Source organism: Megalops cyprinoides, chromosome 4, assembly GCF_013368585.1.
Source record: "Megalops cyprinoides isolate fMegCyp1 chromosome 4, fMegCyp1.pri, whole genome shotgun sequence".
NCBI lineage: Eukaryota > Metazoa > Chordata > Actinopteri > Elopiformes > Megalopidae > Megalops > Megalops cyprinoides.
The window spans coordinates 28,853,927-28,971,272 of record NC_050586.1 but is presented as its reverse complement, the minus strand read 5'-3'; the positions used below and the strand labels follow the sequence as shown (position 1 = coordinate 28,971,272).

Here is a 117,346-nt window from a genome sequence, read left to right as displayed (position 1 = left end):
CTTTAAATATTTCAGCTGTCTGATTGAGTCCTTTCATAGGCAGTGGAGCACAGTCACCCTGTCAGACCAAACTGGCAGTACATATTTCTGGACCGGAACCAGACTGCTGGTGCCATGGTACTCCAGACTGGTCCTGTCCATTCGGTTTTGATCTTATTGCAAACAATGAGCACAACAGGTGTTTCAGAAACACATAACACCTTTTAACACTCTTTAACTTTCACCCAAGCCTCTAGAAACATTGGTGAAGAATATTTGGAGACACTTTCACAACTGTGTGAAAGGTGACATTTCTGCAAGACTGACTGCAAGATTCCAGCTTTCCATAATATTGTCTCCCTGTAAAGTGCAGCATTCAGATAAAATATTGGCAGGTCTTTTTATTTCCTCTGAAACCTGTTCTGTTTCCTTTTCATGGAGTTACATTGTGGGCCATGCCTTTTCCAGGTGCATGGGAGACCACTGCCCCGCCCTCTGGTTCAGAGGATTCTGTGGAGACTTCCAGGGCTGGCCGTGGCCACACCTCCACAGCGTTCCTGGAGGAACTCCCGGGGAGTGTGCCTGACCTGAGGGAGGAACTCCAGAGGTGTAGACCCTGCCCAGTACACAATACCCACCTGGACAAGGACACAGTCACAGGTGATCCAGGTCTCGTTGTATCATCTGAATATAATCAGTATGTTAGATCTAACAATGTAGATCAAATCATGAATGACTTAAAACAAAAAATGATGAGAGGTAAAATGCTGTGTTTAATATTATTCATTTCACAGCCAATTTTGCATGCACATAATGCTTATAAATGTACTAATAAATGTAAATGCATGTTGTGTCAAGCTTGAATGCACTTTGAATGCACTTTGAAAGACTTGCTTTTGTGTTAACACAAACAGGTCTTTTATATGACTTTTAAAACAATCCCCTCTGTTTCTTTGAATGAAGACCATTCTGAGAGCGGAATTACCACATGATATTGTAAAGGCCTGGTGTCAGACAGAGAAACAGCTGAAGAAATGAGTCTGAAGTGGACTGCCTTGAGAAAATGACGCCATCTCTGATCCTGACGCCTAATCTCCGATCTCCCATAAAATTCACACTAGTAGAACTTTAACTCAACGTAATACCTGCTAAAATGCAAATTATGGATTAAAATGGAAGACATAGGTGACCAACCCTAAACTGGGGATGCATTCTTGTCCTGGAAGGCCATAGCCCTGAAGGTTGCTATGGTAACTTTATGTAGCCACCTTCTCGGAAGCACAGACAGGAACCGATCCAACCCAGTCAACCGAGGAGGGCCTTCCGCCTTTGTCCTCATAAACAATGTCCAGATAAGGAATCTAATGCAGCCTAAATGACTTCAATCAGCTAATTAAAATCTTAGGATGGACAAAACCAAGCCTCTTTCCCTCTCCAGTACCAGAGATGTCTACTTTTGACATAAATATAAAGGATTATATCATAAATATAAATGTCATAAACACAATTAAAATGAAAAAAGAACCTCTGTATGTGTCTGTGTGTCTATTTAGAGATATTTATTAAATGATGTAAAATTTTCATAAAACAAATAAACTACACATATGGAATTCTAAAGTATCTGTGCCTCATTTGAAAAACAGAACAACAACTTTATAAATGTTTAAGAAAATGTATAATGCATGATACAATGATTTAGCCTTTAAAACATGGATTTTTACCTCAACAAAGTATAAACCAAAGAAATTAACATCATTATAAGACATGTGGAGCTGACGTGTGAATGAATTGGGGCTTTTTTGTCTCAGAAACGCTGCTGCTGGTCTGAGTTTTATCCCAGTTGAAACAAATCTCCACATGATTGCCACCATATACTTCATGCTGGATTCGGACTGCTAAAAAAGAGCCAGATTTCCTGCTTAGCTTATCAGCGCTGTGCTTGGCTCTGAAAATACACAAATGGGCAGTCTGAACCAAGAGGAAGCACAGCAGTTAACAGGGGGTGCATGATTGCATGCTCTCGAACACCCTGTACAGAAACGAGGCGGGAGCCTTCTTTAATCCCAGACTGGGTGGAGCCTCCCTGTGCTGTCAATCACTAACTTATTTTAAACAAAGTAGACTTCATAATTTGCATTATAAACAGTGTGGTGGGCTGAAATCAGTAAGTCTCAGGTAGCACATGACTGCTTCCCTCACTCTAGAGTTCATGAAGCCTCACTCCCTCATCACTATTCTACAATATGTCTCCTGAGACTGGTGCCCTTTACTGGTGACAACCCAAAGCTTGGTTAATGTCTCCCTCACGGAGGTGATGCCATAAAGAGCTCCACCCTCACAGCCAACAACAACAACTCCCCCTAGAGGACAGGCTACTGAAAGTCAAATTAAAGACAAGTTTGCCAATACTCCATCATGTAAAAATGTAATATATTGTAACATTGTAAAATATATTTTTAAGCTCAAGAATATATTGCAATTGCATTTGAAATATATTAATGCAAGGCAATATATACTGCAAAATGGCAATAATTTACATATTTTTTAATATTAACATATTTACTTAGCTAGAAAATTTTCTATAATGTATTCTCAGAACATTTTTTGTATGGGGCCATTCACTATAAAGAAAAAAAATCCTATTGTGACACACTATCCATGCAACACAACTTACCCTGTAATGCACTTAGTCTTTACAAAAGTGGCATCACCTGGGACAACTGTGGGTCTCTTTTCTCTTTCATATGAGATATTAACCATGGATGCTTCACTGTCCCAGTTTCTACTGTATAAATATAACAACATCCAAAGATACTAACATAAATAGTAGGAATATACATACATAAGGATAACTCACACCATTAATGTCTAGCATCCAGCTGGACACTGCAGAAGTCATTTTACTGAAGTATGATACACATTAGATGAGGTGGAGAGGCTGGCAGTATGCAGTCATTGATGACTGTGTGGCATGATCAAGAGAATATTGCTATATCCATATAGGGATATCTTGATACCAAGAGCCCCATACCATTTTTAATGAGGGGAAGGTAGGGCTTAGATTTGATGTCTAATCTGAGCGATGGCACATCCCACAGCACGGTGTCACTGCAAAAAGATCTCTTTATGCTCTTTAAAGCTCTTGCTGAACAAAAAGGCTCCTGGCTAAAGAGAAGCAGAACCAAGTGGACCGCCTTCACACGCTGGATCAAAGAGGGTCGAAAAAATGATGACGGGGTTGATGAAGGTACGGTCAAACATGTCTAGCTGTTTGGCTTAATATCTCTAACTGAAGGAGCTGTGGATTCATCACAAGACCATGTGAAATAAAAAAAACATATTTACATGTCAGTTATAACAGTGAAACTGGCACCTGCCTGTGGTACACAGAATATAGACACAGCAGAAACAGTATGAGCGAGTAACAAGACTTGTAATCATGTTCTAAAACATATAAAACAAACAAACATGCATTAAACAGGCAGAAAATCTATTCTGACACAGTGCAATAAATGCTTTGGGCCCAAAGTGTCCTGTCTACACCAAGTTACCAATTTGGGTAACTCAGAAGGAGCCCATAGGCCAGTACCATTTTCACTCTTACAACTGATGTGTGTAAATATGTTTTTTTTTTTTTCTAGTCCACACTGGGCCAATATGAGTCTGGTTCCTGGGGATTGTATGCATCATATTCTTGTTACCAACACCTGTTTTGATTTACATAAACAATACTTCCATATAAACCTAAATCAGGCAAGAAAAAGACAAATGTACACTAATACCTGAGATTAGCAGGTGTGTGTGAGAGACCGAGCCATGGGCCCAGTGTGTGAGCCTTGCTCTCATGACACGTGGGACTTAAGGTTTGTGAAGTGAGCAGGTTCTTCAGCACATCTCTGGGCATTCTCTGTGCTTCATACTCCACAGCCTCTCACACTCAGCTGGACCAGCCAGGATGCTCGGAGTGGCGACCCAGGGAGGAGGAGGAAGGTGCCAGTGATGTGAAGATATTCATCCCTTATGATTCTGCCAAGCTGTGCATTACCAAGGTACAAAGAGGTTTTCTTACTATATTTTTTTTTCAAATGTAAGGCAATTTTTAAATATGCTTTTATTGCATGTCAAATTCCATCACTGCAACTGATGCTTTTTTTAGTTTTTAATTCTCACAAAGCAGCCCCAAAATAGCAGGCAGAAATGAAAACTGTTTAAAGCAAGATTGTACAAATCCTAAGAAAGTGTTGCTTTCAGGGAAATTCAACATGGCTCATTATGACTCATACATCACAACACACCATGCCTAAGTAACGTGATAAATTTCTGCATGCCATCATAGTTACTTAATTCCTTCAAGCAGATGAGTGTATGCAACGTGGCAGAATGTGCGAATGTGTTTGAATGTGTATCTGTGTCGTGGGTGACTAAGGAACAGGAAAAATAAACACAATAATCTCTCTGTGGAGCCGCAGCACAGTGCTCTCAGGGCTGATCACAAGACACTGTTCCTTCAGATGCCTGGAGATATTAATCCCTTTGTGATGTTGCACATCTTCCTTCATCGGCAAACAAAGTCCCATTTAAGCAATGAAGCAATGCTTACCATCCTTTTTCTAAGCTTGGATTTTCCCTGGAATAGTTTGGGAGAGACAAAGTGTGTCTGAAAGTGTGCCTTAAAAACAGTTTGGCCTGTTTACTGGCCTGTTTTCTGACAATAGATTGCTGAAGACATGCAGCTGATGAAAAATAGACACCTGGAAATGGTCCAGGAGCTGGAGGAGAACTACCAGATCGCTTCAAAGGAGAACCAGGTGCTCATGGGTCACATGCAGTGTCCACAAATAACAAATTATTTCACTTACAGCCATTTCAAACATAAGGAATCATGTTACTGGTTGGTATTTCATTATCAAACTGTCAGTGTTTAGTGACATCAGCTCTGTGCTTTAGGAGAAAACCATTCAGAAGATCAGAACTCACTACCAAAACAAATTAAATGCCCTGAAGAGAGTTCTGGACATCTATCAGGAGAAAGTAGAGAAGAAAAACACCTACTGGGAAGAGAGACTTAAGGTCAGGTCTTCTTTTCAAAGCGGAGTGGATTTGGTGTAACGTAATGCCTAATGATTCATGTTCTTCATGCTAGTCTGAGTGTCCATTCATGCTGATAATCAAAATCATTTTCATTGTGGTCATTACATTTGCATCCCTGTGCCATACAATTGCCACTGCTTCATGCCGCTGCTTGTGTGTTTGTGCAGTTCATTTCATCAATGCATAATATACAGTGTGTGTGTATATATGTGTATATGTATATACACACACACTGTTGTGTATATATATATATATATATATATATATATATATATATACACACACATATATATGTATACACACACATATTTACAGTAATTCTGACTCTGCTCCTCTGGTCCAGACCCTGAAGGAGCTCAACAAGAAATGCCTAGAGGAGAAAGCAGCCCTACAGGAGAGAAACAGAGCAGATGTTTCCCATTGGGAGAGAGAGAAGGTTGCTGAAAAGGGCTTTGATTTATTTTCCCTCTCCTTCCCCTCATCTTTCTTTAAAATACTCATGTCAATCTCAATGTCTACACACACCTCCTCTCACTTTCATTAGGCAGAGATAAGGCACATAATATCCTTATACAAACAACGCAACAGCAAAGTTGGTGCAAATCGTTAGCACATATGTTTACTGGACGCAAATCTCACGTTTCCTATGGAGACAAAATCAATATAGGGAGCATGTGACATATAGCACAACGCATAGCTTATCATCTACATCTACAGCAGCAACAGAATGGCCATTGTGATGGAATACAGACTCATAAAACATCTTTTCTGGCCTAGTGATGTATGTATGAGTGATCAGATATAGGTCACCATATATTATAAGTGTATAAGTTTATATAATTGTACATTATAATATTTTTGAAGGTATTATTGGATTTAAATGCACCTCAGGCTGAAATCTGTTCTTTTTTAAAAGGTGTACTAAGTAATGCCAACTTTTTTGTTTCGTCTAGTAGGGTCAAAGACTTTACTCATGTGCACCCCTGTCTGGTCATAACAGGAACTGAATCTGAGGACAAAAAGTCATGAAAATGTTAGAACTTCTGCTTTTATGCCACAAATTCGTAAGAACATTTTAATGTATTTTCTGCTTCATTCTTTCTTTCTTTTTTAGAATAAGATGCTAGATCTTTTTTCCACCCGTTTAGACTTGCTCCACAGCCACCAAGCATCCAGTAAGTGTGTGTGTGTGTGTGTGTGTGTGTGTGTGTGAGGGAGAGAGAGAGAGAGAGAGAGAGAGAGAGAGAAAGAGCACACTTGTGGTGTGTGCATGCTTTGTTGTATGCGCCTCTGTAAGCATGCATGTGTTCATGCTTCTGTTTCATTGTCAGGGTGTTTCTTACCATCATTTTTGCCAATAATGACAAAACCTCAAAATAACAAACCTCATCTCAGAGGTGGCTGGATTATGAAATGATCCAAGAAACTATGCTCTTTCAGACACAGAATTCTGACTGGACAGGCACACAAGGAATAGCCGCTTAAAGTTCCAGAAGCATTGCAGCGTGTGCTCAGAACTACATTTTTAATGTAGAACGCCATTACTCACAATGGAACGTAACCAATCTGGTAACACTATAGCTACGTCTGGTTCCCCCTTTCCCTCCATTCCCACAGCATCACACAGTAACCCAGTCTGTGCTTGTAGCCTTGCAGGAGCTGCAGGAGGCGAGGCTGGAGCTGGGAAGGGTGCAGGAGATGCTGAGGCCCCCACAGGCTGAGGAGGAGCCTCAACAGCTCCCTCTGCTGGAGAACATTGATTCAGCATTGCAGGACCATGCAGCAGAGGACGCCAAGATGAGGGTCAGAGGAGGAGGGTTAGCGTCCTGTGTTGTGATAGCATAGACTCATACGGGGGGGTGGGGGTGGGGGCGGTTGGTATTTGAAAAGCAGTGCAGAGCTCTGGTGACTCCCCATAAGCGCATGTTGTTGGATTGCATATTCTGTTTTGCTACATGCTTTGCACCTGCTCCCATCTTAATACCATTAATAATGCTCACTCATATTATGTGCATAGCTCCAGTTAAGTGCACAATATCACAGTAGTCCCAACAATGTAGCCTGCTTATTCTGAGCTGACTGCAGTGTTTTAGAGAGTCATACTCTAAATCATTGATCATTTAAACTTCATAATCTTATCTTTTGTATCTATTGCCACAAATTAAAAGACTTTTTAAATTTCATTTTAACTGTAGGTCCTTCGTCCTGAATCTGATTGACGTCAAGCTTCTGTTTGGTTTCACAGTTGTTGGCCGAAAGCGGAACGCAGGATCAGAGCTGCGGTGGCGCTAAACTGCCACTGGAGGGCGCCCAAGCCCGATTAGAGATCCTGAAGGAGAGCTTGTACAAGAGGGAGCGTGAGATCACACAGCTCCTCCAAGGGGAGACGGAGCAAGAGGCGTTGGATGAGGAACAGACCCTCCTTACAGCTGCACGACCGCCGTGTTCAGCCCTGCTTTACACTGTCATCCAACAGGTGAGAGTAAAGCACTGAGCACGTACTTTGCCGAGAACACGACATTGCTGAATTACTGGATACTCTTGAGTACACGAAGCACGTCTGTACACAGCACTGACCACTACTTGTTACTGCAACTCAGCATTACAAAAAGCTGCAAAAACGCTATCAAAGATCCCAGGGCATCACTCAAAGCTACTGCGCATCACTGAACACTCACAACCTGGGTGTGACCTAACACTATTGTGCACTAATAAACACTGACTATATCTCAACACCATTTTCTGTCTGGTGGAGCACAGGTTTTAAATAACGTGTATTGAAATAACACAGCTTATACAACTTTGGGAATTTTAGAGTTTCCACCACAGCAATTGAATTTAATTAAAGCAACAGAGTTGGTCTGCCGCGGTACAGTCGACAGCATCCCCACACATGTTTGCCATAACGAGAACACGCTCTGGGTTCTCTTTAACATGAAATTTGTGTTTGAAAGACTCGTGATTCAGGCAGGGTTATGCGTGCTTGCGACATTCTCTGCAATCTGTGTATTTGATTTAAACGTGTTTACAGTTCAGTTCACACGGAGAAACAGGAAATTGCCAGTCGTTGTTATAAGGAAAACAAACCTAGGGCATACAGGGACAGCCAAAATAATCCCATAATGATATATAATTATTATGAAATGTAAGGAACGAATCGGAAACAGTGGAATGAAATTTATAATCACAAACTATTGTGTGAATTTTCCCAGCGTGAGTGTATCAAACCAAGACAGAAACATTTTTTTAAAACCCGGATTATTTTAAAGAGGATAGGAATGTAAAGTGCTTTGCGCACGCAGAGACGAGCAAGACCTCGTACCAGTCGGTCCTCTCCCTCGCGGGAGAGTGCCGTGGGTCCCTTTTCCTGCAGAGGAGTCGCTCACGCAAAAACGTTTCTGCGGCGCTCTCACCTTTCCATCGTAGCACAAATGAGCAGAGGTACACTCCTGTGTAACCTGACCGCTGAGCTCTGAGCAGCCAAATGGCTGTGCACCACGGCGTTAAGCACAGGGCAGGACTGCGCCAGCGGTATGGGCCAATGCTACCCTGCACATACAAAGAAGCAATGCTCTCACAAGAGACAAACGCCTCAAATGGTTCCCGACAACGCTTGCGCCATATTTTCTGTCAGCGAATGTACTGAAAACCAGTGCTCAAACTCAATGGCTATCCTCAAACTCTGGCATAGTGGAGCATGGAAAGGATGATTGATTCCAGTGACGTATACCATTACGCTTAGTTTACATACAGCCTACTACCGGATACTGAGTGTGAGAAACTGTCTGGGTTATTTGATACGTTATTCTTGTAAAAATTGTAATGTACTGTCATATCACATTCATAACACACGTGAGTCCATGGTGGGCTCTGATACTGTGCTTTGATCAAAGCAACATTCCCTCACCTGTTCCAGCAACATCAACAAGTTTACAAGCTATGCAAAACTGGGGTCTGGATTAGGGCCTCAGATGAACAGTTGTGCTAGTTTCATTATTTTATGACAGGCACACCATGTTTATGGTGAAGTGGAGGAGGCGAAGCTCTTGTTGGACCACATGGCCGAGGAAAACAGTCTTGCACTGGCACAAGCCAAGGAAGAGCTGGAACGGGCCCAAACCGCTGTCCCAGACCACGGACTCCATGAAGAGGACACGAGTGATCGTGAACAGTTAGGACTCACACACAACGTGCATCTCTCCGGTGAAATAAATTCCAATTTACAGAAGGCTGTAAAAATGTAATAGCTGGAAAGTGGTCTTTACACACTTCAGGTGTGGACTACTGGTAAATTCAGTAAATAAAGGTGCATTTTCTCAGATTTCTGTCTTGCTACTAACTCTCTGACAGTGGACAAATTTCCCTCCAGAATAAGCATGTCAAATGTTCCACAAATGTATGGTTTAGTGGAGGCAAACTGGGCATGTACCCTGTAGGCTGCAAGTTTGAATCCCATATGGGGTTTAGCTGTTGACTGCAAAATACTCAGTTGAGTATTCTTCAGTTGAATAACCAGCTGTGCCCAAAATACACAAATCTCCAATCTGCAAGGCATTAAAAGTCATCTTAAATCCACCTTAAATTCCATCTTAAACTTGTCTGTTAAGGAGATGAATGATGCAATGTGTGTGTTTTAACTGCAGGGAGAGACTGGCTGAAGATCACAGAATCCGTCTTCAGACCTGTCAGACAACATTACGCAAAGCTGAGATCATTCACCTTGGCCTGGAATGCATCAGGAGAGGAAACAGGCCCTTACTGTCAGGTAAATGTTTCCCCTTGTTATATAGAAAGTGTGTACAGCACTTATGTCTGTGTTTGTGTGCGTTTGTACAGTCTGTGTGCTCCACTCATTTTCTTCAGTTTGTCAGCAGCCATATGGTCTGTTAGCTTTGCAGTTTTCTCCATTAACCACTAGGGTTATCCCATTTGGAATTGCCCATTTTAATGAACCATTGCAGTAATAACTACTGACATGAAACATAATTGTTTCTGCTTAAATAAATACAATATTTATATCGTTTAACTAGGCTTTTGCACTCAAAATGAATTTAATAACTCACTTTTTGTGGGGTTGAGCATTATTTTCTCACAATCTGTATTTGAAGATGACGTTTTGGCATTGTATTGTAACTGGCATAGTCCAGCTAATAAAGGAATGTTGTAAGCTACCAAAGTAAATGTTGAATATGTATTTAATGACACAGTAAAAACTAAAGTAAACAGTGTTTGAATTGTTATTGTATCGCATGGCGGCTCTTCACACAACATCATGGCTGGTGAATGTTGGTCCGTCTGGTGTCCCCAGGATCCAATAGCATGTGGGAAATAGACCAGACCAGCAATGAACTGGAACCAGAACTGGACCAGGAACACATTCATGTGAGTAGAGAAGAGCAGCAAGCAGCACCAGCAGATATCGGGGGAACAGACACCTTTAGATCTGTGGACATGGGGGGTAGTGACATATTCTCATTTTAAAAGTTACTGTTTGCAATGTGATTTAAAATCTTTTCTTTTAGAACTATATGATAGCTTCCAACGTCATACAATTCTCACACCTTGTATGCAACATCCAATATCATGGGATCTACTTTTCAATGTGTCTTTACTACAGCTCTTGTAAGTGCCCCACTGAAAAAAGATCACACCCATGCAAAGGAGATGGAAAGTGATTGAAGTTTTTGTACTGATTGGACCAAAAAATGCCCGCAGGGGAAATTAGCTTTTGAGGCTATGTTGAGTTTTACTGAGCATATGCCCACCATTCAGTGCTCTGTGTGTGTGTACGTGTGTGTGTGTGTGTGTTTCAGGGTGTGGAGAAGTCCATGAGGAAGAGTGAGTATTTTACAGCGGAAAGATTGAAGATTGTGGGTCAACAGCTTCTCCAGCTCCAGACAGAGGTAAAGATCCCACAGGCTCTACTATTATGGATCACAGTGTAATTATCTGTAAGCCTGAATTTAAAAAATAAGGATAACTGCTGATCCAAGATCATCCTGTACTGTACATTCCTGAATTGGGCTGTATGATTACTGTGCTGCGAAAGGTTTAAAGCCCTCCAGGTGTTTTTTTTTTTTCTCGCCACCTCTAGGGAGGGTTTTTCAGAGGCGGCATGTGAAAGTTCAGCTCATGTTCTGTGATTTGTAAAGTTCAGCCACTCTCATCCAACCACAGCTACAGCAGATCAAAGAGGAGAATAAGAGGATCATTGAGAATTACAACTCGGAGCGAATCATGAGGAAGAAGTACTATAATATGGTGGAGGACATGAAAGGTACAATGGGTAGCAGTCTGCTAGAACAAATCTCTTACTCACATACAAAATGTATTTCCATATAGCTTGTGCTAAAATATATTTATTCTAAGGAAGTGGTAACATTGCTATTTCATCTGAAGGACAAAATATTAATGCTTGTTGTACAATATCTACATAGTATTACTGATCCGCATAAATGATGCCCTTGTCCAGAGAGACTTACATAGCTCACATTCTTTATTAGTTATGCATTTATGCAGTTTCATAGTTACTGAAGCAATTCACTTCCCTCAAGAGAGGGTTGATATTGTTCTGCCCAGGAATTGAACTTGCAACCACTAGATTGCCAGCTTAACTACTTAGTTAAACACAATATTCGTTATTTCCTCCCCAAGGTAAAATCAGGGTGTTCTGCCGTATAAGGCCCCTGAACAGAACGGAAGCAAGCAGCGGGAGCGGGCCTGTGGTCGACTGTCTGGACGAGTACACCGTTGCCGTGGAAACCACGCGGGGCTTAAGAGAGTTCCAGTTTGATAAAGTTTTCAGCAAACTGAGCTCGCAGGAGGAGGTCTTCCAGGACACAAGCAGGTGAAGTCCCAGGCCACAGCGGCCTTGTTAGCCAGACTGGCTCTTAGGGTGATGGATTACTAGTGGTGTGTGATTGGCCTGCCGAGCGTCCGGCGCTTTCAATTTTCATTGGTTTTTCCGGCATTTCTTTCAGGAAGCTGACAGTTCCCAGCCTGACAGGCATGAAAATTGCTTTCCAAAAGCTCCGTATGGTCTAGAAATGGAAACGCGGTATCACTGTCATGGAAAGGATTATTTTTTAAAAAAGACATCTTATTTGGCCTGTCAAAAATGCACTGAAAAAAGGAGTATTGGTACAAGCAGCACTTAGAGACTGAAGTTAGACTATTGTATACACATAACTGCAGTCTAGTTGCATTATCAGCAGTAGCAATAGTAGTAATTGGGTTGCCTGTGTATTCTTCCACAGGTTGATCCAGTCAGCAATAGATGGCTTTAATGTCTGCATCTTTGCATATGGACAGACTGGGTCAGGGAAGACCTTCACTATGATAGGTGACAAAGATCTGAAGAACCCTGGCATTATGCCTCGAGCATTCCAGAAGATATTCGATATTATCCAGGAAAACATGTCCAAGTTTGATATCAAGGTAAGGCAAATCACAGTATTTTTCTTTATACTTACAGTATATCCCTAGATGCATTGATCATCAAAGAATATAACTGAATGGATAGCACAGCATTCATATTCAAACAAAATGTATCAAGTGAATGGCTTCCAGGTTATAGCTTGACATTTATGTGAAGGCTTCTAGAATGTCAGTCTGTGTTTCAAAATGAACCCCGGGGAATATTTTCAATAGGGCATACCTTCAGCAGATAAATGCTTCATGAACTAAAGGCAGATCTATAAATGCATGGTAAGTCCTTTTAACGTGAGGGAGCAGATGATCAAACGCAGCTTACAGGTTTACTTGAAACAGAGTTCTGAGATTCCTGAGAAGTCAAACTGCTTTTGAAAGCAATCCTCTGGGAAGGTGTTTGGTCGGGTGAGCACGGCAGGAAAATGTAGGGCGCACCCAGCACACACAAACGCAGCGCAGAGCACCCCTAATGAGAGGCGTACTTGTGAATGTGGGGGTACGACCTACTGGAGGTGGTGAAGCGTGGAGCACGGCCCGGTTTGTCTGCCCTTCGCGCCCTCCCCCTTTATGCGCGCCCTCCGTCTCTCTCTGTCTCTCTCTCACCCCCAGGTCTCAGCCTACATGCTGGAGCTCTATAATGACCGCCTTCTGGACCTCTTTGTCAGCCCCGCCGAAGCTTTCAGCAAAAAGATCGAAATTAAGAAGGACAAAAAGGGTCTTGTTTTTGCTCAGGGAGCTGAGACTAAGGGGGCAGCCAGCGCAGAAGAGCTGTTTGCGCTGTTTGAACATGGCTGTGCAAACCGGCATATCGCAGCCACAAGTATGTGCTGAGCGAAAACCTCAAAAGGGTCCAGTTGAGTGGCTGGGGTTCAGGTGCATCATTAGTGAGCTGGGAGGGGGCAGGAGGTTTGACAATCATGGCTTAAAGGAATATTCAAAGTCTACAGTTGGTCCCAACAAATACAAAAGAGTTGTTTCTTGTGTATAATGTATGAAAATGTATAAAGATTAAAAGATAAAAAAGATTAAAGATATTACAAAAGATATTAAATGTGGCTTTGATAACTGTGCACGATACTGATCCATGTTCGAGTTCACAACAAAGCTCACAAAGCTCAGCCAATTCCACTGAAATGAAATAAATACTCAAAGTCACATTTGTATGATGCTTGTTTGCATTATGTACAAATATCGTAGAATTTTGTATGTATATATGCATACATTAACTCTATGCATGTATGTACACTGTATATATATATATATATATATACATATATATATATATATATATATAAAAATATACACACACAGTGTACATACATGAATGTACGGTATATATACAATTGTCTATGTTTTTTTCAGAGATGAATTTGGAGAGCTCCCGCTCCCACCTGATCATTGGGATCACCATTGAGAGCACAAACCTGACGAACGGAAGCATTACATTCGGGAAGCTGAGCCTGGTGGATCTGGCGGGAAGTGAGCGCGCAGCCAAGACGGGCGCCAAAGACGACCAGCTCAAGGTGCTCTGACCTGTGGGAGTGGTGTGCATGGACAGCTTCACATAAACAAAGGAATTCCTTCAGATACACAACACTGTATATTTTTTCATGAAGTCCCGAAGGAGGACCATGTATACACTGAAATATGAAGAAAGTGGTGATGCTTGATTTTCAGTGCTTTAAACATAAGAAATTTTCCTTTCATTTTTGTTTTCATCTTCTATCTTAGTATTAACATATATTCATCATAAGGTTCACTTTGAGGACCTAGTTTTCTGCCTGCTTTTCCCAGGAGGCCAACTCCATCAACAAGTCCCTGAGTGCCCTGGGAGATGTGATATTTGCCCTGTCCACCGAGCAGGCCCACGTCCCCTACCGCAACAACAAGCTGACCCAGCTCATGCAAGATTCGCTCGGCGGCAACGCAAAAACGCTCATGTTCGTCAACATCTCGCCCTCCGACTGCAACACGGAGGAGACCCTCACCTCTCTGGCGTGAGTCAGTCACCGTGCCCTGCCCACTGGAACCATGACAGTTGTCCTTGTGTAGGAGTTGGGTGGTTTCTCCTAACATGGGGAGTCACATGGGTTTATATATGAGTGCACTGTAGGGAACATTTTAAACAACCACTACTGGAACTTTGGGGAGTGTTGAGATTGAGGCCAAGAGTGTGACACATGGACCTCTGGATTCATCTGAGATCCTTTCCTTAATTTTGACTCACAGTTAAAGACAACCTGCGATCACCAAAATTAAAAGTAAAAACCAAAACCAAAAAAAAGTAAAAACTGTCCCAATGTATTGGGAAAAACTTGCATTTATTTGTAGATCAGTGTTAAGTACAAATGTTAAATGTGGAGATAGGACTAAGGATGTGGCATGCTTCACAAACACATACACGCGCCTGCACACACACACACACAAACACACCCATACACATATTCACACCACACGCACATAGGTTGGCACAAAAATACATTATGTTCAGGTGATTTGGGTGGACATATGTTGAGAATCAATGACCCATGTCTTTCAACCAGTGGGTAGAAACAGCTGGGGGAATTATTCTGAATTTATGGGTTGCTTTTATTACTAGATTTCTTTAAAACACACACTCACACAAACACACACACAAATGCATATGCAGGCAGGCCGGCAAACACACAGTTTAATGAAACTGTGTTGTGGTGGACAAGCTCCCTTGATGGTACTTACAGTTAAAATTTGCTGACGAGAGCAGTGAAACTGATACAGTAAATGTGTGTAACCCTCCAGTGAATTTGTGTAATGCCTGAATAAGTGGGCCTGATCCTCCAGCAAATTGAACTTTCCTGGAGCCCATTTTTGTTCTAGAATGGCAGAGGTATGAAGGACCTTCCCACAATCACACATTAAGGAGAAGCTATTTCCAAATTAAAGTGGGATTGAATGACACAGCGGATGTAACTTTGAAATCTTGTGAACCGGATTTTGATGAATTACTGAATTACTTGCTTTCTCAATGTTCCAAAAGTGCCTTTCTCTGGTTTTCTTTGCTTTCTCTTTCAGTTATGCAACGCGAGTGAAAGCAATAACCAACAACGCACAGAGAAACTGGGAGAGCAAAGAGATAGCTCACCTCAAAGAGGTAGGTCACTACAACTGCTAAGCACCTGCAAAACAATACCATCGTTAAAGTGATTAAACTTCAGTTCTTACTTCTTCAGCATGGAAATGTAAACACATATTCCATTAAGGAAGCCTTTTATATGAATGGGATCAAGCCTAATGTTCAATTATTCAGATATGCAAACATGAGATCATTAATCACATATTTGCATCTGTTATTTGAGGTCTTGTTTTTCTAAAAAAAGAAGAAAATTCTTAATTTTAGTCTTTGTCAATAAATATTCATGAAGGAAGGCCTTGGAACACTGCATGAAGTAACCTCATTCATTGATGTTATTCATTTCTCTGGCTAAAAGCTGTGCGTGAACATAGACCTCTTTGCAGTGAGTCATTATTTACACACACAGAAATGAAGTTTCAGACAGTACTTAGGAGGAACAGAAGCAGGGTTAGGTTATTCCAGTATTTTAGCCAGGGAGCTATAACATTTTAAAATATCAAAATCTTTCTGCTCTGTAATTCCTTACACATATCTACTGCACTTACCTGATACTTTAGTCGATTTGGCATTTACATCAGGGAAATTTATTTACAGTGTTCAGGTACAACTGAGGTAAAGCTCCTTTTGTAAAAGAATAACAGCCTTAGGTCGCCTGGAATTCCAGTGCACGCCCCCAGGTCCTGAGGGCTGGGTGAAGTTGCACTCGTTGCTTGTTTTATGTATTGCATACATCATACTTAAAACATGATAACGTATATGGCTTTGTTGCCTGGTTGCCACCTGAAGCCCACAGAGCTGAGAAGCTCTACCCAGGCTATCAGAGAAGGTGAAGTTGGTGCAGCCCCCAGCCCCAGAGCTTCAACCTCTTTGCGAACAACATGTAGGGTCATCTGCGCCCAAGGAGGACTCTAAACACTGCCGCCTTTCCCTTTCAGATAATCCTGAAGCTGAAATCGGGGCAACCAATGGAGGAGGAGGTGTAATTAATATTTATTGTTTTACGAAGCAGAAGTATGTTAGAGTAAGAAACAAAGTTCAGTGGTTAGGTATTTGATTCCTCAGTGGGCCACAGCTGTTGTACCCCTGGGAAATGTACTTAACCTTACTTGCCTCTATAAATATCTTGCCATATACATTGTAAGATATGTAAGTTGCTCTGGATCAGAGCATCTGCTGAGAAACTCGAATGAAACGGATTTGATATATTTTGACCATCTGTGAAATGCAACCTTTTGCATTCATTTTTGTTTTAAAGCTAAGAGAGCAACAGTTTCCCAACATGGCAATGATGCACGGACATTTAGAAGTGCACTCCTTTCCCACAGAGATATTTGTGATGGTTTTGTTGTTTCAGCTTAGCTCTGGGAATTGTATGTCATTCAGTTAAAATGTAATGCCACTGAGACTAAATGTGAATGCCGGAAATTAGAATTATCAAAGATTTTTAAAATGTATTTTGAATATGGACTATGGCACAATAAATTCAGTTTCTTTGCTGCCATCTTTTATTGTTTTCTCCTTCATTGTCATTATGAGTCAGCATTTGCTCTGTGGATTTTATAAGAATCATCTTCATTCATCTTCCCTGAAGTCCTGACTTCCCTGTTTCTCCAACTACTTATTTATTTGGAGGCTGGGCACATATTAGTGGTCCACTTTCCTTTAAAATGGGCTGTGAATCTACAAAAATTTCAACCTTAAATTGCATTTGTGTGTTGGGTGGGGAGATGTGTGCATCTTACAGTGCATAAGTGTCTGTCGTTTGGATAAGGTATTAAGCAGAGGTCCTGACCTACTGTGGTCATTGACAGGGAACCAAAAGAGTAGGGGTATTATACCAGGTGTCCTGGTCAAATTTTTGAATTGGCTCTATACCTCTGGTTACCTGATTGCTCCCATTACAGCCATCACAAGCCTTCCCTACTCATCAAATTAACTGGTCCTTTCCTGTCAATGAAAAATTAACTCTCAGTTGTCCTTCCTGGTTCCATAATGGTTAAATACATCAAAATTGGCACACTACTGAGTGTGTGTTTGTGTGTTTGTGCGTGGGAGCATGTGTTTGTTTTTGTGTGCACGTATGCCATTTTTGCTGTAGATGTGGGACAGGGGGCTGGGAGGGTAGGGTAGGGGTGCGTGGGGGTGGGTTTTGGGTGCACTGTTTGACCCCTAAGCTGCAGAGGGGCATGGGGCATTGCGTGCCTGAAGTAATGGGAGTGAGGAGAGCTGGGAACAGAGCGAGCCCTGTGAGATCGGGGGCCCAGGGGACGGAACGCGTAATTATGAAGTCACTTTGCCAGTTTGTGCTTCTATTGTCTGGGGGAGAGCATTCACCCAGAGATTAGGCCACTTGGCAGGTAGGGGCCTGGGCACACAGCAAATTAGATTGTGCGAGGCCCATCAAATCAGGCCTTGTTGTTATGCAGTCATATCCAGTTGCAGTAAGCAGATAGTGGAGGCCGGGGCACGAAAGCCAGGTCCTTTGGTTTTGAATGTGGATGGGGATTCCCACTAAAATTAGAGTAGAAGATACTCACATAAATAGGGTACCAATGAATGCTTGGGCTGGGCATGTCTGGGGCTCTCTGAAGATAGGAGAAGATTAAAATCACATTCATACCCTGATTTAGACATGAATTTCCATATACTCAAAACGTAAAGGTTGTGACTGGTGTGGGTACAGTGATACTTTAATTAGGCTTGGAATCTGACAAAGGAATTGCACCTGGCTACAGGCTGTGATTGTTGACTGCCCATTTAGACATCATAAACGGAAAAGGAAGAGGAGGATATGGGGTGGAGTAATGGTGTCTGAGACAGCTGACATGGAGAGGAAGTGGTAAAGGGGATTTTTATTCTCATGGATGGGACCAGTTTGTCCAGATTTGGTTAATTGCAAGGAATTGTCTGAAAATTATCCACCAGAATTTTTGTTTGGAACTTCAGTAGTTACATGTAACAGAATATGCTGTAGTTTATAAAACTATATAACTCACAAATGTACAGCCACCTATGTCAGCACAGGACAAAAGATTAAGCTCCCACCCAAGCATGATCTTTCATCCCCCAAATGTAAATATATATGTGTATGTGTATTTTAGGGTTTTATGTAATTAGATACATGTGGAGGTTTACCTCAGGGCATGTGTTAGCAATGCATTTGGAATGGTAAAGTCCTTAGGCTGTGCGTATTGCAGTGCACCTCCATGTTGCTCTAGGCCACTGATTCTCAATCCTGTTCCTGGGGCTCCCCTGTTCCGCACGTTTTCCATCTTTCCCTGCTCTACCTACCTGACTGAACCCATCAGTGACAGTTTTGATTATCTGAGCACACCTGATTTAATCAAGCAGCAAGGATAGATAGAAGATATGCAGGACAGGGGTGCTCCATGAGTAGGATTGAGAAACACCGCTCTAGGCACGCACTTGTGTTCTCAGCATTATGTTTGGCATTGACGCTTCTTCGTATGTGGTTAGTGGTGTCCTGTTTGTGCAACTGATCTTGCCAGTATATCAGATACTCTGGATTTGCTAAATGATAATATAATGTAATGTAATAATTTCTCAGTGTTAGTGTCCGACTGGATGTTACAGACAGCAGCTTCAGAAGATATGTCTGCAAGTCACACAGACTTGTGCTACAGGCTTCAACAGACACTTCAACCCAAAAGATGTATTTTCTTTGTGTGTTCTTTGCTTTAAAATAGTTGAATTCCTACATTTTCATGACCTTCCCAGTCAAATAAAAAAAGCCAGATGGCGCTGCAGTGGTCAGGAGGGGAGACAGATAGATAGACTATGCGGTTGGCAGCTATCTTAAAAAAATTACTTTTTAGAAACCTTTTGAAACATTTAGGAATGCAGATGCATGATGAGAGGGATATAGAGAGTATGATGTCTGGGGTTAATGGAAAGTACATTCCATTAAAAAAATATTTATTACTCTTACCGCTTTGGCTTTGGTTATGCTTGTAAAAGATATTATAGATATATGTGTATTTACACAGAGTATATATATATTTACATATATATATATATATATATATATAGTATATTTATGTAGCCTTTTTCAGATGGTAGGGTGAGTTCCAACAAAAACAATACATAATAATAACAGGAAATGTTTCAGGAGCAAAACAATCATATTTCTCATGGGCCACACCTACCCTCCAGGTCCCTGCTCTGCCCTATCCCACTCTTTGGCACTCTTTGGCCAAAAATATGAACAAGCCCTGAAATAACCTCTGTTAGCAATAACCTCTCCCTAGCTTAAGCGTACTGTAAAATGCCTGACACACAATTCAAACATTTTTTTCAATATGGCTTCACTTTCATGTGGTGCATCTTCAGAAGCTGAAGGATGACAGTAATGGCTATATGGTCATAAAGTGTGTGTGTGTTTGTTTGTGTGTGTGTGTGTGTGTGTGTGTTTGTGTGTGTTTGTGTTTGTATGTGTTTAAAAAAATCTTCTAATAAAAGCAATCCATACATTCAGAATAATTCCCAAAGCTGAAAGTGTTTTGCTGATCCTCAACGCAGGTCCACCCAGCTGGCCTGTGCTTACCTAAATTGGCCGCTCACCCTCTTCTTCCCTGGATAGTGCGTATTATTTATGAATAAAAGAAGCACAGTACTGATGGTGGGAAATGGAAATGGCCATCCTCCCCCGCCTTTGGCTCAGCTCATTCACCATGTATACTCCTCAGCTGTGTAGCTTCTGCTTGTTTACCATGTGGCCAGATTTTACACGTACATTGGCCGGTCTGATTGGTTGTCTTTAATTGCTTTGCATTTGAAACCGCACTTTGTTTCTTCTCCATCAAAGGCCTCAATGTCTTTTCTTTTGCTTATGTTCACTGCACAGACATATTCTATACATACGCGGTGTGGTTTGTTATTTTTAATTACTGTGCATTTTAAATCCATACTGTGCGTTCTTTCTAGCAGAACAAACTGAAAGACAATAGAGTTCATCGGTGGAGAAAAGGCAGCACTGCTGCTCTCCCTGACTCTCGTTCCTGCAAAGATGGCTGCGATTTTTGCTAATTAAACTTCACGTTGCTGTCTGTAGGGCACTTAGTCTTTTCTGCTTTTGACAAAAAGGATTGTACATGGAGGTTTTTCAGCGTTATCATGTCTGAAACGTTTCAGGAATGAAGACAGAATCTTAAGAGGGTTTATTTTGTGTTTCTGCTGCAGCCGGTGACTGGCTCTCAGTTTTACCCTCAAACAGAGACAAAGCTCCCATTTTCACTGCCAAGGTGTCATTCTGTGGACACCATCCCAAAGCCACAGGGTAATGCATTGCCGCCAAAGACTTTGCTCCTGTTGGAAGGCCACAACGGAGAAGAGAGGATTTCAGCCCAAAACAAAAATCTACAATATCATGCTGGATTTGTCATACTTTATTGGACGGACACATAAACAAGAATGACTGTTTGGTTCTGGAACAATATAAAAGGATAAATAGTTTGATACCAAATCAGTTATAATTTCAAGCATGGTACATATATTTTATGGAATTCACTAACAGTTACAGATATTAGAATTTAAAGGTAAACACTGTATAAATCTAACAAGTAAAATCATCCAACTCATGGTTTCCGTGAATTATTAAAAATCATTTAAAAATTCAATCTAACACAGACGTAGATTTAACTGTTTCTCTGTGAAAAGCACTGACTACAGCTACAAGAATATTTAGGTCACTAGGAAAAATTATCACAATTAAGTCAAGCATCTGGGTCCATATTCTGTGTCAGCATTTTCTATGAAACAGCATATAACTTTTCTGGCACATTGTTGAGTCTGTCCTTTTCAATTTATCCTTATCTGAACGTTGTAAGCCACTCAACATACATTTACATGCTAGGATTTACCAGCTGGGGAAACAAACAGCCAAATGCCTGATGGGAAATTGCAATGGACTGCTGTGAGGAGTTAGTGTGAGACCCCGCTCAGTCCCCAAACCACACATCTCACATTGGCATGACGTGAGACTTTGACCTTCCTAGGCCCCTCTGATTGGCAACGATTTTAGTGTTGGGCCCCAGACCCTGGGCACCCCCGATTCTCTCCACCCCCCTGCCTCGCTCCGCTGGCTCCATCGGGGCCCGGCCATGCCAACACCAGCCGCGAGGAGTGAGGCACGTTCCCAGCTCCTCACTTGATTAACTCATTTAGATATTCATCTAATTTAATGAAATTCCTTCACAGTGTTTAGTTTCGGTTTAATCCCGACTTCTCTTTATTAAAAAAAACCCGTCACCGCATCACTCTTTTTCAATTATTTACTTACTGAAGTCCCCCTCTGTTCTGCTGAGGTCTGTTTTGTAAGGGTTGTAAAAGGCCTTTTAAATACAAAGACTAACTCTAATTGCAGTGCCTGCAGGGAGGAGTAAATTGAGATGTACAGTATCTGTCAGGATGAGAGAGCTGCGGAACCAATGCAGAGATGGGGCCAGTTAATAGCTTTAGACACGCTGGAGGCAGCTCCAAAATCCCACAGATAAGGGCGCAGAGAAAATCTGGGATGTGTGGGCTCTGTCTCCCTGAACCCACAGAGGATACGAGATGTTCCCTAGTTTAACGACTTATCTATGCAAAAAAGCTCTGAATGTTTAAAAGAAATTAGCAACTTTCAGATGTGATGTTTTACAGGCTGTTTTTGCTGAAATCGTCTTATTGAAGTTTGGTTAAGCAGGAAGTTTCTGAAGTAGTGAGTTTTCTTGAAAATGAGACCCACCATTTTAACACTGGCATATATATGCTATCCTGCACTTAAAATACCCCCTCCTTCTTGCTAAAAACTCTTAGCTATGCAAATACTCTTAACAGCATCTTAATTTTCAGTATGAATTAGTTATTGACTCCTTGCTTGCTTATCATGAAAATACCAAAAGCCATGGACACTGCCTGATAAGCCCACTGAACTAAAGATCTGCAAAGGTGCTGCTACTGAATAGTGGGGTGTACAAAGAAAGAAATATTAAGTATGTCAAAAGATATTTTAACATACATAATATTACAACATGCTAAGGTTTATTCAATTTTATTCCAAATCAGTGTCTTTAGTATGCTTAAAAGCTTAATTATTAGGTGTATCTGTATGCAATCTATAATGTCCAGCTTATGAGACTGGTGTATGGTTCTTATGGCGCACTTGTGTCTGTGCCAGCTTGATTATATTTTGCTGTTTGCCTTCTTGTGGTGGATGGTGGTAAGGGCCACCTTCCCTGATACTGCTGGCTAATGCCGTGACGAGACACTGATCTTGTACGGCTGGGGTTTCATCGTCAGGCCAAACTCAGCAGTCAGGTCGAGATCCTGGCCCCGCACATTCTCGAACCGCAGGCAGTGCAGGAGGGTGGTGAGGAAGACGAACATCTCCAGCCGGGCAAAGCCATCGCCGAGGCAACGCCTCTTCCCCATCCCGAATATCATCACCTTCTCCGTAAGGTCCTTGTTCAGCTGGCCAGCGTCACCTAAAAAACGCTCGGGCCGGAAGGAACTGGGGTCGCCCCACAGGTCTCTGGGAAAATTCACCAAGCAAACATGCAAACTCAAATACAAATAAACAAAAGTAAAAAAAAAAAATCTGGGAAGAAAGTGACAGAAAATGTATAATAATGTATGTGTAAATATTCTGAAATACTCTATACTGAGGGGAAAAATAAGTGTTGAGAATTTTTTGTTTGTTTTTTGCGGGGCGGGGATGGGGGTGGGTGGGGACTGCAAAAGAAGCCAGGCAGACACAGGATTGAGGTGATTTTGGCATATGACATCAGTATGACATAATTTGATGACACTAGCCTGATTCCAGTTCTGCAGTGAATAACAACCATTAATAGCCTCTGACTGAGGCTGCTGTTTCATAGCACAAGTATATGCACATATAGTACAAACACTTTTATCCTAACAGAATGCTACATAAGTGTAGCACTAGGGGATACACTAGGGAATTCTAAGCGCACAAGCACATGCACATGGGTGCACTCACGTGTCATGGTTCACTTGATACTGATTGATGAAAATGCAGGTGTCTTTGGGAATGAAATATCCATTCAGGACAGTGTCCTCTGTGGTGCTGGGAGACACAAGCAGGGAACACGGGTTACATCAATTCTGTATCAACTGAGCATGACCTGTGTTAGCTGTATGTAACACACATGTATGAGGGAGTCTAATGATGAACACCTAAATAGACACTGGATGCAGTCTCGATAGGGACCGTTACGGCTGCCGTGGAAACCATTACGGAAGAATAGTGCCATGAGCCAAACATAAAAGAGAAGGCTACATATGCTTCAAACACGTGTAGAACGTGTTGCACTGTCTGCCGTGAGTAGTCAGATGTTGCACAAAGATGATGTGTGCTGCAATTTTCCTCAGTGCTGCTCATCAACGTTCATTTTAGCAGGAAATATTTGCTCTAAACAAACAACAAAACTCAGCAACCTACACATCAGGTTCTTAGCTGGGAGGAACATTACCAGTGAGGTATTGTGAAGGGGACGTAGGATGTGTGTCGGAACACTTCATATATAAAAGCCTCTGTGAAGGGCATGTTTGGCTTGTCTTCAAACCTCGGCAGCCTGCTGGAGCCAATCTTCTCATCTAGATCGTGTCAAAATGAAGACAAAGAGGAGACAGCGAGTGAGGCCGACAGAGCTCCGTCCTGGCTCTGTAAACAGGCAGAGAGGCGCAGGACGAGCGCCAAGTGATACTTTTTGTGCCGTGAGATCAGAGAGCCAGCTCCCTGCATGTGCATCTGAACACAAACTCTTACACGTGAAAAAAATAAAAAGGCGATTAGCAGACTAGAGTTCATCAGATTCCAAAGGAACTCTGGGCTCAGCAAATGACTCAGACTTTCTGTGTGGAAGTGATGCTGGGGCTTGCTTTAGGAGAACAGAGAACAGAAAAGACTGCAGGAGAAGCCTGCTGTCTAAGAAAGGGTAGAACACCACAGTCCACACGTCCCAGTTTGGACAGGATCTCCTCCTGTGCCGTGATCCAAAATAATTATACCAAAATGTGAACTTCCTGCTCACAAACATCAATGTATTGTTTACTTCCATGTGCAAGAACAATTCCCTCATTTTTTAAGGGTGAAAAAAAATTATTATATACATCATGAACAGATAACATATTTGAACATTGTTTATTACACGCACACACACACACACACAAAAGCTAATGAAATTGAAAACATTTGTAGCATGATGCACAGAACATAATATTATAAATTATACTTACATGTTTGGCCTTTTATGTGGAAAAAATGCTCATGAATGCATTCACCTATTATCTGCAGAATAATAATAATAATAATTTAAAGGGACTGATGGTGACTGACTGATGAGAACGCCCACACAGAACTCCTCCAGTAATGGCAGATAAGCTAGGCACAGGACCAGCCCATAGAATGAGATAGACTGGATTGAGGAGACAAAGAATGAATGTACATTACCTATCTCCTGATTAATTTTAGCCTGCATATCAGGGAACTTGATAAGGTAGAGCAGACTCCACTGCAAGCCAGCTATGATGGTGTCAAATCCTGAAAAAGGAACAAATATGAAATATTATTATGATTTTGATTATTATCATTACTACTGCTTGAACATGAGTTACACAATCACAAAACTGTGGCAGGAACTAAATGTTGCACAGCTGCACAAAAATTACTGGTCACCTCAGAGCCACAATTCATAACTTATAAATCAGAGACTAATTTAATTATGGGAGACTCTCCATAATAAATGCAGTGGCCTCAATTAGGGATTAAATGCTTTGGTCTCACAAGCCTTGACACATTTCCAATTCAGAAAGAGATTACATGTGTAAGGTCAGATTTTGAACTCAAAAAGCTATTTTTCTGGTGCTTTCCTGGCTACACCGTTTTCATCACAGCATCTTCAGATTAACAGAGAAAAGCTTCCTGATTCTTCTCTGTGGTGTGTTCTCAACTTCAACAATCTGGACCAAGCTCACGCCGATTTCCAAATGAGTAAACACTGGGAATCATTTCTTTTCAATTAAAATTTCATAAAGTGTGTGGAAGGGACAGTGGTCCCTCTGGGCGTACTGCCTCTATGGTGCCGTGATGAAAACTTGTCTAAAATAAGCGAAATGGACAATAATAACCGTGACAACAACAAACATATGTCAATCACTGAAACCACACATTGCCTCTTCGGCAATAACAAACTCATACACCCAATTCTGGAGTTTCACCAACCATGACAGAAAAGTTAGTGCGTGCGTGTGAATGCATGCACATCCACTCGAATAAGCAAAACTGGCAAGGCTGGTGGACTAAAAAAGATCTGCTGTGGAGCCACAGTGCAGTCTTTGAAAACGAGGGCTGGCCATTGTTTGTGCAGTCAACACCCCATGTAAGGCTTGCATTCATCCAGTACAATTCAGTTCGTATGAGATGAGCATTTTCCTCAAGTTTTAAGTTAGTTCCTCGCTGAAACTATGACCATTTCAAGCGCCTGACCAATTATTCTTTTATGTCAACGGATGATTGTTGTAGGCCCAGTGCACCATGTTCCTGACTGAACTCAAATGCTAGTTAGTAAAAACCATCTATGCCTGTGCGACCGTGTTGCTGTCCATCACTGCCAAATCCAGGAAGGAAACAGAACTAGACAGTGACAATCAATCAATCAATCAATCAATATTTAATATAAAACAGTATTTAATATAAAGCCCCTTACTACAAATCACCAAAAATGGCAAAATGACTCATTGAATTCACATATAAAATGAACAGTTAGGCCCTTACATTTAGCACGGCAGAGTGAGAAAAGGATCCCCAGGGCAAGGATGCCCTTCAGCCATGGAAACCAGCAAAATGCCCTCCATAGAGGAATGCAAGGTTTTTTACAGGATGCACAGTGGAAAACTGCTCTTCAAAAACCAGTTATTCACATTCTTCAGTTATTCACATTGCACATTGCATTCACATGGTATTTAAATGTTTAGAGTAGAATCTAGTCAGATGTATGGTGCACACCATGCAAACACAGTGCGCATAAGCCCAGCACTTTTAATGCAGATTTGCACATGCTTAATGGTCTCAAGGAAGCACCAGGGGTACATCTTACATCAATGAAATGAACTTGTGAATTCTGTAATTGTCTCTTATTTTGATAACAGCAGGGCCACCCAGAGGACAGATAAATCCCTCTCCTCTACTGACAACTGCATGCTGTAAGAGCCACAATACTATGCGTGTCAGCTAGCTGGGCTGAATGTGTTTGCTGTGTGCGCACAGAATTGGCTCACTGTGGGTGATGTCTCACAGAAGTGCTGGCAGACAAAGTACTGCACTTCTGTACGGTATGTGAATAATAATAAGAAGAATCTGATCAGGTTACATGAAAGAAAAACAAGAGCAGGAGAAACATTCATACAGAACAGGAGCTTAACAAACACAGAAACGCAATCAAAAGAATCAAAGTTCACAGTTTAAGACCCTGAAAAGGAATGCTGTATAATTAAATAAGCCCTGTTTCGGATCTATTTCATCTTTCACCTTTTGTTCAATCCAAGGCTCAGGCCTGGAGTTACTCCAGGAAAAAAAAAACTTCAGGATTTTGTAATGTTATTGTTGGCAGACAGGAGCAACCTTACTTCACTGTTCTTGAATGAGTGAATTCAACCTCTGAGAAATAAGCAGTCTGAAAACACTCATTTAAAATATTTGACAAGAAACATCTTAATGCTGTAAGTACTAATTATTTCTTGGTGTAGGCTAGTATACTGATGGATTCGGAGCTATGCATTTTGCATGCCTCAGGTTACAGATACCAGTATTTATTTTATTAAGGACATTTGCATGCATTTTGCCATGCATACAAACAATCATGTCATATTCTGATATAAAATAGTGTTTGTAGGGAGAAATAGTAGGCTTTGTATTGTTACAAGATATCAATCCACAGATTCTACCAATCTTCAGGAATGTGCTGGTGGGATCGTTAATGGGGACATGGAAAGAAAGAGATTGTAGAGGAAAATGAGGACCATCTTCATCACTGTGTTACTTGTGAAAGATCTTCTTACCGGCACCAAAAATATCGATGACACTGTGAACAATCTGAGTGTTGGAGAGCATGCCCATCTGTCCCTCCTCCTGCCTGTCCTCGCAGAGGGCAATCAGGGCGTCTGTGATGTCTCGGACACAGTTCTGCACCAAAGACAGAGACAATGCATTACCCAACCTCCAACCGCAGAACCAACTCTCTGTCCATTTGAGTCCCTCTGAGCTGCAATCCTAGGGCTAAGACTCCTTCAAATCTCCACCCTTTCACAACAGTCTTGATGAAACACTTTTTCAGAGGACGTGCATGAGCTTGCACTCCACAAGATGGGTGATTCCCATCTCAAAGTAAATTGCGCGTGCAAACGATTTAGACTGTTAGGATAAGGACAATGCATCCCTTTAGGCGTACTTGATAGCTATAGCCCAGTTTTGTGATTTGCTGATTAGTGGGTAGGTCAGAGTTTTAATTTAATTCCAGCTTTGTTATAATTGCCCCTGTTATATAAACTGTCTGCGTATGTTTATCCATTGACTTCCGAAAGATAGTCATCTCGTCTGAACTCTGAAATGCATCCTCCTTCCTGAATATTAGGCATTCCAACATTTGTATGGCATCTTTGAAGTGAGACAAAGTCGATACAGTTAATTGCGAATATATAGGATATTTTTGTCAGTATAGTTTTAATATAGTGTGAAATATATTTTGTAATGATAGGTGGATATATTGCATGTCTTTTGATACATCTCCCATTCCACACGTACAGGTACACACATGACCATATATAAAATATTGAAATATACTACTTTTTGAATGGAAAATCAATGGACGCAAGAACTTACATTTTTGTATTTGACCTCCCTCACGTGCACACTTCACACTTAGTTCTCAAGCTGTGCTTTCAAGGCAAAAGCAGCGGAACGTCCACAAACCATTCCTAAAATCTCATTCTTAGTCGTGATGAATTAAAAGATAACACTCAAAACGACTCCCCTTGCGAATAATTTGTGCCTCAGGGAATCATTGACTGTTCATGGAAACACCTGAGACTCCACTATCATCTCATCTGAAAACAAAGATCTAATCTTCCTGCTAAACTGGAAAGCTGTCAAACTTCGTGTCCGCCAGCAAATCAGATTATTATTTCTGCAAACTCTAAAGCTCCAAAGCTCTGCAGCAACGCAATCACGACATAATTGGCAACTTTCATTCCAAAACATTATTTTCAACCATGACCAAAACTTATTTGAAGCTACGTTTACCTTATCAAAGGTAGCCAAATGCTCTTCGATATTCTTTTCCATGAAACTGTTCATTCTGTGGATGTACTGGACCATTTTCCTTAAAGACGGACTCGGCAGGTAACGGAAAATCGGGAAAAAGTCGGCCAGGTTTCCGGCGGCGAAGATCTTGAGGACCTCGTTGTTTATGTTGACTATGCTTAAGAAGTCCTTGTCGTTGTAGTCGTACCTTTTGCCGAAGCACAACGCGCACACCACGTTGGCGACGGAGGTGACTAAAGGGACGACGGGATCGACGCCGCTCTCCTGCCCAAGCTGCTCCTTGAGTGTGTCAACCATCTGTTGGGCTTCGGCACAGATGTGTTCCTCCAGTAGACAGGAGCAGGTGGAGTTCTTGGCCTCGGCCTGGGAGAAGGTGCGTAGGGCGTTCTTGCATATCTTCTTGTGGAGCACCCAAGCCTCACCGTATTTCTCACTGAACGTCATGCTGGTCCCGTTGGCAACGGCGGAGAACGTGAACAACTCTGGTCTCCCAGCAAAACTGTCTCCCTGACGGACCAGGGCCTGCTTGATAGTATTGTAGCCGCTGAGCACCACTACGACCAGCGAGCCCATTTTCACCTGGAACACGTCACCGTACTGGTCCCTCATGTTGGTCAGGGAAATGTGCACCTGCTCTCCCATCTGTAGTAAGTTACCGAAGACTGGCCATGGGGTTGGCCCGGGCGGCTGCTTCCACTGCTGGCCGTGGCGCTCCCTGCCTCTCAAGGCAAGAACGACAAGAGCAACAGCACACAGCACCATTGTCACACTGGAGGCTGACACTGGAGTACCCTCCAGCAAAAACTTCCCAGTGAAAATGTCCATGTCCCTGAAATTCTTCCAGAAAGACACATGGGAGAAGTAAACAGAAATGTAAAGGAATCTAAAATATGTTTAGTATCTCAAAGACTCTGACAGTAGACTCTATACCATCGCCATTATGTGCTTATTTATAGTCAGCTGTGCACTGACGAGTTTTCTGGAGTTCACAGTTTTCTTAAACACCCTCCAAGCCATCATAGTTGATGGTCTTTCTAATTTATTGGAAGTGTAGTACTTGCTACTGTTGACATGTGTTTAAATAAATCAATGAAAGAACGAGGAAGAAATAAAGAACTTGCTCACTTGTAATACTCATTATGTAAGATGGATCGATTCTCTCAGCCAATTGAGATAATAGAAGCATTTAATATTTAAACCCATCGCAGCTGCTTTTCAGGTATCCCAAATAAAACCCAGCAGTTTGCTGATTTCCCAAAAACAGGAAAACCGCGTAGCCCACGCATCTGTGTTACTGTTGCTGCTGTCAACGTTACATTCACATTGCTATTCTGAATAAAAAAAATATAAAATATTAACATCCCATAAGTTTACAGTGAAAACTGTGTTAGTACCATGAAATTAAGTATGCGACGCAACTCACGGCTCCGTGTAAAACAAGAAAGTTAAAATACTCACCCAAAGCCAAAAGAGAAGGTTTTCTTAAGTCGCTTCAATACTCCCCTTATGAAAGTATTGTGACCCCCAGCGAGGCGAATAGTTGGAGGGTATCATAACTTCCGACGCAACACGAGAATAGTGTAATCAGACAAGGGACGGAAACAGCGGGGAGCAGTGGGAAGATCTGGGTATTTAAGGACAACAGGAATGATTCAGGCGTCTCGTCTGTGCGCATCATTGTGCAATTTACAGAGGCTTGAATGTCAGCGCGGATTGTAAGGCAAACTTTGCTTTACGAACTGGGGCTAAAGGGCTGTTTGAAAGCATTTGTGTTGCCGACTGCGACTCTCGAGGAACCTCTGTGTATAGGACTCGAGAGCGCACGAATGACGAACCGCCGCGCGCTTGTATGGGGTCTGCCAAATAGGCATTCATAAAGACGGAAAAACGAAGTTTCTACAAAGCAAAGGCGCAAAGTATCTTCGGGACAAACCAGAATTTTATTTTCTACCTTCTACCTATTTTCTAACTTTACCTTTAATTGTGTGATGTTACTGCACGGTTGTATATTACATGAGACGTTGTTATACCAGTTTACATAATTGCTCTGATAAGATCTAAAAATCGTTGAACTTTCTTGAATTGTTCAACTATTCAAAGTGAGTGACTTGACCTAATTTGTGTGCGTGCCTTTGTTTTTTCTGCATTGGTGCCCCCGACTTTAAATAATTTTATGTATATATTAGTCACCATGATAGCAAGCGTTGTCAACAAAACAACTAAACAACAACAGAAATATAAGTAAGTATATGAACTGCCAGGGGCCATTTATCCCAACAAGTGTAATCCCTTCCAGATGAGCGTGGCAAATTCACATGGTAAGGAGAGATAAGAAAAGCGAGCGTGCATTAGGCTACAATCTGCTTTTAATTTTCTCCAATTCTGGTTTGGCAGACTAGAGTAATACCTGACCGCACAGTTAAACCGACATCTCAGTCAATGAATGTACTCTTATTTACTGTGAGTGATGATTACATATTTTAGACAGTGCATTGTCCCACGGTACCATCCGCTGTGGTCGATTTGTGTCCGGGCGGCTTTGATGTGGGGAAGCTGAACTAAATTGAATCCCAGACTCATAATGTATAGTCTATATTCGCGTCACGCATTTATTTCTCTCTCTGCCTGTCCGATGTGGACAACACACTTAAGCAAATAAGAAAACAACATCGTCCCGCCACAGCTGGGGAGTGAATGGAGGGCAAAAATACGTTTGTTAGTGGAGTTGAAGTGATTTTCCACCACCCAAACATTCATATAAACTCTGTTTAAATATAAGCTTAATACCAAGCAAAATCATATGCATTTCATGTAATGATGCTAAAAATAATAATTATAATAATGCGGATTGTAATAGTGTAAATTTACACCAGACTATGTATTATACATTGAGAAAACGCTTAATCTGGCAATAAATAAAAAAGATGAGAAAGATAATTGTATTGTAGGATTCAGCTCTAATCTGTGGTTTGAGTAGTTGGTTAAACCTTCCACATGGGGGCGCACTCTGTCCAAACCTGGCTGAAAAACTGAAAAAAAAGGGCAACCTTAGAGGTCAGACATGTGGAAGTGAAGAATCCTACCCTATATGTGCAATAGTTTGAATTGGATGCATATTAATACAGACATTTTACAGACATTCACCAATGATAATCCACAGGTGTGGGTGGTTCACCATATTTTTGTAGAATCCCAAAGTTGCTGAACTCTCCACAAGCGGGTTTATGGATACAAACTGTAATTGGAATCCAGTTGTTTAATTCTATGAATAAATCATGAATGTTGTATACACAGAATCATGAATGGCAAATGTCCTCAGAAGAGGACATCTCATGTCTGACTTCTGGATTTTGAAATGTTTATTGAAGACCAGTTCAGTTATTTGTGTATAACAACTGATAGGTTTGTGGGAGCACTCCCCTACCTGAGCAACTCAAAAGCCTTAGCAAAAAAGGGTTCCTTAACTTTCTAGCATCAGGATAATCCAAGACACAGACTTGAAATGGCCACCAAGACATAGACTTGGTTTCCATTTATTATACTTGATGCAATATAATATATTATTGATGACAGAATGAACAGAAATCTAACTTCTGTTGACTGCAACCAGTCATTTTAAACAAACTCAACCTTTAATTGATAGCGTTTTCTCAATGCTATCAATAAGAACCTCTCTGACTAAACAAAGGCTTCTTTGTCAGAAGACTAATTCAATTTGATTCAATTCAGTTCAATTCAGTTTTATTTATTTAGCACTTTTTACAACATGAGTTGTCACAAAGCAGCTTTACATCGGTATTCCAGGCCTGATACCCCCTCAGAGCAAGCCAAAGGCGACAATGGCAAGGAAAAACTCCCTGACTAATAGGAAGAAACCTTGAGCAGAACCCAGGTCAGAGGGGGAGCCATCTGCTTCTGGCTGGCACTGGGTGGACAAATTCAGTAGGAAAGAATTTCCTAAGAAATTCTTAACAGTACTTAAGAATGGTGAAACAGACTAACTGTAATATGTATAACAGGAGAGCAGCAACATGCATGAACTTCTATGAGACAATATTAAGTTATGCAGTCAGGGGAAAGAAATAGTAGTTCATATCAGATGGTACTCATCTACGTGCATACCAGTTCTTGCACCTTTTGTCTATGGAGAAGACTGATAAGTACTGCATTAGTTTAATTCACAATAATTCTCGAACTGTAGCACAATGGGACAGCATGCCATTGTAAGGGACTCCATTTTTAAAAAATGTTAGGATTGAAATACTGTATTGCTTAAATCATGTAGAGATCTGAGGGAGGCAGCCAGAACAACATAGTACACCCTGCTCCCTCACACACATGCGCGCACACATGTACACACACACCCACACACACACACACACACACACACACACACACACACATACACACATGCACACGCGCACACACACACACCAGCAGTGGAGAGCTTTAGGTCCTTTTCTTCAGGACCGAGGCTCATCACACTTTTGAAGGCTGTGTAAATGTGGGGAGGGAGGGGGACAGACACAGTGCCTCGATTCATAAGGAGATAAGGGGCTGAGAAGTGTTTCAGACGGTCACAATGACTGTCCTCAGCTCACAGTGTCTGACAGGGCGCTCTGAGAGTGACAGGAAGTGGCAGGCGCAGCTGTGGGAAACGCTTAAGCTTGCGCTTCCACTCGGCCCAGAGCCGGTTAACAAGTTAGCCGTCATGGTCAGATTGATGGGCTTTTAGACGGCAATACAACATTGAAGAGAACTTGGAAGCTGCTTTGAAGTTAAGTTGCGCTATTATACTAAAAAGCTATTATGCTGATAGCAGAGATGGTAGAATTGTGGATAATTTTGTTTGGTAAACATTCTGAACAGTCTTAGTGATCCTGGTGAATCTAAAAACAACTATGCAAGGACCCCAGAATACAGAAGCACTCACACAGTCTTGCATGTCACATCTCTTGAAGGGTGTTGGATCATTACTTGAATTAGGGGACAGTTCACTCAAACTAATCCTGTTAACATTTATAGTTATCAAGTCAATGATACAATGCTACCTGAAATATTAGGCAATATTACCTTTTTTCATACCTTGCACTAACCACTTTATTTTCAGTTGATATGGGAAGGGATAGTTTACCTCAAGGCTCACTGGAGTCTGAGAGAATATTCATAATTTAGGCCTGGCCATGCCACAACCTGCTTAATACCATTTGTGGAAGCTCTGATGAGCAGATATATCGAAGTTTTGTCCACAGCAGTTCACATCTCCCATTTCTATTGTGCAGTAAAAAATACCTGATAGCATTAGATATGTCTGTGCAGGTGAACTGTGGTTTGTCTCAGACACACTTGCTATTGCAGTCAAGTCCAGGTAGGCGCAAAGGGGCAACTTCAACACGTGACTGTTTTTTTTTTTCAGATTGGAGGAAATAACTGGAACAATTAGCCCTGCTGAACTCATATGACTCACACCCCTGGTGGGCACTGGTCTCTTGCCATCTTTGTGCAGTGAGGCCTGTCCTGGACTTCTTTTTCCAGAAAAGAGGAATGAAGCCAGTCTCCTTTGGAGTCTCAGGTCATCCTTCTCACCTGACTTTCACTCTTTCCTATTTTGGGTTCTCCCAGTGTGGACTCTGCACAGGTATTGAATTACCAGAATGGCCATTCCCTCAAAAAGTGGTAACAGGATGGCGAGGGTCTTTCACTTGTCAGTGATTGTGAGGATAATAACTCCACCCATTCATGAGAGTTCTGTGCGTTTGCATTCCATGTTGCCTGGGACTTTTAGAATAAAAACATCTGATAGAAAATTACATTTGATCAAGTGCTTCTACCCCAGTCAAGACCATTGAGCCAGAGGTTGGCGAAACGCCCGGTGGGCCCACAGCTCCTCTCTTGAGATCCTTAGTGACCATGGCAGGCACTGGTCAGGGAAAGCCCGTAACCTGCTTGCCAGCCAGGTTCTTTGTCCTGCAGCACTTTTTTTCTGAGGGCCATGAGAGGACTTCTTTGTCTTCTGTGTTTGAACATGCGCAGTTCTGTTTTTATGATCTTGTACCCTTTTTACACCAGAGCGCCCGACCGTGAAATTCAGAAAATGTTTTGGTTCGCATGCATCTCCACTATCATGCGGTCTTGCTGAGATGGAACGTTCTGTGAAATTTCCGGCCCTGTGACTTATACTGTTTCCCTGAGACGCAAGACCACGGCCAGAGCTGGCGAAGGGCTTACTCCATACCTGGCACAACTAAATGTCATCATAGTCAATCGCCATATTCAGTTGTATATTTCTCCTGCAAAAAAGAAACACGAGTACGCAAAGGAAGACAAACCCTGAGGTCACACTCTTGCGAAACCCAAGCTGCATCCACACATCCATGTGTGGATTGTATGAAATGGGTGTGTCCCTGCTTTTGTTCTGTCTTTTTGCAACACAACCGCTGACACTTCCTTCTTGAGGGGTTAGTCATGTGTACGTTGGGTTTTTCTTTCCACCATTTCCCAATCCGTCACGCTGATGTGCAGTGAACGGTAGCTTTTTTTTATCTGTGAAAGCATGATCACGGGGATATATTTCCTAGCTCTCCGTGTTTATGGTTCACTCTGTGGGCTGCTGCCAGTGCTGTTGGCAGGCATTTCTGTACGGTCATTTCACTGCGCGGTAAGTCCCGTGTCCTTCGTCCTGGGTCCTATGGTTGAGACGCACGTTGTGCCGAACAGAGAACCCTTTTGCAGTCCCTGTTCAACACTAATGAAGACGGGGTATTAGAGAGGCTTTCTAGACGGGCCTCAGTGGCTTCTGGAAGGCAGCCATAGTTTTGCAAGCTGAGGCTGGAAAGCCCTGATCTGTGCCTCTTTCTTAGAATTGCAGGCAGGAAACTTTGTATTGTACCCTTGAGCAAGGCATTTATTAAGGCATTTACCTTACCATGTGCAGGTCAATTCCTCCTGGAGAATATTTGGCAGCATACTTGGATATTGGGTAATATATATGCCAGCAAGTATAAGAAAATCTGCCAGCAAATGAATGATAGTGAAGTAATATTAGCCTGTATGATGTGATGACAAAATAATTTCACACAAGAGTGAGACAGAGGCAAGTCCACTGCATCTTTAAGCATACAACCTTGAAAATAGTACATACAGCATCTTTGCCTGTTAATGATAGCTTTGCAATGAAAAAATACATTACTATACAAGTTCTGTTTTGTTTCTTTAAATGTCTCCTGTTTTGTTTTTTCCTCTTACTTTTCATGTCGGCATCCCAAGTCGTACAGTAGATTAACAGCCAGCTGATTTCTGTTCTTTGTAAAACTTGTTTCTCATTCTTTCTTTCTGTCTCTCTGGGTCTTTCCAGAGGGGACCGTCAGGTTCGGTCAGGCTCAATCAGGCGACACCCTCCCCTGTCAGGACATAACGCCTCCTTTGACCCGGTGGGGCCGGTTCTGTCCGTCAAGACTGGCGACACACAAGGCCTCTTCTCGTATGTCATTAGCGCTGTCATGAGACCGGGCGTATCGTTCAGTGACCACGACGACACTCGCTGGAGACACTAGGAAAAAAATCCAGTCCTGGGAGGGTCTTCTCTGTTGCACGGACACACTCTTACACACACACACACACACACACACACACACACACACATACACACACACACACACACACACAATGTTTGAGTCTTTTTCATGGAGCTACAGTGTTTAATGTTGGAGTAAAAGTGCGTAAAACTGAAAAGTGGCTTCAGATTAACTAGTTGTTACTATCTTATTTTGTGTGTGTGTGTCGGTGTGCTCATTGTCAGTTATACGCTCAATTTTCATCCAGCAGGGGTATATTTTTTCCCAAAATTAAATAAGACAGCCAAAAATAACAAACAAACAAGCTACCTACAACAAATAACAACTTTACTCCACTACAAAGGGAAGACCAAAGTTACAGGGAACCAACCAACGAGTAGGCCTGTCTTTTGTTTCAGATCACAGAATTCCAAAACATCACTCACAGGCGCATTTCATTCTTTTAACTGGGGTTAATCACAAAGGTTATGTTGTCCAAGCCCACGGATAATTCTCAAAGGACTTTGCGGCGTTTCAGGCAGGCACAACCCAAAATAGGAAGGCACCAGACACAACTATGTGATCTTATTGTTTCAGGGAGACAGTGAGCCAGTAGGGGGTTTCCTTATCAAAGCAAACATCTTCCCAATTATTAAGTTTTACTGTCTTTAAAACGGCGTGCAAAATTCTGATGTGGTGTAAAAACCATCCCTTTTTTTAAATTTCCCTTTTGGCAAAAATAAGTGGATTGGATCGGTGGGGAGGTGATGGAGAAAGAGTAGTGGTCGTCACGTCAAAATGACAATACGCATTACATGGTGAGGGGAGTGAACGGTGGCCGTGGTAGCTCGCAGCCAGAGCACAATAAGCTCCCTTTTTAAGTGAATCCTGTGAATTGGTTCCAATTCAATGCTGATTAAAGTATTTGCTCGAAGCGTCGGCCCCCAATGAAACCAGCAAAAAAAAAAAAAAAAAAAAAAAACTTGCTTGATTTCTCTTTCGCTTGCAGTAAGAAGTGGACTCTTTACCCAAGAGCGTATATATATATATGAAGAGAGAGAGGGGGACTTTACTTGAGTCTGTGTTTTCAGGGTTCTCCTGTGAGGCTTCAGGACCATGTCTGCTGTCCGTGTTGAAAACCACACGAACGGGGGCTCAGAGCCGACGTGCAGAGGTAAGGGTGGATCCTTATGCATTCTTTATATATACAATCTCTGTAGTCAGCTTTCTGCAAGTCTTAGTTTACTGGTTTCTCTTTTCTTGAAAAATAATAAAAACCCTTGTTATTTTGCAAGGGAAAAATAATAAAAAATCCTTGTTATTTTGCAAGGGACTTCCTTATCCAGCTAAAGGAGTTTGGTTTTTGAAATCATTTTTGTTGCTTTTTTTGTGAGCTACATGGCAAAACTAAAATGTTTTTTTTCGATTATTTATTTTAACTGGGCAGGGAGGAGGTATCTGTCATGCTGAGATGAGTAGTTTCAAGTTTCCATATTTTATGCAGACATTTTGATGTTATTGTTTTCTGCTCAAACTGCTGCATGACTGCAACCTAGCCTTTATATGACAAGCATTTCTGTGTTGTATTCCATTGTCTATTGTTTTAAGACAAACCACAGACATATTTTAGATGAAAACTGAAAAGAGAGGGATATTGTTGTGGCATAGCCTTAGCATAGTATTCGATGTATTATATTTGTCACTTTTTTGTTTTGTTTTTGTTTGCTTTTTTGCTGTAATGGATTAAATGTGTGTATATGTTTATCTGATTTAATACTTTTGAGGGAAATGTTTTTCATGCTTAAAAACACTTCCCAGGATTTTTTGGCCAACTTGATTCTATGGTGTCCAAGGCACCATTTGTAAAGTGTAACTTTAAGCAAATTTTAATTTAAATTAAATTAAATATCACACAATATCCATTCCACTCACATGCTGGAGATGGCAGAAATTGCTTGCTTTTCAACATTTAAGTGTATTGTAATTGATGGTCTTAAGCATTTCAACAATTTTGCTTTTGGGAAATAAGAAAGGCAATAATTTAGATATAACATTTCCAAAGGAAGACCATTAAGCATTTGAGACTCTTTAACTGGTAGTGTCTTAGCTATTGTTTGGCAGTATTTTAGGTATTATAGGTTTGTTGTTTCAATATCTAGAAGAACTAAATGTACGAACACAAAGGTGTTTTTTTCCACCAAAAGCATTTTAACATGTATATACATGTATATACATGTATATGAGCGGATTTTGTATGTGTATAAATTTTGAGAAATGCAGACACACAATGTATATATTACCCAGTGTAAAATATCACAATTTTTCATTACTTATACTATAACTAATTATAAGTAATTATGTATATTTATTATATAGTACACATTTTATGTGATGTATTTTACCATGGTGTTTTCTTCATAAATAGGAAGTAACAATTGTTATGATGACAACAAACTAATCTCACTAATCATATTATGGAAGCTATATATTGCCATTTTTAATGAGATGACATCTAATATTCAATATAACTATTTTCTGTAAAGACTGATTCCCACCCTCCCAACTCGAATGAAAAGAAAAATTCAGTCATACCAAATGACAAGTACAGTATCATACACCTGCCTTGCCTAAGCGCTCTATTCTACAAAGAAAATTGGAACCTGCTGCCTTGTGCTGTGGCATTGGTCTTTGTAGTATATTCTTTGCGGAGATATTCCTTTTTTTCCACTGTGCACCAAAGTGTAGCTGGGAGTGTGTAGTCAGTCAGAGTTGGTTTGTTTGCCCTCGCTGTGCATTAGCAGCATGCGACCTGAGTGTGCTTCACTTTCCTGCTCCTGTAGCCCAAGCTGCTTCAGCTTCCCTCAGTAAGGCAGAGAGAGTCAGGTCAGGTGACTGGGCAGCGGCCAACCCAGAGTGGAACGGTTTGGAGAAGCAGGCTCCCTGCCACGGAACATCCACCCTCAGAGCTACAGAACTGCGGACGGAATGCCTGAGATCGGATTTGTGCATGACACAGCACTTTTTTTTTTTTTTTTACCACTGCATACTGCATCAGAACAAATGTGGAGCAAAAAATTGACAATACAATTCACGCGTGACAAATGTTTTTTTTTTCCTTTCAGACTGTATACAGTAACAGGCTAGGTGATGTTTGGTACAAATGGGCAAATGAAGGCTCCCACACAAAAAGGTGTACACATGTGTGGCCACACACACACTTATTCTTAACTGTTTCAACTTTATCTAGCATGCTTATCTGTGCTAGTGTCCTTGTAAATTGTTAGACAAGGACAGATGTATCTCCTGACACAACTGTCTTACTTGATTGACGTATTTAATATGAGACCACAGAGAAAAGCGGTCTGTTTCACAGGGGAGCTTCATAAGTGTTACCGGGCATTCCATATGGAGTATTCAACAGCCTCATTTGTCAATGTCTGTGTGTCACATTTGTGTTTCTGTCCTATTGCCCCAGGACTGTAGATGCTGTGGTCAATTTTCAGGTAAAAAATAAATGAGGACATGTGTGCATATGGCAAAGAAACAAAAACTGATAATCTTTTACTACTTTTATGATCCCACCCCCACCTTCTACCCCCTTCTGACCGGTTGGTCCCACCCCTGCCCCTTTTCTCTAAAGTAAGAGATCTGATAGAAGGGTACAAAGTTCCATCAGGTCTGTTAAGGACCATCCAATCAGGTGTAACTATGCAAATCACCATTTCGCCTCTGGTCCACCTATCCTCCAATGAGTGCCTAAGTGCGGCACAGGGGGCGAGGGAGGGTTATTAGAGCCAGCATGACACTTTGAGCTTCACCTGTGCATTTCAGAGAACCAGCAGCGCACCATGAGCAGCGAGGACGGCCAGAACCACGACCCGGACTGCTCCGCCTCTCCTCCAGATGGCGGGCTGCCAATGCCAGTCACCGACCTGAAGATTACACACACCAAGGTCAGTGGCTGCAGAATGCTTCTCCAGTGAATGTCAAGTATGGTCATTACTGTAGCTGTTACATGTCAGAAGGGCTGAACTTGTTCCTAGTACAACCATTCACTGTTCCTTGTGCAACTATGCATTTGCATCCAAAGATTTGTGCATGTCAATTTATATATGTTTTTCCTGCCTGTTTAATGTGTCTCCAACATGGATCCACGACATTGTGTCAAACTGGTTCTTAAAGACTTTTTTTTGTCTTCGTTAAGGAGTGGTATTTACTGTTCTGAGGTTGTATTCATGTATGTATTTATTTTCAAATCCTCAGCAGGTAAATGAGATAATCATTGATTGCTTTATGGTTCTGGGAGTAGCACAGGCAGTTCCTGTTCTGAAGAGATTTATTGTAAACAACAGTTGGCACTGGGGTAAGGCCAGAAGTGTGTTTTTTCCAACAGGAATTAACCTGTGCATTATATAAAAATCACCCAAACAGTACTCTGAAAAGACAGATCTATGGAAGAATTAAAATGTAGTGATTAGGCTTATTTGGTCTTAACTGGATTTTCTAAATGTCATACAAATGAAATGTCATGCTGGTATTAAACTGGCTTTAGGGAGTGCCTGTTATATTCTCACAAACTTAAAAAACCCATTTCCGAGCAACCAAGGAAATGATAAATATTTGTTATGTGATTATTAAGGAAAGGATTTTACGGACTGTTATTTTCTATTATATGAAGCTGCAGGTAATGAAGTGGAAGGATTTTAAATAAAATACATCTCCAAAAAATATATTTTTAAAAAAGCCCAGTGCTTTTTCACAAATTTTGTAGAATATTCAGAAATACTACATACAGTTATGCCTTTCAAATTCATAATTCAGAGATGTAAAACAAAGAAAAAACAATGTGCAGTAGTAAGAATATAGGAGTCTGTTCAGATGCTATAGTATAACCATGGCCATCGCTTTCTGATTTCCATAATTTAAAATAAATGTTACTCGTGCCATCACATCCTGAAAACACTTTTGTAATCCCTAATAATGGGATGCATGCTTTAATTTGTTTTCATAATTAAGGTTGAAAGAGGGTGAAAACAGAATATAATAACATATGCCCATTGTGGTATAATTTATACTCTGTGTCTGAAATAATGTCATGGGCACACCCAAGGGGTTGCACATCTCTAATAATTGCTTTTGGCAAAAATATCATTTTGTCATTTTCATCCAAACAGTTTGCTGATTTAATCAAAGACTGTCACCGCTTTATTTTGAAAGAATAGGAACACTTCCTTTGTTGAATATCAGGAAAAAATGCAAAGAAAAGCCCCCTATTATGGCTTTCTTTAGTATTTTTATTTGTTGGTTTTCTTGGAAAGGTGGGTTATGTAAGCGTCATTACAAATATATCTGTGTGTATGTGGAACCTGCAGTTCGTGCTAATAAAATCAGAGGTAGTGTCATTAATTAAGACTTCATGGAAAGTTAATTACACCTAGTTTTCCATTAGAGTATACTAGATTATGATGTAAGTTCCCTGGTTGGTGAAATATCCTGTATTGTTCTTCAACATCGTGTATTTTTTCTTGCTTTAATGTACTTTGCAACTCAGGATATCGGAGTAGTAATATGGTAAAAATATGTGGTAACATATTGCAATGCTAAATAGCAAATACCTGAGCTTCCCCCAGACCATATGGCTTGTTACACAAAAACAAAGACCAAAGCAACAATTGCTGTGAGATTCAGAGATGCCAGGGCTACAAAGTGTAATGACTCCATTTCTTCTGCCAGTGTCCATGCAGCTCACAGAAGGCCCTGAGAGATATATGCAAATGTTACAGACAAAGACCAGATGAGGTTTCACCAGTACACTGCAACACTGTTTTTTTTTTTTTTTTTTTTTTAACATAGCAAACGCTTAAGAAGAAAATGTGGAAGAAGTTGATTCATGATTTTGTTTCGTAATGAGTAATTATACCCTGAAGACTGTGGTAACAATTTACACTGACAGCGATCACAATCGTAGTGCAATGCACAGTAACTTGAGGGGAGTAACTTCCAGTTCTGAACCGAGGCTGTGAAATTGAATGGGAAACTGTACACTGAACTGTGTGTTAGTTATACTATCTGCACAAATGCAAAGTTAAGTCCTTTTTATCAGATTTTACCAGACTGGAGGTCTGGAAGGGTGGAGTGAGGTGCAAGACATTCTAAAGGTCATTACAGCATGTCTTATCATGGCTTTTCAGTAAAATGTTCAATGTGTTTTAAAGAGGTGCCAGTAAACTGTGCTATTATCTTTAAAGTTAATGATAATCCATTTAATGCTTGAAAGAAAACATCTACATTATCTGCCAAAGACTCAACGTTATTCGAGAATTAAAGGTAAATAACACAATGTAAAGTATCGCATGAATTGTTTCAGCAAAAATGAAAAATTATAACTCGGCATAAGATACCAAGCACACATGTAGCAGATGGTCCCTCTAGGGCAAAATTATTATTTTATATTGTATGGCCAACAAAAGCTTTCCCTGTAATTGCCAGTTTTCTTCATAGTTGTCTCTGGAAGATGTTACTGCGCTGTTGACTGAATGTGGCCCCTTTTTCTTGGGCGAGGCGTTTTTCAGATATTTATCAACAATGAGTGGCACGAGTCCAGCTGTGGGAGAAAGATACCTGTATACAACCCAGCCAGCGGAGAGCTCCTCTGCGAGGTGGAGGAAGGGGTCCAGGTGAGCTGATCAAATGATTAATCAACCAACCAGTCAATCAGTTCACTAAACTGTGTGTCAGTTTGTCACCTGGTCAGTCAATATATAAATTAACCTGTCAGTCAGTATATTATAGTACATTTTTAATTAGTTATTAGACACCCTTAAAGATAAGATTGTGTTTTTTTTTTTTTTTTTTTTTTACATACGCTGGGGTTAGAGAAATGAAACTCAATTTATCAGTCAACAAACTAGGTAGTCAGTCAGTCAGTCTGTAAACTATTCAGTCTATGTAATCTCTGTCTAATTAGTCATTCTCTCTGACTGCACTGAGCCACCCTGGAAAACTATGAGGTAATATTCTCATTTCATCAGATTTATTTTACTGAATTCTTCCAGGAAAATTTGGTAATATTCCAACATATTCTGCATATTCAGCATATTTCAGTGTGACTTATATGCGGCCTTCTAACGACCTCCAAACCTCCCACCAGTGCAGAGTGACGTGTCTTTTCGCTGACTGCTATGTTGTAACCGTGTTATAACAACTTAAACTATTTAAGATCTGTAAAAAAAAAAAAAGGATATTTCATGGAAGAATAAGACAACCAATATTCAGTTGTAGGTGAAAAAAGAGAAACACCTCATTGTTTAGGCCTACTGCGTTTTCAGTTTGCATCCGTAGTCACAACTGTCATCATTAGACTCAAACCCATAGAACAGGGCATGTGTTGATACGGTAGAGTGTGATAATCGTTCTTATCGGGAAAGTCGCGCTGACGCAAAAGAGGGTGCGAATGACAATCGTTGGCCGTGAGAGAAAGAGTGTTGACTGTAAATGCGCTCAACCCGTGAACGCTCCGAAACCGTAGGCGCTGGAAGGAAAAGCGGCTTTGTCAGGTCGAAACTCCTGAGTGTTTTTCTTATTTCAATCAGTCCAAGTGGAACGAGTGAATTAGTAATCAGAGACGCTGTTCGCTCCGCGATTCTTTCAGAGCGGTAGGAAACAGATGTCCCCGTTGGTTGACGGAGCACACGCCTCAGCGCACACGTCGCGGCACATGAAAGCGCGAAGCCAACGCGTTTACGACGGCTTTCACACCTGCGTTTCCAGCCAGGTCTCCTGCACAGACCAGCGAATCACTTTTGACATAAAAAAACAACAATGTTTTTTTAGTTTCTCAGCAAATCCAGTGATTCAACTGTATGGCAAAATTATCACAGCCATCGTTAGTAGTGTTATAGTAGCCTCACAGCTACTATAATAATGCGTGTATTCAGTTGTAGCTGCTTATAATCGTATAAAACTGAGTCCAACAATAAATTATACAGCGCACCTGAAAAGAATGTGGACTTAAGCAAGAGATAAGATGTGGTTTGGCAGGAGTAAATCTGGCAGGTCATAGGCTTGTAGCTGTGTACATTCGGCTCTAATATGACAGTTTAAAAATTACAGCACCGTAAATTTTGTCTCACCGCAGTCTGTTAACGTGATTCTCACCTGACGTTCGCGCTTTTTTTTTTTTTCAAAGGAGGATATTGACAAAGCTGTAAGGTGCGCCAGGGACGCCTTCCAGCTGGGGTCGCCATGGCGACGAATGGACGCGTCCGAGAGAGGCCGTCTGCTGAACAAGCTTGCGGACCTGGTGGAGCGGGACCGCCTGAAATTAGCTGTGAGGAATGGCGGGTTGCGAGCCCCAACGGTTGCAGAGCTGTCTGTGTGCGCTGATTTGCAGCGCAGTAATAACATATTATACAGTACCAGACAAAGGTCTGGACACACCCACTCATAGAAGGGTTGTTCTTAATTTTTACTATTTTTCACTTTTTAGAATAATAGCAAAGATATCAACACCATGAAATAACGCAAATGGAATTATGCAATGACAAAAAGTGATAAACAATTCAAAACTGTTGTGTATTTCAGACTCTTCAAAGTAGTTTTTTTAAGAAATTCATACACAGGCATCAACTTCACTATTTATACTTGTCTAAAAACTAATTTCAAGCATTTCAGCATAAGTTTTTGAGTCAACATGTCTTTGAATGCATGTTTCCCATTATCTTAATCAGATGAGTTCAAACTTTTGACTGGTACTGTATTTACATGGACATTTTTTTTCTTTCTTTAGCCACCAGTAGGGTTATGAAACCCTACTGTACACCTGTATTTTGAGAATGTTCAGCACACATTATTTCAAATGAATTTCAGATGCAAGGGGCTTGTTTCTAATGTTGCTTTAGTTTTGATTAGTATTTTTCTTCTTTTTTTTCCTCTAACACATCAGACTTTAGAATCCATTGACTCTGGAAAGCTGTTTCTCATGGCATACTTTGTGGACTTGAAGGGGACAATTAATACCCTGCGTTACTATGGAGGCTGGGCTGACAAGATTCAGGGCAAGACTATCCCTGTGGGTGAGTATGATTACTGGCATTACTGTGAGTGAGTGTGATTACTGTGTATGTGTTGCATTTCTGTGAATTGCAATGATTACTGTGATTGAATAGCATTACTGTGAGTGCGTGGCATTATTGAGGATGATTATACTTACTTACTTGTACACACTGACCATGCTTACAATAGCTTGCCTACACCTCAGCTTTTTTGGGAATATGTTCCTCAGGAGAGTCAAGGAAATGCAATGAACACTTGTCAAATGTTTCCCTGTTTTTCAAAAGTAATGGAAATATGGAGAAAATCAAAGATCATTTTTTGAGTTTTCTTTTACAGCAAGGAGACGAAATATTCTGAAGGCATCTCAAAAACTTTTCCTTGTAATACCATCTTCAAGGGTGCTCCAGTTTCACAAGAATCTAATTGCTGAAGCAAAAATCCTTGAACATTCAATAGTTGCTGTAACAACATGAGAGATATTTTATTTAATATTTAATACATTATTTCTCCTAGACACAGATTGGGACCCTTAGAGGCTGCCATTATTATTTGTGTCTGTCATTATTGGATGTTATTATTCATACTTCAGATGGCGAGTATTTCACTTTCACAAGACACGAGCCCATTGGTGTTTGCGGTCAGATCATACCGGTAAGTCCAGAAAGCAAAGATTTTCCATCTATAACAAGACACAGAAATCTGTTCATCTATGTCTCTGCTAGAGTTCCTGTGAAAGTCTGTTGGCCAATATGACAGATATTCCACACATATTGATAGTGAGGAGATTCATGAAGGAATGAGTGATTATTCCATGATTGCAGAACATTAATGAGCGCTTGTGTTTGACTGGAACTCTTTCACCTTGCCAATACAAGTGGCAAGACTTTTAAAAGAAAATAGCGTGATATCTCTCTGCTAAATCTTTTTTTTTTTTAATGACAATGATTATAATACTTGAGTTTAGATTATCCGATTTTGGATATACCCGTTGTCTTTTAATGTGTGTGTGTGTGCATGTGCTTGTGCACGTGCACATGCTTGTGTGTGTGTGTGTGTGTGTGTGTATGTGTGTGTGTCCAAGGTTCATGGTGTAGCTGAAGAGAGTTTTCATAAATACAGGGCTGGTCTTATTCACTGTCCCCGTACTGATATTCCTCCTCTTGCCATCCCTCTCTGCCATTCGCAGTGGAACTTCCCGCTGATGATGTTTGCTTGGAAGATCGCTCCTGCGCTGTGCTGTGGGAACACAGTGGCCATCAAACCAGCCGAACAGACACCACTGACTGCACTGCACATGGCCACACTCATCAAAGAGGTGAGTGGGCCGACCAGACGCTCACCTCAACGGGACCATCCCAGGGAGGTCCTGTCACGGGGCCAGAAAACATGACCACAATTCTAAAACCCACCAACCTCTCCTAGGGTGTGATGTGTGGTTGCACCCCTGATCGTTCAGGTAATTGAATGACTGGAGGTCATAAAGGTGGCAGAAAGAGGGTGCAGAGTTTGTGTGACACTGTGACATTTGAACCATCCTGTCGAAATGCAGGCTGGATTCCCCCCCGGGGTGGTGAACATTGTACCGGGGTATGGACCCACGGCTGGGCACGCCATCGCCCACCACATGGACATCGACAAAGTGGCGTTCACTGGGTCGACCGCGGTACAGGCTCTTTGCACATTTTATCCTTCTCATTGTGGCTGTATGAATGTGCTGTGTCTGAGTGAAACCACACATACTAGAGCTGGTGAACTGCAGGCTGACAGTTACTGATTAAACAACCGAGGCAGAAACAGTAGTCTGTTCTCACCTTCAAATGGTATTGTGTTTAATGATCTATTTGAGTTTTAGTTTGTGTGGTTTGTGTGTGTGTGTGTGTGTGTACACATTGTTACTAATACAGCAGATGGTATTTACTCACTTAGCACAGGGTAGTTGAAACTCAGTTGTTGTCTGTGTACTGGATAGCAGTACACATCACTTTATTAAAGTAAATATCCTTCTTCAAGGACTATACAGGAATCTCACCTGATCTCAGATAAAGCAGATTTTAAGTCATTTGACATGACATCATTATTTCTATGCTCTGTGGCCCGGCTGTAGGTTGGAAAACTCATTAAAAAGGCAGCGGGCAACAGCAACCTCAAACGTGTCACTCTGGAACTCGGGGGCAAGAATCCCAACATTGTCTTTGCGGACTGCGACTGTGAGTTTTCACCACGAGACGCTGCAGGTATCTTTTCTTTAAAATAACCAAGTGCACCCCCTGGTGGCCAGAATTATCACTTGGTGTGTTTTTTTTTACCTGTGCCTGTCACAGTGGAGCACGCGGTGGAACAGGCACACCACGGACTGTTCTTCAACCAGGGCCAGTGCTGCCTGGCGGGGTCCAGGGTCTTTGTGGAAGAGTCCATCTACGAGGAGTTTGTCCTCAGGAGTGTGGAAAAGGCCCGCAAGAGGGTTCTGGGAAACCCATTGATCCCCGGAGTGGACCAGGGCCCACAGGTAAGAGGAGGGTTGTTTGCTTTGGTGCAGATGATATGGTGCAGGAACTGATCGTGGTGTACAGACTAAGGAGACTGACTGAAATGTTTCCTCCTGAATATAACGCTGTACATGTCAACCCATTGTACTTCAAGGGGAGTCCCCTGTGTGTTTGTCCTTCTGCCAGGGTAATTTCTCCCATGGTTAATAAGTTATAAAGGGATAGCAAGCTGCATTCATACATACCCAGTCATTAATAATGTCTGACAACAACAGACACACAATTACACTTTTGAAGGTGGCTAATAAAAAGTATTCCAAGGGAAAACTACCTCGTGCTACCTGATGTGTTAAAGGCAGGAAAGCTCTTGCCATAGATGCAGACCCACATTTTAGTCGGAATAAAGTTATTTCCAGCTATATATTTTCAGCTTTTTGTTTCCCATGTGTTTTCTGTTGTTTTATACAGTGAGATGTTTGTTACACTGTAGGTGCCCACGTCTTTGTGTAAACATGCATTCCAGAGCCCTTATTATTGCTGTAATGCAGCCATTTTCTCATTCACATTGCTGTGTGTGCCAGGCATTGGCTTATGCTGAAAAACAAACAAAGTGAACAAAGGTTCTCATCGGATCATATACAACATGGCCGCCTTGCGTCTACAGTCATTTGACTGTTCAAGGAAAGCATTGTATTCACTGTTTCTATAGCAGCTGGTGATTCTTCTGTTCTCATACAGAAAATTATTTATTGAGAATATATTTTAAGACCAATCTTTTCAAAATATTCTTGGGCTAACCAACATATTTCTCAGTATATTACAATATATTTAATTTCCACATGAGTTATCCCACAAGGGAAAGCAACTGGTAGAGAAGGGACAGCTTGCCCTCTGTGGCTGTGGAGGTGGTTGGAATGGCTGAATTTAGGGACATTGTTATATACTTTTGTCATTAAAAAGAGATATTTTACATGAATATTTATGTGGTTATGATATAATAATATTGCATGCATTTTCAGGGTATTGAATGACTTCCAGTGAGTTCTCAAAAACAATATTAATTTATATTTAGTTTATATATTTATTAATTAACAATTTTTAAAAATTATTAAGAGAGGTGGCACTTCTTTATCAAGGAACTTTGCTAACAGAGGTACACCTGCATGGAAAATGCTAGCGTGTATAAAAAGTTGTGATCACTCTTTTCAGATCGACAAAAAGCAGTTTGACAAAATCCTGGAGCTCATCGACAGCGGGAAGAAGGAGGGGGCAAAGCTGGAGTGCGGGGGGGCCGCCTGGGGGCAGAAGGGCCTCTTCATCCAACCCACCGTCTTCTCTGACGTCACAGACGACATGCGCATCGCCAAGGAGGAGGTACGGGTGCTCCACACGCCGCTCGCAAATATGCCTTCTCCTCTGACGAGACCAGAAACCACAGTCCGGGGGGGTGGAGTGTGTCAAGCAGACATAATTTATACCCTCATCCCTGTTTACTGATTATGTAATCAATTTTAATACCAACACATGGCTAAGTAGCAGTGGAGGCATGGGGTGATCCCGCATTTTGATCCACACCATTTACTGCTGTAGACCTTCTGTCTGTTAACCATTTAATTAACCCGTCTTTTTATCAATCATTTAATTATTTAATACCTGAAATGTAATTGTAATTATTATCCTTCACCGGGTAGCAAGGTGAGCTAAGTGCAGAGAGGGTTGAGACCGGGAGTTTGGCCTGCAGCCAATCATGTGACTGTCATTTGCGCTGTTGTGTCCTGGTCATTGGGAACCTCCATCCAGAACTGATGAGATGAGAACGACGAGAATTGCCGATGTCACAGAGGTGCAATCTCTTCCCCACCTTCAGATATTTGGACCGGTGCAGCAAATTATGAAGTTTAGAAGCATAGAGGAGGTGATTAAAAGAGCTAACAACACGCACTACGGACTGGCGGCTGGAGTCTTCACCAATGACATCAACAAAGCGCTCACTATCGCCACTGCCCTGCAAGCAGGCACCGTGTGGTAAGACACCCCGTCTCCGAGACTTCTCCAATGCGTCTGCAGGAATTACCATAAATTACCATACATACCATAATTTACCGTCATGATAGTAAATTTACTAAATTTGCTCTCTACTTGTTGGCAGTTATTGCCAAATGTAATATTAACATTTTCTGGTAGGTTTGCTATTACCATGAAAAGAGAAAGCCTAAGGTTGAATATCACAAAAGCTGCATTGCAAACGCATTATGGTGAATATTTTATGGAAGTCGCTTCTGCTTCTTTTTCGGTAATGTTTTCATTTTTATTTTAGGGTCAACTGCTACAATGCAATGAGTTCTCAGTGTCCTTTTGGTGGGTTTAAGATGTCAGGAAATGGGCGGGAAATGTGAGTAACATTTATGCTTTTTAATATCCAGCCAAAATATGATCATCCAGTTAAAAATATCAGTTTAATCTTTACATTTATATTAATGACCAGATCTTTTTTTAAGGATCACTGTTAAGATTTTGTAATTGACATAGAACTCCAACAGATACTGTGAGTTGTGCATGCCTACAGTTTTTTAAGGTTTGTGAAATATTTCTCCCCTCTACGCCCTAGGGGTGAATACGGTTTGCAGGAATACACAGAAGTAAAGACAGTCACTGTTAAAATCCCTCAGAAGAACTCTTAAGATGAAAACTCTGACAAGATGCATGCTAACAAACACACGTTAACTCGTCTGCCTCTCCAGGCAGCACTAGAACTGAAATGGTATATGTGATTTAATATTATTATTATTGTTATTATTATTTTTATTATTGTTGTCATTGCTGGTATTTCTATTGTTATATTTTACGAATTCTTAGAAAATGCATGATAAAGATGACTTCATCTTTAGTCTATTTGAGAAGCAGGACTATGCTGAATTTGTGTTTTTTTAAGAAATTGTTCACATTTATCGATCACATAATCATGAGAAGATATTTGACATGATTCTGTAAATCAGTTCTGTACTGTAAGTCCTAATACAGCTTTGTAACTATAGGGCCCAAACCACCGACACGCTGCATTAGCGGTTGGAATATGTAACAGCTATCTATGGCAACGGTCACTGTAAATACGTCATTGTGTATTATTGTAAATGTTTTGTATTTTGAAAATGTGCAAATGAAATATTCCTCTGGATAGTGACTGGCATAGGAAAATGCTCAGCCAAATTAACAATAAAGACCTTGTGTAGCAATGAGCTGCATGTTTGTCGCAGAAGCCTATGACACACACACACACATACACACACACACACACACATATGAATGACCAACACAGAAAGTCTGATATGTGAATCAGATTTAAGGGTGATTCATTCTCATTTTCACCATCACTCAACTTAGAACAAAACCTTTAACTGACCTTGCAGAAACATGGATTGGATAGTATTCAGCCATCCAGCACATTATTCCAATGTGACCTGAAGCTTATAACCTGTGCATACACATTAAGTCAAATACAGATAGCTTATCAAGATAGATTATCCCCATATCCTTCATAAACAGTCCATACACATTTATAAATTACATTATGAGAAATAAAATATCCAAATTTAAGGCATACAGCTGTCACTTAGTCACAATTATCATGACCACTGGACCAATCAGGTGCCCCTAAATACAGCAGAGACAGCTTATACAACTTCTTAGTGGCTGCTACACTCTAGTTCACACTCTTGTTGGCAAGAGTCATCACAAGCTACTCCCAGTTCGCTTCATCCTCAGTAAAACAGTGAGACATGAGCATCAACAACCTTCACTATTCACAGGTTATCATTGGTGCTGCTATTATTTCTTTCCTTAAGACGCTGCTTAAGACCCCCTCACAGTTTGAGGCCTGACACACTCTGTATAGGTTCAGCACAAGAAAGGATATTTGGGCAGTGTGTAATAGCTATGCTGTAATAGTTATGCATTTATACCACAGCATTCGACTGATTTCACTCTGTCTTTTGTCCAGTCTAACCAGCGAAAACACTGTTACAAGCAACACACTTAGTGTTGTGGCAACTATGCTGTCTCTCTCACACAAGCTTTCAACATCATACCACAGGACCACCTACTTCCTTTTTTGTTGTTGTTTTTTTTCATTATCAGAGGCCTTCATGGGTGTGCTTGACCCAAAAGAGATATGTGTTGCCCTTCAGTGCATTTACTGATTTAGCAGGGATGGTGTCCAGTTTGTCTGACTTTAAACGAATGGTTGTCTAATTCACCACAATGACACTAATCAGTGAAGTGGTGGTAGCAGCTCTGAGTCTCTGGGTAGCTGAATTTCTTTAACTCTGGCTGCAAAAGCCCATACATGGCGATGTGGGATGAAGGAGTCCTATTGGTCCCTCGAGTGAGTATGCTCACTCATACTAATGCCGAGGGGGTGGGCCACGCCCCCTGCCCCTCCCGGGCCCCGGTGCCTGCATGCGGGGATTTCCTGGGAGCGGTCCGGGACGTCGGGGGCCAGGAGGGCGTGTCACAGGGCCACGGGGGTTGGGCGTGGCCAGCGACACATCCCTCTGTAGGGCTACCCCTCCTTTCCCATTGGTTGCTGCTCCCGGTTTCCCAGACACCTTCGGAGACTTGGCACTCGACTCCACCTTGTTGTCTTGGAAACAGAATATACTTCATATATGTTACAGGATTCATTTCTGAAGCTGCACCATGTGTGGCAATACATAACAATATATTCACCATATTGGAAAGAAGAGAGCAAAACTTCAATATGTGTGAATATGCTACAAACATAAGAGGATGAACATCATTGAAAACAACAGCTAGTGAGCCAATGGCTTTCCTGTGTCTCTATGTTTATGCTTTGCACAGCAAACAAACAGAAATCCCGGGTTCCCATCATGCTTTGTAGTCAAACCCATATAAAGGCATCCTTAATAACACGGCTGGAGCTTTATGATGCCCGCAGGGTCACTCACCAGCAGGTTCCTCAATGACGGGAGGGGGGATCAGGGACTTGTTGGGCAGCAGGTCCTCCAGGTCCTTCATCACCTGGTTGGTGCTGTCTTTATTGTTCCTGCGGTTCTTCTCCTCGTCTCTTTGCTACAGATGGGAAATTGCAGGCGTGACAACGCTTTAGTTACAGTGAACATAATTGGACAACAACAGAATGACTTTGCTGTGCTGCTGTCTCTCTTTCAATCAACACCTTCACTGCATTAACATCACTGTTCAGATCGTAATGAAACATGTCCCAGTCTATGGCAGCATTACAGTCACTCTACTGTAACAGAGCAGCCTACTTTTTATTTTATTGTGCATTATTTTATTTGAAAAATCAGATAAGTTGATAAACATCACATGATGGCTTCAGGAATCGGATGTCAGATTATTGAGTTGGTTTTAATTCGTCTAAAGTGTTGAGCTGGTTTTTACGTTGGTTAGAGTTGTTATGCAGGTTAGACTGCTGTTGCTGATTATGTTGGTTAGAGTGCTGTTGCTGGTTATGTTAGTTAGACTGCTGTTGCTGGTAATGCAGGTTATATGTTGGTGATATGTTAAGTTTTTTATGTTGGTTACACTGTTTTTTTTATTATTCATTCATGCTCACCATTTGCATCTTCTTCTTCAGTTCAATATTGGCATTTTGGTACGCTTTGGAAACTGAATTCAGGTAGTAAATGGCCAACCTGTTCACAGCAACAGAGAAACATGTCACCTCAGGCTGAGCACACGCACACTTCATTTCACAAATGACATCGACAGTATGTTGCAAATCAGATGACTTCAGTGGAATATTGCTGTTACCTTTCATGTGACTGGACTAAATATTTCCCATTTACATTTGCTTTGTGATTATTCAAACATAACACATGAGACACAGTTACATAACCAAAAAGGTGATAGGGATATTAAAGTACACTAAACAGTGCATGTATCTGTATCTGTGTATACATGTGTGTATGTGTACGGGCATGCGTGCGTGTATGCATGTTTGTGTGTACGTGCATGTGTGCGTGTGTGTATGTGCTTGTGTGTGTCTGCATGTGTGTGGTCTCTACTCACACCATGAGCAGCACAGCTGGTATGATCAGGCCAGGGTTCGCTGCATAGGTGAACAGAGTCCCCATAAAAGCAGGAAGGTCCTTCTCAATCGTCTCCATTATGACATCATACATTTTCTGCCTTCCACTGTTTGTGAGTAAATAAAAATAGCCAATCAAGCACATGCTCCAAATGAAATACAGGGAAATAAAAACTCAGGACTGAATTCGTCCCCTTTTCACTGTGCTTCAGAGCTGATCTTGAACGCCTAAGGAAATGATACTTTGTTTCAGAATTTGCACAAAATATTTAATGTGTTTATAGCTGACAGAAAACAGGCTGTCAGACAGAGTCAACATGCAAAACATAACTCATGTACATCTTTGTCTTTATTCATTCAAGAGCTGATATGTCATGCACAGACAGACACCCACACACACACACACACACACACACACACACACAGACACACGTTGGAGGTGGCGTTTGGAGACCTGAAGGGGCCGCAGTCGAAGGAGGGCGACAGGGTCATGATGGTGTAAACGACAGGGAGGAGGCTGAGGAAGAGCACCAGCAGCAGCAGTCCCATGTAGAAGTTGTTGGAGCGCGAGGCCTTGAAGACGCGCTCGTGGGGAACGTTGCAGCTCATAACCGCCCAGCACTGGTAGTACATGGAGGTCAGCAGGCGCAGCACGTTAATGCCCACCAGCCCAGGGGCGTAGAACGCCCCCATCCTGAAACATATGCATTTGGGGTTTTATATGAATATTTTTGGATGAATGAATGAATGAATGCAAAAATGAACGAATTAATAATGAAGGTACCAAGTTGAAGTAGTCTTAAAGTGTTCATTTTGCTTTTGTCTCTTTTTCAAACCAAAGGAGCATACACACATCCTCACAGGGTTCATGAACCATCTGAGCTGGTATAGACAAACGCATTTGGAATAGCAGGAACAGCAAGAATAGCAGGATGTTGGTGAAGGTGGTTTTCTTACCAAATCATTCCTTGATTGAAGATGAGTCCCAGTACATTGCCACTAATGTCAAATTCTGCATAAGATGGCTAGAAGAGAGCACGCACACACACGCATGCACACACACACACACACACACACACACACACACACACACACACACACACACACACACACACACAAACACACATGTATGCACACACACACACACACAAATCTGTCAAAATGCAGTCCAACACTAACATAGCGAATATGTTTTAACATCAAGCTCAGTCTCTTTAGAACATGTGACTAACAAATTAACATAGCCATTATAAATGTTTCTAATAAGAAAAATTAATAACTGACATCAATGAGCACCATGCAATCAAGTAGGCAAAAGCACACACACACACAGATGCAGTCATACACACTCACAGACCTATTTGTTAACATCCATGAAACTGAACAACTGGTTGTAAGAACAAGGCTATACATGATTCAACACGTAATACTCATCCCATCATACGATCTGAATTTCAGAGGGAGAACATACAAGATGTAAGGGGAGCCGCCACTGGGTAATGGGTTGTGAATCTGTGAGTAGCACAGGGGAGGATGTCATTCTAGTCCCTGCGTGACACTGTAAATGTCAGCCCTCTCTCTGTCCCTGTCTCTCTCTGTAATTACCTGCACCTGCTGGTGTCAGGTGTGTGGCCGGGTCGCCAGGGATCACCTCACCCCATGCCTCTGCCAGATGTCACCTCACGGTGTAGAATGACAGGGGTATGGGCACATGCACATGAGCACACACGCGCACACACACACACACACACACAAACTGCACTGGCCAAACATGCATACAGGTTTGTAGAAAGATATCCAGTCAAAAAAAAAAATTCTCTGTAAGCTTGAGACGAGCACCCTCATCTAAAAGCAGGTCTGATGATGAGTGACAGTGAGCTGCAGCATCTATATAAAAAAATGTGTTTTCAGAAAGATGCAGAAGGGGGGTCGCTGGGAGGGTCGGGGCGCTGAAAAGAGAACCACACTTACGAATCCCGCCTCCAAGTCCCAGCACCAGCAGTAGTTCAGGAAGCGCACAATCAGGGCCCGCAGGAAGTCCCCGATCAGGATGGTCAGATACGTCACCTGGATGTCAGACACCGTGAGCTTCACAAATTCCTGAAAAGATGTAAATAAATAAACCTCAGTTATACCATGCCCTACATCAACACGCAGTTACATGTCACACCACTTGAATAGCAAGTAAGCAGCCTCGACTTGGACACATACCATGCTGTTCTAGCTCCTGTTCCCCCCCCACCCCCAGCGACCCTGCCAGCATTTTTAAGGTTGTGTGTGGGCTTCGGCCCAACTTCAGCCAACAAAAAACAACAGTCGGAATTTATTTGTCCATATCAGCAGCAGCTGGAGCCAAATAGGGCCTATGGGAGTCATACTATGAGAAGACTCTAACAGGAAGTCACAGGAAATAGCAGGGAGAATTATGTTTTGCTGCACTGGGAAGGAAACAAGGAAACACAGGTCAGTTACTATGCCAACGGCGGTCTCCCAGCACGGCCCTCTGATGACATCGGCAGGGTCGATGTCGGGTGGGGGGATGTCCGTGGTGTTCTGGTATGCTGAATAATTGGCATAGTGCTCGTTCATCGCCCAGACCGTGGCGTTCTTGATGGACTTCTCCTTCTCCAACTGCCAGGCAACACATCAAAGGAGTCTCTCAGCATAATGATGTTGTATCAATCAACATTTGTCTTCAACATTGACTAAATCAATGGTTTCCTGTTGTCTCCCCACATTCACATCTCTATTGGTGACTCTCAAAAACCAGGAATCACTTATATAACAACATTATCACTTATAATCACTTCATTCACACTGTACCTTTGCATTCACTTCATCGAACAAGGCAAAAAGAAAAGTGTACAAGTTGCCCAGAAAAAGGGCAAAGATTCTCCCCAGCTGCCATTTCAGGGCGATCCGTGGGTGGTACTCCTCAAGCTCAGCAATCGTTTCAAAAAGGGGCGGGCATACCAGTCCCAGAAGTGACATCACAAATTCAACCTGAAAGCGAGAAAACAAGCCTATGACATCAAAATGTCACACAGGTCACATGCCTGCCGCTTTCACTGGAAATTACTGACACGTTACTTTTGAAAATGTCTGGATCTCCAAGTGGCTCAGCTGACATGGCGCTTGTTTCACATGAGTCCTGCAGCCCAAGAATGAAACCAGCCATGTCATCTGCTAAGATTAAGGTCCAGGAGCCCACAGTGGCAGATCAAATTGGCTTTGATCAGACAGGGTTGGGGTAGGTGTGTCTGTCATGATTTCTTAGGCTCCTGTAAATTGTTTGGATGACATCAGTAGAGTCCTCTAATAATTTCCCACTTCACTATCGAGCAGAGACTGTCATAGCGTGAGGAGCGTAATGTACGCTTGGTGATTCCAAAACAGGGCTGCATTAAGGTGAAAAAGTCATAAAAAACAAAAGGCTTTGATCTGGTCAAATAGTTATGCATTGATCCCTCTTAATGTGAGAGCAATGCATTGTCATAGTACTTTGTTTTGATATTTTGTTGAAGGGTTATTTGACTTCAAATGATTTTTATGCAGAGAGATCATCAAAGATCAGACTTGCGTTACTGTATAAAACTGAGTATTCCCATAAAACATGAGACGAGCCAATGCTGCCCTCTGCTGAGCTTCAGAGCCTGGGATGTGACATGGAAATAGACAGGATATGATTGCATTATAATCGTAAAATTTACCTCATTCTTCTGAAACCAGGTCAGTTCATCTTCATCCATGTTGGCAAATTCCTGCGATCTCTTAACGACAAAGTAAATGAGGTATCCGCTTCCTCCGAGACTGCAGAGAATCAGGAAGTTGGCTAAAACACGGAGAAACCTCCTCAGGTGGATGTTTTCATCCTTCTGGTTCTCCTGCTCATCCACAATGGATTCCTAAAGGACCGTGTGAATGAAACCCAAATAATATCAATAAAGAGACAAACACTGAGATTATCATAATGGAACACCAACTGGTGGAGCACAACGCAGAACACAAAAAAGAACATGTCTCCTTTGTCTCTATGGTGATGGAGTATTTACAGGTGAATCTACAGGTTAACATCTTATTTAAACAATAATTAAAAAGTAATAAAAAATACAAATAGCAGTGTTCTTCGTAATAAATAACTTTGCAGCATTTAAACAGCATGTATGTGCATTTCCATCTCTCTCTCTCTCCTTTTTAGACTGCTGAGTACATAAAAAACTGCGATCCAGGTGCATCCATTGTCACCTTAAAGCTGGTGGTTATGGATGCAAACTTGTTGTCGGCCGTCTCTGCGTTTCCGATGAGGTAATCCCAGCTGGTGAACAACTTCCAGGCGAAGGTGAACTCCCCCTCCTCCGCTCCATCCCCGCCCTCGTTGGAGTTCTTTGCCATTCTGTCTCCAGCCGGGAAAAGCAGAGGGGAAAACAGAAGTGATGTTCAGCTAACGCATTAATGCGAAGCTAATCCTCACTTATGAACAAGGCTGCTTTAGTGGATTCAGTTTTATGTACTCACAAGTGTCGTCGCTTCTGAAATTAATGCAAACATGTTGCAAAAGCATCAAATGGAATATTTGCAAAAAAAAAGTCTTAATCAGAGATAAGGACAAAAAGCCATAGCAGATAGACAGAACACCCTGCTATAATGATGTGTTTCAGGGACATGGAGTACATACGTTCTGATGACAACCATGAGACTGTAGCCAAAGGTTCCGACTCCAACTAAAAGGTATGACAGTGGTAGTCTGAACTTCAGAAAGCCGATCGTCCGCTGGTCGTTGTAGTAACCATAGAAAAGAACAGAATATTTGCAATAACCCTGTGAAAAAACGAAAAGATTTGGGTCACTAAAGTGCAAATTGGTTTTTAAAAGTTAATCAGATATTGAAATGTTGTATTAACAGTTCAGAATACTTTCCTTAAATAACAGAGGACTCCTTGTTTCATTCATTTGCATGCATTCATATTTTGTTCTAATTTAGAATCTCCTATTTGGGGAAAACAAGTAGTAATTTTAACATTTTCTTACAATAAATAAATAACCACACAAATAAAACATATACACTATAAATCACTTCATAAAGCCAATGGCTCATCTATAATTATGTCATTTACATTGAAAAGCAAAAACAATGTCTGCTAAGACAAGATCCTCACACCAAAATCAAAGAGGACAGAGAAATCCATGGCTCTGGCCTGCTCGGCTCTCGGCACAGTTTTCCGGGGGATAGATCCATAGGGAAGGCCCATCAAAACCTGGGTAACAGAAGAACATGTTTACAAGTTTAACCATGCAAAAAGGCTATTCAGCCCATTTAGGCCTGTCATTTTGCCCACAGATTAGACTGTGTCTAGGCCTGTGTCAGTCATGGCCTTCAACAATCCAAAGGTCTCCAGCTCTGCCATGAGTCCTAGTAAATTATTCCATGCAGTTCAGTCTCTCTGTGTGAAATTGCCCATTAACTCATTTCCACCTATGCCCTCTCATTCTGCTGACAGAGCTCGTCTTGAAATAGCTTCTGTAATCCACTTTATTAAATCCCCTCTAAAAATTGAAAAGCCCAATCAAATCCCCCTTAAATCTCCATTTTCTTAGACTAAGGAGATTACAAGTGTCCAGTTTCTTTTCATAACTCATTCACTGGATTAAAAAGAAGAATGTGAATATGTATAAGTTTGTCATTGGTTGCTATGAATTATATGAATTACCGAAGGACTTCATCTCCCTTTGCTCAGAAGTAATCATTACAGGTATTTGTTAGGGAACAAGAGTTATGACTGAAAGGTTCCAAATCCAAAGTTGAACTACAAGGTGGAGCATCATAGGTACTTATATTGTAAAGTGAATATCCAGCTATATAAACATATGATACTTGTTAAAAGGTAAGCTATGCAAATGGATACATGTATCTGCTAAGCCACTTGATGAATAATTATGGCAATACACAGGTGTATTATGCTAATGCTTTATAATATCAACTGCATCTTAATGATATGTGAATATATGTCAGATTGACCCCAAAAGTAATCAGCACATGTTGCTTTCATGCTTCACTTAAAACTTGTCAGACATTGACTGGTAAACTTTAAATGATGATCACGCACTAAATTAAAAGAGCTGCTCTTTCAAATATAACAACTGAAATAATAAGCCACAGAGTGATTATTTTAATTTGATGCATGGCCACCACACTGTGCACTGTTTAAAGCACTTGAAAGTCACCCATTGTTACACACAATATAGTCTGTGAAGCATGAAACAACACAGGATGCATCATTTATGTGGCTGCTATGTAGGTGCTGCTGACCAGAGACAATTTATGAGGCTGTTACATAGGTGCTGCTGAATATGTCATGCACTCCTTACGAAGAAACAGGTAACGTGGTGTTACCTAAAATAGGCCACCAAAAGGATTTCCAGCAGGCAGCAGTTGAAAGATTATTCTAGAATAAGGACGCTCCAAACCTTTGTGTTGGCTCTTAAAAAAAAAGGCTGACATTGGTGTTGCTTTTTGTATGCTTTTACATTGTTTCACCATACACTTAAACCCTGTGAGAAGGTTGTAGAAGCGTATACGAGTATGTAAGTGCATTTCTAAATGAAGGAGAGAGTGTCAGCACACAGTGCTGTTGACACTTCTCTGAGGCAGGCTTTCTGTAAGTCACCTCAGGGATCACCACCAGTCCGAACATGAAGCCAAAGAGGACCAGATTCATTCCGTACATCCATCGGAGAAATATGAAGTACGAAGCAACAGAAGACCCAAAATGGCCTGGGGGAATGAGAGAAGAAAGGAATTATTCATAAATAAAATGATTTATGTGAGGTTCGCAAAGCTGATGTGAGTGATAAGAATCCCCCAAACTGGGCAGGGTTAACATGGTTAACACCATGACTTACAAATGTGAGCCAATCAATGGGCTTTGCAGTGGAGAGCAACATCACTTTATTGGTTCATATGAGCCAGTGATGTAGAGTATATGGAATCTCCATCCATGGTGAGGTTCATAAATCTTCATTATCCTATAACTAGCGGTAGTGACCACATTACATGATAATCAAATAACATCATCATCAAATTATCAGGAAGTAGCTGCAAATGGGTGAGACTTAGTTACACTGGTAAACTTAATGTAAATAATTAATTGAGCAAATCCACGAAAGGCACGTTCAAGATCTTTGTGAAATAAAAACCCTACTCTGGTCACTTGTTCTGTCCCATGCTGGGTTAAATTTTAGAACTAACATTCAGGTGTCAGTGAACTTCAGGTGGATTTCATGTAACATTTGCAAATATTGTCAATGAATGATTTGTTCATTGCTGTTATTATTGTTGTGCTTGATCTTGTTAGATCATAATCCCACACGCAGTTATAAAATGAAACAAATGTGAATAAGTCCTAATGACATACTGAGTGATTACTCAACAAAATATTTACTGACAATTCATTGCACACTTACTTTCAACTTCTTTTATTTTCCTTTCCCAAGGTATGCATGCTGTCTTAAAATTTTCAAAGTCTCTGTTAAACTTGATCCATTTCTGAAAAATTAGATAAAATAAAATTAATCAATCAACTGACAAGAGTAGAAAATAAATAAATAATGGGGAGAGAACAGTGGCCCATAGACACAGCACCTTTGTCATCATCACTTTATAGGCATATAGCTTTCTTCCTTTGCCTTTTCCCAAAGCTCCTTCAAACTTCTCCACAAACTCCTGAGCATCTCTGAAAGGAAATTTCATATGGCAAGAGAGAGAAGGGAGAAAAGGAAAAAGACTCATTCCCCAGTTTCCAGTCTGAGCAAAAACAGGAAAAAACAAAACAGCTAAACTAATACACATTCTACCAAACTATCACAACTGTGGTAACACACTGCTGCTGCTGTTAACCTCTCGAGCTGATGATCTTTGTTTGCCCCTTTTTTACATCTGGTTTTTTATTGGTTTATTACAGAAAGGAACAAATGTTAATCTGATATGTTCAAGAAGTGTTAGACAGTTTAAAGAACACACAACATCTTTCAAGACATCAAAACAGAATTACAACTTTATAGAAACTCCTTCAGTTCACCTCCAGATCCTTCATAGGACAGTAAGACTAACATTCTGTACAAGGTATATGTAAGCTCCACCTAATTCCAGTAACATGATGTTTAAAAATTCCAAGAAATGTTCCAAGAGGATAATTCAGGAATTACAAATGTTATTAGCTATATTATTAGCATTAATGTTATTAGCTACACTCTACCAATATATAGCTCAACACTTCTCACAATGTTCACAACAGTGCTATGATGTTGCAGCAACATCATAGTGACAGGCAGATACCTATCGAATGGAAGCAGCCGGAAATGGGGAGTTAAAAGCACAGCGGGGACACGCAGGTGTAAGGTGTCTTAGCCATTACATCACCTGCCCTACTTTTTGGCTCAACAAATGGGAGCTTTGCCTACTATCATGATCCTGCACAGCGATTTGCACATTTATTTGTCACTGTGCAGACCACAGAAGGGGTGATATTGGTAGCTTTTTCCACCATCTCATAGACATCATGGTTTTGTTTTTATTATTTGAGTTTAAATTCCTCTAATAAAACAGCCCTTTGCTGCTTTGCGGGACTCTGTGACTCCAGTCTAAAATGCTAAGGTGGGCAGATGCAGTTAAACGAATCAACCACACCTCTACCATGTTTAGTTTCCTTAGCCCCTCCACTTTTTCACAATTTCAAGTCATTTCAGGTACCTTAGCGTTACTAAGGTTAGCCCCATACAAGACAGCTTTACATAATGGCTAAAATTAGATCTCTATAAATTAGACACCCGATTCCCTGTTAGACTGAGTCATAGAATAAGGCTATCTTTAGACTGAGTAAGTTGCTAAGTCTGTCTTTATGCAGCTGACTCCATGTGTAGACTGTGGACATGAAGCAAAGGACTAGTGAGGACTGGGGTTGGGGGGCGGGGGTAACAGTGAGAGGGCAGGCGGCACAATGGCATCCTTACTTCAAGCTTTTCAGTCTCCTCTTCATGCGCCAGGGCTTGTTCCTCAGGTTGGAGATGAGCTTCTTCTTCTCCTCCACCTCCTCCTTCAGCCGCGCCATCTCCCCCTCCGACAGCGACTCCTCGTCCGATTCACCCTCCGAGGCGGAGGAGCTGCAGGGAGAGAGCCGCCACGGCGTGGGCATGAGACCTTCAGAACAGCCCTCCGATTTCGTATTTGTGCAACACTGGCGTCCGTTACTCACTCACACTCCTCAGTGTCCTATCGTTGCATCAGGAGACCGGGTTTTCAGCTAACTATCAAAGCAGAAGCTACTGGAGCTGAAACACACACTGATTGTAATGTGAAGGGTGTAGGTGGTTTAGGAAGTACTGCACCTGCTGAGTTTGTTCTTCTTTTTCTTGTCTTTCTCGTTCCCTTTGGCCTTTCCCTTGCCTTTGGTTTCTTCCTGCTCCTTCTTGTTCTTCATGTTTTTCTCCTCCTTCTCCTTCTTGCTGGCTCCTTTCTTTTTCTTGTGGCTGTCTTCTTCTTCGCTCTCCTCATCGCTGTCCTGCACCTTGGCCTTCTTCTTCTTCTTGTTGGCCCCTGTTCCGCTTTTTCGTTTCTTGCTCTTCTCGTCCTCGCTCTCCTCTTCCTCCTCGCTGTCGTAGGTCTTGGCTGCCTTCTTCTTGTTGGCTTTCCTCTTCTTGGGAGGCTCGTCTTCCTCCTCCTCGTCCTCTTCCTCACTCTCGCTGGCTGCCTTCCTGCTCTTGCGTCCCGTTCCACTGTTTCTGGAGGCTGATGAGGAAGACTTCTGCTGCCTCCTTTTCGCTGTGGCTCTCCTCTCTCTTTCGTCTGTAAAGACAACAGAACACACACATACACACACATACATGTACATGCACACACACACACACACACACATACACACACATACACGTACATGAACACACACACACACACACACACATACACAAACATGTACATATACAGACACACACACACACAAATACAAACATGCACATACACACATACACAAATACATACACACAGACATGCACACACAGACATACACAAATACATACACACAGACATGCACACACAGACATACACATACATGCAAGACACATGCATAAATAAAAGAATGTTGAGAAAATTTCAAATGAGAAATGCCTGTATGACAAGAATCAGGGTTTAGAAAAATTTAATCAGAGACGATATAAGCCAAACACTGAACTGTACATCACAAGGGGAAGAGATCATAAAGCTCTCTGCTACAGGAAAACATTCAGTTAAATTAGGCTTTGGCTCTATATTTTATCTATGAAACTTGTTTCCTGAAATTTTGTATCCATACCAAAACAGTTTACCTGTTTAGGTAACTGAGACTATCTTAAAGTTTCAACCATTTGAGTCTCTTCAAAAAAATTGCAGTGGGACAGTCAGAAATGACCAAAAATTTATGATTGATTGACCCTTTTCAAATTCAAGCAACAGAAATTCAATGAAACTCACCTTCACTGTCACTCTCCACCTCCCCATCAATTTCCATTCCCACTGTGGTTACAAAAACATTCAGTCCATACAGGTCATAACAACTGTATGTGTAACATTTAATATTACATCATGTTATATTTTATTACAAGAAAGGACCCAAGAGATACTTATGATATTATACTATAACACACACGGAGGTAGCTGACATACCATCCTCCATTTTTATAGCGATGTCACTCTTCTTTCGAGGCATTTTTGAACGGATTGAGATGGGACTTTAGCGCCGTCCTGCAGTCCCTCATCAAGAGCGGGCTCAAGCTGATTGCGCGCTGCGCGCTCTCAGCGTGGGGACTACCTTCCGCTGCTTCACCTGTTGTTTGGGTTACTGACCCGCAGTCTCCATGGCAACGGCTAATGACATGTTACTGCCGATCACAATCTGAACCCATTCAGTGTAAAACAAAAATCTCAAGTACAAAAGGCTGCAATAAAAGATCTGTCAGTCACACAGCCGCAAAGGTACATGCACACACTCACGCATGCACGAATGCAAACGGGCATGTATGCACGCACACGCACCAATACCAATGCAAAGATTTGCGATATTCTCTTTCTTACTACCTACAAAACACACAATGATCTGGCATCGGTTACAATGAAAGATCCTATACAAGTTGGCAGCAAAGCGCACTTGGCTACACGGTGGAATAGCTGGTTAAAACCAAACCACATTTGTTTTGCTTGTCAACCAAAACCTTCACTTTGCAAAAACACTCATAATTCGGTGGCGAAAAAGCAAACATAGCCCAAACGGTGAAGTTTAGGTAAACCAACCACCAGTAGATGGGGTGATATTTATTACTGATTTTTCGTAGGCGGTGGATATTTCAAATAAATGAAATATATAATGTCACAGACATTTTTCAATAGCATTATATTAATATTCTAATTTATTGCATTGACAGTTTTTATTCTGAACAGTCTTTAAATTAGCCAAACACATGTTTGTACTGTGTCCAACCCGACCTGATTAATTATGGATAGAAACAGGACCCGCGTCCTCTATACAGCACAACGAAAGCTGCACTTCCTGAAATTATGTCTGAATCAACGGGCTGGTCTTGTGAAACTCAACTCCGCCACTTCAGTCCACTTCACTAATGCTTTTCCCACCCGCTGTCCTCCTCCAGTTCCAAAGAGATCACCCCCGATCCACTTAATCCAGACCTCAGATGTCCAGACCTCAGATGTTTTAAGAACACCCACCTGGTTTCTCACGCTTTGTCAAAGGTGTTCTTTCTTTTCTTTTCATCAACAGCAAACCAGTTTAGTGTTAACTCTAGAATCCAGCGTCCTAACGCGGGTTTTGCAACGCGTCTCCTTATCAGAGGAATAAATAATCCCTATCGGAGGAAATCTCTGCTCTTCTGTCCTACGACGTATCGCTTTTTCGTTCACTGTTAACGGCGTTAAATAAGTGATAGGCGTAGTACTATAACTAAAGAAGTCCGCAAACTGAGAACTACGCAGTCACACTTAGAACATCTTGCTGGCGGGTGAAAATGACACTTGTGTAGCGGCTTCCAGGCCGCGGTGGCAGAGTACAGCAACGAGAAACTGAGGTAAAACCGGGGTCATATGAAGAAATACGTATCAAACGACATGTAAATATTCATAGGACTGTGTGAGTGAACAGAAAGGAGTTTCGATTTCCTTACACATAATCAAAATCTGGGCCCAACTGAGAAAACATTTCTTATCACCCATAACTTAATTCTGATTACGGTTTGAGAGGAGGATCATACATATGCGGGGAGGCAGTGGTGCATAATGATGGAGGAATGGGGCTCATAGCTAAAAGGTTGTTGGTTCAGTTCCCCACTGGGATACAGCATTACTGCTGTACCCTTGGGTAAGGTACTTAACTGAGAATTGCTTCAGTAAATGTCCAGCTGTATAAATGCATTCCATATAAAAACTGTAACCTGTGGAAGTTGATCTACTTATGCTTAAATGCTTGAAATTTGTTTCACAAACAAATATAAATAGTGAGGTTGATACATATGTACTGTATGTATGAATTTCTTTCCAAAACAAATATTTGTTAAAAATATTTTTGGCTGTTCAGAAGAACCTAAAATACAAGATAGTTTTGATTTGTTTAACACTTTTTGGTCTCTGCATAATTACATTAGTGTTATTTCATAGTTTTGGTGGTTACTGTTCTAGAATGTGGAAAATAGTAAAATAATCATGAGTAGTATATATATCCAAGTCACACTTATTCCACTTCCTTCAAATGAAACATTCATGAAAGATTCATGATAAATCGTCCTCCATCCCCCTTATGTCAGTTAGCACCCTTCTAAAACTCATCCCTGGATGCACAGATCTCAGAAATGTATGAAAGAATTTGTAATATTAACCCTCAGGCACAGGGGATGCTCAGGAGTTTGTGGGAGGGGGACCTTGGTGTGGCCATCAGGGTGGAGCAGCGGCAGGCTATGACAGACATATTCTTCCTTATCTGCACCATGTGCAAGGCAATGTGGATGGACACCGAGTCCACCTCACCAAAGCCAAACTGGCCATGTACCCTACAGTAGCAGTGAGCCATCCTGCAGAAGCTGTAAGCAGGCACCAGCTAACCGCCTATTAGCCGAGATATTGAGGAGTTTCAGCTGAGACTAGAGTAGATGGACTGCTTATTTATTTATTTGTTTGCCCTTTTTTCTCTTTTTCCTCCAAGGCATGGAAGGTCCACACAAGTATAATTTGTATAAACGTGTTTGATTTGTAATCAGACTGATTTTGACTCAATAAAAAGCAGTTTAAAAATTGCCATTTTCTTCTTGACTTAATGTTCACAATTTCTATTTTGAAATGTGTTACAGAGTGTGCTGGCATGTTTCAATCTCATACATATTAAGACTGATGCAATCTTTGATACGCCATTCACCAAAAAAAAAAACCCTCCTTGAAAGTGCTCAGGTGACTCAAAAATAAATACTTAATGATCAGTGGCCATGAATTTTATATGACCATTTAAATGTTAATGCAAGTATTTTGCCAGCTGTAATAACTCAATGTCAAAATGATAAGTGATTGTTGTGCTCCTTAAAAACGATCTGCTTGGAGAGTACTTTTTAACTTCATAGAACCTTTGTGTGTATGCAGCACCAAGCGCCTTCTAGCTATGCAATAAGTCTAAAGCAAAAAAAAAATAACATCAAGTTTGAGCCCTTTTAAAGCTGAGAATGAGAACGCATGAAACGTGGAGCATGTAAAAGACTGTGCCAAAGCAAACCTTCACCTGCAGCAGCATTGCCTTACAACAAAACTACAGACATCAATCAATCATCGCGAGATGGGAAGAGGACCGTTGGCGCGAGCGAAAAGTGGAGCCGCGGCTCAATCAGTGCAGAGACCAGACTGTGCTGCCAAGTCATCTGATCTCCAAACAAAAGGACATTGATTTGAGAATCTACAATGACAATATGATACAGCCGCGCGCCATCCTGGTCGGGAAAGGAGTCTGGTATAGTTAAGGAAAAAAAAAAACTGGTCCTCAGGTTCAACTTACTCGAGTTTACCTTATGCTAAGCTGCTCATTTGAATTGCAAATGTTGAGGTGTACAAATGAAGCAGGAGTTTTAAGACGCAGACTGAACTCTCTCTTGTCACACTGCTCCTTGGGATGTCCTTGCAACGTCATTGATGATATAATAATGAGTCAAGGGCTGGATCCACAAGCTATTTTTATGTATATTTTTCTGGGTTGAGCTGTGGTACGTTTACTAGACAAGACTTCATATTATGTTTCACTGAGGAGCTGATGGGATATGACATCCAGAGACATCATAGAAGTGCTACACCACCTCAGGGGCTCCAGTGTGGCTCAGCCTGAGAGAAAGCTGAGCCCTGCATTCAATCCCAGCCATATCATCAGACAATGACCAAGAGCCCACAGCAGTGCAACAAATTGGCTCTGTTCTGTTGGGAGAAGAGCTGGGTATATCAGCAGTATTCCCTTGTCTCTTCACTGTGGAATCCTCTAATGGGTTCTGAGGCAACTGGGTATGTGAGACAATATTCAGTCATGTCATGAGGGATTCACCCATTCTCAAACTGGTATGTTGTGGTGCACTGTTCTGCTTGAACAGTGTGAAACACAGCTGCTGGCCTTTGCTCAAATATCTGCCTACTGTGCACACAATGGTTTGTGTGGCTATCCACTTTGGGAAAGCCTGGTTTGGTCGTTTTAAGACCACAGGCTTCTAACTGGACAAAATGGCACTCCCTCCAGTGTGGTGTCCCCATCATTTCACCAGGGTGCAGGCTGAATGGGTGAAACGGTGCCCTCTAATGGCCCTCCAGCATCACCTCAGGCAGCACTCCGATTTTCCTGACTCAGCCAAGCCATGATTCACTTATGAAATACTTAGCCAATCAAATCATCATCTAAAATTCTGCGAGGATAAGGGGGATGGCTTAATGAGAAACTCTATTTCCCCTGTTTAAAGTATATTTATTAAGTAACACGTGAGTCACACAATTAAATCAGTATGTAAAAAATGAGTAATATGTTTATATATAGTGCGTCTTTTATGAAAAGTAAATAAATACATACATTTGTAGAATGTTGTGCCATTCTACCACAGTTCAGGAGCAAGAGTGGGCAGGGAAGTGAAGACATACAATGAAATGGGTCCTGGATTACACAGGCATCGTAAGTGTCCTCTCGTTGTGTCAGCATTTGTGCATCGATGACATCATGCAGAGCAGGGAAGTCTTACTCAGTCTCACAGCAAGTGATAGCCGGCAGTTCAGCGTCTGAAGGAGTCTGGGGCCCTGTGCATCCTGGGTTCAGGTTGCCGGGGGTTTCCGGGTAGGTAACCCTGCGTTCCATAACCCCGTGGGGGCGGTGCCCTTGTGACCGGTGTGCGGGAGGGAGGGGCCCCAGAGCTCCTCCGAAGCTCCTGCCCCGTCTGATCCTGCCTGCACCTCTCGGCCTCTCTGCTGTATCCTTTCCGGTCACCTGTGAGGGGGGGGGGGGGGGGGGGGGGGGGGGGGCAGGGCACAGAGAGGGAAGGGCACAGAGGGGTGTAGACAAAAAGTGACAGATCAATGCAGAGAGCACAAGGGAGAAAAAAAGATTAAACAAATATTATTTAAATTTAAATTAAATTAAATATTATTATATATAAATTATCCCCAATATGAAACTAAAAACCTCAGCGATGTTTCAGCAGATTCACAATTAAAATCATATACAAATACTTTATAAATGTCCATACAGATCGTTACAGATCTCAAGTCTTACCTCTAGTGCTAGGGAGTGAGGGATTGTTTCCCTCCTGCCTAGAGGTGACAGAGTTTCTCGCTTCTTCCAAATCACTTGCTGCTTTCAGGGCTGCCTTCTTGTTCTTCTTCTTGTTCTCCTCATTTTGCTGTCATACAACCCACAAGCTGTTAGAACAGCACTATTATTGATAATTATTGACACAATGACCTTGGAGACTGTATGTGAAGTGACACTAGGATGCTTGTTTAAAGACACAATTAGATATTCAGTAAATTATGGATTAGGTACGCCTATCTACTGTATTCTGATCTACATGTGTCAAGTTCAACGAGCAATGAAGACTGGAGGAATTAAACAGCCCTTTTAGTGTAGGAGATGTCTAGGTAATGTTTCTACTGCCCTCTGCTGGAAAATCTGGGGACATGCTTACCTAATAGAATAATGGCGAAAACATTGTGAAGAGTTGGGAACTTTAAAATCACCAAAACCTTTACTTTTTAGATCCAAAAGAGAAATAATCTTCTGGTGACTTTTTACTTCAAATATTCAAATCAACAGAAAGAGGATATCATCATAAAAACTGATCTGCATCATTACAGTTTCACCTCCTAAAAACAGAGTGAGAACTCTGAGACGGGCTGTACTGATACCAGGGACAGAAACTGATCCAGGATCAGCTTACTCAACCATAGTCCTTACTCATCGTAAAATTATTCTACTGTGCCAGAAATGGATATGAATAACACACATACTGTGTGTGTTACCATGTTCAGATTGCGTTTTCATTGTGTGACAATGCTTGCTTAAGTGTTGGGTGTTAAGTGCCTTCAGTTCTGCGTGTGTATAAAAGAATGTGCATCTGAGACTCATGCTCAGTAGACAATAATATTATTTTGCTCCTGTTAAGATTTGAACATGTGATGATAAGTCTTACAGTCTGAAGTTTCTTCTTTAACTCCACATTGGCAGTCTTGTATGTCTTGGATGTGGACTGCAGATAATAAATGGCTAAACTGGAAAAAAATACAAATATAGCATATAAATACAAAAAAAAAAAACTTTTTGGCAACTAACTGATTGACATGAGGAGTGCATGGAAGATGCACAGATTATGACATTACTAATTTGCTTAGCAGATGCTGGTCTCCATGACAACTGATACAGTTTACACGTGAAAACAATGAATTCTGGGACAATCAGCAGCACCAGATGTCAAAGATTGGATTGGCAGGACATACCCCATTCTTTACACACGGGCCAGGTAGTCAGCTCGGTGTATGTAACATTCACAATTGTCTCTGCCATTATTGACACTAATGTTCTGATTTGCTGGCTTGTTATGAACATTCTGAATATGTGGTCATTAATAGAAGGTTAGTGGAGATGTGTTGTACTAATTTGGTCACATGTTTTTTGGCTTTAGATTGACTGGCACCAGCGTTAACACACTTACATCATGAGTAGGATGAAAGGGAGGATGAGCCCAGGGTTCGAGGCGTAGCTGAACACCTTCCCAAACCACGCAGGAAAGTCACTCTCCAGGGTCTCCTGGATCACGTCAAACATGCGGCTTTTCCCACTGAAAGAGAGATGTAGGAAAGAATGGCCATTTCCTTTTTTTATCTGTCCCATTTTCTCACGTGAAGTTTCACTTGGGTGGGGGGTCAATCACTTTAACTTTCCAACGGCATGGATATGGAAATCCACATAGTGTGAAGTCATATAATATTCAGACACAGTCCACACCCTCAAAACTGCATCTACCAGATACTATGATTGATTAGATAGGTAAATTATTACTCTGACCTGAAGGGCCCACAGCTGAAAGATGTTAGGTGCTTGAGATAAGGGTATACATGATTTTCTAAAGTAATAAAATGTATATGTTCAGAGACTGATTAGTCTGACCTGTCAAGTGAAAGAGGTTGGGGGTTAGAAACAATGCCATATATATTATGTAAGTGTAACTGATCTGTTCAGTGATTGATTAGTCTCACCTGAAGGGGCCACAGTCAAAAGAGGGGGGGATGGAGACGATGGTGTAAATAGCTGGTAACGTAGACAGGAAGAGGATGACCAGCAGCATGGCCATGTAGAAGTTGTTGGAGCCGGACGCTTTGAAGACCCTCTCCTGGGGGACGTTGCAGCTCATGACAGCCCAGCACTGCAGGTACATGGACACGTGCAGACGCAGCACGTTCAACGCCGGCAGGCAGGGGGCGTAGAACGCGCCCATCCTGACACACACATGTACACACACAGAGGTCGCATCAGTCTAGGCAGATGCCGTGGTAACTGTGTTCAGAGATGGGGAAGGGTGCTTCATGGGGTTTCAGCGGGTATCATAGAAGGCACAGTCAATCATTTGGTTACCGCGGGAAACACTGACTCAAGGTCATTTCTTCGGTAACACAGTAGGACGTGCAGAATTACCTGACACTAATACACTGACACCAGTTCATCACTCTCATTCTTGACAGGATTGTCACCACAAATAAAAGGCAAGAAGGCTGCGGTCTCCCACTGCAAAACAAGTTCTCCATTTCGGAAAAAAGGGTTATTTATTTTGGACACTGGACTGGCAGGCTGATGTGCTGCCTCTCCTCCTCTCCCTATGCCAGCTAACCACATCGGCACCTGAGACATACAGCCTGTGCCTGTTTTTAAAAGTATCCTGACCCTGAAACTCAGAGCGGGTCAGACTGCCGTCCTACCAGATCATGCCTTGATTGAATATCAGTCCCAGGACATTTCCACTGACGTCAAACTCAGAGTACGAGGGCTTTCGTATGGGGAAAAAGAAACAAGGAAAACTTTATATGAGTCAAATCATATACTGGGAAACTGTAACAACATGGTGGCTAATAGTATTATACACTGTGACAAAGGGTAGGTTACAATATTATATGCACAGTATATATTCCTATTGAAGGTTTAATTGAACAAGAAAGAGAAGAGATACAGGAAGAGAAAGAGACAAATGGACAGATGGATAGATGCTTTGATAGACAGACAGAGGTGTATCACTCACAAATCCATACTCCAGGTCCCAGCACCAGCAGTAATTGAGGAAGCGCACGCATACGGCCCGCAGGAAGTCCCCAATCAGCAGCGTGATGTACGTGGTCATCGTGTCCGAAATTATGAGCCGGACAAACTCCTGCCCACACACAGCATGCAAACAATCCGCCATACTCTCCCCAATATTGCTCTAACTGAGTGCTGACAAATGCCATTAGATGGAATCTATCCATTACCCACTCAGAGTATATCCATAGCATGACCCCCATTACATGTCCAATATATCCATTACATGTCCACTATACCCATTACACATCTAGTATATCCATTACAAGTCCAGTATACCCATTACATATCTACTATTTCCTTTACATGTCTGGTATACATGTTACATACATGCCCAGTGTATCCATTACCTGGCCCACCATGGTCTCCCAGCAAGGGCCCCTGGGCACGTCAGCCGGGTCCACAGTTATAGGCAGAGCAGTGGTATTCCCTGCCAGACTGCCATTGTACAGACTGGCCTGCCAGATAGTCATGTTGAACTTGACCACCTCCTCTTCCTCTCTCTGCAGGACACAAGCTGCGGTTAGTTTGCACATATGAGGGATTGGGAATATCAGGCTCCCCGGGCACGGCTGGCAGGCTGAGCACGTGGGCCTACTTTGAGGTTGATCTCGTCCATGAGGGCGATGATGAAGGTGTAGAGGTTGCCGAGGAAGAGGGCGAAGATGCGGCCCAGCTGCCACTGGAGGGCGATGCGGGGATGGTAGTTCTCCAGGGTGCTGATGACATCAAACAGCATCGGGCAGAACATTCCCAGCAGAGACATCACCATGTTCACCTTAAAGATCACACACAGACACATGCACACACATACATACACACACACAGACACACAGGCACATATGCATACACACACAGACACATACACATATACACAGATACACACATAAATAAAAAGTCAATAACTAAAATATCAACATGTTCATCTGAGAGATACCACATACACATATGCACATACATGTACACATGCCTACATACAGTATGCACACACACACATACCTGTATCCAGTACACACACACAGAAAAAAAATTACATCATGGCACATTTCAAATGCACATATCACATATATGTGTGCAAAAACACACACACACACATACACATACACACAGTGCCAACAGTGACACCCTCTTGTATGCTTCAGAGGTATCACACATACACATACACCCACACAGAGGTAGACCTTATAAGACACAATGATCTAGCATCAGTTACATCACAAAGGTCATCTAAACATTGGCAGTGTAGCACTAGCACAGTTGGCAGCAAGCTACACACAGAACCTGGGGTATAAAGTTACCAATTAAGGTCCTTAGACATACATAGATTCATCAATGGCACTGTCATCTTAACCTGAGAGGTCTCAAACACACACACATACACACACACACACACACACACATACACACACACAAATACAAATACACAGACACGCAAACAGACACACACACACACACACACACACCAAACACACACACATATACCAAACACACAACACACACACACACACCCATCACTTACTGTGACTTACCTCATTCCTCTCCCACCAGCCGTAGTTCTCGAGACCCTCCAGGGCAAACTTCTGCGACCTCCTCACCACAAAGTAGATGAGATAGCCACTCCCCGCCAGACAGCAGAGGACCAGGAAGTTGGCCAGCACCCGGAGGAAGCGAGTCAGGTGGATGTTCTCATCCTTGTGGCTCTCCTGCTCCTCCACAATGGACTCCTGAGTATCAAGATGTCCAATAAACAAGAGCCACTCTGAGGAACATGGCTCGACTGACAGACTACAGCTGTGAGCTCCGATCAGTGTGCTGGGCAGTCTGTCAAACCTTCACATGCATGTACATACACACACATATACACATATACGCACATGCACCATGCACACGCAAACACGTACACACACACTGTTCATTTGCTATGACAAATGTAATTCTTTGATATATTTGATATGACCTCATTCGAAGGATTCTGAGGCCTTGAAGTGCATATTGGTAACTTATAGTGAAACCTCCTCAGTAGGAGACAGATGAAATCTAAATTCAGCTTCATTCCCAACCAAGTGTACAGTATTCTGTGTTTCAGTGTAGCTGCCTAATGCTTGATAAATGAAACAATATTAAAGTGATTGGGTCTTTGGGTACAGTTCCAGGTTATTCGAGTTTTCACAGGATAAGGTGACTTATGGCATAGGAACCGTTCGATTTGACCTTTGACTCTTTGAGATGACACCATTATGTCATCTGCCTTCAGCAAGTTGGTAAAATAGGAAACCTTTACCTTGAAGCTGGTGGTGATGGAGGCAAACTTGTTGTCGGCAGTTTCCGGGTTACCAATGAGGTAATCCCAGCTGGTGAACATCTTCCAGCTGAAGTTGAAGCTGGTGTCATCCCCGCCCCCTTCCTCATTGGCATTCCGAGCCATCCTGGTCAAGGATACCAAAATGCTCATCTTTCTTCAACAGCCAATTACATCAGGTCAACACCATCACACTCAGCATTTTGTACTAATGAATAATAAATGAGGATGAATACATAGTCCATGCCCCTCCAGGGATGCTAACAATACAGTATGCACTAACAATCAATGTATAAAAAACACAGACCATTATTAATAAGTTATGCTGGAGACTCTGGCCATTGTATACCAGCAATGTCATCCTTTGCAATGCGTGCGTATGCTAATTCTGCATCATCAGTTGTATGAAGCATATTACCTTGTTCTTGCTGAATTTTCATGTTTTATAATGAATTTTAATATTATCAATATTTTCTCCTTCCCTTTTCTCACCTGGATCTTGATTAAACTGACTTCAACTTAACAGAAACTAATTCATTAGAAAAGGGATGCAAACAGTTTCAGTTTTGATTATAAATTGTTTGGCTCCAAGAGTCCCACCCTCTGGTAAATCATTCAGGAAGTAAACAAAATGAAAGTACCAGGACAGCACTTTCTCATATTCCCAGAACCGAATACTTCATATGGGCACAGAAAATGACTTCCACCTCTAGTTTGATTCATGGCGAGTTGCACTGCATGTCTTTATATTACAAAGAGCAGTTATTTGTTCCAGAGCCAGTTAAGGAATTGTGTAATGCAGACGTTCTGCAGTGTGAGAGTGAAGGTTGCATGGTACACTAATACAGTGACAATTTGTTCATTAGGTACGTGTTTCCAACATACTTTATGATGAAAATCTTGAGGGGGGGGGGCTTGTTTTGTTTCGTTTTGTCAACGTCTGGAAGAATGAAATTTAGAAGAGGATAAAAACACGCACACACTTCTTGTTTTGATCATTCCAAGTTGAACTACAGGTGTGGCTGGCTCTACCGGCTGCTTTCAAAGGTCGTTTTATGAAATCTGGTACACACCAGCCCTGGAATATACTTAACATATGTGTTCACATGTTTTGAGTCTTTCTGTAACTCATGTTACAATACTGATTTTCCATTTGTCATCCAAAGTCTTTGGCTTTGTTCCATGTTTCTTTTTTAAAGGTTTTACATGTTTTTCAAACACTGTCTCCATCCAGTGTTTATTTAAAATGTTTGTTTTTTTATTTAAATTTCTGCTTGTTGAAAAAGTTGAGAAGATATGCTTCATAGTAAATATACAGCTGTGTAAATGGATAACATTTACAAAAATTGTAACCTATATAATCTGGTTAAAAGCATCTACAAGGAAACTAAATGTAATGTAAGATGAAAAGGACTATTTATTTCGGTCAAGACTACCTAAAAATTCAAACTCCTAATAATTGCAAATTCTCAAAACCATTGTACCATTATGCACATAACCAGAGTATGCATGTAACAGGAATAAGTCAAGTCAGTGGCACTGAAACATAACTGTGTCCATACTATGGAGCACAACAAAGCATACAATTATCCAATTTGCAATGACTGGGAGTTTTGCATCAAACTATCTGATAGATTCATTCGGAGAACTAGGGCTCATCTAGCGCATTAATCTTTTTAATGTAGAATGTAGTCGGGGGAGATTTTACTGATTTGACTGAAGCAGGATGAATAAAATGGATGACAGAAATTATTAATATTAAATCCGTCAGCAGAACAAGAGGACATACGTGAAAATTAGTTACAGCTTAATTTTATACTGGTAGTAGAAGCAGAGACCCTCGGAGTGTTCAAAACCAGACTTTACACAGTCCCAGATACAATCTAGACTGTGGGCAAAATGAAAAGCCTAATTGGGCTGAATGGCCTGTTCTCATATTTAAACTTTCTGTGTTTGTATCTTCTTGTGCTTCAAAGTGGTTGCTTAGCCATCTGACAAGTGACTTTCTGATACAGAACCAACAGCACAAGCTGGCAAAGGACCCACAGAGGGAATGCACCAAGGGGGGGAAGGGGGACCGGGAGAACCTCTTCAGCAAATACCCTCCTGGGCAGACCAGCATTTGACCCAAAGACCCTGGCCAAGGAGAACCTGCTACAGCGAGGGCACGTATTTGGACGGACAGTGTCTGTTGTGGATACAGTGGGCTTATATTGGACCCACGACCAAGCCACACAGAGGGTGAGAGATGAAATTAGGCGGGGTGTCGATCTGTGCCCCCCTGGGCCACACGCATTCCTCCTGGTGGTCCCTCTGGACGGTTTCACGCTCCAGGACAGGGCCGATGTGGAGGACATCCTCAGCATTTTCGGAGAGCGGGTGTGGGACCACACCATTGTGCTCTTCACCTTCGGGGACTGGCTGAAGGACAGAAGCATCGGCCAGTACCTGGACGAGGTGGGGCCGGACCTCCGGGAGGTGGTGGAGAAATGTGGCGGCAGGTACCACGTTTTCAGCAACGTCAGCAGCAGCGACAGCCGCCAGGTCACAGAGCTCCTGGACAAAGTTGAGGAGCTGGTGATGGAGAATGGGGGCCACTTCATCAGCAATGAGCAGGCCTACCAGGAGATGAGAGAAAGACTGCTGTGGCTGGAGAGGAAACTGACAAAGAGGTACGAGGAGGCATGGCGAAAGAGAGAGGAGGAGCTGAGGCAGAGGACTGAAATGTCAACCGAGGTCGGAAAGCTTCCTCTCAGAAGAAGAAACAGTAAGGATACAGATACTCCAAACAGTAAGTACAAATGACACCTCAAAAAATACAAAACGTATATGACAATTTACGACAAAAATAAAATGCTCTTCTCATTTTGCTTTTCAAGTGTCGGAACTGAGGGTCGTGGTGCTGGGAAGGACCGGAGCTGGGAAGAGTGCAGCAGGAAATGCCATTCTGGGTGAGAATAAGTTCCACTCAGAGGCCAGTAGCTGTTCAGTGACCCAGTGCAGCCAGAAGAGAGAGCGCCACGTGTCGGGCAGATGGGTGACGGTGGTGGACACCCCAGACTGGTTGTCAGGGGCCCTCTCTCAGGACAACATTGAACAGGACGTGGGGCTCTGCCTGGCCTTGTCCTCCCCTGGACCCCACGTCTTCCTGTTGGTGATGCCAGTGGGGCGAACCTCTGGGGAGGAGATGAAGCTGGTGGAGATCCTCCAGCACGTTTTTGGGATGGAGGCAGTGGAGTGGGCCATGGTTCTTTTTACCCACGCTGAACAATTGAAAGGCCAGAAAATTGAGGAATTTGTGCAGCGGGGAAGTGACAGCCTCCGACAGCTGGTCGAAACGTGTGGTAACCGTTACCATGCCTTCAGCAGCGACATCAGAACTGATGGCACCCAGGTGACCATGCTCCTGGAGAAAGTAGGAGCCTTGGTGGCAGGACATGGTGGCCACTCTTACAGCAGTGAGGCATACCAGAGGATTGAGTCACAGATCAGGAGGAGACAGAAGGAGATCATGGGAGAGAGACAGGAGGAAATCCAGGCAGAAGTAAACCAACTGAGGGAAAAGCACCAGGAGGAGGTGCAGGGGTCTGCCCAGCAAGAGAAGGTGACAATACAGGAACAAGAAGGCAGGGTCCAAGCGCCGACCACCCAAACACAGGACCTGGCGGAAGGACTGTGGTATGATAAGACAGATGCCAAAAAGAGAGCCAAGCTTGAGGGAGAATTAATCAGAGCACAAGAGCAGATAGAGGACCTCGAAAGAGAGAAAGAGGGGATGAGGACAGAGCAGGAGAGGGTAAGCAGAGAGATGGAGGAAAAACTCACAGAAAAGACTGAGGAATTTTGGAGATGCATGGAGGCTGCAAGCAGAAAGGAAGCCGAACAATGCGAGGAGGTCCTCTGCCACACCCGTGAAGCGGCGATGAAGTCCGCGATTGAACTCAGGGCACTTAGTGACAGGAAGGAGATAGAGGAGCAAGAGGACCTGCGGCGGCTCTATGAGGAGAAGGCCCAGGAAGTAGAGCGATACAGGGAGTTACTACAGACCATAAGCGTCATGGCAGCACGTGGAGCTGCCGCCACTTCCAGAAAGGAGGAGCACCACAAAGAACAAAAGAGCTAACGTGCAGAGGGGCAACGGTGTGAAACAGACTTGGAATCAGCAGGACTTTGAGAACTCTGATGCCTTTAGCCAATATCCAGTTACACATATGGATCTCATGAAAAAAAATGTATGGTCCATGTCATCCTGGAGAAGGCCGTTTTACAACCTCAAACTACAAAACTCAATTTGAGGTTAAACTCATTGCAACAAGGCATACCTTTCCTCAGTTACCTACGTTCTTATCACCACCATGTAGCTGTAAGCCACTGTCCCCACCCCCACCAGGAAGTAGGACAGTGGCATGCGGAACTTGAGCCAGCCAATGGCACGCTGGTTATTGTAGTAGCCATAGAACAGGACAGAGTACTGGGCATACCCCTGTGAGACAGACACAGAAATAAAGGCAGTACAAGCTCCATTAACATTTATACCCCATGCACTTGTAGATAACTGTAAAACTGCATATTAATACACACATATAAAATCACAAACACATATTTGTGGAATATTTTAGATGGGACAGTAACTGCAACTGCAACTTGATACTTTGAGTTGAGCTGCTTTTCACAGTAACCTATTTTTGATATATATTTTTAGAGATTTTAAACACAGTATTTCTCCCTACAACTGGTACATTTACATTTATTCATTTGGCAGACGCTTTTATCCAAAGAGACGTACATAGGTTACAGTTCTTTACAATGTTATCCATTTATACAGCTGGATATTTACTGAGGCAACTGTGGGTTAAGTACCTTGCCCAAGGGTACAGCAGCAGTGTCCCTGCGGGGATTGAACCGGCAACCTTTCGGTTACGAGCCCTGCCCCTTTACCACTATGCTACACTGCCGTTTATTCAAAGGTTACAATTTTATATTTAATACTAATGAGTCGTGATATTTGATAAATGCATAATTCAGTCCTGGCACAATTTCTCAGGATAATATCACCTGCTTATTGCTCAGAATTATATATTAACCTGTCTTTTGAAAGGGAATATGAAGAAGGGACTATTCAGAGGGACTACTACTGTTCAAATAGAGTAACTGACTTTAATATCCCATCCTCCCCAACATTGTTTTTAATTAAGAAATCAAGTCATAAGTTTAATTGACCCCATATACAACCATCACCAATTCAATGTCCCCAATTGAGTCTGGGCAGTGGTTCCCCAATTTGAATGCAAAGCTGTTTCAAAGTTAAACTATAGTGTGACAATCGTTGGGCTGTAATATATATGGGTATCATGTGTATATTTTTGGAACTGGTAGCACAGCTCACCCCAAAGTCCCATAAAACAGCAAAATCCATGGCAGTGGCCTCCTCATTCCTGGGCACAGTCTTTCTGGGCATACTGCCGTATGGTTTTCCCATCAGCGCCTGGAAAAATAGCCCCAAAAAGGTTCCTGCTGATCAGTGCTCAGCTCAGTTCATGTCTATTTTCTACCATGCAGATATGAATGTTCTGTAAGTAACACTGTAGTACAGAGCAAAGACATTGCTGTATAGGTTTTATGTAAGGTTGATACACTGTTGCAGTATGTCAGATAGAGAGCTTTTTTTTGTGTTTGGGGCCACACCTCTCTTCTGATTGAGTGATAGTAGGGCTGGGAGATTAATCTATATAATATATAATGTATATATAATTTATTTTAATTTGTTTATCTCTTTTTTTACTTTTTAAATTTGTTTTTCAGTAGAATTATATTTAAAGTTCAAGAAAATCCACTGGTAAAATGACAATTTTTTTTTGTAACCCTTTTGCACCACAGCGCTGTTTAGCGTGTATGCTAACACCGGTGCGATTAGAACACGAGATTGGAAGAATTTTAGCTAATTTTTAGCTTTGGGGAAACAACGATTTAACATTTAAAAATCTAGGAAATGCGGCGGTGAAAACTATGAGAAGCTTAATAACGCTAATGAAAACATAACGAACGTAACAGGCGCTACATAGCATAAAATAAATTACGTGCGAAAGGGTTAAAAGTTCAATAAATGCATGATGTTTCTTAAGTCAAGGAGTAATCGTGTTAAATAATCCTGATCTCAATATTGATCAAAATAATCGTGATTATGATTTTTTTTTTTTTTTTGCCATAATCGAGAAGCCATAATAGTTAGTGACACCAATTACATCTCAGATGATCAATTTGAGCTAATCATGTGAATGGTTTCTAACTTGTCATGATGCACCTGTTCCTCTGAACACACTCAACAAAACACAGGAAATGATAAAGTGAATGAAGCTGAGTAATTAAAAAAAATAATAAACAGGTGGTTTCAATTTTTAAAGGTTTGTTGCACATTCTCTTTATCCTTTTTGCATAAATGCCATTTTGATAAATCAGGCATCTTACCTCTGGTACCATGACAAGGCCAAAAGTCAGCCCAAACAGAATCATATTGATGCCATACATCCAGCGCAAGAAGATGAAATAGGAGGCAACAGAGGAGCCAAAATGGCCTGGGCAGGGAACATTTTCACTCTGTTAGACTCTTTAAGGGAAAATATAGCCCAATAGCAATATCTACGTACAGGTGGTATATGACATAGCATTTACACTGGGGTATCTGCATTGTATGCAAAATAATATAAACCAGTCAAAAAACCAACCCATTTCCACCCTAAGATTAACTTAGCAACACAGTCCTACCCACCCCATGCAACACTAAACCCTCATTAAATCTGCGTAACTGACGACAATGACGTTAAAGTTATAATTATTCTTACTTTCAATCTCCTTTATTTTCATTTCCCAGGGAATGCAGGCAGTTTTGAAGTTTTCAAAATCTCTGTGAAACTTCATCCATTTCTGTAAACAAACGCGGTAATTGAAGTCGTTTTACCAGTAGGTGGCGATCTTGTACAACAGAAGAACAAAAATGAAGCACGACTGCAATTTAATAGACAAATGATCAGAACTTTCACAAAACGTTCACATTTTGTTAGACTATATCATGTTTTGTCATGCAAATGTAACATGATCTCAGGTCACAGAGTTGGCAAACGTTGTCTTTCTGTGCCCTTCACATGTTTGCTCATGGAAGTAAGTCGTATAAAACACAGGCGACCGAGGAACAGACAGGAAACTCCACCAGTTTAACAGCGTGACTTTTCTTCTTCCACTCTGCTCTCCTGGTGTCCCCTAAGTCAGTGTTTCTCAATCTTACTGCTGGAGGCCCACTGTCCTGCATATCCTCTATCTATCCTTGCTCCAAACACACCTGATTAGTGTGATTAACATGCTCTCGATTAAATCAGGTGTGCTCAGCTAATCAAAAGTGCCACTGATGTGTTCAGTCAGGTAGCAGAGCAGGGAAAGATGGAAAACGTGCGGAGCAGGGGGGCCCCAGGAGCAGGACTGAGAATCAGTGCCCCAAGTTACCTCTTTGCTGGTGTACATGAATGATAGATGATGTAAGCTGTTTGATGTTGTGGTATAGTGACTATAGTGTGGTTGTGAATAACAGGTTGCAAGTTCAACTCTCCAAGACAGTTCTGTTACTGTACCCTTGGTAAGCTGAATGGAACTGAACTGTCTCAGTAAATATCCAGCTGTAAAAATGGCTAATGTCAGATAATGTTTTGTAGGTTTATCTTTCTTGCAGAGCTCCCACCTTCATCATCATCACTTTGTAAGCGTAGAATTTCCTGCCTTTTCCTTTCCCGAGCGCCCCCTCGTACTTCTCCACAAACTCCTGGGACTCCCTGCAAGAGAGCAAACTCACACCCTCAATCTCCTTCAAAGACCCCCAACACTGCACTAACACCTCTCATAGACCCAAAAGTAAAGATTGTAAGTCATTGGGGAGATGGTGTGATAAAGAAAGGTGCATTTCTTATGTTACCTCAGAGTTACCAGCTTCTTCTTCATGGGCCATGGTTTGCCCCTCAGAGTAATGATGAGCTTCTTCCTCTCCTCCACCGCCTCCTTCAGTTTCTCCAGCTCCTCCAATGAAAGCGCTCCCTCTTTCCCCTCCTGCTCCTCCTCCTCCTCTCCCTCCTCCTCCTCGTCTTCTTCAGAAGACTCCTCAGACTCGGAGCTGGGGGAACACAGTGAGCAATCCCGATGTCTGACACGTGGTGAACACACACTTCACCACCCAGAATTAACCATGGCCTTGTCCTTAGCTTTGAGAAAGCAGATGAAAAAAGTAGGGTTTTTTCAGTGCTTATACAAAATTGTGTCCTCACCAGTCAGCTTTATAGAACAAACTTTGTGTCACTAAAATTTGAAGTCATCCTGCTGTTCCTTACCTTGTTACCACTTTCTTTTTCTTCTTCTTTTTCTCCTTGTCATTCTTTTCAGCATCTTCCTTTATTTCCTGTCTTCCTTTCTTACCACCTTTGCCTTTCTCCTCACCTTTCTTTGTATGTCTGTCTTTTGTCTTTCTCTTGGAGTCTCCTTCCACCCCCTCTACCTCTCTCTCCTCTTTCTCCTCCTTAGGGTCTTGTTTCTTGGTTCTCTCATTTTTGCGGTTCTTTCTATGCTTGGGCGTCTCTTCCTCAGGCAGCTTCTGCTCTTCCTCTTCCTCTTCCTCCTCTCTCACGCTCCGCTTCCCCCCTTTTGCGTTCTTTTTCCTGCCTCTCCCTCTCCCCCAGGGTTGCTCGGATTTCTCTTCCTCTCGTTTGATTGGCTGACGGCCATGTGAGTTTCGTTTGTCTTCTGCTCTGGGCTCTCTCCCCCTTTCTTTCTCTTCCTTGTAGTCACCACCATCTGCATCAGTAGCAGATACAAGCATTTAAGAAGAGAACTGCCTTTCTCAACAACAATAATTATAAAGGACAGCATCTACTGTATATAGTGACTTTCATATATCTCAAAGGGCTTTAAGGTGAAAGGGGTGGTTGGATGCGGGTGAACTCACCTCAGCAGCCAACAATATTTGGCACCAACCTGTGTGATGCACAGCAGCAATTTTTTGTCAGAGCATTCATCACACATTAGCAGCGGTGGTGTGAAGGAGAGCCTTCACCACCTCTCCCTAAAGACTAAATGTCAATTGTTAATTGTGCCACTCATTGTCAATTGTGTATTAATAATTGGTTAATTATGTGCTCCTGTTGGCAGCTTGTAAGGGCCCAGCCTATAGGATGACAAGCCACACCTTACTGATTGAGGTGTGGCTGCAGAGCAGGAGGGAGGCTCACTTTGTCCCTGCTGTTGTTGCATAGGCTGGTTTCTTTGTTGGTTTGGTTTTAAAATAAATTGTTGGTTTTTAACTTTTTGTTTTGTGCTCGTTTATTGGAGAAGTATCAGCCAGCTTCTCTACAGGTGGCAAGGATTTACATAGCCAGTTAATTTGGGGCAGAATCTGATGGATTGAATGAGAGAACCACGTTAGGGACTTGGACGGGACACCCACCAGGGAACCTGCTTTACTGCTACACTGCAAACTCTGCCACAAGATCTTTAATGATCAGAGTCAGGGCTTTGGTTTAGCATCTTATCTAAAAGGCTTACCAGCCATGTTTCAGGCCTAACGACATTTCACATGGCAACCAATGTGCTCTTAATTAAAATTATGTATGCAAAAATGACAACCACTCAAAAGCAGTGGGCAATTTACCTGCTTGATCAGGCATTTCTTATGACATGCATGACAAGTAGGTAATAAGCAATGTGAATAGGGGCAGTCCATGCATACTTATCTCTTTCAGCACACACTTATCACCAGATGTGCGTAAGCCTGGCTGAAAGATGTCAGCTGCTTCACAAGGTGCTTTTGCAAATGAAAACGTAAAGGTTACAGTACCAAACTGACAATTTGTTCCAATAAACAGCTAGGCTGCCACCGCAGTTGTACATCCTGATAAGGAAGCAGATCAGAGATTTGAGTTAGTTGGAGCCCTTGGTGGGGTTGTCTTTCCTCTTTGGTTCAGAGACGTGGAGGTGCTGGTGTTAGCTGAGTAATGGGGGACACAGAGGACTCAGGAGCGGCTACCTGACACCATTTTGGCACACTGCCAAAAGTCTGCACGGGCGACAAGTCGTAAGTTCCTGTCCTTGTAGAGAGATAAGGTTTCTTTTGTGGCACTGCGTGGTCCCTGTCGGAGATAAAGGATAGGGTCTCCCATTGTTACCGAACAGGGCCGCGGGTATCACCAACAACAGAGAGGCCTTCGATTCCACAAGCACTGATGTAGTCAAGTGATACTTTCTCTCTTAATTATGACTCTGTTTGTTCTGATATGATGCTTACAATGAATTATCTTACACTCACTTCTTTATCATTCATAAAAGAACTTGGCATTTTGCTCACCCTTGTAATTTTTTTGAACAATCTGTTTGAAAGTATTTACCCATTTTGCTTGGACAGAGGATTGAATATACAGTAAAGGTGAGGTGAGGTAAATTCTAGCAGAACAGGGCTTGAGCCAGTGTTATGGATGTATGTGTGTGTGTTTCAATATCTGAAAGCTGAGTAAATTTATATCTGTATTGTAAATTTCTGTAAATTGTAAATTTCATGTGCGTGAGGCAGATTTTGGGTCAATTCCATATCAATTCAGCCAATTCAGGGATTGAACAGAAAGTCAGTTTAATGAATTGATTTTTTTCTCATAAACAGAGTTGAATTTCAATACACTTCTTGAATTGACCGACTCTGATGCGAGGCTGCAGCAAAGCATGTGTGTGTGTGTGTGTGTGTGGAGTTGGGGTGGAGGGGTTGCCTGCTTGAGTGAGCTAAATTTGGACTGGTACATTCACACCCTGTAATATTCTGACCTAAACTGCCAAGCCTGGCTTTCAGAGCCTTTGGCAGAATTGGAGGACCCAAGTAAAAAGCAAGGATGCGATGGCCTAAACAAGTCCTTGATGGTACTCGCTAGATTCGTCTCCTATGTTTTCTTAAACTGTGGACTTATCTAACAGCGTTCAGTTGTGAACTCGTAACAAGTTATCCAGGAAATCCCACACACTTGAACAAACATGTGGGCGGCCGTACAGAGAGCCCACAAATACGCAGCAATCTGGTAGGAGGGGCGCAGGGCTCCATGATCTGCCCTCAAAGGCGAGAGGAAACGACCAATTACAAAAGGCATCGGGCGAACCCCACACATTTAATGATTTCATCTTACCAGACTCTTCCAGTTCTTCACCGCTCTCCACCTCTATGCTGACTGAAAAGACAGAAAGATTTTTTTTAAGGATAGGACATTTACCGGCTACAGTTGTGGAAACATTGAAAGGAGAAGCTTATTTGTCCACTGACAAGAGGAAAGTTAAATATTACGGAAATCTGTTTTGATCACACGCTTGTTTTCTCTGTCAAATAACTGGTTTATAGCAAGAACCAAACACTCTGAAATAGCCGTTAAATCATATTTTAGCCTCTACTATGTACTTCAATAATGTAAGCATTTTAAAACACCGAGCCTGTTAGGCAATATTGGCCTGTGAAGTGAACAAAGACGTGTTCACAGTGGTTTAATTTCGGTTATTCACATTGCTAATCGGGCAGTTTGTGACTGTGATATTTGAACTGGAATTGATTTCCTGACAAATATATACGACATATTCTGAGATCATTTTGTTGTGTTTCTTAAAAATTCAGATTCAGACTGTGAATAAAATATTGGAGTATGTGTGTGTGCGTTTATGCAATTTTGAGCCATCAGATTCTAAAGCGCAGGAAGCTGAGGGGTAGCCGTTATGGATATTGAAAACTGATATTGTTGGAACACCCTGCTGCTTTCCCCTTTAGAACACAAAGGTCATGGTGGGTCGTTACAAAACAGGATGGATTAACTGCAACATGATAGCTCGGGTTTATAATGACATGTTATCAATATACGATCTACTTTCTTTAGATTGCACATTGTTTCACCTGAAGAATGCGCCACATTTTTATAACACTGGTTACAAGGATCACTCGTTAACGAGACACTGGTAATTAATACCTCCTCACAATCAGTTTTAAACCGCGTCCTGTGAGGGGGATTAACAAAGGGACCTATTGAATAATCTATAGCTGTTTGCAGACTTTGCATTTGTGTCTTTTGTGAAATGGGATCTATGTTGATACACATGTCATTTCGCGCAGAGTAACAATACAAAGGGTTATTAATGAGATACCTTTCTGTCTTTAGTGATCGTAAGTGTTGCTGAGGAGGGGTGGGTATAGGGCAACACAGAGGTCATTTTGTTTCATCCAATTGCCAGACCAGCATCAGTCTTTCCAGTATTCAGTAATAGGGCAATGCTTTGATGATCACAACTCAGCCTTACAGCCTGTATAGATTTTACCTTGAGAAAAAACATCCACCATTAGCTACAATACCAATATGGACACTTTAATTGATTTTTCAATTGATATGAGGTACATGGCAGTGCATTTTGAAGTTATGATTTATGAATGTTGATGCTCTGTATGCATGAATACTTCTAACTAGCTGTTTCTGCAAAAAAAAAAATATATACTGACTAAACTCATCCCACATCCCACATACTGCAGACTAACATTAACTACTGATGTAATACTGAACACCTTAATTCCTCCAAACAAATTATTTTAAATTCACTGCAGTACAAGGAATTATTTCACACCTCAATCAAATGCTTATCATTAGTAATTTTACAGCTGCATTCACAACTAACTGTATGTATATGGTAAGGAGCAGGACTTGTAACCGAAAGGTTGTCATTTCGATTCCCCACTGGCACATTGCTGTTGTATCCCTGGGTAAGGTACTAAACCCAGAATTGCCTCAGGAAATAATCAGCTGTATAAATGGGTAACATAGAAAAAAATTGTAAACTATGTAAGTCACTCTGGATAAGATCATGTGTTAAATGCCAGTAATGCAATGCAATGTAACTTAGAGCAGCTGAAACATGAAGGGAAGGTAAGGCAGGCAAAAAGAAGGAGGAGCATCACAGTTACTGTAGTGGCTTCGTTTGTTCCAACATTCTTTCAGCCACTAATAAGGCATTCATTATGGACATAAATGACACCTAAATGCATGACAGCAAGTAAGATGATACTTTATTTCAGACGTAAACCTTACAGTGTTCCCAAGGCAGCAAAGATAGATTTGTATACAACACTAAGAGGTGAGGAATCTAGGACATGTGGTCTGTGTGTGTGTGTGTGTGTGTATATATATATATATATATATATATATATATATATATATATATATATATATATATAGAGAGAGAGAGAGAGAGAGAGAGAGGCATATACATACACCATACATATGTACCACATTATCTCTATATTCCAATAAAGACCTTGTTTACAGAGTAAAGTCTGGAACTGGATTGTAACACCAGAGCTGTTTTGTTACTGAGCACCCAGTGAGATTGAGATCTATGGCTATCATTACACCCCCCAATCCTAAATACAGATCACCCCAGTGAGCTGAACAAACCTGGCCCGGTGTAGATCTCTCTCTGCTAATTGTTTTACCATAAGGGCTAATATAACTTTTATAAGCACCTCCATTCTCAGATGACTGCATACCTGGAATTGCCTGTATCTTTCCTCAACACTGTACTTCCTGACCAACATCAAACCACAGTAAAGACAACACATTTACAGAATGGCAAACTCTACAAGCACAACCAACAGGAAATAACATAAATCACATGAAATGTATGATAAGTAATTGAAGTGAAAGATGAAATCAAACATAAGTTTTGCTGTAAAGTATTGTGAATGCAGTTGTTTTTTTTCTCTTCAGAATTTCTTGAGTATTTTTATTGCCCCTGCACTGTAAGATCCACAACAAAATCAAAATGCAAAATGCCCCATCAGCTGCACCATATAAATACGCAGACTATTCTCTGCAGCCAGACATTTTAAAATGGATAAAAGAAGGAATAAGCGGAATGATGGGTTACCGTCACTCTCTGTCGTGATGAGCTTCTGATGCGGCATGGTCCCGGGGTCGTGCTGCGGGGGCTACGCTGATGCTAGGGGGACATCGGGAGGCCACGCTCCTGAAAGGCGGGGCTCTGCTTCCGCCTGGCTGCTAATGAGCGTTTAACCCGGGGCAGGTCACTTTTCCCGGCCATTCACCCTGCTCATACAGGCACAATATGGGTACAATGCAGGGCGGGAAACTCGAGAGGAACTCAATTTCACTGCTCCTCAATTATTCACGAGGATTTTTCTTTGCTTTGTGGCCATTTATTTATTTATTTATTTTGGGGCCGGGGGGGCTTTTGGTGGGGGTGGGGGTGGGGGCGGGGGCGGGGGTGAGGGTTCACAGAAGGCCTTGCCAGAAAGATTATGATGCTGCAATATGCAGTGGCAGACAAAAGGGAACTGATGGTGAGAGGCAGAGCAAGGAGAGAGAGAGGCCTAATCCTAAACCTGTAAGACCTAAGACCAAAGACAGGTTTAATGCAAATCTGATTTTAATCTAATGCTAATCTAATGCATGCAGAATATACATTTGGGACAGACTGAGCTACAATCCAACACAGACTTGCCTACACATGTAATACACTGATACAGATCTAATACAGATTTAATGTAAAATCTGAGATAGTCTTAATACCATTACACTACAAAGAGCTGAATATTTTTACACAGCACCCGTGGAAAAATGTACAGAGATAAAAGAAAAGAGGATAGCGCTATGTAGTTCCTCAGATGTGAGCAAAGACATGTCACACTGTGTGACACATTAAAGCCGGATTCCAGAGAACTGGATACCTTGGTCTGGTGAGAGGGGTCATCTAAGGAGACACCCACAGCCTGCACCTGTGGTAAGCGATTTCTGACCCCACATCAACACCTCACAGTACAATTATTGTACTTAATATAATTAATGATGAGAGGGGAAAATGCACAGGTGAGCTCAGAATTATCCGGAGGGCCAGGGAACACCAAAGATGCAACATTCATGAATACTGACCCTGGCTAAACCTTGTCTGGAAGGAGGGCTTCTGAGTCCTCCTCAGAAAGGAACCGCAAACCTCATTTTCTGGGCAGTTCTGGCCCAATCTCCACAGCAATGTCTAGACACACTCTGTCCTCCGCACAGCATATCAAAAATCATTTAGCAGTGAAGACAATATTGATAAAAATGTCACCATGTCCACTTTTTACAAATGGCTGGCAGTGGCTGTTCAATCAGGGCTAGCTAACCTGAAAGGCTACGAGGCCATGCAACGTGGTAATGCAAGGTTTCTTTGTTCCTTTCTCTCAACGTGCTGTGGAACACACTGCCACAAGAGGGCGATGTGGACCCTGAAGTTGTGAAATTGATTTAATGACTTCAGGCAGGGCTTTGGGGAACCACCTGAAAGCACTTAGTAAAATCCCTCCACTGGAAAGTACTCAAAATGCCACCGCACGCGATATACTGCATGTAGTATTTGCTCATTCAGACAGGCTACTCGAGAGTGAGCACATTAGCACCAGCAAATGATGCCCTTAAATGTTTATACCATATATGGGTAATAAGGAAGCAGCAACGTATTATGACAGGTTCCAGTTCTCACGTGCCACCACAGGAGCGAGAGATCAAGTTCCTGCACTAATATTAGCAGCAGGAATAACATCTGCAGCAGACTTGAGGGGTGCTTTCATTGCAACCCGATAGGCCTTAGCGGAGCAACAGGCGGAAGGCTCCATGCTCTATTGATTGTTTTGTTTCTAAGCTGATGTAGCTGCGCGCAGCATGTCTTGCGGGAACCACGTCACCACAGCCATAGCTGTCATGGCTGCAGTCCTTCTTTGGGTTAAACACAGTTGTGTGTTAGTCAAAGGACGAATTAGCAGAAATTTGATGAGAGCTGGAACCCGGAACTCACGTGGCACCATAAATAGCCCTAATGCAAGCGGAAGCCTTTGCCTCTCCTGTTCTTGGCTCATTACAGACGACTCGTCCTTTGATAAATGTATCAGCCCAGTGTGAATCTATATAGTCGATTTTATTACCTCGTCCCTGACCTTCTATTGACATTATTGATAGTTCTGTTGAGCTTTTGATGCCCTTTTATTGAGTGTGTCATGTTTACATGGGTATGTAACCAATACACATGCTATGGCATTAGTCATAACACAGGCAAGAAGAATATTGACGCTGATCTGATCTGGAAAGTTCTCTATGTGGGCTCAGTGCGAGCATCTCCATCAAAATGTAGCATGTTTTTGGCCCCTTGGAGTTTCTAGGAATCAACGTCATTACAGAGCAGGGCCAGTCCACCAGGCCGCTACGCACGGTATGCTGCCAAGCATACATTACTTGTTCTGCCCTCAGGTAAGTTGCGAACAGTATTTTGACAATGTGATTGATATTCCTCCTGCAGGTAAAAACAAACCTGATGACTTCTGGGTTGCTTTAAAACGGTCAAAGGCATCGCTTTTTCAACAGCCGGTGTTCAAGTGCCATTGGGAACAGACCCGCCGTTTCGGTTATAACCTGCAGGGGAACATGTGAAAGGGTGTACCAAGCTGCAAGGAGACAAACAAGATGTTGAGAAGCGCAGTGAGTTTAAGGCCTCAGAATGTCCTGTCCCTGTTTTCGAAAAGCTGAATAATGGGGGGCGCGGGGGGGGGGTGAAGGGGGGGTGGTATTTGGCAGGGTGTATCATGTAGCGCCTGTTTTCTGTCAACAAGCCAAAAAATCTATCATATGAATGAAGATCTGACAAAATACTGCTAGGTGATGGAAGCAAGGCTTCAAAAACCCCATAATGGGTCTAGCTACCTTATGCTGCCACCACCAACTCATTTGAGCCAATAAAAAGACTTTTCTCTCCATAGCAAAGCACCTTGATTGGATCAATTCAGTGCTCTTCCCATTTTTCAGTTCATAGTAACATTCAACATCCTCTACAGTTTACACCACACCATGAAAGGTTATCAGTCTGTTCCAGGGGGACACATGGTAGCCCCTTAACTGGTCACCTGGAGTAATAAAACTCTAGCTGTGTTTGCATACTTAATCAAAAAATGGTCTTCCCTGACCAAATGTGTTTCATCATTTCACTATCATAGTCTTTTTTCACAGTGGTCACTGCTAAAGACCAAGCAACCATAAAAAATGTATAGTTCTTTGATCACCCTGACCCCATGCCACTGTAATTATAGTTTCCTAAGCCCCTGGTTCTTCTACTTCTCCCACTATGGTAAAGAGCACCATTGTTATAGTTTCATTGCTGAATCAATACATTCTGTTTGCATAAACTGGCCAGTGTTGCATTGTTTTCTGCTGACTCAGGGTGACCTGGTAATGACATCATTAAATTATCAATGCATGGAAACACAGTTGTAACGTCCAATCCAGCGATGCAATGAACACTTTGAGTGGAACAAATAGCAAACACATCTTGAACATCCGACGCCTCCAATGACTTGCGAATCACCTTGTTAATGCAGCTGTGTTTTACCTGAGCATTTACTGATACCTTGCAGAATGTAAAACAGCAGCAGTGTCCTTCCAGGGTGACGAGCCCTATGTGTCGGAGCGAAACAGGGAGTGGCCTTTTGTTTCGGAGTGCTGATCACTTCATCTGATTAAATCACCTCTGTTCTCCCCATTCCATTAATTGTCCCTGGGAGGAGTGAAACTGTGAAGTTTAAGTAGATTAGAAATTTTTGAGATCTTCAGGGTTGCTTTTTCAATCAAACCAAAAAAAACCTGAAACAACACTAATGTAGCCATCTTTAGCTCCATTCCAGGTTTTGTGTTTTTTTTTTCCTTGAGAGAATGCTGTATCTCTGTTTTTAATTTTCTCCTTGGGAGTTTCTAATCACTGTTCAAATGTGTATTCTTTCCTTGTAAGAGAAACAACAATATGATCATATTAACTACTGACTCAGCACAATGTGTAATAGAATTAAGTACTACCTGTACTAGAATTAAGATGTAGACCTTTGTACACTGAGTCTTATAGATTGTGCTTCATCGTTAATACCAGTGTACACTAGTTGTGTTCACCAATGAAAAAGTGTGCATGTCTTCTTTAATTGACTGGAATATAACCAAATAAAATCTCACCCAGGTCAATGTTTTGACCAGCATTGAAGCAGGGCAGAAAAAAAGATAATTTAGCATATGACTGAGAAAACAGCTATACCAAAAGACCCCATTTTCTGTGGCAGTGGACTAAACAAGCCCTTTCTACTAACAGATTACTAAGGTGAACACGGCTTATGCAATAAAATCATAAGATAATCTTAATAATGATGTTATGATAAACAAAATCATAAGGTTACCAAATAAGATCTGCTATTCTGCACCCTGTGGAAGGGTAAATTGGTATCAAGTGTGATTTCATGAAACAAAAAGTGTCTGAAACTCACTGTCAGCACCCTCAAAGGGTCGAACAGGCCAGACTTGCAATTTGGTGAATTTTAGGAATTAAACATGGGGATCAATCAGTATTCACAAAGGGGTTTCTATATTTGTGTAGATCTTAAGGAAAGATTAAGTCTCTCTTATGACTAGCGCAAAAAGTGTTTCTTTTTTACTGCTTTGAGTAAAAAGAAACAAATGATTGTCATGTGATGTAATGCCTAGCGACAAAAAAACGAGACCTGGTGACAACAAGAAACGTGGCGGTGTTGCAGTGCCCACACGCTCTGCATTGTACAGCCGCAGCATGCTGCTCTTAAAACGGGAGTTTTCTGTGCTTCCCCCCCGCGCCTGCGTTAGCGTGCCAAACAAAAGGGCTCTCTTTGCGAGAAAGGAAGTGATGACGTCAGGGCAGCTTTAGTCAGCTTTGCCTCACGTCGCCGCCAGCGTGTTCTCTCACCTGAGCATGCCGCAGCAGCGGGATGTCCTGGAATCTGGGGGCAGGGCAGGTCCCCTGAAGGGGAGCCCATGTTCTCGCGTTATGAGAGATGTTCAAGTACGATAACTGGGGAGGAATTACTGGTTCTTACTGCACAGAGCGGTTTTTACCCCAGGGTCACCAGGTGAGACATTCACAGGAGGAGGGCCCACATAAAGGATACACAGCGACCTGTAGTCTGCCATTTATTGTCTCACAAGCTTTGCACTCTGAAATTTCCCCCGTGGTTGGTTGTTTTTTGAAATGGCACAAAATGTGACCTTCTCACTTTGTACTGATTAAATTGTCTACTTTTGGATGTTGTGGTGAATACAAAAAAGTTACAATGCATTTCAACAAGTGCAATAATATCCTACAGTAATACACATGAAAAGGAAAGAATCTTCAGGGAAAGATCTAACAAAATCCAAATGAATCAATAATTTATCTTTTTTTCTCCCAGGCGCAGCTGGTCTCATTTAACAGCGAGGGACATACAGTAGAAGAGGTAGCTGTTTTTGGAAGAGGGAGACTGCAGTCTGTAACAGCAAACCCCTGGAGAGGTAGGCTTGTTTTTGCCCCCAGGCCCCTTACAGTAAAGACAGAGAGAGGGAGGAGGGAGGCTGGACTGACACCATAATCTGGGGAGGAGGCCAGCCTGCTACAGGAAAGCACACGTGGCCAGGGCCGACTGCACATGAGGAAACACAAACAAAGGCCAGGCGGTCCGCTGCGCCGGGTACATCTGCTCCCCAGCTCCCACTGTCAGCATGAGTAACAACAGTGTTACTGTTATCCCACCCCCCCCCCCCCCCGACCAGCCTGCCACACACACACACACACAGGCTTACAAATACCTACAAAAACAACACACACTCAGGCTCGCACCTCCACACACATACACATAACATAACACACACACACACACAGACTGCCACACTCACAAACACAACAGACAACAGACACAAGGTCACACACACACATACACCTAGGCTCTCTCACACACACACACACACACACACACACACACACACACATACACTCACTAGTTTTTACACATGCTTACACACATGCTTACCTGCACACACACACACACACACACACACTCACATATACTCACACAAATAGATATAAAATTAGTCATACAAAACAAACACACATATATACATATACAAAAAACACACACAGTACCATATACATACAAAACAAACACGCACATACATACTACACATTCTCACAGAGTCACTTTAACACACATACAGGAAGCACACACAACCAGAGCTGTACAACCCCCTCAGGGTAACATGAGCACAGCTGACCTATGACCCCTCCACCACAACCATTTCACAGAGACAGAAGGGAAAGACAGAGTCTGAAGAGGAAGTGAAGTAACAAAGACGTTTCCCAATTTTTCTGACCCATTTCTCAGTTAGTGTGAAGTAACCATGAAACTGAGTCACTATCCTGGAGAAATCTTGAATCGTGAATGGCTGGAAGTAGTCCAGGCTGATTCAGCTTTTCATGCAATGGCCAGTCCCCTACAGCCGCTACATGTTCAAACACACTACAGCTCCATTTTCAAAAAACAGGCTTGAAATCCTGCGTGAGAGGAGACTCTCAGCCACAGTTTAATCAGGGAGACATAGCAGTTACCGCCTCCCTCCCCCCGGCCCGTTAGCGTGGGAGTGTGTTTCTGTTCAAGGGCGAGTTTGCTGTATATCAGAGGCCCCTGTATGCCCGTGAACCCATATACCCCTGGGATTTATGGAGCTGGTGTTCATCAGGCCCCCGCTGACAGAAGGAGCACCTTGAGTGAGCGCAGCCAGGCTGTTATATAACTGCAGCCCGGGCTCTCTCTGCACTAGTCTCACATGGCTGCCTATGTATCAGGTCTGCCTTGTCCAACCAGTCCTGCACCTGGTGTGACCTGGCGTGTTTAACTCACATAAATACGCACAGACCTCGGGGTGGAGCACTGCTCCATACACATTTGTCCCACAAGGTGAAAGAAACAGCTACAGCACGCTGGCTGTGCTACAGCAGGCGGGTGGAACACACACTGCTTTTTGCCCATTCTGCCTCTGTAGAAACGCTCTCTTTGTGAGTCATCATGCCCAACTCACATCTGTTGAGTAAAACTGCCATATAACAGCTTTTCTGTTTATTTACAATAGCCATAGCCCAAGGGTCTGCTCGTGTGTAGCTTCTGAGATGTCATGCAAAACAGCAGCTACTGGGACTGAGTTGTATTCTCCCTCCTTGACGTGTCTCTAAGCCTAAAAGAAAGCTAACTCTCCCTACACAGCAAGCTGCTGGAAAACCATGAACAATACCACTGGTTAAAACTGACAAAGAGTGCCAAACATGCAAAAACAGCATGACGAACACACGCCACAAAGCTACCTGGCCTTACCACCTGACTCCTTACTACCTGATTCCTTAGCTTAAAGCGTCCGAAGTTTCATCCACAGTGTAATTGCCACGTAGCATTTCTAATCAGAATGGCGTAGTACATGCTGCTAGGGAGAGGGTCAATGAGCTGGGCTGCTAGGGTGCTGATGGTTTACTTTGCTGGTGAGTTAGAAAATGGCAAAGTAACATGACAGGAATAGAACAAGGCTACACCACAGAGCCATGGAGAGAACAATAGTGGTGTAAAAGACCAAACATGATGGTATGCAACTGTATTTTTCTGACAAAGGTCATGTGTTAGCATGTAAGGTGGTGCGATGTTTTTTTATCTCCTGGTTTATCACCATCAGTTCCCTGCCAATCCCAAGGCCATTAGACAAGTAGACTACCCTGTTATCAATAAAGAACCCGCAGTGTGAAATCATCAGAGGCAGAGAGGTTTTCAAACAGGCACTGACACTCAAACATGTTTGTTTCCAATTCAGAGTAAGACAGGGAGGGAGGGTGGGGATGAAGTCTCACATTCCTTTCACACCAAGGAGTAATTTCTGCTGTTTTATTTTTTTTATTCCATCTCATTCAGTCAATGTTGTATGGACAGGCAACCTGAGTGTTGTAGTTACCATACACAAAGGGTCCCAGGTGACCTTTGGTTTGGGGGCTGTCGAGCCTTTGCTGAGTTCTGTTTGTGGTTAGGCCTGGGGCCTGATTGGGAGACAGGGAGAGAGGACCTGGAGCACAAAGAAGCATACCCACACACAGACCCACAGTATGTGGCAAAACACAGAAGCCATAAAAGCCTGCTGACAAATTCAGCATGAGCCACCGATCTGCCTTCAAAGGGCTTTTCAGGTCAAGAGGGAACTCAAGGTACAGGTCAAACAAAGGCTAATAGGGTCTCAAAAAATAGACTTCACCTACAAAACTCAGAACTCCCTGGAAGCATCCCCCCAATTAACGGTGCCCTTGACCCCCCACCCCGCTTATATCGATCGCACAGTTCACACATTAGTTAAGTCCACCAGCCACTGGGGGAACGCAAGGTCTCGTTCCAAAGAGTTCAGACAGAATCAGCGTTGCTTACGTGCTAAAGAGCTTATCGTGTGCGACACAGCTTATGTAAAAGGATAAGCGCTCTCTGCGTCCCCCCAGTGACAGTGGCAGTAAGGCCAGTCTGCAGTATATCTCTCTGTCTGTCCCTGCACGCACTGGTAAATTTCTCAGTACTTCTCATCCTTGCATGAGCTGTCTCCCAACTGGAATGCAGTGCACTGCACTGCACCTCACCTCCTGTCACTGCAGGTGATTACCTCCCATTTAACTCTACCTAAGGCAACCTGATCTGCCCAGCTGCAGTAGTTTACTTGTAAAAAGCAGGAAAAGAATGTTCCCGTTGCATTACGACAGGGGACTGCACAACCACCGCCTTATCAGATTACGTTTGAGGACTTGTCAGCGCAGACACAACATCAGGTCATGGGGAGTGAGGATAAATATGCTTGGAGTCTAAGGAAGAATGGTGCCAGGGGTTTACATACACCTCATGAAGGAGTACCTGAGGTATTGTCCAGCATCTTGTCATAGTGGAGCTTCCTGTTGTAGATGCTCACAGAAGTGGGAGGGTGTCATGAACCCAGTGTCAGAGACAAGTGATTGTGGTGAGTACGCCACTTCCCACACTCTCCCGGCTGGCTCATCTGTCTAGATGAAATCTAGCTTGTCATGTGAGGATGAATTTGATGGTGGGAGGGGGCTCTGAACCTAATTGTATACCCCTAAGTCCTCCTGGGACTGGCAACCCCCACACCTGACAAACTGGCCATAGCCAAACAGGAGTCAGACTACAGCAAATCTACAAATACACACTGAAATCAGAAACCAACAATGATGATGACATAAATAATTTCAATTAATTAGGTACTGAAAATATTGATCTGCTTCCTCTTTCAAACAGATGGCTTAAAACATCATGCAGCACATATTTAGCATGTCTCTTTAGTTCCAGTGATACAGTGGGGAAAGGCTACACAAGCTGGTGAGACAAAATCAGACTTGAAAGAGACACATCTGACAGATCGTGACACATTTCTGTATCATGTTAAGCTCACTAAATGGACTTCTGATGCAAATTCACTGACTAAGGCTGACTGACTCAGCTGAAGTCATGCCACATTTATTCATTAGATTCCCACAATGTTGTTTGGTGCTGTTAGATAGCTTCCTCCTCCAGGCCAATGCTGCAACGACAACAAATGCCATCTCCTGAGAGAGCCCCATTTCATTCCCATCCTAAATGCAGCGTTGGACTGAAACATCAGTTTATTCCTCTCCTAAGTGCAGTGCTGAATCAAAATGTCCACTTCATTCCTGTTCTGAATGCAGTTCACTGCTAGATTGAAACGTTGATTTCCTTTTCCTCCCTAGGGCAGTGCTGAAATGAAATGTCCACATCATATCTATCCAAAGTGCAGTGCAGAGTTACATTAAAAAGCTAATTTCCTTCATTTATGTATGAAGTCCAGAGCTGGACTGAAATATCCACTTCATTCCTGTCCCAAGTGCAGTGTTCAACTGAAATGTCCTCTTCATTTGTGACACGAATGCATTCCTGTCCTGAGCGAGGTGCTACTGTTGCAGTTGCTCCTTGGCTTATTTTCACTCTCTCACTTTTCAGCCTCATCTGCTCCGCCCTCCAGCCAAGTAACACAAACACACACACACAAACACATGGGCTCCAACACAAACAGCCCTCACACACACACACACACACACACGCCTCTCTCTCATACACACTCACACAGGCTGTTAAAACTAGACACAAGACACCACTCACAGATCACACATGACACGTAGGCATTCACAGATACACAAACACAACGTTCAGATACACATACATGGGTACCTTACATGTATACATAAACAGCCACACAAGACACACACCCTGAGGATACATACACACACAAACCTTTCCGGCTTACTCACGTCACACAGTATGATGACGAGTAACAGCTGAGCAAAAGATAAAGAGAGAGAGTGAGAAAGACCAAGACCTGCTTGACGTAACCTGACAAGACTGTGACAAACAACAGCACTGGAAGAGGACACACCACTGAAACTGTGGCTCTGGTCTGAGGCGTCGTATTTTGCGCACTCACAGTAGTGCAACCAGAATAGCTTCAAACAGGCATGGAGGCAACTAGGCCAGAGGTCACAGCTGTTGGAAACAAGTGGGAACAGAGCTCTGAGCCCCCCCATCCGCATCCTTCACCCCCACGCCTGCACAGATTGCCTAGTGCCCTCAAGGCTGTGCAGCCCTCTGAAAGACCAGCCCCACGATTCTTGGAACCAGCGGTGTTTACTGCAGCAACGCCCTGCCCATCTCTCATACATGTCTCCAGAACCTACATACCAACAGGGGCCAATGAAGGCAAACATATTCCCTGATAACACCTTTTCAGTCCAATTGCCTGTCTCTCCTGGTTGGCCCCATTTACTACAGATAAAAAGAGGAAATGAGAAATATTGCTTTTTGTTCCTCATTTCATAGGCAGTGGCCAAGAGTTCCCCAGTGCCACATCAATTGCACAGGCAGATGACCCATATTTTTTTCTCCTCCGTGGAATGTAATAATCTTCTTGCAGTAAAAAATGCTGAATATTCCTGCTAGGCAGCGTACTTGTGACATGCAACTTTACGCATATCAGTGGTAAGCCAAATGTAAAAAAAAAAAAAAAAAAGTAAGTTCCTACGGAATAACCATTTACTTTCAATATGTTGTTTTAATCAAGTCACCAGTAATACTTTCGTGTGCTTTTGTTGCTGTATATGCCTCGGGAACATTAAGGTACAAATAAATATGAAGTGAATTACCAGAAAAGGCTTTTTTTTAGAGTATTAGAGGATTTTAGGGAACTGTCGACAAGCTTACCTGCTCAGATTCCAAACAAGAGACCAATGTCAAGTTACATGAGGAAAACACAGCATTACTAAACCGGCAGCAGGCTTGGACTTGCCTAACCAGGTTTGTTTTTCCTCTCTTCCATGATGCCCCCACCCCACCATGACAGTAAGCTGAGGTGCCCCTGAAGGTCTCTGCTTACTCCAGCTCTCAGGAATTTCAGACTACAACACTGATGTGAAAGTCTTGCCTTCTCAGTCATTGAGGGACAGGCCACGTGACAAGCTTGAATGTATGACAGAAGGTGAAGGTACCGATCAGTTCTGGGGGCAAGTCATGCTCTGGGGGAATACAATTATTTAATCGAAAGTTCTCATAAATCATCTGGAGGAATGCAGCAACAACAAGTTTCACGAAAGCAATACATCTATCATGCATCTGATAGCTATGTAACATTTTATTTATATAGTACTTAAATATATTATGAATTTCAAATTTAGTATAGGGCTGCTTGATATTATGTACAGTAAGTAGGCAGTAGACTTTTGAATATCTGCCTTACAAGTAGTCTTTGAATTTCCCAACAGTTTACCCCAAAACAGTATAGTGGTTAACACTTTAATGACTACCACGTCTACAGGGTATGTGTATTTCAGTACGTTATGGGCGAGTTTTCTCGAACAAGCCAGAGAGCAATATCGAAACACTCTGTACCACTCTGTTTCTTTTCGTGTGGGACCAACTTGTTTGTTTTTTGATTACGTTAGTACAGGAGACCTAAGCCTGTTCTCTGGGAAAAAAAAAATCTAGATAGTGCTTGGAAGGACTGGAAGGACACACCTAGTATCAAACCAGACGCCAGATTTAGATCGAACTAAATGACACGATTCCCTTTCCGTCCGCTCTTTCGCAACCCCTGAACAAAAAACAAGTATAGACGAAACACGTTACTGCTTCTGACGACAACTTTATTCATTCACAGAGAACATATTTCACCGTAGAAAGAAAATCAACCATGATCATTTTTTGGCAACATCCGAAACATGTTACTCGGTAGTATGTCCAAAAAGACAGGCGTTTTGCAACGTAAGCAGGCTATTTCTCAATCGCCGTGGTTTCTATGTTTATGCGCCGTCGGATGTCCCGAGGCCGTCAGCGATGATGATAATGAGAATGATGACTGTTTTCCTCAGACACCTTTCCTCGCTCCGCCCACCGGACTCTGAATACAGTACATTGTTGCGGAGAAGGTTCCCTGGCTGCTCTTTCGGCCAATCAATACGCTCCTTTTCTGCTATGACGCTCGCTGCCACTCCCCTTACTAAAGAAGGAAACAAACACCGAGCAGCAGGAGAGAGACTGAGACCCAATTTGTGACAGGAAGATCAGACGAACAAGAGACGGGGAACAAGGAGGGACACCTTGGAAAAGAAGCTCTTCTATTTAACAGAAAAAACGACGACTATTCACAGAACTAGCTAGATCCACCTACTGTGCGATTCAGATCACACTGAACAGGTAAGAGTTCAACGGCAGGCAGACGCTAGCCTTTTTTTATTTAATAACCTTAAAATAAACGAAGCACAGAAGAAGAGAAGAAAGGAATACCGAAAATGGAATTAACAAGGCAGCACGGGTGTGTGCGGGATATCGAGAATAAAAGCAGTATTTCCCTCTTCAAAGTAAGAACAAATAACGTTACATTGGTTAAATGTAGTTGTCCAGGACAAAGACCAGACAGGGGCTTTGATCAGAAGTCTCAACTTGCCACCACCAGCAGTCGAACGTGACCATGCAAGGGAAAGAAGGGAAGGGAGAGAAAAATGAGAAGTCGGCGATAGATAAAACTTGCTTTTACCTCCCCAGTTACCCACTTTATGGTTATGTACACTTTTGTAGCTAGTTGGGAATCTCAAATACCGCTTGTCGGGCACTCTGGATAGAACTGTGTACCTGGAAATTGTTTATTTGAAATGGAGTAACGCTGAGCTCAACTAGCTAACGAGCTAACCAAGGCAGTTTGAAACAATGGGACAGATGTTTTCCTTTAGCCACAGCTCGTTTGCTTTCTTGCTGGATAGCCATATTCAACTGTTCGCTAGCTAGTCGAGAAGACGAAGGATATTAAATTCAACAGACCTATAACGATACCATTTAGATGGCTACATTATTTTCAGAAAAGTCGGTCGGCCCATTAAGTCGACGCAGTGCTTCGAAACGATGGTTTCGATGTAGTTGGGTAGGTAATTGAAGCCAGGCGACTGTAGACAGCTCGCTAGCTCGTACTGTCAAAACAGGAAGAGGCTGGGAAACAAAGAAAAAGACAAAGCACAAAAGACTGTGGGATTAAAACTGATAATGTGTCGTCATGTTTCACGACTTTTCCCGTCAAATAATAAAATCACACCACAGATGTTTATGCGATATGTTTATATGAGTGTTTCAGAGTGCTTATAATTTATATTTTCATGTAATTGTGACTGCTGTAGCCGGCTGGCTAACTCGCCTTATCGTTAGCATGACTCAGTGTTTTTGAAGGAGACGGTCTGCGGCCTCCAAAATTTATGAGTTATTAGCAACAATTTGGTTTAGACGACGTTGTATCGCCAATTACTGCTTTAGATTGTGTTATAGCGAATGGTTTCTGGAACCCAGTGGTTTGTAAAACTTTCACAATTGTCGTTACTCAGTGAATGAGACGCTGGCTCGTAAACGCGACGGGGAAATCAACGTAGCCTCGCTAGCTACCCAACGTGTCGACATTGGGTGGTAATTAAAAGAACTGTGTAGTCCAGAGGTGTTTAGCTAGCCAGCCAGTGATCACCAGTTAGGTGACCATCTTGCTAGTTAGTGTAGCACGTGTAGCCTGCCAGCTAATCTAGGCTGGTAGCTAGCTAACAGGTGTGTGATCATTTGCTTGCTTTAAAGGGAAGACGCTAGTCTGCTACTTAAGTTGCTAGGTTAGTTAGCAGAGTTTAGAGTCTGGTAATCGGATGTTTTGTGTTTTACTAGAAACTTTAATTGTTTATGAGAACTGGAAGACTAAGGGGCATTTGTGTTGTCTTAAAATTAGTTTGTTAACCAACCAGCTATTCCACTTTGACATGAGTAGACATAAGTTAGCCAACTGGCGAGATATGCGATATGGATTGATCAAGATCGGCTGGCTAACTAGAGAAGTAGCTATCCAGTGTCGACAGTAACTACAAAATAAATCGTTAAGATATATAATACATGTTTTCGGAAGGTTTACTAGTTCGGTGGTTGAATACAGAACTTCGTTATCTAGCTAGCTAAGGCGCCGAGCTAGCTATCTAATTCGACAAACGGTTCTTTGTTTTGTTACCTCTTTTACGAAGCAATCGTATTAGGTAGTTAACCAGTCATACTTAAGTTTTATTAACCGAATCTAAATGTACCCATATTTATCAGCGCTCCAACGTTAGCGAGTATGAGAAACTAGCTATAGATTGCATCATATGTCTGGCTAACAAACTAGCCAGTTAACTAGCGTTGGCGACAGATTAAAACAATGACGACTATAAAATCCTCCTATTTGTCTTTAGTAGGCAAGATAGCCGTCTGGTTTGTTGTGCGTGGCGGGGGCGGACGCTTGGCGTGGTTGCAGGCGACCTAGACCGTGCAGTTCTGCGTGAGCTATACCAAGCTTTGGGTGATATAAATAGCTCCTGATTCCAGAGCCACTCCGTTGTTGATGGGGGTTTTCTTCGTATCTGAGCTTCCTAGATCAGCGTGTCACATTGCGCCCTTGTGACAGGCGGAAGCTAATGGCCCCCCCTCCCCTCCATGTGACTCTTAGCCGGGTAGAAATATTGCAGTCAGCAGGCATACACGTGATGGAAGGAGATGGCCAGCTTGGCTTTTCAAGGAAAAAAAAACGTTTGACGCACCATATATGAGCGAGTCGGAGGACTTGTTTTGGAACCAGTGTGCCAATGCAGTACAATGTTTATTTGCCACTGCAGGGGAACGCCGCGGACGGATAACAGAACGTCCCGGACAGGTTGTTAGTTACACAACAGTCTCGTTTCGTGTCTATTTTTTGAAATGTCTGATGCAAGACTGCCCCGGTGTTGGTTTCGGTCAAGTAAAAGTTATCGTTATAATTTTTATTTGACGAACGTCGTTCATTTAATTATGAGATTTGAGATGAGTTTGTGGACTTCTTCCGTTCCAAGCTTGACACCAGAGCCTCCAGTAGTTTTCTCGAATTGCGTTATCTGATTAGAAATAAACCTTCCTCAGTTATAATTATCTGTGTATTGTTTTTGTCAGTGACGGTTGAAGAGTTCGTCTGGGTTATGTTTTCTAACACGAGGCCGTAAGCATGACTCAGGGTCTTAATTAAATGTATAATAGAGCCTTGAAATGTAACGAACTGGCCTGAAATATGACACTTTGTTGCCAGGAGTACTATGGTAAGTCAGCCGCGGCCACTGAGCGCGTCTCCACCCATTTCATTAACCATTAGATGGCTGTGAGGTTAGCTACAATCTGCACGCCAAGGACACGTGCAACCTGAAAAATATAATAAATTTGCTGCAGTTAAATGGTGAAGAAGAGGCTCTTGTCGTTCTTGTTGATTTGGAGAAAGGGTTTCACAAAGTAGTCTGTTAGCTAGCCAAATTCGTTCACATCGTTACGGTACATTGGAATGACGTACTTTTTTCACTAAACGCAAAGATTGAGGGGAAGTCAAAGTCAGGCCCGACCCCCTTTCCATATATGAAAACTCCACTCCTTTTAATGGAACCATAATGCTATCCACACGTGCTTCGTAACTAGCACGGACCTTCAGTGAAGTAAAACCGTTGGATGTGGTGGATTGTAGTGTTTTTTGTGATTTCTAACAGCATCCGTAGTTGACTTGTCCTGGCTTTGCCCATTTATGAACGCTGGTTTATATGCAGCAGAATAGCGAGTGTGGTTCACTGTCATCGATCACTTGGGAAACACATTTATGTCAGATTTTTGGCGTTTGCCTTTGAAAGGCTGTTTATATATACCTATAAGGAAAATCAGTACAATGTAGCTAATCGGCTTGTTGTTCGCATTGTCTCTCCTCATACTCTAGAGAGTGCTAAACTGCGGGATGTCTTGCTGCTCCAGGCACTTTGCTGAATTGCTTAGTTTCTGAACTGGAGTCTTGTTCATGATTTCTAGTAGATCTTTAGTTCTAGTTGTGGTTTGATGTCTGTGTTGCCCATTGTTTCTTAGTTGTCCTATGGAATGTGTTATTCATTAATCAGTGCCTAAGGGAGGTCTGGTAATGAGTAGAAAGGGGTTATGTGCCTGAATATATGACTTTTGTGAAGGTAGTCAGTCTTTTTAAAACTTTCATTGGTGTCTTCCTGAGTGATGACTTGTCACACTGATTTATTCTGCCACAGAAGGAGCTGGTTTAAAGCTTTCTTTTTCCATCTGTCTTCCGTGAGCAATCGGCTCTCCTCCCAGCTGTTTCTCTGGGATAAAAAGCATATTGCTAAGCTATTTGTTGAGAGAATGGCTCCAGCTAGACTTGGCTTGAGTGAGGCCCTCTTATAAAGATAATGGTATACTTACTTAGTGGGTTTATTTTCATTTTGTTGTAATTGAAGGCTTTGCTATGAGATTTGTGAGACACCATTGAGGCTTTTTTTGTAACCTCTTGTCTGGATTTGAGCCATGGTGTAATTTAGTGACTAATAACTGACAGATTGGTCTCCTTGTGAATTGGATAGAAGCCATACCCACACAAGGACTACAGTATTGACAGTTCTGGTTACTGAGTTTTTGCAAGAGAACACAGGATAGAACTGTAACCCACAGTTGTTGTAACAGGACCCAGTGTCATTTCTGTGGTGTCAGTTTTTTTTAATCTTATTTAAATGGCAGTGGTGGAAGACTATTCCCTGGCATAATCATTTCTGCTTCCAGTGATTGGTTTGGTGCATGGTGCAGCTTTGACACTATTCATGAAAAGCAACAATTGGAGGGGCTTTTTCCATTAAGTTTATACACAGAACCCCTGTTGTTCCTCAGGGTCCTCTGGCATTATCGTGTGCATGAACACGTGCTTCACAGTTTTAACTAACGTAAATGACAGTGCAAAGCCTCATGCAGCCGTGGAGACCCGTTCAGAATTGTTGCAGAACTCGATTAAGTGGCAGTGCTATGAAGTGAGTTGATTGTCGTCAAAGTTCAGCCCATTTCAGCTTATAAAACATCAGTTTGTGAATACTGTAATTGAGCAGTCAAGTTTATTAATGCAAACAGAAGCAGGAAGGAAGGGCACAAGGATCGATCATTTTGTTTTGTGGATTGCTCATATCTTCAACAGAGATGTTGCACTTTCATGGGAGGGAGACTTAAATATTTTAACACCCGGAGTTATAAGCAGTCAAAACAAAATTAAGACATTTCTTAGGCCGAATCCCACCATCTCGGCAGTGTTTCATGTGAAGCCACTGAAGTACATTTACATTACATTTACATTTACTTATTTGGCAGAAGCTTTTATCCAAAGCGACTTACAAGTGATGCAGAGTACAACACAGTAGTACTGTGTCAAGCTGTTCTTGGAAATGAAATTCACCAGTTACACCAAAGGGTTACTCTGTGAAGAGAGTGGAAAGGAAGGGTTTGTTAAAGTGCTTGATCCCGCAGCGAACCTGACTTCAGTACATATGTATTCGACATGTTAATTTAATACTTGAATGTGTTTTAGCTGTATTTTATTGGTGCATTCTGCTCTTAGCAACTGGTCAGAGTCAAAACCTGAAATGGTTGGGGTTAGGAATGGAAGTTGACAAATACAGGGGGAAAGTACCTGGAGCCATTTTATCATAAGAGTGAATCCAGGCGTTGCTGCTTTATAGTTTATTTTATTGTGAACAAAATGTGGGTTTGTTTATTTCTGCAAAATTCCTTTTTTGGATACGAAGTTCTGTTCTGTGCTCACAACATCAAAAGTTGTACACTGGTGTTTGAAATATTATAGCTGGTGTGTGGTTAGCACAGAAAGGGACATTGCTAATGAGGCTGTCCTGTCGCATGCACCCCTCAAAGTCACAGCTGGAGGGAGCAGCTTGCTGCTCTAATGGAGGTCAACAAGATGGCCGCCTTGTTGTCATGGGAACGCAGGCTCGTTGCTGGGATTGGATGTTGCGTGCACATGACGAGATAGCTATTAGTTACCTGACTGAGACCAAGATGGGTACACTCACTCCATCTCTGGCTCACTGCACTCCCTCCCCTGCTGGATTAACATCTTTTTGTTTGGGGCCTTCTCCCCTCCAGGAAGATCCCGTGTACAGAGATGGCCCAAGAGACAAACCAGAGCCCGGTACCCATGCTGTGTGCCACTGGCTGCGGTTTCTACGGCAACCCCAGGACAAACGGCATGTGCTCTGTGTGCTACAAGGAGCACCTGACGAGACAGCAGAACAGCGGGCGAGTGAGCCCCATCAGCCCCATGGGTAAGCAGCCCCTCCCCCTCTCCCTCCCCAGTACTGACGTGACCCCTGCTGGCTAAAAAAAGGCTGATAAATCCCTCCCACACAGGGCAATTTTACAGTTTTAGCAAAATGACAGCTGGGGTTGCGGTTGGGGTTAGTTTTTCCCCTTCCAAAAGGCCATAACAGCAGCTATACAGAGTAAAACGTGTGTGTGTGTGTGTGTGTGTGTGTGTGTGCACATTCTGAACCAAATTTAAAAAGAGGGCAGCCTCTGTCTCCAGTGCAGCAGTCTCTCTTTCCGAACCCCTCCTAATTGCCCTGCGTTCCCGCCCGACACAGAGCCCCATTCTGGGCGGGATGGGAGGATTAGCTCGAGAAAGCAGTGTTTTTATTATATTCCTCTGTGTCCCTTTAAACTGAGCTACGGTTACAGACCTGAGCTACACGGGATGTCCATTTAAAACGGAGTTTTCCCCGTGAATAATAATTCTTTGTTTGAATCTTGCAGCTGGGCGGTCCACCAGACAGTGTAGTGTAGTTAAGGCTTGGAGGTAGTTTCTCTGTAAAAATAACTCATGGACAAGGACAGACCAGGTCTTTCTGGGACTAATGCTGCCATGAAATATGATCTAATATAAAACATGGGGTTGAAACTTGTCATTGAACTTTATATGAAAGTAATTGTTCCTAACCATTAGAAACTGCCAGATACTTTTTTTGCTTCCAAAAGTGGCCTCAGTCTGTTTATGTTGAAAGTCTGTGGCGCTGAATTTGCACTATGTAGTTTAATATCCAACGCAGAGCATCCATTCATCATTTGATTCATGAGATACGCCTCTGTTTGTAAAGCAATGAAAACCTTACTCTGAAAATATGCAGGCTTCAGGGTTGAAGTGCTCTCAATTCCTTCTTTTCCAGCCAGATGTAAGGCCATGGCTTAGAAGTCTAACACAATCTCCCGGATGAGACAGCACAGTCCTTTAGCAATGAAACATGACATTGAACCGCTGCTCATACCCCCGAAAGGCAATTTTTTTTTAACAGACACTTGACATGTAGCCTGCACAAGTTTGAGACAGTACATAAATTCAATTGGAGGTGTGAAAGGAAGGATATTCTGAAAATGTAGTTTGTGGGAGTGAAAGAGTTGTGGTCACTGTCAGTGCGACTGTCTTTCCTCATAAGCCGCTCTGGAGAAGTGAGGCTGTTGAAGCTGAACAGCTCTCTTTTCCCTGCTGCAGGTGCTGGCAGTGCCTCCAGTACCCCGGCCTCTGAAGCTGCAGAGATCCAGAGAATAGAAGCCAGTCTGAGCAACCCCGACACCTCCCCAGTTAGCACGCCCGACACAGCCAGGTGAGCGACCCGGCGACCTTCAGCAAACCCCTCACAGAGCCCCTTCCAAGACTCCACATTTCATTAAAAAATACTGATATGTCATGGCAGAGCAGCATATTTTCCTTCTTGTTCTCTGCACAATTAAATAACTAACAAAAGAGTTGAGTGAAGACATTACTGCACCATTGGTTTCTTGGTAGTGAGGGTGTGAGGAACTGTGGTGTATTGAGTACAGTCTGCTTCCTACATATTTCTACATGTTTAGTACTGCTGACCAAATGTGAAATTTCTCTAAAACTCAACGAGCCCTCCCCTTCTCCTCCGCGCCCTGCTCTTGCGCCCTGTAGAAGTATGCCAGCCGCATCGCTGCCAGTAACGCAACAGATGACCGAAATGAGCATCTCCCGGGAGGACAAAGTCACATCGCCGAAATCGGAGCCGACGGAGCCAGGTATGCAAAGCATGCTGTGATTGAGTGAGGTGATGGGGGTGAGCAGCCTCGCTCCACTCCAGTGTGTACATGCTCAGAGGCACGGTGCCCACGTCAGACACGCCCTCTCCAAAGTCACCAACACTGAGTTATCACTGTGACGTTCAGTTATCACTACTGATAAAAACATCGCAAGCCAGGTTCCTCTCCTTCTCCTCCTTGTAGGCATTTTGTGTCCCAGTGCGAGGTTCAGAAGTGTGGGGGTAACCTGTGTATAGTAGCTGAACTAACCATCACATAAGTTTGATTTGTTAGTCACTGTTACACCTGAGCTAGGTGGGAAAACTTGCCTTAAAAAGTCTTTGGACAAAAAACAAGCAAAATGGAACATGTTTTGTGGCTGTGTGTGTCTGTGTGTACACAGCACAGCCTCGGTTTCAAATGAGCGACAGTGTTATGGAAAGGAGGAGTCATGAGACTGGCACTGGGCAGACACGCCCTCACACATTCCAGGCCCGTAAGAGTACATTTGCACATGCCTCAAGGCGGGGGTCTACAGCTGTGCAAGCTAACACACCTGAAAGACTTGCTCTAATGGACTTGTTTTTCGGTGTGTTTGTGGGGGGGGGCTGCACTGCGTTTGTCTCATGTGTTTCCTGGTGGACGTCCAGTTCCCTGGAGGTTGGGAGGGGTTTGTTTACTGGCCGGGGCATATATGGAAACCACAGTGGTCAGCGGGATGACCAGCGTGTCGTCTTTCAGTAGTGCCCGCTTTCGGAGATGCAGAGGGGGCCCGAGTGCACCCTGTCCCACGTTTCCCAGAAAACCACTGGCTGGGACACACCACACGGGTCCGAAAAATAAAACCATGCATGCCAGCATTGGAATACGATTGGGGTCAAAGGTCACAGCACACGCAAGCAGTGTGGCTCTGTCTTTGCCCTGAGGTGTCCCTGCCATCCACCCCCCATATCATATTCATCTCATTCATGTATTACATTAAACACTGGTTCCAGGTTTTACTGGAATACTCACGAGTACAGCATGTCCCCCAAACACAGAGATTCTTGGATGTAACAGTGGTTTTTGTGGCAGCGATCAGACTCTGTCCTTTCTGGATGTTTCTCACCACAGAACAAATTAACACTCTGCTTGTTGAAATGTGCTTTGTTTGAGAGTTTTTGGCTTTTAATAAGGAGACCACTTATGATGCACTCTCAGGGCATGTGATGGTCCATAGGGATGGGGTTGACTGTAGCACCAGCAGGGAAATAAAAGGTTCAGAGGACCCCAAGAACATGTTTTACCAGCCAGCTTATTTACATGCCTCTGTTGTGAAGTACTTTTTAGTGATATCTGCTTGGAAGGTCTGAATATGTAGGGAAGAACTTTTCCCAGTTCTCCCAAGTCAAAACTGAGACATGATCGGGATCTATTTCATTGGTCAAAACTCAGAATGGTTTGGAGAACTATTCAATAAAAATCTTTTGGTTGGTTTGGTTTTACAAAGGGATTTGTGGAAGGATTTCAGAAATAAAGCTTTTAAGTAGAACTGTTTGTTTTTTTTTCCATTTTAAGTTTGTCATGGTTACAGTGTTCACTGCATTAGCAAGTGTCTTGGACAAACACTTTTCTTCAGTACCGCTGAAAGCATCTAACATTGTGCCCGAACAGCCTCCAAGTTTTAAACAAATACATTGTCTTGCACACCACTGAGTTATCTCTTTCTACCATGCCTTTGCAGACCTGTATTATCTCTGCAGGCATTGAAGATTTTTCAGTTTCCCTGTTTTTAATGTGCACAAGTTTTGCCTTTGCTTTTTAGTGTCTTTCATATGTCTGTCATGCAGATTCCCTTTGTCTTTGACTATGTCCTATAAATGACTAAAATGCTGAGTTCTGAGGATATAATCTATCCAAACAGTTCATAGCAGAAACAGTTTCTGAAAATAGATTCACAAGGATGGATTTTTGCATTGTGGGACTTGTGCCTGCATCTGTTAGGACTTTATCAGCAAATTGTGGCAGCTTTTTGACCTGAGATATGTAGCTGGGATGGTGGGCTGAGGTTTTCTGAAACCCCAGATAGGGTGGAGTCATTCCACCCTATCAGTGACTCACTGCTTCTTCATACAGTGGGTGTAGAGAGAAAAGTCTTGTGATTGTTTCATATGAGTCAGTGATGACAGCACACTGTGTGGGGCTCATGAAGCCTCACTGTCCTCATCCCTTAGCTGGGAGCTCTGTGACGGTGGATGTCAGTTATAGCAGCGCGTGCAATGCATGGTTTTTGCTGTGAATTTTAACCCTTATTTTCCCCTCCCACAGTTGTCACCCAGCCCACAGCCTCCACCTCCCGCCCTAGCGACCCCAGCAGTGATGACTCCAAGCCCCCAGAGGCACCCAAAGCCAAGAAGAACAGGTGCTTCATGTGCCGGAAGAAGGTCGGCCTGACAGGTGAGCAGGTGTCAGCTAGAGGCACGCTGAAGAGGGTCTGTGGCCACCTTCCTGGCTGTCTTACCAGACCTCTCTCAAAAAGAGGTTCTTAACCTCAGGAGTCTTCCTGGTTAAATCAAGGTTTAAATAAATAAGCTAGCTTTAATGCATCTCTATGGGAGTGAGAGTTTTCTGTTCATGCTCTCTGGGATGAATCTTTGCACTCAGTGGGTCACAGAAGGCCTTGTGTTTGCTGCCTTTGTGTGAGTGGCTCCCATTTCACTGATTAATGCTTCTGTCCTTCCTGCTTCTCTCCCTCTTCGCCAGGATTCGACTGTCGCTGTGGTAACTTATTCTGCGGACTCCACCGGTACTCGGACAAGCACAACTGCCCGTATGACTACAAAGCCGAGGCCGCCGCCAAGATCAGGAAAGAGAACCCTGTCGTTGTCGCCGACAAAATCCAGAGAATATAAAGGACTCTTGTGCGTGACCTTCGACCTGGGCTAAAAAGGACTTGTTTTTTTATTACAATCTTGAAAATCCTATCCAGAGCTGATGCATGAACGATCATTTTTTTCTCTTTTTTTGTTTTTCCCTTTCTGTGGTGTGTGTTTTATTTAAATAATAATAGTACTAGCATTTTTTAAAATACAGACCTGGGCATCTTTTCAGGAAATCTCAAAGTCCTTCCCACATTTTTTCTGTTACCTTTGCTCGCTCACTTGATTGGTTAATATTTGTGCCAAAAAGAGAGAAATCAAGGCATGCTTTTTTTCCCTTTTTTGTTTTTCTTTTTTAGGAGAATTTTGTGGAAGTGGACAGTTCAAATCAAATAGTTATTTCCTATTTATGCTTTGATTCCGTTAAAAAATATCCCCAAAAAGGCAGGCAATAAGGTGACACTGCTAGCCTGAGAGATTTGAGACAAAGGCTGTAGGTGTGATCGGTGGACCGATTTCTTTAGCCTGACATGGCTGTGATGTCTTGTAGCATGACTGAACATCTATGTAAGGTTTGTCTGGGTTTAAAAGAGAGAGAGAGAGAAAAATATCCAAGCAACCTTGAAGTGAGGGCCAAGCACCATAAGGTCACCGTATGTGACTTAGGGCCACCATTTATGGGTCACACACAACAGCCTGTATGTCTGCACAGTGTATATAAATTTCATGGAATATTGAAATGTTCTGAATAAAGTTTTACAAAAAAGTCAAGTCTACAAAATCCATTATTGCAGTGATGCTGTAGGCACAGAATTGGTTGCGAGCACACATCCCATATTCCCTTGTAATCCTGGCAAATCGAACAAACATCTGGGTTTTATGGCCCCTGGCAGAAGAAGGAGAAAGGAAAGTAAACACGAATCGCATGCCCACTCACCAGCGGTGCTCGGCGCCCTTATAAGGTCTGTGCGCAGTATTTTATACGTATTCTCTGGCTGGATCGAGCCTTTCCAGAGTCATCACGTGCAGGTGTCTTGAGCTGCACAAATGCAAATGTGAACCTTTGAACCTCGACGTCTCTGTTCTCGGTCTTAGACGTTACAGATGTGAACCATTACAAATTAAACATGTCAGCGATAATCTCTTTAGTTTTGCGCATGTTTTTTTCACTTCTCTGCCTATCCTACCTGAGACGTCAGAACGCTTTACTGATGGGTTGAACTGAATGGCCCGTTAAAATGAGTCAGCCGCATTAAGTCTGTGACAGGCTGTTCACTGGATCTTACCGACGTTTCATTTCGTCATTTTCAGCTTGTGCTGCAGTCTGTTTTACTTTGGTTTTGAGAAAAGGAAAAAAATAATTTGTGCCATATGTGTTTTTAGCTTGTTTGTTTCTATGTTTTGATTGTATCCAGAATATTTCTTGCCGGTTAAGGATGTCTGAGGATATATGTTTTTTTAAAAAATGTGACTTTAAAGTTTGGTTGTTGCTGTTAATTTCTCTCCATGGTTTTGGTCCCCCTATTTTGTCCTCCATGCTATGGGGAAACTTGGCTCAGTGAAGCCGGCCGCCCGCAATTGGCTGTTGGTGGGTTGCATCATGGTGGTTTGAGGCCTGAAATAATGCCCATTTCGCCTGCCCTGTCCCTGTTCTTTTTTGTTTTGTATTTTTTTTTTTTTGTTAATTTTTGGGTGTAGGAGTGTAGTATTATTGGGTGTATTGCATGGGTTGCGTGTCTACGACAATGTAAAATATCTGAAATAGTAGGAATTGGCAATATACTTCACTAATGCTTGGTCAATATTTTCACCTCTACTGTTTTTTTTTTTTCTTGGGTAATGTCTAGAGTTTGCTGATATTTCCGTATTATGTATTCTGTGTATGTGTACGGAATGGTTGTGTGAGACGCGCTGCATAAAGTCGAACCTCTATGTACATTCAGGGGTCCACTGAACCCTCCTTCCCGCTGGCCCAGCTCTGTGTTTGACCATGTCATATGCTTTCATTTGGCAGAATGTGAAACAGCACGAACACCTATTGGCTAATGTTTACTCAGAACCCAGTCATAACTGAAACCCTTTATGACATAATCGCCATCTTCAGCCTGTCTGATTGCTTATCTGCTTTCCACTACAGAAGGACTGGCATGGCACTCTCCCTTCCTCTCTGCATTTTTGGTGGAAACCCTAACAGACTTTTAACTGCTGGTTCCTGTTTTTTTTTTCTTTTTTTCCCCTCCCTCAACAGTGGTCTGGGAAATGCCCTTTATCCTTATTTACTTGTCTGTTAATGTGTAGCTTTTCAAATTCTTCTTCTGTTATCCCTCCTCTCTTGCATTGCATTGTTACATGTTTACAGAACCGGGCAACTTACAGAAGTTGATTGGGAGAAAAAGTGAGTTTTTTTTTCTTAAAATTCCACCTCTGAGGTATAATAATTGTCCTTCTGTGCTCGGATAGCAAGCTTGTGTTAATCCCTCCTGTGTGTGTGTGCGTGCGCGTGTGTGTGTGTGTGTATACCTGTAGAGTCTAATCTAGCAGTGTGGAGAAATTCTTGTATATAGATTTTTTTCTCTAACATTTGTTGTTCTGGCTTGCTCAGCGCTGTTTTTTTTGTTTGTTTGATTGTTTCTGTAGGGATGAGTTTCTGCTTTGAAAGAATTGTGTGTATCCATTCAAGTTTTAATTTTAACTTTTAGTTATGCAAATTTGTACAAACCGTGTTCATATTTATGTATTACATATAATCTTGTTATCACGCATTAATGCAGAATTGTATCATGTAAATAAAAAACTATGTACAGAGAGACATTATATAGCTTTCACTTGCCTTTTCATTTTGGTCTCCAGTTACCAACACCTCGGATTAACATTATTGTGTGATATGTCAACCTCTGTACAAGGGGGACCAGGGATGGTTGTGTTAAATATTTGAAGTGGTGCTCTATTTGACTTTGGTGGATGCCGCATTCAAATCTTAGCTGATTATTAGAAAATTCAAGCCCATGGAAAGTGTCTCCTTGGAAAGGTTGTCTAGGTGGCACCCATCATGTATCTGCTTGGCACTTGGGTGTTATTGCCATAGTCTTGAGTCATCTAAGCGACGACAATTACATAATTCATTTGCTTTCCCAGCGGGCTCACGGCCACGTAATTTTCCCACAGTTCACATCTGTCCTCAAACTCATTTACACAGCCGAATCTCACGAGGCACTCCTCGTCCCCTCTCCCTTCGCAACCTGAGTCATGCCCCAACCGCCCCCCCCCTTTGCTGTCCCCTCCTGGGCCCTGAAACGATAGACAGTGTGCGGCATAAGCTGTGGGACAATAGAGTCCAGTCCACCGCTGACGTTTTTCGGATGCACCTGCCGCATGTACCCCCACCCCGGACAAGGGCGCATGACCGCAGATGGCCCTAGAGTGACAGCTGCAGGAACCGCAGCAGCCGCAGTGGAAAAAAAAAAGAAAAAAAGGCCTAAACGTGAATATTTGTTCCTGCAATTTCACTGGAAGCAGAGATGTGAATAAAATCAGCACTTTCACAGCCGCTTCGTATGAATATCCCAACAGGAGGCTGATGAGGTGATGTTTCTGTGAATCACGCTGGATGCACAGCTTTCCACAGAGCATTAATGCTGATGCCGTGATCACAGGGCTGGGGTTCAGAGCTGACTGGCAGATCAGTCACTGACTGATTTATTGTTTTTTTTTTTGGACACCTGTGAAGACATCAGTAATTCCTATATTTCTTTATTCCAGTAAAGTTTTGTGTAATTAAAGTAAGTAGTTAAAGCCATGCTTCATATATAGCCTAATGGTTCCCCAACAAGAAGAACAAACTAAATGTTAATGCAAAACCCTATGCTGTTGCAGACAGAACAGCCAAGCAGGAAAAAGCTCTGTCGCTCATGATTTTGTTCATTTTTAAAGACAGTTACTCGAGATTTCCCATTGTGTCCTTTTGCAAAGTGACCATTTTTTCCCCATAAACAGGTCCCATGCCTCTTAGACCTACACAGTTTGGAGTAATCCTCTCCTGCCCCACAAGTCATACAGGATGCCGTGGTAAACCTCTGCGTGCACAAGGGATTATATTGTCGCATTGTGCTTCCACAACACATTCGTGTAGTGCGAGCTATTTCGGGTCGGGTATATGCCTTTGCCTGCGAGCCACCTGAAAAGACTGTTACCTTAGTAATAGCAGCACAGCTTTGGGTGGGCCTCAGGGGCACACACCTGCCCGTAAGCAACAGCATTCCATCCTATCAGTTTTATTTTTTTTCCTGAGTTTCTGCTGCATTTCAAAAACACAACAAATAGATTTTTGAAACATGGTAGTGTTGGGGCTAATGAGAGGCCCGTTTCACACAGTTAGGGGGTTATTTTGTTTGGTTTGCTAACTATGGTTGAATTTGCCCTGCAGCAGTTCCACGCAGACAGGCAGTACACATGAATAAGTGGCAAACAGAAATCACACTGATCCTGCAGAGAGGGGAAAGGTCACGTGGTGATTACAGGAGCAGCGTGTAGGACACCACTGAGTACAGTGGAATGGGACTGCGTTTTTTTTAAACGCTGTAACAAATCGTCCGTTGGCGTGGAAGGCTTGTTAGCCTCCGCTCTGACAAGGTTCAGCTGTTTCTGCTTACTCAGCTGTGTTACAGGACACTTGTCCCCAGTTGTACAGGCAACATCTGCACGCTGCCCCCTCCCCCTCTGCCGCTGCGTGAGACGGAGACGGACAGCGAGAGAGCAAGCGAGGCTTACGGGATGACATCACCGAGACGCCTCGTGACAGAT

At 42.4% G+C, this 117,346-nt stretch overlaps 6 protein-coding genes across 7 annotated transcripts; 3 read left to right on the top strand and 3 right to left on the bottom strand.

Annotated features, from left to right (window-relative positions):
• The first annotated feature begins 11,281 nt into the window (after positions 1-11,281).
• si:dkey-96l17.6 (kinesin-like protein KIN-14E) lies at positions 11,282-16,596 on the top strand. The gene is made up of 8 exons (XM_036526806.1): positions 11,282-11,347; positions 11,725-11,917; positions 12,327-12,507; positions 13,111-13,321; positions 13,864-14,024; positions 14,296-14,498; positions 15,553-15,631; positions 16,549-16,596. Exons 1-8 carry the CDS (start codon positions 11,308-11,310, stop codon positions 16,594-16,596), a joined length of 1,116 nt encoding a protein of 371 aa, XP_036382699.1. The 5' UTR covers positions 11,282-11,307.
• Positions 16,597-21,325: 4,729 nt separating this feature from the next.
• Positions 21,326-30,483, bottom strand: LOC118776301 (cytochrome P450 1A1). The gene is made up of 7 exons (XM_036526537.1): positions 30,411-30,483; positions 28,932-29,789; positions 27,692-27,815; positions 25,086-25,175; positions 24,106-24,229; positions 23,613-23,699; positions 21,326-23,144 (listed from the first exon to the last, which is right to left on the bottom strand). The coding sequence occupies exons 2-7, from the start codon at positions 29,775-29,777 to the stop codon at positions 22,862-22,864; spliced, it is 1,554 nt and encodes a 517-aa protein (XP_036382430.1). The 5' UTR covers positions 29,778-29,789; positions 30,411-30,483; the 3' UTR covers positions 21,326-22,861.
• A 7,102-nt stretch (positions 30,484-37,585) lies between these two features.
• LOC118776226 (retinal dehydrogenase 1-like) lies at positions 37,586-50,742 on the top strand. The gene is made up of 14 exons (XM_036526354.1): positions 37,586-37,679; positions 40,337-40,458; positions 43,078-43,182; positions 44,694-44,834; positions 45,450-45,579; positions 46,149-46,210; positions 46,746-46,874; positions 47,109-47,222; positions 47,664-47,766; positions 47,881-48,065; positions 49,255-49,419; positions 49,913-50,070; positions 50,363-50,437; positions 50,654-50,742. The coding sequence occupies exons 1-14, from the start codon at positions 37,622-37,624 to the stop codon at positions 50,724-50,726; spliced, it is 1,620 nt and encodes a 539-aa protein (XP_036382247.1). The 5' UTR covers positions 37,586-37,621; the 3' UTR covers positions 50,727-50,742.
• Positions 50,743-52,047: 1,305 nt separating this feature from the next.
• tmc2b (transmembrane channel-like 2b) lies at positions 52,048-64,848 on the bottom strand. The gene is made up of 20 exons (XM_036527129.1): positions 64,806-64,848; positions 64,614-64,655; positions 63,497-63,935; positions 63,122-63,271; positions 61,755-61,845; positions 61,577-61,658; positions 60,781-60,887; positions 59,272-59,370; positions 58,791-58,933; positions 58,361-58,508; positions 57,826-58,020; positions 56,939-57,118; positions 56,588-56,746; positions 56,087-56,215; positions 55,073-55,140; positions 54,570-54,809; positions 54,097-54,222; positions 53,642-53,720; positions 53,010-53,133; positions 52,048-52,684 (listed from the first exon to the last, which is right to left on the bottom strand). Exons 1-20 carry the CDS (start codon positions 64,846-64,848, stop codon positions 52,446-52,448), a joined length of 2,883 nt encoding a protein of 960 aa, XP_036383022.1. The 3' UTR covers positions 52,048-52,445.
• A 4,268-nt stretch (positions 64,849-69,116) lies between these two features.
• Positions 69,117-86,504, bottom strand: tmc1 (transmembrane channel-like 1). The gene is made up of 19 exons (XM_036526680.1): positions 86,479-86,504; positions 83,653-84,112; positions 83,244-83,438; positions 83,013-83,103; positions 82,126-82,207; positions 81,752-81,858; positions 80,673-80,771; positions 79,627-79,769; positions 75,269-75,413; positions 74,517-74,711; positions 73,586-73,765; positions 73,338-73,490; positions 72,932-73,060; positions 72,615-72,682; positions 71,898-72,137; positions 71,354-71,479; positions 70,835-70,913; positions 69,919-70,045; positions 69,117-69,633 (listed from the first exon to the last, which is right to left on the bottom strand). Exons 3-19 carry the CDS (start codon positions 83,267-83,269, stop codon positions 69,422-69,424), a joined length of 2,202 nt encoding a protein of 733 aa, XP_036382573.1. The 5' UTR covers positions 83,270-83,438; positions 83,653-84,112; positions 86,479-86,504; the 3' UTR covers positions 69,117-69,421.
• Positions 86,505-101,771: 15,267 nt separating this feature from the next.
• On the top strand, positions 101,772-114,562 carry zfand5a (zinc finger, AN1-type domain 5a). 2 transcript variants are annotated; one of them, XM_036526030.1, is made up of 6 exons: positions 101,772-101,963; positions 107,745-107,923; positions 109,144-109,255; positions 109,585-109,688; positions 111,996-112,124; positions 112,431-112,579. In XM_036526030.1, the coding sequence occupies exons 2-6, from the start codon at positions 107,764-107,766 to the stop codon at positions 112,577-112,579; spliced, it is 654 nt and encodes a 217-aa protein (XP_036381923.1). In that variant the 5' UTR covers positions 101,772-101,963; positions 107,745-107,763. The 2 variants fall into 2 exon arrangements, with proteins under 2 accessions (XP_036381923.1, XP_036381924.1); XM_036526031.1 differs by lacking the exon at positions 101,772-101,963 and having other exon boundaries at positions 107,764-107,923; positions 112,431-114,562.
• Positions 114,563-117,346: the final 2,784 nt, after the last annotated feature.

Bases quoted from the DNA above. Each gene is read 5' to 3' on its own strand.
- tmc2b (XM_036527129.1), bottom strand. From the start codon at position 64,848: ATGCCTCGAAAGAAGAGTGACATCGCTATAAAAATGGAGGATG. The intron at 60,888-61,576 runs GTAAGTGTGCAA...TCATTCCCCCAG, and splicing joins GAAAATAAAAGAAGTTGAAA to GCCATTTTGGGTCTTCTGTT. The intron at 53,721-54,096 runs GTGAGTAGAGAC...TGCTGTGAACAG, and splicing joins CCAGCTGTGCTGCTCATGGT to GTTGGCCATTTACTACCTGA.
- LOC118776226 (XM_036526354.1), top strand. From the start codon at position 37,622: ATGTCTGCTGTCCGTGTTGAAAACCACACGAACGGGGGCTCAGAGCCG. The intron at 40,459-43,077 runs GTCAGTGGCTGC...GGCGTTTTTCAG, and splicing joins TGAAGATTACACACACCAAG to ATATTTATCAACAATGAGTG. The intron at 44,835-45,449 runs GTGAGGAATGGC...CTAACACATCAG, and splicing joins GGGACCGCCTGAAATTAGCT to ACTTTAGAATCCATTGACTC.
- LOC118776301 (XM_036526537.1), bottom strand. From the start codon at position 29,777: ATGGACATTTTCACTGGGAAGTTTTTGCTGGAGGGTACTCCAGTGTCA. The intron at 24,230-25,085 runs GTAATGTACATT...GACACGATCTAG, and splicing joins TAAAATTAATCAGGAGATAG to ATGAGAAGATTGGCTCCAGC. The intron at 23,145-23,612 runs GTGAGTGCACCC...GAATTTTCCCAG, and splicing joins TATCAAGTGAACCATGACAC to AGACCTGTGGGGCGACCCCA.
- si:dkey-96l17.6 (XM_036526806.1), top strand. From the start codon at position 11,308: ATGAGGAAGAAGTACTATAATATGGTGGAGGACATGAAAG. The intron at 14,025-14,295 runs GTGCTCTGACCT...TGCTTTTCCCAG, and splicing joins CCAAAGACGACCAGCTCAAG to GAGGCCAACTCCATCAACAA. The intron at 15,632-16,548 runs GTAGGTCACTAC...TTTCCCTTTCAG, and splicing joins AGATAGCTCACCTCAAAGAG to ATAATCCTGAAGCTGAAATC.
- tmc1 (XM_036526680.1), bottom strand. From the start codon at position 83,269: ATGAAGAAGAAGCTGGTAACTCTGAG. The intron at 80,772-81,751 runs GTAAGATGCCTG...CTATTTTTCCAG, and splicing joins GCCTTGTCATGGTACCAGAG to GCGCTGATGGGAAAACCATA. The intron at 74,712-75,268 runs GTAAAGGTTTCC...CTTGATACTCAG, and splicing joins CCATCACCACCAGCTTCAAG to GAGTCCATTGTGGAGGAGCA.
- zfand5a (XM_036526031.1), top strand. From the start codon at position 107,764: ATGGCCCAAGAGACAAACCAGAGCCCGGTACCCATGCTGTGTGCCACT. The intron at 107,924-109,143 runs GTAAGCAGCCCC...TCCCTGCTGCAG, and splicing joins GAGCCCCATCAGCCCCATGG to GTGCTGGCAGTGCCTCCAGT. The intron at 112,125-112,430 runs GTGAGCAGGTGT...CCTCTTCGCCAG, and splicing joins GAAGAAGGTCGGCCTGACAG to GATTCGACTGTCGCTGTGGT.